The sequence below is a fragment of the Camelus bactrianus genome, chromosome 5 (assembly GCF_048773025.1).
Source record: "Camelus bactrianus isolate YW-2024 breed Bactrian camel chromosome 5, ASM4877302v1, whole genome shotgun sequence".
NCBI classification, from domain to species: Eukaryota; Metazoa; Chordata; class Mammalia; order Artiodactyla; family Camelidae; genus Camelus; species Camelus bactrianus.
Genome location: NC_133543.1, coordinates 65,033,817 through 65,138,820, shown reverse-complemented (window position 1 = coordinate 65,138,820; position 105,004 = coordinate 65,033,817). Strand labels below are relative to the sequence as shown.

The following is a 105,004-nucleotide window of genomic DNA, read 5'->3' as shown; positions in this document are numbered from 1 at the left end:
AATTCAAAATGGTAGAGCCACTTTGGAAGACAGTTGGCAATTTCTTACAAAACTAAATATACTCTTACTACACCATTCAGCAGTCATGCTTCTTGGTATTCCCAGAAGAGTTGAAAATGTAAGTCCACACAAAAACCTGAATGCACACACACACACACACACACACATATACATATATGAGATATATATATATAATATATATGATATACCAGTTTTATATATATATACACATATATATATCAGTTTTATTCTTTATTCCTAATTGCCAAAACTTGGAAAGAATCAAGATGTCCTTCAGTAGATAAATGGATAAACTGTGTTACACCCAGACAATGTGATATTAATCAGCACCAAAAAGAGATGAACTGCCAAGCCATGGAAAGACATAGAGGAACCTTAATGCATATTACCAAGTGAAATAAGCCAATCTGAAAAAACTACATATTGTATGGTTCCAAATATATGACATTTGCCTAGAAAAGGCAAAACTATGGAGACAGGATAAGGATCAGTGGTCACCAGGGGCTGGGGATAGGGGGAGGAAGGGATGACTAGACACAGCACAGAGGATTTTTGGGGCAGAAAATACTATGTATGATAATGTAATGATGGATATATGTCATTATACATTTGTCTGAACGCATAGAATATAAAACAGCAAGAGTGAACCATAATGTAAACTGTGGACTTTGGGTGATAATGATGTGTTAATACAGGTTCATCAACTGTAACAAATGTACTGCTCTGCTGAGGGATGGTAATAATGGAGGAGGCGATGCATGTGTTATGGTAGAGGAGATAGAGGAAAAATCTGTACTTTCCCTTCAATTTTGCTGTGAAACTAAAACGTCCTAACAATATCAATAGTAATAGTAAAATCTTAATTAAAAAATAATCCTGGCCTCACTTTCAAATGTCTTATGGCCAGCCTTGAGCCAAACACCGTGTTTAGAGAAATGTGGCTTCCTGATTGACCAGGTTTGATTCACTCCCAAGTCTACTCCAAAATATCTGGTTGGTATAAGCACTGTCTGAAATGCGTGATCTGACTAGCAGGGTTGGCAAATTTTGTTGCCTCAGGCACAAAATTTGAGCGGACATAAAAAAATCTCATTCTCAAGATAAGTATACAGTAATATAGTATTTTTTAAATCAAAAATAAAGCAAAAATCCATAATGAAAATATACATTTTTTTGAAACGACAGGAACAGTAGTAACTGAGCCATACTGGAATTTGAGGCAAAAGGAAAAAACAATAATACTGATGATTTATGAGAAATATAAAGATGGTTCAAATGTGATTGTTGTTTAATGTAATGAAAAATATTAACAGAAAAAGTTTAAGTCAAATTATCATTTTCAACAGATAAAATCATTTGATGAAATCCAACATTTCTTTTATGATTAAAAACTTTTAGCAAATTAAGGGGAAGAGACCTTCCTTAATCTGATAAAGGATTTACCAAAAACATATAATATGATGCTTAGTGGTAAAATTTTAGAAACATCCCCATTCAACTCAGGAACAAGGGCAAGATGCTCTCCATTACCGTTACTGTTAGTATAATCAGGCAGTCTTAATTTTATAGCCAAAGCAGAAAGACAAGAATCAGAAATTAGGTAAACATATTATAAGTATATCATAGTTATTTTCATGTAATATGCTCGTCGTTACTGAAAATCCAAGAGAACCTAAAACAACAATTAGAACACTGAAGTTCGGCAAGATTACTTTATGCAATTTCAACATATGAAATCATTTGTAGTTCTGTACGCTAAGTAGAAAAATAGAAAATATGTACTAGCGACAATAGAATAAAAACTCTCATACACTTAACATTAAATTCTACAAAAAATGTGTAAAAAACTTTGAGAGAAAAACCCCACAAAGAAAATTCAAATATGTAAATATTTTTCTATTTACTATAACTCTTACAACTAGTTGCAGAGAAAAATACAAGGACACTAGATTATGAAGGGAAAAAACACTAAAATACAATAAAGATTTTTTCAAATTAAGAAATGGAATGGAAAAAATGATGAAAATCTCTAAGCTATATAGAAAGAAAAAGTCGCTAAAAAAATAGGCTTTAAAAAAAAAAAAGAAAATTAGGAAATCAATTCAGGAGCCTGACCTTAAAGTAACAAAAGGTCTATAAAAATAAGAGAGATAAAATCTAGGGGAAGGAGATTTTATAGAACTAATGGCGTAGGTTTCTTTTATTGAAATGGGGTATTGTATCCAATAAGGGAAAACCCACCCAGCACACACACTCCCTGCACACACACACACACACACGCACACACACGCGCACACACACACGAAATTTCAAATACTAGAGATGAAGAGAAAATTCCTAAAGGACAGGGTATAATGTGGGGGAATAGGTCACATTCAGAGAAGTAGAAATAAAAAAGGGATTGTGCATCTCAATGGGAAAAACAGAAGAAAGCCAAAATAAAGTTGGAAATGGAAGTCTGAGGAAGGAGGAAGAGCTGTTTACTTTTATACGCCTTTAATGCCACTTGATCGTTCAATTATGTGCCTGGAATACTTTGCTGAAAAATAAAAGTTAATTAAAATCAGTGTAAAGTTGTTTAATGTGTTCGCTTTCCATCAGAGGCTGAGGGGAAAAGCTCTGAAATACGAACTAAGAGATACTGTTTGTTGTATGACTATTGACACGCCTGGTGGATGAATTTGTTGGTCTCACTTCTTTAGCTCTACATTTAGTCATACTTGGAATGGGTGTTTTGAACTATACTGCCTATAAGAATTCTTTCAGTTTGGCATTTTAGGATTTTATGAAAATCCTCTCTACTTATAAGCATCTAACACCAATATATGGTAAGCCAAGAAGAAAAAAAAGTAAAGATATTCTGTGATTACAATACAAAAATCAACATTGGCTAGGCTCTTCTCTTGATAATAACCACATCCCTAGTAGAGTAAGGAGGTCATTTTCAGTGGTCTGCTATATTCCTTCAAAACTAGCCTGTGTAGATACAACTTGCCTTACCCCAAAATGACAACACCTGTAACAGATTTTTCAATGCCTGACTGGTTCCCAAACAACAGATGTTTTTATGAGAAGTTTCCAACTTATTACTTTACAGGGCCCCCATTCACTTTGGAAGATTTTGAATGGCTTAACGTTTTGGGTTTTATGATTAAAGACATTTTTTTTTTCTGAACCATTAACTTTATTTTCCCCCTCTTAAGATTATATGCATTTTAAAGAAAATAATACATGTGTTTCTGATTGACAGGAAGTATTCAAGGTTTTTCAAGCTCATAAAAAGTTTTGAAACAATTTCAAAAGTGTTTAATCTCTTTTTGTAATCATCTTAAAAGAGCTAGCAACATTTAGTGAAGTAAATCATTTCTAGTACCAAAATACTTCATTTCAATCTACAGTTTATTCCAGTAAGTTTTAAGCAAATCCAATTGTAACCAAAATTAACCCATCCCTGTCAACATTACTGATGATTTGTTCTCCTTCACTTATTATGATATAACAGCAGCTAAATCAGTTATGAACCTGAATGTCTCAGGGATTTTAATTCATATTTAATCTGTATTTTCACAGTGTAATTCCAATTTACTGACCTCTCTTTCTTAAGCTGCAGGTGCTCTCAAGTTAGAAGCCAGAGGAAACTGCTACTTCCTTCTTAGTCAATTTTTGGAATCAGAAAGCAAGAATTTGGACTTTCCAAAATCATTTTTTTAACATATTCCCCACTCTCAATAGAATGTTCTACAAAATTTGAATTTACTCTAGGGAGATTTCTAGAGAGTTTCAAAATGTGAACAGCTGTGAGCTACCTAAATGATTCATCCTGCCAAGAAATTGCTACTCCAGAGATGAAGAAATAAACAATTACCATTTTTTACTCAAAATATCTGCCACTGTTCAATGGAAAAGTGTTTGGATTTGTAAAGCTAACTATATGTTAAGAAAAATTTTATTTAACCCTTCGAATATTCTCTTTATTTTTCTCCTTCACAAGTTACACACACACAGATTCATTTAACTAGGAAGAAAATCTTTATAATTCAGTAAATCCCACAGCTTTTCTTACATCTTCAGGCTGTCAAACTGCTAGATGCAAATTAAGGATATTTTAAGTATTGTGGAAGAAAAAATAAAGCACCAAGTCAAATACAATAATAAAGAGCATAGTATTTGGATTCACATGAACTTGGATTTGAGCTCAATAAGCCTTGGTACATCTCTCCCTGTGAAATGACGGTGAAGGTAAATGAAAGAACATATGTACAGTACTTAGCAGTGTTTGCTACATCAAAACTATTCAGGAAGACAGTAGCTACTGCTATTACAACTTGTTGAATATTTATTATTTCCCAAAGTTTAGAACATAGTTTGAGCTGTAACGATTATTCAAATAGGTCAGGCAATTAAAAGTTAGAGTAGGAAATTTTGGAGAAATTTTGTTTGCTAAAGTAAAAATTTTATAAGATAAGAAATTAAGGAGAATAATATAAGTGGTTTTACTGTTAACAAGATTAAATGAGGAAAATATAAAAATTGTACATTTTAATTTGTTTTTGAGATAATTGCAAATAATATTTTTAACATGGAACCTGGGTAAAAAGGGTAAAAAAATCAGTGAATGCTATTTTCATTTCTCTAATGAACCTATGTAAAACCATCTTAAAATATTTAAATATATCTTATGTTTCTAAGAAATTTGAAGTTTAAAAAATGATCATCATTATTCCTTGCGTCACCTTCCAAATATTCAGAAACTTACACCTTTATTCATGTATAAATCATATTGGAAATGTGCATGATTTGGAGTGCATGACCCACTGCAAACAGATTAAAATACAAATTCCTTATCACAGCCTGCATGGTCCTACATCCCATATCCTAATACAGTCACACAGGACTCTCTCCTTGCTCACTGGTCTCCAGACCCTAGGAATGATGGAGGTGCAGCACTTGAACAGATTTTGTTTACTTGCATTAGTATTCCTAGTAAACTCTATTTTGGTGCCCTACTCACCACCCATATTGAGCTGGTGCACTCATCTCCCTGTTGCTGGGAGACCTGGCTGCTGATAACTCCCAGCTGCATCCTTCTGCAAATTGTCCTCAGCTGATGGTAGTTACCTTCCCTGGGAGTTATGTTCCCCTCTCCCAGAGTGGCTCATACAGCGACTAGGCAGGAGCTACGAAAGACGGGCTCCCTTACGTACATTCATTGGAAGACAAAAGGTGGTGTTATTTTAATTTATAATGTTTCACTTATGTTTTAACACTTATTTAGTGATTGTTTGCCTTTGGATCTGAATATTGTATGAAGTACTTATTATTTTCACTATACATAAATTGATACTTTAATTGTATGGTCTACAGTCAGTACCCACCCTTTATAGGTCTAGTCATGTGAATCAGAATGTTTTCTTGGAGTCTTCCCTAGTTTGGGGGATTTTTATTTTTACTTAAAGAACAGAATTTCATTATTATTTCAGAGAGCAACTTTGGCAACTTGAGAATGTTTAACACTAGGTGGCAGGATGAGACTGTAGATACCCAGCTCCTCAATGCTAAGTATAAAAAAAATCTGATAACTTTCTTAAGGTATTAAGAATTCATAGGCAAATGCATTGTATTATTCTTTAATATATGTGTTTTATATATAGTTCTACATTCCTTTACATTGAAAAATTTTCACTCCATATAATAGAGTGATGTTAATAAACATGAATGAATTATTGACGAGTAAATATAAATTGCTAATAATTTTACAAGCTATGTGAGTATGAAAATAGCTGAATAAAATAGCCTGCACTGGAAAAATGTTCATACTGTTAGGCGTCTTTAGAACTTAATGATGACGTTTTTAAGCAAAATATAAGATGCAGTCTCTTAATCATATAATCAAACATACTTAGGTTGACATGCATAAACACAAAGTTAAATAAACCATTTATTTTCACGATGAAGATTGATATTCAGCAAATAAGAAGCACTTCAGAGTAAATTCACAATAAATGCATATCCAAAGATGAAAACAGCATCTTTTTCGATGATTATCCTAGAAATAAGAACTATTTTAAACTCTTTCCAAATTTGTATTTATAGTAAATATTTTAAAAACAACATTATGATTTCCCTGCAGATGGTAAATTATGTGTATAGTTGGAGTGAAATCAGCCCTTTGGTTTCAATAATGGAAAATGGCATATTCATTATCAATGGCTCCGCCATCAGATCTGGGTCCTTTCACTAAATGCAGTTCATTTAGTAACAAAGTAACTTAAAAAATGCTAAGCAATTGCTAGGTAAAATAATAAAAGTTCAGGTCGATTTATTTCCATACTAGAATTTTTGATGTAAAGATTATAAAAATCATGTTTTCCTCAAATTATTGGTGCATTTTTAGTAAAGCATGGTATGCATAATTTTGTTGACTGCATAAATTATCTCTAAGTGTAAGTAATGACTTTCAGACATTTGAGAACACAGAAGAATTATTAACTCCCAACATAATACATGAAAAACTTCACAGAAATCATTTTTAATGTTCTTTCTTGCACTCTCACCAGGGACAGTCTGTCCATAATGTTTCATGTGAAAGTGCTCTGTTTTGATTTGTCTGTATTTGAGGCAGAACTATGCTCCAAGGCAGTAGCCACAAATTCAAAATAAGTGGTCAGTTAAGCCCCAAGCCACATTTTTAGTCTAATTTGACTTAGCCAAATAATATAAATAGTAATCCAGAGATTTTAAGTTAGCCTTCTCCTGAGTGTTAGTCAAAGTGTATTTCACTTGGTAACTAGTACTCATTATTGGAGAACTAAGGCTCTCAAGAGCCTTGCATGGGGCCACAAATGTAGGCATGGTCCTGCGTGTAGGCATCTGAAATGGACAAGGATGACTAATTATTATTACATATGTCATTCTTCATTGTACATCATTCCACGGTTCTATTAAAAAAAAAAAAAAAACCTTGCTCTGCAGATTACATCTAGACTCTGTGTTGGCAGAATTAGCTGCTAATTGCAGAGAATCTGACACTTGATTCCTCATATGCTAGTCAATCTGTGCTGTAAGCAACTAGATACATCTTATTTTTTAACTCCCCAACACAACTAGTACAGTATCTAGCTCAAAACACAGGCTTCCTCACTACTTATTAAATGATTACAAGTAACTTCAATCTGTTCTGGAGAAAATATCATTTTAAAAACATAAAATACATAAGGCTAAATTAATGTGTTGATTAATGCCAAACTGGCTAGGAATCTTTGATTGCTGAAATAGTTTCATTTTGTTCCACTGCATTTTCCCAAATATTTATTGTCACATTTCAGTGTGTATTTGAAAAGTCTGCATTATCTATCTTTTCACTGGTCCTTTCATACTCAGAGTAACTCCCTAAAAAAGTCCCCATGCCATTGATTCCACCTGGAGTTTATAAAATGAGAACTTTGAAGGATCTGATTAGTGGGATGCAGTTTGCCTGGTATTGCTAAATAAGGCTTTCAGATGATGCTAATAAAAATTACCCAAGAATCTTCATGGAGTATAACCATGTGCCTGACTAATAATTTAAATATAAATACTATAACCTCTATTAGCCTTCCCATTAAGTATAGCACTTGGTGTATAGCAGAAGAGAAAAAGGTTGGTTTAGGATGTGAGTTCAAAGCAGAGATTTTTCACTCACTGGAGGCTTTACTAGTGTTGGGAAAGTGAAATCAATGAGTCTTTGGGAAAATAATGTTGTTTTTTTTTTTTGCAAACTTATGAGGAAAAGTTTTAGTTTTTCATAACTTAAATTCAAAAACTATATATTGATCTCTTTCCAGGGGTCAGATGTTCTACACCAAGCATGAGAGAAAGAGAGAAGACACGGACAGTAATCATTCAGGTACATACTAAAATCTAGTATTTGATTCTGCTCTGAATTTTAAGAAGGGAACACCAAGCCCTAAAAAGTTTTGTCAAAGTCACAGTGGAAAGTACCAGGACTGGAAAGTTTCTTGGTCTGACCCCAGCACTTTGTACTTCTTAGTGGTTCCCTAAGCAATGTATTCACTTCACAGCAGAATTCAGCAACGCTTTCACCTGGCAACATCCACGTTGTTTTTCTGATTAAAGAGCCGCTGTTTGTGGAGCCAGTTATAATCTGCAACCTTGACTTTTCTTCTCAGGGGCTGAAGGAAATAGTTCAAAATGAAGTACATCCATCTCGGCAGCCTCCCAAAGCAAAGCAAAACCAAGTTCTAACTGGACATGACAATATTCTATAACCTTGCAATTTAACTACTCTGGTTATTTTCTATCATCCCAATAACCAAATAGGTGTAAGTTTCTTACAAGCTTTATGACTATAATTGATAGAGATTAGTATGTATCCTATTTTTATATGTATTTATTTTTATTGACCTTGATCCTATTGATCTTAAAATCAACAATTGTGTAGTAAGTTTCTTCCTTGGATCCAGGTAATAAAAATTTTAGCAGGAGCATACTGCTTAAAAAACATGAATTCTCTATAATTTATGTTGCCTTGTCCTCCTTTGTTAGTCTACAAGGAGTGTGAGCATATCTTCTTGTTCTGGAATTACAGTAACTTACCAATATCTCAGTATCTCTGATCTCAAATTTACTAAGAATTGAGTAATCATCACACTGTCTTATCTATTTCTAAATGTTACCTAAGTTGTTGATTCAAAGTGTTTGAGATATATGGGATTTTAGATACTGTTTGATTCATCTTTTCTGGTTTACAGGTGAGAAAATTGCTGCCCAGATAAGTTAATTGACTTTCAGTGCTGTTGAGGTTTCAGAAATTATATTATTGTTGTACCTCACACATTTACTGTATTATAAAAAGACAAGTGCACTTCAAATTTAAAACTTTCTTCCCTGATAGTTTCCAATGATTTATTAAACACATTTAGAATAAAATTATGTTTTGAGGCAAAACTTTTTCTAAAGCATTAAAGTAAGTTACATATTTTACATTGTTTCATAACTTATGTTTATAAACTATCTGCATCTTTATTAAGGCTATCTTGAGGTATAAATGTAGTGGTATAAATTACATTGCATTTCATGGGTGATAATATGATTAAGTCAGATATTTTAAAATATGTGCAATTGTTTTTAATTTATGAATATGTTCTCAAAAGTTGTTTTCTCTGAAATATATACTATGTAATGAAAAATAATTCTCTATGTATATGTATACACAAACAACATACACACAAATGTTTTTGATTATGACACACACATACTTATGTCATGAATAAAGTAAAAAAAGTTTTAAAATCTACAGGATAAAATTTTATCATTTAATTGTAGAAAACTGACCAGAGAATAGCTCTGATTATCAGAGCTCCAAATTAATGAGTTAGATCACAGAATTAATTACGATGAGAAAATAGTTGATATTTTTCTGAGAAAATAGTTAATATTTTTCTGTGTTCGTTTATGAAGAGAGACATGTTAAATAGAAAATATCCTTGATCCTTTGTAAAATAAAATTCAACACAAACACACAGACACACACATACTCCCTAACTCCTTTAATTCTTTGAGCAGAGTACTATATTCAGATTTCCTTCAAATCACAGGCAGCTCTGTCTGGCAAGTTCTAACAGAACTCAGTCAAGGTGAAATCCAGCCAGCTTTTGCTGCTAACAGTGTATTCATACAGCATATGATCTCTGTCTGTTCAGGCTGCTTCTTGCTCTTGTCTCAAAATAAGAAAGGAGTGCTGCTTTCCTGCGGTATGCCATTTGAGAAAGAAAGTAACCTAACACTAACTGCAGGCGGGGTCAGAGTGATGTAACAGGAAGCTCTGATGTTTCCCTTCTGCTGCTGAGCACATACAATGTGACAACCCTTCCAATATACTGAGAACAACCTTCTCTCTCCAGCAGAGTGTCACCTCCTGCTTTAGGATCATCAGGCTCTGCTAACTGGATCTCACCCTGCCTGCAGGATCACACTGCAAGGCTCTCACTCTTCCCCACCTTGCCCGGGGATAAATTTCTTCTGCGGAATCTCAGAAAATCAAATTCTATTCAAAGAAAATTTCACCAAGAATTTCCTTAGGAGCTGTGCTGGGTAAGTGCATTATTCAAAATACATATATTTGTTCTGAATCGTATTCTCATGTAGTTTGACAGTGTTTCTGCTATAGAATTTAGTTAGTGATATTGAAATAGTGTTGAAACAGTTCTTGTCTATTTCACATTAGAGAAACTACAGTGTATCACCTCAAGATGTACACAAAATCTATTACTACTGGATGATATTATGGACGGTGATATTCTAGAAAATTAGCAAGTAACAAAACATCTAAATGGATTAAAAGGTTTACTTCTGAAAAGTATCTTAATTAGGGAACAATCCTTTTTAAAACTAGCTCTACTATTAGCTAAGCCTGAATTTTGACAGCTGGAAAACATTTTTCCCCTAGGAAGAGTCTTTAAACTTTCCATATAATCAGTACTCTACAAAGGGGGTGAAAGAATAACTACTTATGAGGGTCTCGGAGTCTCACTCTGTAGTTAACACAATGGAGAAAAGTAATCACTTTGGATTTATTGTATTGTCTTCTATTTGCCTTTCACTTCTATTTACACATATATCTAACTATTGAACTAATTGGAATTTTCATTGTTCGCTGTTGCCAGATGTGTTTAAATCTCTTTTACTAACCCTGCCTGAACTGTTTCCGCTGTATTGGATCATGGGGTGAGCAACAAAGGAAAAAAACAACTAGGGTTGAGAAAATGTTGAGAGTTCTGTATTAACTCTAATTTTAAAACTGTGTAGCTAATAGAATGTGACTTCCACTTGTCTGGTATCCCTCTGCAAGCTTTTTCCAGGACGGTGTGACACTGAGATAATCGTAGATAAAAGTAACAAAGGTTTCCCAAATGAGTATACCAGAATATTAAAAAGAGAAATTAAAGCATGTATTTAAAAAACGTACTGAAATGTAGAGATGAAACGTCTGTTAATGCTTCTATCAATAGACAGACTGTCCTGGACAATTTAAGGAACTAGTGTCTACTTAGTAAGTTGTTAGCAGAGATACATGACAAATTTGTTGCTTAAGAAATTAGGTGTCAGATTTAGGTTCAAATTATATTGATTGACATAATTTTAATATATTTTCTTACCTAAATTAAATTATATTGTGTAAAATGTCCTTCAACAGAGCAATCCTATACTTAAATTACCCATAATCCGACACATTAATGGTGGACTACAAACTCATTCTGAGTAATTCTTTCATACTTTTCTACTCAATTTTTCCACAAATTTCTCCAGATGGAAACTTCAATTAAGTCTTATTTTTGTGATTCTTTAAAAATAGGGTGGCTGATTTCCTATCTCCTGTCATTCATTAATTAGACTGAGTTCCCTGACACATTTGTGGAAATGGATAGTGTTTTTAGAATGTGACTTTGTAAATAGCCATTAGATAATTAAGGGAGGAAATGGAAAGAACACATTAAATGCCTAACCCAATGCTATGGGTCAGTAACAAAAGTTAAAATAGCATTATTTTAAATTTAGATTATTTTCTTGGAAAGAGGTACTATATTCAGTTAATATCGTATTTTATAGAAAGGAGTTCCCCCAAATTCTCTAATCTTTAATTGTTAACTAAAACCCTCGATTTTCTTACATAATTTAATTATTTTTTGTACAGTGCTAATTGTATGGTTTATAATCTTTATTTTCAAAAATACTGTTGAAAACCACTAGGCAATGAGTATTGAGGGTCATTAGGCAAAGACTTATTATTTGAGGACATAATTAAAAGTTTGAAATAAGAACTCATATCACTATATTCTAAAGTTTGCTTTCTTTAATGGTAAGAGAGTACCAGAGCAAAAATGCATGCTTTCAGCCATAAAGAATTAATTTATTTTGCTAGATGATATTATCCTATAGATCATAAAATCAATGCACAGGATCTAATGCTAGCTCTAAATATGTAAAATAAAATGTAGAATTGAGTAATTACCTGAGTAAAGTGAGCCTAAATATGTTTTATCTGCAATATTCAGTTATATTCAAGAATATGCTCTTGGTTATTGCTACAAGTTTTTTCCCCAGTATATCTTAGCACACGCCAAAACATTATTTTGTTAGTTAAAATATGCAAATTTTTAGAATATATGCGTGTTAATTCACTTTGAAAAAGTGGAATACCAAAATTAAAAATAAATTATATCTGGGTCTATAATTTTTTAAGTTATGTTAAATGAATGCCACAATGTATGCATTTTCCTCATCGGTGATGCCTAGGACATAATGAAGTTTAACTGGAGTCGACACCCCAGCATAATTCATACCCACCTGTATATATTTTACCAATATTTTATGCATACTAGAAACTTACTTTAGTCAAAAATTCAAAGTAATATTTAGACAGAAAGTTTACCTTATTAGCTTCATGTTAATGTGGAAACGTTCTTTGATAAACACATGAAAATGAGTAAGAATTCAGTTAATGATACTATTACATATCTCTAACTTAGATCATATTTGTAACCATTATAACAGTATTTTGCTTTCAACTTTTGCTTTCAACTTTATCTCTGTGGTTAAACTTTGATAGTTACTAAATTTTTAAGAATTGCCTAAGAGACTGTTATAGAACAATTCAGATAATTTTTTGAAGATCAAAATACACCTTCACTAAACAAAACTTATTTCACACTGTGTGTATGACTTTGAATACAGCTTGAAAAAATAATTCTGTGCTTAGAAATATCATGATTATGGTGTCAACATTTCAGAAAACAAATACATTTAAAGAAACTTGAAGTATTTTACTGGCTTTATTCCTTATCTTATCTTTGTTTAGGATTCAGAGAAACTTAACCCATAAACATAAGATATATCATTGTGGCTGTGTTAATGAAAGTCACTCAGAGTCAAGCTTGTAGTACCTCTTAGTTCTTGACTTAATCAGACTATCAGAATATACTTAAGTTGGAAAATCAGTTCACAGCTATCTAAAAGATTTGTCTGTCTGGTTTTGAAGTCCATGCATGAACTATACAAACCTTCATAATTTCTCAGGAATGCTCTTTTTTTTCTAACAAAGTACTTCTACCATGCTATACTATAAATTATTTCAAAAAAATCCTCTCACTTAATATCAGAAAATGTTCCAATGGAATTAAGTGGAAAATAAAAATTTATCAGAAACACAAGCTGTATACTAACCAGATATCTCGATCATTTTCCCATTTATTCACGTAGACAACCATTCCTGCCCAAATTCTTTCATCAATAGTTGTTATGCAACTCAAAGTAACTGGATAGTTGTCACACCTTAACTTTAGTTTACCTACCTATAAGTTGGTTTATAATTTTGAAGATATATAGTCTTAATTAGTATTAAATTGAAGAAATACTATAGAATATATTTAATTATAATATTTGGAATATAAATATTGCACTATTATGATTTAGGAAAAAAGAACACGAGTAGATATATGATAGTTAAATCAACAAAACCCATTTAAATAATAGGAAATATATTTTTTACATCCCATTGCCATTCCAATTTAAATAATTTAAACTTTTCACCCTCAATAAATCCAGATTACCATGTTTTCATGTCCTATTAGGATTATAATACTGTTCAGTCAGACTCAATCAAGTAATCTGTATTTTCCATATTCGAGTAAACTTAAAATCAAATTAATTTGTTTTTTAATTTAATAAGTTATTTTATAAAAAATGAAGAAGTGAATTTTAAAGACCCATTAAAAGCTGTCTCATTAAAAATATAAAATGGAATCACTGGTTGTGAACTGAGTTAGGGTCTATGTTTCTTGGGTTATCAGTATTATTATCAAATGGTAAATTGCAAACATTTTCCTAGAACATGTTTCTTCCTTTAAATTAGCTTGTTTACTTAAAAGAGACAGTATTATATAAAACTAACATACCAATATATTATTGTCTGCAAAAATGTTCACAAGAGGGTATTTACTCTTTAAATGTAAAACTTTTTAATCTTTTTATTCCTTCATGGTTTTAATTAAATGCATCATATTTTCTACCTTATTACCAGTTAAAAGAACAAAAAACTCAACTCAATCCAACATAAATCTAAATAAATAACCAACCTAACCCTGTGGTATTGAGGCTACTGCTCTACACTTTATTGAAGTTATTGGATGAATCCAAAATTTCAGAGAAATCTTAATCCCTGAACATGTTTTTTAATTAAAAAGTGTTCATATGGCATAAACTTTTGTATAAACCTGTCATTATTTCTCTGTTCAGTTTTAGGTTAACCTGAACTCAGTTGAGCTGCTCATCCATAGTGACTTGTGAGCATGTCACTTGGTGTATTAACAGCAGAGACAGAGTGACATCGCAGCTAGCTGGTTTAAAAGAGCGCCTGTTCTTTACAGCTTAGCTGGAGGGCCATTAGCATATTCATGAGCACTCAGGCATGGTTTTATCAATCAAAACTAAGTTAATTTGTCTTATATCCAAGCCCTGATTTCATACATTTTACAAATGAGTATTAACTTGAACCCATAACTATTAGTTAACCTGAGACCAACTATTACACAGATATTTGCATGAACCTCAATTTTGCTTCCCTTCCGAGGATAATCTGAAGGGAAAACTGGATCTTTGGTAAGTACTGGAGAAGAATAATGTTATAGCCAAAAATAAGGAGAATTAAAACTATTGGAAAGAATGTCATCAATACAAAACTTGACTTTTTTCCCTTAATTTGGTAGTTATTTTCAAATGTGATGCAAACTAGAGGCTTGTTTTTACTCAGATAACACAAACCTAGTATTAGGGTAACATGCTTAAATATTTTGTTAATCAGTTTACAAATGTCTTCTTTAAAAATTTATTTTCAATAAAATTTCTTGGTTTTAGATCTTTAAGACATGCCAATATACTTTATTAGCTAAGGCAAAAATGTAACATAGATTTTTGTTTTTGAAATTTAGATATGGTTGTTTGAATCAGTTGCCTGGAATGGAATACACTTTAGACAACTTCCACGTTGTATGTAGTAAGGACATACTACATATGCTACATTTAAAATGTGTTAAGCACAATTTCATTGAACTCCCAGCTAACTAAAATACCTTGGAATTGTCAGGTTTACTTAGTTGAATTTATGCTTATTATCAGCTTTACCTTTTGGTCCTTGACATTATTAGATGAAGGACACATTATTAGATGCATAGACCTTAATATCCCTGAGGGACAAATAACTTTTTTTTTTTTTTTTTTGCCTCAAACAGTAGAGTCTGCCTTCCCTGCTGCAGCACTCCCTCGGCAGTGGGTGAGTCTGTCCACACTGCACTCATACACGAGAACCCCCTTTTAAAGGGTGGCTTGCTGCTTCTGAGATTATTTAGCTAATTTCTTTGACGGTTTGCCATGTGCCATGTACATTATTAATATACTCGTGTATAAACTCATTTAATAATCCCCAAAGCCTTAGCAAATAGTATTAACTTTGGAGATAAGAAACTCCAAAACCAGGTACAGAGCTCTAGGTAATGTGCCCAAGGTCACATGGCTCTCAAGTGGCAAAGCCAGGACTTGAATCCTGGCCATCTGGCTCCAGAGCTCATGCTCTGAACCACTTTGCTTCCCTTTCCAACTAGTGGCCAGTATTTCGCCATCCCTAGTGCAAAGGGATGCTATTCTCAGAACGCTGGCTAAAATGTAGAAGGAATTGAAATTCTATTGAAACAGTGATAGTGTAAATAATCTTAGGTTCCCAGCTTAGTCCATGAGTTTAATATTGTTTAGTTATATTTTTGTTTCCTGCTTCTTTCTTATCAACTGCAAAAAAAGAAAAAAAGAAAAAACTAAAATATCACAGTTCAAATATGAGCTGTATTGTAGAAGTGCAGTTTAATGGACTTTGGCTTCAGGTCATTCACATGTGAATGCCAAATTCACCACTTCTCAGTTCCCCTTTCTCTTCTATACGATGGGAATAATAATCATATTGCTTTATAAGGTTTGGTGAGGAGTCCAAGAAATTGAAAATGTTTAACACAGCACTTGTTACTTAGTAGGTGTTCAGTGCATTTTAGCGTTCATCATAAATCTTTTGTGAACAAGGACATAACTCGTGCTTATGCAAAAGCTCATTCCAAGCAATCAGCATACGATTAGAATACAGTCTCTTCATAAGACAGAGTGAACAAGTAGGATTTGTAATCAGTTTTTAGACGGATCATGTTTGCCATCATATAATATATGCCAGAATCTAATAAAGCTGACATTGTTAACCACTATTTCTATTGAACTTGAGCACTTAAAAAGTGTCTTTCTACTAAGAATTTTAAAGGTATATTAAACCGAAATTATTCTTTGTTTCTTTTACACATGAAGTCCAATGTAGTACATGGTGTTCCCAAAGTCATTTGTCCCAAATGGTCATCACTGACAAAGCTCTGATTTTTACACACATCTACTGTGACTCTGAATCCTATTTTATTGTGCTATTGTGTATTAACCATTAGTAGATGTATTACTGATGTTGCACAAAGTTGAATAAGGATAATGATCCACCAATTTAAACTCAGTCTCTTCTAACATAAGATGATAAAAGTAAATTTATGTTGCTTATGTGGATTTTGTGGAATATGGTACATTAGAGATACATCAAGATATTAGCCAAGAAATTTTTAGTTTTGCTTACTTATAGCAGCTGCAGAAACTCAAAATTTAAAGAACATTTTGAATGATTAAATTAAACTCAGTTTGTAGGGCTCCAAGTTTTTGGTGGTTATTTTGCTTTTGTAAAAATGTCTCTATCACAGGGACTTCTTACTACTGCCTAATGGTAGACACATGTTTTCTTAGGTATTATATTTCAGAAATAGGATGAGAAAGTACCTGTGCAACAGGATGGTGAACACTCATTTAGGTTTATGGTTTAGGATAATTTATTCTAAAAATCTGTTTTGGAATATTTTATGAATTATGGCCCACATTAAGAATATAAAGGAACTGTAAAGTCTTTCTCCAGAACAATACAAACTAATCTACATTCGTAGGGACTCACATTTTGCCTATAGTTGCATGAGTTTCATAGGATCTCCCTTTTTGGATTTATTTACAGTTCTTGGATTCACATTTATGAAACTTGCTAATTAATTCAAATGACAGTTTTTCTTCTAGGATGAGGTAAATTTTATATATATATATATATATATTTTTTTTTTTTCAGCTACCAAAGTTCCTAAGCACTCAAAAAACAGACATGAACATTAGAAACAAATGGCTTATAAGATTATTTTCATCAACCAAAGGGCAGTGCTGCAGGGCTCTAGGGAAAAACTACACAGCAGGTAGAATCTGTAATTTTCTATCTCTTCTCTGCACCCCTTTCCTTTCACTAAGTTCCTACACTTGTACCTACACCTGCCTAACCCTCACCTTTTTACAAACCAAATGCTTAGCAGCAACTGTCTGGCCTCAGATGGTCAGGAGTAGCATGGGGAAAAAATCTTGAAGAAAAAGTCTTTTTTTTTTCTTTGAGAAACCTCAGTGTTTACTCTTAAAGCCTTCAACTTATTGGATGAGGTCCACACATAGTATCAAGGATAATCTCCTTCACTTGAAGTCCACTGATGGTAGATGTCAACCACATCTACAGACCTTCACAGCAACATCTTGACTAGTGTTTGAACAAAGACTAGTATTTGGGCACCATAGCCTAGCCAAGTTATCACAAAAAATTAACCATCTTAAGTAGTTAGAGAGATTCATCCATATCTGCTCTTTTTTTTTCCTCTAGAAATTATTTAGGTTTTTAAATGTGGGAAATTCTTCAAAAATTCCTTCTGGAATGATAACTTGAATTGTAATGAATTCACTACTTAAGTTCACAAGGATTTGACATCTTAATGTTGTCATCCAACCATGAGCTGGCAGTCTGAGGTGGCTCTAAATGTATCTTGAGGATATATTTAAAAGAAATATAAATGGGGGAGGGTAAAGAGCTATGAAAGGATGTAAAGTTTCCACATTAAAAAAAAGAGAGAGAAAGGTCGCATGTTTTCCTGTATGTGATCCACATATGACCATCCAGAATTCCTCTTCCTCTTATCAAATTAAAATATGCTCACTTTGCAGTATATTTCACTTGGGGAAATTACTGTTCACACCAGAATTTAATCTTGTCAGAGAAGAGTTATAGTTTAACTCAATGGCTATGCCATCAATGCTATTAGGTGTGCTAAGATTAAACAGTATGCTCCTCAGTTTAGCAAGCACCACGATGTGCCAGGCCCTATGTTAGATGTTAAAGGTAGCAAGACAGGACCTGGCTCTGGACAACGTCAGCTGCACCTCAGTGCAGTATAAGTTGGTGCTGATTAAAGTACCTGGGAACTCTTTATCCACACTGCCAGCTGCCACTCTATTTTTCATCTTGTCACAAGATCAGGACTGAATGCCTTAACTAGGGTTTTTCTAAAATGATAAAATCTGATAAACCAGATATTTTCTGCATATATTTATTATATTTAGGAAACAGATTATAGATAAAACATTTTTTAAACCCTGAAATAAAGAACAATCTTATGGATTCTACTTAGCTCACAACTGTATGTGCTTCAGTTAAGATATTCTGAAATATCTTCCTTTCAACTGATTTAATGTAACTTTGACCTTTCAGATTTTAACAGAAAGATTTCCTTGCACCTAAATCCACCACAAATGTCATGGTTGTGTATCAGAAATTGTTCACTTGTTTAAGGCAAAAAGAATATAGTTAAGGAAAGTGATATTCTTCAGAATAAAGCTTTGAAGAATGTTTGGTTTCATTAATTTGAACAGGAAGGTCTTCAAATGAGATATGAGCAAGTGTTAAGGTCTAGAACAAAGTGATGGGGTGAAATTCACAAAATGAGTTTCCTAAATATTGTTTAAAATTTTAATTAATTGAATTTCTCACATTAATTCACTTCTTTAATTATACACCTTCCAAAAGGATTTCCTGTTCTATGCTCCATGTTATCAGTTCAAAAATTACTAGAAGACTTACTGTCTTTTGATCATAAAATTAATATTTATCCATATTTAATGAATAAGATTCCAGCCTACTTCCTTCAAAGTACATGTACCAAAATCAACAGAGTTTGTATTTGAACTTTTGTATAACTCAAACATCCTTTAAAAACCCACTAATTGTGTTTTTCAGATTAACCATGAAAGCTGTTTGTTCCCTAAATTCTCAAGTGTCACAATTCCAATACCATAAGAGGCTGCATATATAAAGTTACAAGTTCTCAGCTTTCTCAGTTACAGTACTATACGTACCATAAAAGACTACATGTTTAAAACGTTTAATGTTAAATGTAGTTTCTGAAGCTAGAGGCCGGAGTAAGCTAAATAAATTTAGTTAATGAGATTCTAACTTAGAAATAGTAGACTCCAGCTCACTGTGTCCTCAGAGAGTTTCATTAAGTGTAACTATGATGTAGGTCTTGAAATAGCATGTGCATTAAAAAAAAAAGTTAGATTTTTACACTGAGACAACACTCTGCTCCTAATTACTTAAAATCATTTCGATTTCCAGGATTGTCCTACATCCTGGACTATGTTTTTTTTTTCTTCCACACATAATTGCATAATTTTATAATCATGGGAGGGAAATAGTCTGTAAATGCAGCATGTAAGCTACTCTATCTGGAGAGCTATCACAGTATAGCAATTCCAATTTGAATAAATCCTTGAAATTAAATTTGTAATAAACAACAAAGATCATTGTGTATCATATTGCTTTACTGACAAAATTATAATAGAAATTAATGAAGGAATGTTTATTTGAGTGAATCAACTGAGCAATTTTCTAAGTTTATTATGTTCTCTTTACTCTAACTCATTATCACATATGCATCATTATAGCATCATTTTCATAAATATGAAAAAAAATGCTAACAGTTCTTATTTGTGGGCCTGTAGTTCTTGGATTCTGGACTTTAGTATCTCTTCTTCCTTTTGTTGAGTCCTTTGCCTCCAGACAAATTTACTTCTTGCTAGTACTTTTGGTATCAGTTGGCATAAAATTTAAGGGAAGGTAAACACATTATCTGAGAGAGGATTAAAATTTACCCATGAGTTTTTTCTAATGAGCATAGAATACTGTTCTCCCAGATATCCATATACCTAAGTCCCTCTCCTCCCTAAGTTTTCACTCAGATAAAAAGTTTTCTATGGGGCCTAGTCTACTCACCGTGCAAAGTCAACCTACGCTTACACCACCACAACCCTCTTGTTCATTTTGATCTATTTTAGAATGTCCTCGCTTTTTCCTATAACACCAATCCCCTTGCCACACACCATCTACTATAATTTACATATTTTCTGTTATTTCCTATATTTTTTGCCCATGCCACCAACATGTAAGTTCTACAACTACAAGCACTTCTATTTTTTTTCACTGACATATCCTAAGACCTAGATAAGTACCTGTACTAATGAGTGCTTAAAAATTGGTTAATAAATAAATATGAGTCTTTACACCAGTCTCCACAGAAAACTAGGTAGTGACTCCGTGATTTTGTATGCAGTACACAAGAGATGCCAGAGCTGAAATTCCGAAGGTGTTAGAATCCCTACTTATTGCCAAAGGGAAAATATTCAGAAACTAATCACCATTTTATTATTCTTAGGTCAACCTAATATTTACCCCTCACTATCTTTGTAAAGGAAAATAAATTAATAAAGATGCTTTCTGTAATGTATTTAGTGTTCAGGTTTCACTGAATTCCGGGGAGTGACCTTTCAAACTGGGGTAAATGAGAAGGTTGCTCAGTATTTTAACACAGAATGTTGAAGCATTTCCCCAAATGGCCAAACAATGGCTGAAATTGGCAGAATTTCTTGTTGAAACTGGCAGACTTGCCAACTGTTGCCTCCCAACAAAAGTCTTACTCCATTACTTATTGCCTTTTTGGACAAAAGCACTAAAAAGTCTATACAAGGAGAAAAAAAATACCTTAGCAGTGAAATTGAAAGAAATCAAAACAATCTTTTAAAAAAGTATGTATGGTAGAATACAAATTCTGCTTAATTGCTAAAAAATTATACGTCTGTTTAGTAAGTGATGAGTTAACATGTTTATAAATCTATATTCCCAAGCTTTTAAGTGTTGATTTATAAATATTCAAAGATAATTCTAAAAAGAATGCCAATTGTCAATGCCCTTTCATCATTGTATAGTTTGGGAACTTATCTAAACTTAAAGCCAAAGGACTATTTTATAAATTAAAATATGTATTTGTCATTAAATAAAATCACGATTTGCTAGAAAGCCTCATGATGGATTTTCACAAAATGTATATCCTGACATTATACAACTCACAAATTACAGCAATACTTATCTAATTTAGAGTCTCTGTGTATTTGAGACTCATACAGCTTACTTTTATTTTCTTTTAAAATAGGTGCTAATTGTTCATTCACCTAGAAATATCATAACTGAGTTCTTTCTCTTTTGAGCCCAGAGTATATATCATTCAGGGAAATAACAATTTTCCTTTGAGAAAAAGACTGATTCTCAAAATCTGTCTATAGTATTCAGAGAAAATCCATATTTTCTCTGAATACTATATGTATACTATATATACATACTATATATACAATACGATATATACAAATATGACACATTTGATAATGTGTCAAGGTTGCAATTTTACTGTCCTTCTACTATCTAATAACACACTGACTGAATTTTAAACCACAAGCAACAAACTAATTTGGATTAAACAACTCTCTGTCCTAAATGAAGTATTGCTCAAAACCTAAGAGTAAGTTGTAAAATAGCTTCTTCCTTAAGTCTTCCTGAACTTTCTATCATTATCAAATGGTACACTTAAAAAGTTACTATTACACTACATAAATGATAATAATGCCGTAACAAAAACTGTATTTTGTTTTAATAATTAGTCTACATTCAGTTCATTTTTGGTATGTTTATATGTAACATGACAGTTCAACATTCTACAACACATTTTCCTTGTCCCAAGTAGCTTAAAATAGACAAAAATAATAATAGGAAAATAAAGCTGAAACCAACAATAATTTTAAGGAGACCAAAGAGTGACAATTTCTAATCTGGATGGGCTTGATAAAATGGTGGAAAGGGCACTTAAACTTTACATAATAAAATTCTCCATAGAATTTTCAATTCAAGTACTTTGCACTTAAAATTGGAGTGCAAAAATGACTAATTTCTCACAGTGAGCAGAGACACTCCACATTTTCTCAAGCTAGTATCAGCCCCTATAGTGAGAAATGGGTACTCCCAGCCTGTTTAGAAAAAGGCAATGCCAACATGTTTGTTTACCCTCATCTAGATTCAGCAGAGGCACCACACATTCTTGAGAGCCTTTTGTAATAGACTGCTACTTGTAGGATGAATAAGGCTATTTTGAACTCTGAATTATTATCTAATATTAAATTAAATCTAAAACAATTTCTGTCAACTAAAAAGAGTTTCACTAGTTATTATAACTGACTCTCCATTTCATAGTGGCTTTAAGGGTATAGAACAAAGTTTATATCTTTTTTTTTAGCAGTTCTGCAACTCTTATATATGCTGGATCACCTTGACTGTGTTAAGTACATCTTTTCCAGGAGATTGATAGTAACGTGAGAGGCGTAACTAGCTAGCCCATAGCAGAGGCTATGATCATAAGTTGATTCTGTAAGTCATAATGTTCTCCACAAACAAACGATATGAACAATTCTCTGATTAGTTTTATTTTAGCTAATCCCTCTTACTTTCTAGGTCCTCACCTCATTTGTTTGTAAAGGAGTGGATGTGCTCTCCTGGTTTACATGTATCGCATCGCATTTTTTTAAACATTTTTAATTGATTTATAATCATTTTACAATGTTGTGTCAAATTCCAGTGTATGGCACAATTTTTCAGTTATACATGAGCATATATATATTCATTGTCACATTCCTTTCTCTGTGAGCTACCATAAGGTCTTGTGTATATTTCCCTGTGCTACACAGTATAATCTTGTTTATCTATTCTACAATTTTGAAATCCCGTCTATCCCTTCCCACCCTCTGCCCCCTTGGCAACCACAAGTTTGTATTCTGTGTCTATGAGTCTGTTTCTGTTTTGTATTTATGTTTTATTTGTTTGCTTTTGCTTTTGTTTTTTTTTTAGATTCCACATATGAGCGATCTCATATGGTATTTTTCTTTCTCTTTCTGGCTTACTTCACTTAGTGTATCACATTTTTTAATTGCATATTTTTAAACATATAATTTAAAAATTGTACAAACCCTAAACTTTTCTCCCTTGGAGTAAAACCAGGTCAGGACTTGTGACAGTGTCTTAGTAAATTGCAAGGTGAGAGGTTTAGAGATTCAACCAGAAGTAGACGAAACTAGAAATGAAAGGAACAAAATTAGGGAGTGAAGGACTAATCAGAACAGAGAAAAGGTTCAGAAAAATTCTCATCTAGAGAATAAATATGTATGACTGTAACAATGTAATTAACTTTGTAATTATGGCTCATTGAGTCAAAAAACTGATAAAAAGCCAGAGTGAGGGATGGGATTTGTAAGTAAAAGAAACCACAAAAAGAAAATGAGAGTGAACAGAATCAAGAGAGGAAAATAAGGAGAAGATAAAAGGCTAGCCTATAAAAGAAGATAAATTAGGACGTATTTTATTTGCCAGAAAGGTTAGGAAATAAAAATCCAGCACTGAACTGTATCAGTTAAGATGTGGAGATACTTTGGATACATGGCCATGGACAAAAAGTTAGTATGCAAATACCTTCCAGCTGCTTGGTCTAACAGTGTGAACAGGAAAACTTTATCTGCTGTTTAGTTTGAGGAATGGGACTGAGTGTTAAGCCTAAGGGTTATTCATTCTGATAAGAAGTGAGGAGTGTTTATGAAGAAGTTGTGAGAAGCAAATACCACCTCCTGGGTGGTAATCATGTTCTAAGACTTGGACCCAGATGGTGGAGATAGGGCTCTACTTTAAATAGTGGAAGGTTCATAGTGTCTGACCTACTGGGAAATCTCTCTGTCTAGGATAGTTTCTCAAAAGGTAGCCCAGAAATTAGGCTACGTTAATCAAACCACATTTAAAACAGCAGAGCTTGTTTGGTAAATTGCAAATCTCTTGGCTAATTCCAAATCTACCAAACCAGTCTAGGGCTCAGCAGACAGAGGGAGGTGATGCTTAAGTGATCCTTGTGTGCCTTGCAAACAGCTTTCTCTTTACTGAAGTCTGGATATTGTGAGAATAAGACATGATAACATGATTAGGCTCAAATTTACAATAACAAAATAAAAGTGTGAACAAGGCACTGGTTTAAATCAAGTGATTCTCTTTCTAAATGATGAAATAATAAGAATAAATTCACAATGAACTACATATAAATAACAAGTCATCAAGAAGTGTATTGCTTTCCCTTCTAATTCTGCCTTTGAGAATTATTAGTTTTGTGATTTGAGGGGCATATTTTCCATGTCTGAATTGTAACTTAAAAGTCTTAGGAACTTGGTAACAATCCAAAATACAACTTTCCTTTTTCACTGCACTCCAGGGTAAATACGCACACACACAAACACAAATCCACACATACATACACAAATCCACACATACATACATACATTGATTCACAGGTTGTTCATCATTGATATTCCAAAATTTCCTCCATATAACTAAGAAAGTAACCTAAATTCAAGTAACATCCACACATCTAAATCATATTTGTAAAATTCAAAGTTGTGAGTATACTGTGATTTAACAGCGAAATCTTAGAAGGGGTCTAATCTTAACGGTATTCTGACCAGAAGTAAACGTTCAAATTGGATCAGGACTGTGTGAGGGAGGCATCCCCGTCTCCCTCCCAAGCCCCCTGACCTATCTGAAATACATTGCATTTTTATGTATTTTGATCCATAGATTCACAAAAAATTCATGATTCCAACGGAATCAATCTCTGTATTCGGTCCTACAAAAGCTTGTTATAATTTTTTAAAATCTCATGCATATTAAATGTTATGTATAACACAATATACTGTCTAAATAAATAAATGCCTCTGTACCTATAACCCATCTAGTCCATCCTGTTCCTCCCTGATTAAGCCACACATATGTCCCCAGGAGTAAACCATTAATCTATACATATACTAGTCCTTCATGGCATGACCACATATATATGTATTTCTAAGCAATGTATTATTTAGTTTTACTGTTTTTATTCTCATTTTGTGCAAGTGGAATCCTTCTGAATATAGTCTTTGGAGACTTGCTTCTTTCACTCCGCATTATGTTTTGGAGATGCATCAGTGTTAATGTGTGTAACGGTGGTTCTTTATTTTCACTGCTGCAGTGTTCCATGGTATGAACGCACAATGTTTTTATCCTTTTTCCTGCTGAGGGACATTTGGATTGCTTCCACCATTTTGCTATTACAAACAGTGAAGCAATGAACTTACTTTTTTTTACACATTTCTGGTACATATGTGTCTGAGTTTCTTCACGGAATATATTTACAAATGGGATTTCAGGTTCCCTGCACTTTTAAGTACTTGTACCAATTTATACTCCCACCAACAGTGTGTGAGGTCTCCATTGTACCACATCCTTTTCAACACTTTGCTTTACTGTCAAACATTTAAATTTTTGCCAGTCTGGTGGACGTAATGTGATATCTCATTGTGGTTTTAATTTGCATTGCTCTGATAATGAATCACAGCAAATTTGTATGTAAAACAAATTAAAATTTCCCTCTAAAACACTTGTTTCTAATTGGGTAGCAGTGACCTGATGTTGTTGAATTATGGTTAAACCACTTTTTGCTTATAATTATTTAAGAAAAGGACTATTTTTGGTTAGGTAGTCCAAGGAAAGGAAAGATTATGTTTTATTGCTTTTAAAACTAGGAATGTATGAACAGCATTTATTATGAAAAAGTACAGAGATTGATAATACTCAGAATCACACCCCAAACTTTCTATTTCCTTTTATTCAAAAACCCCATTAAATATACATCTTCTTTAAAAATAGAGAGGAAGAAAATGAATAATTCTATTCAGATGCATGTATGCTTTTTAAAAAAATAGACTTTATTTGTTACAGAAGTTTTAGATTCATATCAAAATTGAGTAGAAGGTAAAAGATTTTTCACATAACCTCTGTCCCTGCCCTCCCCTGTTGTTAACAAACATACCACCAAAGTGATATGTTTGTTACAACCCATGAACCTATATTGACACATCATGCTCACCCACATTAGGATTCACTGTTGGTGTTATATATTCTGAGTTAGCACAAATATATAATGATATGTAATGTGTGTTTTTTATAATCTTTTGAATATTTTAAATCGTTCATGGAGCTTACAAGTCTCCTGAAAGAGATAATATCTCTCTACTGTTGTAAAAATTATTTCATATACATAAAAATATCAGAGAAGGCATTGGAGTTTGTGTCTTTCACATAATTCCTCATTTTGGAAACCACTTGATTGCCCTTTTATCTATTAGCTAATATATTTCTTCAAGGTTCTGATTTCCTCTTAATAAAAACACAGGTTTGCATGTTTTTCTTTTAGCTTGATTGTTATGCTTCACCATGGCAACATTACATCAAGAAAGCTTATCCAATATTCTTATGTAATATATTTGTTTTCTATGTTTTTAAGGTTTAGTTGATTTTGATTTCACTGTCTAATCACTTCAACCAATGGTGCTACTTACACAAAATTAGCTTTCTTTTGAGTTTTCTCTAAGTATCTCTATCGTTTTTATTAAGGCTGTATGATATTTTCTTTGTATCCTCTCTTCTTGGGTATTAATCTATTTTTTGCTACCACAGATACTGATATTTTCAGAGGAAAATAGAAGTAAGATCAGGTATTTTATTAACATGTGCAACACATTTACTGACCGAAATTAACTCATCAATAGATTCTGTGATGGCCAAAAGTAATCATTGACATATTTGTCTTCTACTCATTCCATATCACCAAAAAGGTTCAAATATTCCTTCATAGCATTTTCAGCTGGGATGAAAAATGAAATTTCTAGAACCAGGCAGATAAACAAACCAATAACACTTGATGGTCATGCCTATTTCTAGTGGCATTTTCTAGCAAGTTGGGAAAATACTCAAAATAAACTTCAACTTTGAACCCCATGAATTCCATATGAATGCCATAAAGCCTAAAACAGACAAGAATTTTCATCTTTTCCAAAGCAGCTTCTAGAAAATCCAGACTCTAAATATATACAGAGTGTCTGTTGATGTAACAAATTCGCCTCTCTTTAATATGACCAGATCATGATCCTAACTGTGACATATATTAGGAAATTTATAATATATAATAAGTATTAAAGTATGTTAAAGTATAAAAATTTACAAAGTAATTCAAAACTTTTTTTGATTTATATTTTAAAAGATTTGATTACAGAGATTGCTTTTAACTTAAGTTTTCTTAATGCTTTCAAATTTTCATATAAGGATCCCTATTGAGTTCATGGATATCCTTGACAGTAATTCAGAGATTATTGTTATAAGTAGCAGCAAATTGATTCATAGGAGCAAGTTTAATAAAAGCCCCTTAAATCACAATATGAGCTACTGGAGATAAATAATTTGCAAGTGCCAAGTTGACATTTTTGAAGTTCTACAAGTCCAAATAGTACTGTGTAAATGCAAAGCAAAGTAAACTAGATTATAGCTATATCTTGCCTTCTACATTAGTTTGATTCTAAAAAGATGCATGTAAACCATTTATATATGTTAACTCTTGGTTTAGCAATGATGAATCTCATTTGTTAGTGATACCCTGTGCTTAAGAAGAGTTAAATCTCATTACTGACATGATCTAGCGTCTGGCTTCCTCTTTGCCAAGATGTGTGTCACTCTTCCGTTGCAATGACTCCACTTTGATCATGTTGGCCGTTTTTCTGTACTTTGAACCAAGCCACATCATTCCCTTCTCAGAACCATTGACCAAGCCATCCTTTCTTCCAGAACAACCTTTCTCCTGAACACTTCAGGACATCCACCTCTTCCTAGTGCTAAGGTCTTGAACAACAGGGACCATCCTCCATGTTTGGGCCCCGTAAAGTCCTCATCCTTAAGAAATGAAGTCCAAGAACAAAGTTCTTGATTACTTTCAGATTAGCATGGTGGCAACCTAGATATGCCTGATACATCCCCTCCTAACATCCCATTAAAATTAAACATTTAAAATACATATGTTTATGATTAAAAAAAAACACACTAGCATATACCTTTAAATTAAGTTCTATAAAATCCCACGACCCACTAATACTATTACCAAATTCACAGGAATGTTCTCTTGTCATCCAGGGTCCTGCGATGATACACCAACCACTTGTGCTGCCACCTGTCAAAACTATGGATGGCCCTACTTCCAGGTATTGAATATGAATATATTACAAAAGAACATTCATGATCTAATGAAAGCAACATGTTGGATTTCCAATTAAGTTGAGGATAATATCATTATGTTAACAATCATAAGAAAGATTTCACAGAATGATGCATAACTCCAAATAACTTCTGAATCAAGGAAAACTTTGAAAGTCAATCTAACAAAATACTGACAAAGATGACCTCTGGACATGTCAAACTTACAAAGTTGTTTCCTTGAAACCTTTGGGTATGGACTTATCTCCTATTTTTTGTTCCCTTGGCCAGAGCATTTAGTGTTAAATTAATTTGAATGGATCTTACCAGATTTAGTAATATTAGTAATTTGATAATATTAGCCACAAACATCACACACAAACACACACATAAAAAAATTATAATGTCTGTGGCTAATTTTATTATAATTGTATGTATATGTTTTTATATATGCATATGTAGAAAACAAATTATGTATAATGTATAAAATAATAGGGCTAGATTGCTCATTTGCACTCAATTCCTTTGCTCTGTAGAGTTCTTTGTTTTCTGATTCACAGTCACTATTATATTCTCATAAATGGTTGTAGAACTTTCCTGTAATTGGAACATAAGAGGCTAACATTTATAAATAAGGGAACAGGAAAATGGGGGGTGAGCTGAATTGAAGATTTAAGTTGATCTAGATACTATTTTTACAACCCCCTGGCAAAGCAGTTTCAATTTCAATCCTGGACGTTAATTTCAGGCTTCAGGGGCTTTGGTGACTCCAAAAAGATTACTGTTACAGACGGATGTGTCTTTTTATTTATATTTAACATAATAGTTTCACATCAACTAAGAAATTAATTATGCAATTATTATTACACCTCACATCTCCTTTCCTGACGAAATTAAAGTAGCTTTCCTGCCCTCATTTATTTTTAGACTGCAAAGTGTTGAACAATTCCATCATACATCATCCTAATACACTGTGATAGCATTAATGAAAAGTAAAGGCTTTGGAATTATTTTATCTTAAATTCAAAACTGAGTGATCTAATTCCTTCTTCTAACTTTTAAATTCCCAAGTCATTCTGCTGGACCCAAAAATAGACCCTCTGTAATTAAGCTTTGTCCCACAGCATGTCTTTGGGAACTCATCATTGTTGTTCCATCCTTATGTGTCAGCTTCCTTTGCTCAGATGACTCACTGTTCCTTAGAGCAAGGTTTGAATGCTCCAAGTGCCTACTTCTATCTGACAGCTGGATTTTTCTTCCTGAACTATTTTCTGTGAAGTGGCGCCAGGTCAATTTTTATAAAGTCCCATATTTTGCTTATTGAAGACGTATAGGAAAGAACATAAATGGAAGAAGATTCACTGACTAGGCAAAAACTGACTTTTGACTTCCACTATCTGTGAGTACCAGTCGTCTTCATGTGGAAATTAAGAGGATCGCACAATATTTTTTCTAAGTGTCTTTCCAACTTATAAATTCTAACATATATTGGATAGTTTGAAGGAGACAAACTGGAAGTGGCTTGAAGATGAAAGGTTCAAATTTAAACTGGTTTCTCGTCATTAGACTGATTTCTGGCTTGTAGGGTATTGGTAAAATGCTTTGTGAGATGTTAATAGGCCTAATGGTGATTTTTAAAATTTCATTTCTAACAAGGACAGTTTAAGATGGATATGTATTTAAATTCTAGCAAGAAAAGGGTGGGAAATTATCTTTGGAGAGATTTAAAAATACAACTGAGAGTCAGGATTGCAGTTGGCTATCATATTAGTTTGACTCATATGGTTTAATTTTAACCTAATAAAAGGAGCCCACACCTAAGACTTAGGAAAGGGAACTCCTTGCCTCAGCTCATCTACTGCTGCTGTGGGACAGAGGCGAATCTCCAAACTCTCCTGAACTTTCTAAATCTGTAAGATGAGCAGGTTAGACTGTGAGGCTTTCAGGTCCACACCAGCTTTGAGGTTCTAGAAATTCTGACCATAACTACTCTGAATTAAAGACAGGAGCTGGAAATAAAATATCATCTCAAGTTCTCTGTAACAATAATGTGATTTGTAATAGCTCAGTTCCTCTACCTTTGGATGTTTTTGCATTGCTTTATTTACATAATCATTCAGTAGACTCTGAAACTTGACAGATGGAGAAGAGGTGAGAAAGAAAAAAATAAGGAGAATATCTCTGGCTAGAGTGAATTTTGGCAATAGAAGGATCTGTTTCTAATTATCACTAAAGTTTTATATTCTTACTGAAAGTTCTGATTCCAAGAGAGTAAAAATATTAACTTTTAAATTTATAATAATTTAATAGGCCCATTTTCACATTTAAATCTTAATCCAACTAAAACAACCTCAGATAATAATTTTTTCCCAAATTGATAGACAGTTATAGCAATACTTTTTATTAAATAATTCATCCTTTCTATTACTGATTTGAAACATAATGAAATGGTGCTATTTACTAAATTATATTAACAAAATTATTTTGGATTCTATGGTCCATTTGTCTTGTTATTGTTTGTTATTTGTTTGGTTGAACTAAATAAGTAAAATTATTTATTACCTGATGGCATTACATTTATATATTATTTGGGGGAACAATTAAGCATCTTTATACATTTTAGTTTTGCATCTATTAATACAAATGTCTCTCTTCTTATTAAAAATCATTTTATGTCCATAAAATAATTACATATTTTCTTCAAAATGGCTCTCCACGCAGGAGTGCCTGGTTCTTGCAGATCGATTAAGACTTTCACGCAGAGCAGGATAGATGTTTTCTCTATAAACAATATGAATAGTTCAGAGAATCAGGAGTGAGTCAGTCAGAGAAGTTAGAACAGTGAGAACTAAATTAAGGTAAATTTAGGGGGAAAATGTAGGTTTTCCATTAAACTAATGAAACTTAAACTCCAGGACTTTTACTTGAATAAGACCCTTTCTTAATTTCGTGTTTCTGATTTGGTGTTTTTCGTTGTTGTTGTTGTTGTTGTTGTTTTTGTTTTTGTTTTTTTAAAGCGGACTCCTATAAGCATATAATTTTTCTCTAATCCAAGAGCATAGCATCTAAATCCCCAAGTTGCAGTGATTTGGTTGCTATATCTCATCTGTTAAGAGGTTGAGGGCAGACAAGGAACAAGGGGGGCACCGGTGTGTAGTATGAGAGACTGGCCCCCGAGGACTGGCCTAGTATGTAGCACATCTGTCCTGCTAGCTAAGCTTTTGACTTATGCATGACATGTAAATAAATTGGAGTTTGCTTGCTCCATCTGTAAAATAGGAGATTAAACTAAATCTGAAAAAAAACCCACACAAACAAAAAGTTGCTCTAAGTAAGCTCTAAGATCCTCCCTAATTCTAACTGTTCCTGATCACTTTGGCTCATGGTATTATCTCTGTCTCTGAGGTGCATTTCACATTCTCTTTTGTCCTTTAATTTGTCACATCCACGTTTCTTGTCCCCAAGCTAAATTAAAGAAGCACCTCTGAAAAGCTATTTTAAATCTCTCTGTAGTACACCTTAAAGTGCCTATAAACGCAATAAGTACATTTACAAATTGTATTAAAATGCTCCCCCCAAATTATATCCTTATTGTTTAAACTGTGTTTATAGATCAACTTCGTAATTGTCTTACCACCCCTTGAAAATTTTATACCACACTGTCTTATTACTTAGAGCTAAAAATAGGTAAACTAGGATACGTAAGTATTCTTATAGACATAATTAATGACCTGTTACAAAAAGTAGATATAAAAATATATAACATAGATTTCTTAAATGCAATTTTTAAAGAGTCAAAAGATGCAATTTCCTAATAGAATGTCCAAAAAATACCTATTCTCATCTTGCTGTGTAATAAGCCATGTTTCCAATAAAAATCAACCAGATGAAAATTATGGATTCGACAAAATGAGTTCAGTGCAACTGATGAGGAACATTTGCTATATATACTCATCATTTATGCTAACTTACGTATCTCACATGCAAAATAAATAAAGCATGAACCTAAGTATCACGCACCACCTCAATAACTCAGTACTTTTATTGATCCAGTGACCTGAGGGTCTCATCTTCAGTGCCAAAAATGTCTACTAATATTCCTTCTAATCTCAAAAACATTTCTGTATTACTGTGCATCCTATAAATAATAGTATTCTTTATAAATATACTTCTCTGAAACCTAACTTTTAATCACTCTCTTAGTGCATAAAGTTGTCCTACTTTGTATTAATTCCTGAAATAGTCCTTTCTTTGATCTTTTAAAAGTCCATACACATAAATTGCTTATAAACATAGTAGACCTAATTGGAGATTTTCATGTGAAAGATTCAGGAGGGATTCACATACTAGCAATGTACACAACTTCAAATCAAATGGTAGACATCACCATTTTTCAAATGTCACTTAGCTCTTCCAGTATCTATTTCCAGCCCCTCTCCATCTTTCTGGATCTACTCTCTTCTTCCTCTTTATCACTCATTTTCCTGCTTCCCTTCTAGGAGTGAAAACAATACATTTTCTGATCTTGATTTATGGAGAGGAGATGTTTTCTTCTTATGTGTGAGCAACTGCTAACATTTATGGCCATGTGGCTGCTCTACCCCATGGTATTTTTTATGTATTTTACCAGAAGAATCGTTTCTTCCATAATAGGAATTCTGGTGCCAATGTTAATGATAATAATCATTTAATATGTTATGATCATAATTTTTTAATAATGACAATTTTTCAATATTTAATTTAATAGGTAAAAACAAGTTGTCACTGAAGTTTAATGGGAACCATGTTGTATATAGTATAGATACTATAAACTTTCCTACATTTATTTACTTATCATTTGTTCCTTTTCACATATGCTTTACATTAAGTTACAATTTGTCTTACTCATTTTTCTGACTACAGTGCCCAGCATAATAGTTCTCAAATGCAATGCATTTTTATTTTTGGTAGAATTGAATTTCTTCATTTAATATGTGTTACACTTTAGACCAGTGATCTGCAAACTGGGGTATGTGTACCCCCTAAGGAGTAGGCAGAATCAGCTTGTTTTACAGAAATCAGTTTCCAGATTCTTAATCTTCATTTGAACTCCATCCTAAAACTGATCTGCCATAGAAAATGCCTACGGTCTAAGCTTTAGGCTAGTTCTTCTTTTTTTACCTTTTCTTTCATAGTGTTCCTTTTACTTCTTTATATGTGCGCACACACACACAAAATTTCACTATTCTGAGTCTACTACAAAGCATTCCTGCAAGGTATAACAATCTTCCAGGCCTTAAATGAGGGCACAGGGACAACGGATACATTATGTTTGCCTTGCTTCCTTCAAAAGGACATGTGAACGTCCCCTTTTCTTCATCTCATTAATAATGTATTTCTATTAAAATTTTACTTTTGAGTTTAAAATTATGTATCAAAATTTGTAAAACTTGATTATGTTTTGATCTAGAGTATAAATCTAGAGCAAAACTGTCTGGGGCTCAAATCCTGAATCAACCAATGTTTTTAATCACCTGGCAAAGTTAGTAAACCTACTTGTGCTTTAGTTTCCTCATAGGTAATCCTGGGTAAGTAGTGCCTACCTTACATGTTTTTAATAATGCGATCATAAATTCTGAAAAGGTAAATACTACTTTTTAATGTATTATAATAGAAGTTTGCAAATCAGCTATTATATATCATTGGTGTTTCCAGACTTGGTGGCCACTCTGTATATGAATTAATAGACACGAGTAGAGGGAGGAGTTTTTAGTGCTTTAATTTAGTAAGCTTTCCACATTAGCTGAATTTCAGATGTATTCTGAGAAAAAAATACATGTAATGGAAATGAAGAGAAAGAAGTGTGTTTGTTCACATAAATCTATTAGATTAAAAAGCATAAGACTGCATTTTTTGGGTCACGTTTTGTAGTGGCTGATTTGGTAAAGTCTGTATCTTTGTAGCCAGAACATCTCTTCTTACGTCTTGTTATTAATGTCTATTATTGTCTATTGCTATCTTTGAAGGCTAAATGCATCTTTAAAAATTTTTAGTAGTGAACGGAGAAGAGCAATTTTTTCTCTTACAAGCCCTATCTAAATATTATAATATAAATTGTAATTTCTGTTCTATTACAAGTCTATTGCTGGAAGTTCCTTGGTCCCATTTCTAGGCACAGAGCTTTTAAAAGTCCTATATTGAATCTTCTAATATATTATGGTAGGACTAGGAGGAGCTTTGAAGTTTTTTTATAGAACCTGCATTTTTGAAATGAAAAACTGAGAAGCAAGCAAATAAAATGACTGGTTAAAAAAAACAAAATAGTAATCTGATGTCACAACCAGAGTTAGTATCCATTTTTCTTCAATACACTTGTATTGACTACTCTATATATATGGCCACAAACTACCTAATCATGTTTCTTAGAAGTTATCTACAGGTAGCATTCTATTCTTCACATAAATTTAATTTTTCCCCATGTTCTCCTTTCTTATATGTTTAACTTGGAACCTAACAAAGCATTCTCTGATATTTACTCTAAGATCATCACTATTGTTAGACAGATTTGATAAATCTTCTCTTTCATATGCCCCAAAACAAATTGCCACATATTGTTCAATCTGAATTTCAAAAAACTACTCCATTTTGGATTCATCTCCAGTCCATTGTCCACTGAATTGTCAAATTATTTTCTAATTGGTATCACACAATATGCTGATGTTTTAAATTTCAGGATACTGGTTGCCACAAAAATCTCTCATGCAGTTTCGCTGCAAATGTGAACAAATAAGCAGTGTGATAAGTGAAAGATGTTTCTGTTTTAAACATTTTTGGTCCTATCAAATAACTTTCTGAAATTGCTTTCCATAACCTGACATGATGAGGGTACTACTCAGTTAACACAGAGCACACACATGTGCTTAAAGACTTGGTAGTCACTCTGTCTCTACTAGGTCTCTTAATTGCCATTTTATTGTATTTTTCTCTTTAGCAAGTGGGACCTGTTTAGCACCAGGGACCTAAGAAACTGACTGGGCAATAAGTTATGTTGAAAAAGGGTTGAGAAAAGATATATTCTATCACACAAGATAAAGTTGGACTTGTTAGCAGGAGCATCAAGCTACCTTCAAACAGTGGTGAAGTAGACAAAAATAAAGATAAAGCAGAGACTGTTCACTAAATCTAACTCTTTTGAGTCATTGATTTTTTAAAATTGAAGTATAGTTGATTTACAGTGTTTTGTTAGTTTCTGGTGTATAGCAGAGTGATTCATTTATACGTATATATTATTTTTCATATTCTTTTTCATCATAGTTTATTACAAACTATTGAATATAGTTCCATGTGCTATACATTAGGACTTTGTTGTTTATCTGTTTTATATATAGTAGTTAGTATCTGCTAAGCCCAAACTTCTTATTTATCTCTCTTCCCTTTGGTAACCGTAAGTTTGTTTTCTATGTCTGTGAGTCTGTTTCTGTTTTATAAAAAAAGTTCATTTGTATCATATTCCACATATAAGTGATATCATATGATAGTTGCCTTTGTCTAAAAAAAGAAAAAACACCCAATCAAAAAATGGGCAGAAGACCTAAATAGACATTTTTCCAAAGAGGACATACAGGCCAATAGGCACATAAGAAGATGTTCAATGTGCTAATTATCAGAAAAATACAAATCAAAACTACAGTGAGATATCACTTCACACCAGTCAGAATGGCCATCATTCAGAAGTCCACAAATGATAAATGCTGAAGAGAGTGTGGAGAAAAAGGAACCCTCCTCCACTGTTGGGGGGAATGTAAATTGGTGCAGCCACTTTGAGGGACAGGATGGAGGTTCCTTAAAAAACTAAAAATAAACTTACCATGTGATCCAGCAATCCCACTCCTGGGCATATAACCAGAGAAAAATATAATTTGAAAAGATACATGCACCCCAGTGTTCATAGCAGCACTATTTACAATAGTCAAGACATGGAAACAACCAAAATTGACAGAAGACTGGATAGAGTATGTGGTATATACAATGGAATACTACTCAGCCATAAAAAAGAATAAAATAATGCCATTTACAGCAACATGGATGAACCTGGAGATTGTCCTTCTAAGTGAAGTAAGCCAGAAAGAGAAAGAAAAATACCATATGATATCGTTTATATGTGCAATCGGAAAGAAAAAAAAAAAGACACAAATGAATTTATCTACAAAACAGAAACAGACTCACAAACATAGAGAACAAATTTATGATTACCAGGAAGTAAAGAGGGTGGAAAGGGATAAATCAGGAGTTCGAAATTTGCACCTCTTGGAGAGTGATGGAAATTTTAGCTACCTTGATTGTGTTGGTGGTTTCATAGGTATATATAGCTATCAAAATTCATCAAATTGTACATCTGAAATATGCGTGGTTTACTGTACAGGAATTATACCACAATAAAGGTCTTAAAAATTTTAAATACTTTTTAAAAAAGGTATATGCAAACCATTTTTTAAAACTGAACAGAGAGAAACAACAAGGTCCTACTATATAGCACAGGGAACTACATTCAATACCTTGTAATAACCTATTCTAAAAAAGAATATGAAAAAGAATACATATATATTTGTATGACTGAATCACTACACTGTACACCAAAAACTAACACAACATTGTAAATCAACTATACTTTAATAAAAAAAAAGAATGATACTAATAAAAAACAACTGAACAGAAAAAATGTGGTATGTTATATACAATGGAATACTATTCAGCCATAAAAAAGAATGAAATAATGCCATTTGCAGCAACACAGATGGACCTAGAGATTATCATACTAAGTAAAGTCAGTCAGATTGAGTCATTAATTTTTAAATCTGCCTGAATCCATATGTTAATACATTAGTTTAAAAATAATTTTCAACTGATAAAGATCACTTGATCACTTGTGGGTATAATTGGGTGTTCATACTTTATCTTGAGGATGTTTTTAGCTCATTTCACAGGAATCTGAATACTTAGGATAAGTTCCCAGAGACAGCATACAGTAACCAAAGGTATTTGAGTTAGGGGACATGTTTCTAGTCAATTCTCTGCCTGTAATCAGTTGCATGAACGCAATCAAGACATTTCACTTCTTGAGTCTGAAGTGTCCTCATCGACAAAGTAAATATTTTGTCTCACTACATAAACTTTCAAGGTAGTTTCATAGTATAAACAAGATCCATTTAGAATTTACGGATGCCTCACTACGTGAACTTCCAAAGTCATGCTGTATACTGTTACACTAATTCTGAAAAGGAGATCCTTTCTGGAGTCAGAAAGATCTCAAGCTTTATGTGATTGTTCATAAAATGAACAATTTCAAGATGGAAATTACATAGCATTATTTAACATGGTCCACTTTTTCCCTGAAGTATGCTTTAATGCTCTTAATATAAGCAAAGAAACAATTCAATGTAAGAGAATGGTGAGGATTATTTATTTTAATATCCTCTCTCCAGGATCTAGCATGATGGTGGGCACACAGTAAGGAAATGGTCCATGAACATTGGTCTTTCGGGAATGGTTTTGCTCTGGGGGGTAGTATGTGCTTCACATAAACATTAGAATACTGCTGATAAATGTCTGCATGGCCAGTGAGTATTTGAGGGGAGTGAAATACACTGGGTTCCAGAAGGAGTTTTGGTTAAGAGTGTATGTTTAGGAGTCAGAGTCTTGGGCTTGAGTTCTAGCTTCTCACTTCATTAGTGAGATGTCTTTGAATTTTTTTATCTGGAAAGTAAAAGGGAGAGTGTAATAGTCTGTTACTCTTTAAATTGAATATGACAGCATTTTACAGTTGCTGGGACAGTGCTTATCACAGAGTAAACACTGAATAGTGGTAGCTATTACTATTTAAATTATCCTGCAATTCTGATATCAATTGTTTTTATAAATAACACCAAAATAAGCCTTGGTTTATCATCGTTTATTTCCTACTATCTACTTTTGATTTTTTGCTAATAAATTTCTGAATGCCACCCCATTGAATTTCTGACAGTTTCTGCTCTCCTTTTATGAGTTAGTGGAGCCAGAATAGGATGCTTGGTCCAAACACCCCTCTTTATCCGCACATCCTACTTTCCTCTCCCAGCATCCATTTGCTTTAGTAATATGCAAAGGAACTTTCAATGTTGCTGAGGAAAGAAAGAAGAGGTTGTTTTGTTTTGTTTTATGGGAACTAATCTACAGTGATGAGACTCAGGAGGGTGACACGGCACCTATGCGTGACTGGGCATTTGGAATGGTCGGAGCTGAGAGGGAGCTCAAGATGAAGCAAGCATTTTCATGAGTATAGTAGTCAAACTCTGGACAGGAAGTGTGCTTAGAGTCTTAGAGCCCAGGTGGCAACACAGCAGAGAGTAACATTAAATACCATTTTCTACCAGTTCCGCACAGGCACAGCAGGACTCTGGGCCCAAGAGTTGAAGACTTTGAGAGCATCAGGAGACAGAGCCTTCGTGTTATCATTTTCAGGATAGTAGTAAGAAATACCAAGGGTAAGGTCACTTCCAGTGATTCTAGTAGCAGAGGGCATAGAAAAAAGAAGTCAGTGCTAGAGAAAGACGGGTGTGTGTTGGTCCTACAGAAGAGACTGGCCTGTGAAGCATTTCTTTAGAGTTTTCAAGAGTCACATGGGACTTGGCAGGATGCTGAAGGTCCCATGTTCTAAGGTGCAGACAAAAGTAGAAATTTGGGGGTTATTGATAATATGATTTGATATCTAGAGGCTTCTGGAGCCTAGAAAGATTTCAGTCACAAGAATAATTATGGAAAAGTTTATTTAGATACTATTAAGATAAATGTTTAACTAGTATGAAACCAAAAGTAAGTTTCAAAGTATTTGAATTTATGAAAATAGTAAATGAACTACGAGATTACCTAGCTGATTTGAGGTACTTGGTGCTCTTACATGAGTCACCTGGCAATGAGAAGGTATGTGCTATTTCCTAACAGATTATTTTCAGATGGGAAAAAATGAATACAGCTACTTGCACATGGGAGGTCCTGCTACTTATCTATGTAACCGTAAGGATTAATCTAGTCATGGCTTAGACAGTTCGACCTAAGAAAGGTAACATGTAAATTCTTATACGTCAGCATTCACAGGTACCTTCCCTTTCATGTGTTCAGAGGAAATTCTCAAATGGCTTTGAAACCCTGAACGTAATCCCTTCTCAAAACCCATGCAGGGCATTCAAGATTCTGATATGTTGTCTACTTAGAAATGAACTTCTAGACATGAATTGTTATTGTGTTTGTGTGTAAATAACCTAAGACTGGATACTAGAATTTATCTTTCTTTCATCTTCTTTTCTGGACACTAGCCTTCCCCACTCCATGTTCTTATATCCCTTACATGTATGTTTCAAAATTCTTCTTTCTTTTCACTCCAGATACCACTCAAACACATATACTCCTGAAATATAAATTCGTGTTATCTCCTGCCAAGTTTAGATTCCAAATTAAGTTGCATGAGGCTCTTAATGATTTGGTTTCCTCCTGCCAGTATTTGACAATAATTCATATCTGGTTTCAATGTGTCCTTTTAATAGATATAAAAAAAAAAAAATTGGGGCCTGCCCTGAGCTTTGTTTATGGCTGTAGGCAAGTAGGTGAAACTTGGCAAAGCATCATCCTCTGCACTGATCTTCACCGTAGGGACAGCTGCCTCTCCCTATCCACCCACTTCTCTTCCAGAACATCTCAAAAGAAGAAATATAATTTTGACCATTAGCCTATTTGAGCTGTACCTTCAACCAGTTTCGTTCTAATGTCATTTTTATACTTTGAAAAAACAGTGGTTCAGTAAATAAGCTATACTTTAGGAACAGCATGTCATAATCTCATGAAAGAACTCTGATCTCTTCCAGAATTAGTTCATTAAATGATTCTTTTAATGAGACTGATTCTTGATACAAAAGACAGAAACTTTTAAATTCATCTGGCAAAGATACAATCTTTTAAACACATGAACTTATCAATAGGTTTGATTAACTTCAGGCGCTACATAAAAATTATTTTTAATGTTCTTATTATGAGGGCTCATTTAGAAATGTTAGCATCTATTTCATTTTGTAGATTTTAGAGTACTTTCTATCAGGAATGTGTGTTTCAGTGTGACAGTGGCAAATGATGGTTCTGTGATTAGTAGGGCAAACAGGTTTAAGTCAGCATAGGAAATAGTCTCTGCTTCTAAAAAGATGAGCATGCGGCTCCTGAACTAATTGTTATTAATCATAGCATTTTTCAACTGCTATTTTTAATGACTTAATAGTATGCTATTCATCTTCATAATGCCTTGAGGCAGATAGCATAGATCCTTTAGAGGTAGATTTATGCCTCTAGTTAAAATAATCTATGGAAGCCCTTTTTAATGCATTTTGATTTAACCTGGCATACAGTATTTATTTTCTTTAAGTAATAGCCCTTTAGCAAATGAAAATATATTTCTTTGTTTTAATTTTGAATAAATGAAAGGGCTTATTAATAAGAAAGTGTTTAAAATGAGATAATTTTTTAAAATACCTTTAGAAAATTCTTGGAAATTTTTCTTCAGATTTTATTTAGAACCAAGCCCTCAGAACTAACTCAACCCAACTCTATTAGTCTGGTAGGGCTACCATGAAAAATAGATCACAGACTAGAAGGCTTGAAAAACAGGAATTAATTTTCTCACAGTTCTGGATGCTAGAAGTTCAAGATTAAGACGTTGGCAAGTTTAGTTTCTCTTGAGGCTCCTCCGTCCACCTTCTCACTGTGTCCTCACATGGCCTTTTCTCTGTATGTGAACATCCGTGATATCTCTTTCTTTTCTCATAAGGACATCAGTCCTATTCAATTAGAGCCACACACTTATGACCTCATTTAACCCTTAATAATCTCTGTAAAGGCCCCATCTCCAAGTCACATTGCGGGGTGATGGATTCAACATATGAATTTGGGAGTGGGGATAATTTACTCCATAATGCCAAGAATTTCTAAGAAACTATTTCAAACAAAATAGAGTTTTCCTTGAAAACCTTGAAAACTTTCTTTGAAAATTGATAAAAGTTATTGGAAAATTTTAAATTAATCTCAGGTAATCACTGAGTTGATTCCCTAAGTAAAAAAAAATAATCCTCCTGTTGACCTGAAACAAATAGACTGCCAGTTATTTCTCCAGCAAAAATGAGTTTATTCAGGATCAGAAGAGAATTGCAATTCAGGGTTGGCAAACATGGCAAGCCACGTGGAAGTCACCCTGAAAAATGGTGAGGAGACCTCTTTTATAGAGAGGAAAAGGGAATTGGGAGGGCTACAGTAAACAGACGCCATGGCTTTTGATTTGCTGAATTATCACAGTCTCTCATTCACTGAACTCTTGCCAAGAAAGAAGATGGAGTCTTTCTTCTTCCTGTTGGGCTCTGCTACCAGTGCCGGCTGTGGGAGCTCCCATTTCTGGCCTCTATTTTAATTGAAGATTCTGTTTATTAATTTTTACAATTGGTATCTTCTATATGCCAATAACTCTCTAATTTAAATTGTTATGTAAGAGCTTCTTACATATCAGCCCTTTAATAAGAACTTTTAACCAAATATTTTATAAATTATTCATAATTAAAAACTCTTTCATGGCTGAATATCAAATTGATACCAGAAACACTGCTAGTTTCCATAGACATTATTAGATGCCACAACAGCTTACAAAATGTTTCTATGTTACTTAAGTACACTTTTCAGATTTGTACTTTTCCTCAGATTCTTCAGAAGGATTTGTCTCTCTTTCTTTTGTGATTCAATATTATTCAAGCATGCCCCTTTAAAAAACTTTGTTTATTTTGTTGGCTGATAATGGCTTGAAGGTAGATCTGCTTGCTAACAGACATCTTGAGAATTGACCTTGGTTATGGTCACTGTTCTCTAGGGTTTCATCAAAACTCCTTTTGATGTCAGAAGTTTAAAGGCAAGCATATAGACGTAGCTTGTTGCCAAAGTCCCAAAATTTAGAAAGCATTTATCTAGATTTTTCTAGTGTGGAATTGTCAAATATCCTATCATCTGGAACTGTCATACTTTGACCAATAGAATGCATAAAAACCTTGTCACCAGGGCTGTAACTGCTGCTTTCTTTCCTTTTGGGCTTGACTTGTGGGATTAACTCTTAACCATAGAGATCATTGCAATCGCACAAGTGTCTACTCCTAACCAGATCAACTAATCGATCAATCACCACACAAAATGTATTTCTTGTTTTATGGAAAATTAAATTCCTGGATGAATGAGGGGGAAAAAGTACAAAAAGAATAGACACACTTCTCGGACTTTGTTTTAAAAACAAAAACACCTACACTTACTGACTTCCTGGAGAGCACATATTGCAATCCTCTAGGCTTCAGAGAAGATAATAAATTTGGGATGGTGTGTGTGTCAACTTAATGTGTGTTTAGTAGGCACCAGCTGTCTCTGAGTCCAGCTCTAAATTAACTGAAATGCCTCCATAGTCCTGGGAAAATCCGTCTTAAATGTCAGTGTTTCTATGGGTTTTTCTTCAACTTCTGTGTATTCAGTGTGTAGTTGGCATAAAGATAGTAGATGGCATACGGTGCATAGGTTGGTAGGTAGATGCCATTTTTAGCTAAGATTCACAAGTATGCTTTAATTTTAGACACTATTTATTCAATTTTGATGAAAGAAAGATTGTATTTTTCAATTTCCTACAGATCTGGCTGCTAATGACTATGACCTCTCTTAGTGCAAAGTGGATTTTAAGTGTGTTCATTATGACAGGCTGCTGCCTACATTAATATGTGAGCAGTGAGTTTAAACTGTGGTCATCTATCTATAACTTGATTATTTAAAATTATTTTAATATTTAGCAATGAAATATTGTTGACTAATATTGAGGAATTCAAACACCTCCTTGGATAAAAATATGTTAATTGACTTTCTTAGGCAACTACAATTATACAGCTTTCCCATAGTCACACCCTAATAGAACATGGTAGAAAAGAGAACCTTCTCCCCATAAATGAAATTTTTGCACAAATAAAATATTTGCTACACGGATGTCCCTATTTAGACACAGTGCTTCCCATTCCTCCTGCTGTGTGAAAATTAATGATATCCAAATTAAATTTGCAACATAATAATAACTTACATTTATCGAGTGCTTACTAATATACCAGAAAATGTTCTTAGCTCACTACATACTAGTTTTTCATTAATACATCAGTCCTATGTAGGATATATTATTATTCCCATTTTATGTAGATATTCATGTTACAGGGGTAAAATAATTTGCCTAAGTTACATAGATACATAGTATCAGCTTATAGCAGAGCTCAATGAAATACAGACACTCAATCAGTGATTAACTCTATAAAAATAATCTTTCTCACTTCTTCCAAGGTGTAAATATGGGCAAAATAACTCTAGGTTGCCCTCTCTGGTATTTTATTTCTACTGAGACATAAATCCTAGTTTTTTGTATCAGCCCTGGTGCTGTCAACACACAATTTTATCTTGAATAAAGATTATTTCAAGGTCAGGCCAATAACAATTACCTCGGGGAGTTTTTCTATCAGAATTGCTGAAGGGAAGAATAAGTTCCGTTACTTGCTGGAAACTTGGTCTGCCCCAAAGCTGCCTTTGTCCTTTTGGTCTGTGAATAACAGTGTCTTAAATAATATTGTAGTCCTATAGTATTCTCTTGCTTTGGGAGGGGGGATAGATAAATTTAATTAACCGGTAAAAAATATAATATAACAACCATGGTAGAGCAGCCATCAGATGAATAGCTTAACGGGTTTAAAATATAACAGCTGACAATAATTACATATAATAATATATGATATCAAGGAAAACAGAATGAATTTGGAATCTCTTTAAAATTCAGAGTTCTGAGAGGTAAACACTGTGCCTATTTTATAGTCATGCTTTTCTCCCTGTCTTTAAAAAAATTTTGTGCTTGTTTCTTCCTCCATCTGGTATATTCTCTCTCTTTCTCTCTCTCTGACAAATGCTTACATCACAATAATACCTCCTTTATTGGTCCAGAAGAAAATCCTGACATTCTACTAAGGTTATGTCCTAAATTAAAACAAGTAAGTTTGAAAAGCTGATCCAACGGAGGGGAAGAAAAGAGAAGACTTTAATGTTGTAAACATTTTTTTTCCCAGGGATTTCAAGTCTATTCTCCATCATTATTTAGTAAATGGAGTCAATTTAAGGCATTCACATGTAAAACATTCCTTTACAAAGAGCTCACAGTGATTACTACAGTCCTGAGGGAAAACAGGGGAGAAGCAGACAAAAAGGGAAGTAGGAAAAAGACTTGCTTTTTAACCAAGAGTGATTATAAACATTATATGTGGTCTGAATTAATTTATTTCTGCTCTCTTTAACATGTAATTGCTTTGTAATTTTTAGGAAAAAAGCAAGTTCTATAATTTCCATAAAATGTTGCTTTAATTACGAACTATGTAGAGCATGGAGAATAGAGTAAAAATGTTAAAGAAAAAAACTGCATTTGTAAATCTTATTTTTTTCCTTAGTCTAACTACTCTTTAGCTAGCACTTGAATACAATCATTTCATTCAACCATATAGTGATTACATTACTTAATTTCTATAAACTGAAATTTTGTTGGTAGCTTTTCTGAGATGGCAGAATTTATATATGAATAACAATGAAATTCAAAAGCCGTTCTGTATTATCACAAGGGCAAACATAAAGCCAGCTGCAAAGGGAGTTTTTAAATTCTCATTTGTACAAAACAGAGACTCCAGTGCAAAGTTATAGTGAATTCATTTATTTATTTCATTTAGTAGGTGTTAGAGCTTCTGTGGGCCACAGAGACGAGAAGGGCCTATGTGAGCACCAGGGTGGACGTACAGTGTCTTTTATGGGGGGAGGAGTTGGTGAACACAGCGGGTTGAGGGGCTGTGTAATTAGCTTGTGCACAAGTTTTGATTGGTTGTAGGTGAGGTAAGAAGTCTAGGGTCCAGGAAGACTGGTGGGGTTTTTGCCTCCAGTAAGGTGGGCTGAAACAAGGCACCCTGAGCTATTGTGAGATTAGGCATTACTTAGGGCTATTAGCTTGTTAGGTTAAACTCACCTAGTAAAGAACGTACTTCATCTTTTGAAGAATTGCAGACAGCTGAGGGCCCAGGAAAGGGGATGGTTGGAAGGATGACATCTGGCCCCACATCAGACATCTTTGAGTTTTATTTCTAGATTGTATATATCTTAATAATGTTTTAAATAAACTTTAAAATACACTGTCATGCTTCTTAAGAATGTTGCCTTACTCATTTATTAAGGAAGAAAAAGAATAGAAAAAGACCTCACTATAGCTAAAAAACAAAATCCAAAAATGTTTTCTAAGTATATAAATAAGTATCAAAATAGCATTATTTTGCAAACTGTAATATTTTATTGCATGTATATCTGAAATAAATTAGTGAGTAAAGTTTTCCTTCAGTTTGTCCTTCAATACTTAATATATTTGTATTAATATATACCTTAGGTACAGTAACAATGATAGTCCCCCAAGAACAACAGAATTAAAGAACAAAAAAGGACCTTACGAATCTATTCCAATGTGCTTACTTTACAAAGAAAAAAGAAAAAGCTGAGACCACCAGAGATAAATGGTTTTGTTCACATTACATAGAGCTTGTTTAGCAGACAGAAACCTAGACAACGATAGAGGTGGGAATATTAGTAACGCTAATGCACTATGCACAGGAAGGCTTAGGTTGTATCTGCTCTTGCTAGAACCAGCCTTCAGGCCTTTTCCTCTGTGATCCCCTGATCCTCTAAAATCAGAACCCTGGGTTATTCATACTCAACCAGATGTCATTTGAATTTTTTAAATGCAACATTTTATCTAAGCATTTGCTTACTGCTAAAGAAAACTTTAATATCAAACATTATATATTTCTATCTCACTTTATCTCAGCCCTCACTTTATACCCAAAGTTTTCACATTCTCTAATTTTTAAATTTGGATTTTTTTAGAATATAAAAGCACAAATTTCTAGGATTAACAGGCAAAAATATATTACTAAAGCTTTGAAAATGCACTATTTTAGGATTAAAGAAATAGTTCACTTGAAAATGTTAGCAACTTTCAAATTTTTATTGCCATAATATTTTTTTTAATTTTTAAAATTTTTCTTCCGAAGTAGGAGAGAAAAAATTTAAGTGCTTACCTTAAGTCCTTTTCTTTATTTGGCAAATGGATGAGACAAACCATACTCTTCCTAAATGTACATGAATTTTGCTGTGACTAGTCTTTGTAAATCATTAAAAAATGACAATAGTTATCACTATAGACAAACACTTCGTAATGGATATTTATTTCATTTGTTTATTCATTAAAAACTTTGGTGAAGATATATACCAGGTGATGTCCTGGGGGCCTAAGGCAGTGTCCTCAAATGCCCTCAAATAGCAGTCACACTAGGTGGGAGAGAGTTACAAAAATACAGACAACTAAGTCTAGTGTGATGATGTGCCATTACAGGGTGCAGCCCCTCTATTTGGGAAGATTAGGGAAATAAGGACTTCAGAGACAAGTTCTTGAGGATGATAGAGCTAAAGTTGTCCTGAAAAGATAGTAATAAGATCTTTCATAGAGCATCATTAGCATTATTGTGCAGAATAGTTCTATTTTTTTTTTTTGAGAAATTCTACTCTTCTTATATCCAACTAAAAGATTTTCCAGTTAAGTAATTTACATGTGTATTTAATGACGTGGATTCCATTACCCCTTCCTTGAGCAGAAAATAAAATAGGCAATCCCATCCTCTTGTCTTCTAGTTTTAGATCTGTCTGTCTGTCCTCTCTCTCATATGTATGAACACACACACACACAGAAAGAGAGAGAGAGGCAAAAAAGGACCAAACCATGTATTTTTTCAATACTTATTGGGTGCGTATTTTAAGTACCAACCATAGCATTAGAAGCAATGTAAGACCATAGATATACACAGACTGACATGTTAGTTTCTCCAATACTTCCTCTTTTCTTTCTTCCTTCTTTTTCCTATCAGTTGTACCTACTTACATACAAAGACAGAATCCTCCTAAGACTTTCTTCATGATGGAGGTATTTAGCAGAAAACTCAAGTTTGAATTGTGAATGGAATAGTCTAAACATCTTTATTAGTGAATGTACTTCTAATTTTTTAAAGCATATGTTTTCTTACAAATAATTTTCATAAAATAAAGCTAAATCAAAATTTTTATGCAGTTTTACAGAATAAGAAATTATTTTTAAGTTTAAAAACTCATTTTAGATGATAAACTATTGTTTTTGTTGTTTCTTTGCCACAAACAAACATATCAACTTTTGTCTTTTTTTCCTTTTTTTGGCTCAGGATGGTGGTGAGACGGTCTAGAATTAAGTTTTGACAATAAGACTGAAGTGATAAAGCCCAGCTGCTTATAGGCCCATAATTGTACTATTTTACATCAAAAGGCAACATTATGTTTTAAAACATTAAATAATACTTTTTAGCTTTTAATTATTTTATATTAGGTAGAGGTCTGTATTAAATTTTAATTGTTTGGGCCAACAAAATAAGCTTAACTAAAAACTGCTACAAGCTTTCCTTTCTCCTTCAACTATTTACATTTCATATCTTTGCACCATTTTGTCTCGAACTAATAACTCCTTGCTATTTCTAGATAATATGTCTGATACCTTCAGTTTACAGGTTTTCTTCATCCGGAAATAGACTAAGCAAATCAAAACCAGTAACAAACTGGTTTGATAACCCAGATGCAGCAACCTCTACAGGGTATAGAGTTTTTGAAAAAGCATGAAAGATTTCACCTCCTTAATAATATTGTCCTGAAGATCCCAAGATGAGACTTGAGTACTGGTGTTTATTACCATTCTTAGAGGAAAGGCCTGATACATACGTTGACTGAAAAAAAATGCAACCTAAAAGTTGAGAATTATGTTTTATTAAGCGGACTTCCTGAGGGCTTCAAGTCTGGGAGACAGCCTCTCATATAGGGACTTCTCTGAAGAGGTAAGGGAGGAGCCAGGTTTATAGGAGTTTTTGCAACAAAGACCAGGTAGTTGGAACAACAGGATTACTGCTAATTAAAGAAAACAGGTATCTCAAGTTAAGAAATTGAGCGCTTTTCTGTGTATGAGAAGATGCAAAAGTCTAGGCTTCGATATGCACCTTAGCTGTCCAGGGCCAGTATCCTGTTCCTTCCCATACTGAGTCCCCTCTGGGTGCACTGTTGTGGGTGACAGCCGTGGCTGAGGCCATCCAGGGCAGCTGTAGTGACTTGTTGGCTGACATATCCTTTGTTTACTGATGTGGCAGGCAACATTTTTCATTCATATACACATGTATATCACATATACATAGAGAGAGAGGAAATGGGAGGAAATGGCACCCCATAACAGAGCAAGGATCAGCAGTGTTAGGTACAGAACAAAGTAGTTTTGATAAGAAGACAAGTGACTTTAGATATAGTGCCCATTGTCATTCCCTCTTGAATATACTGAATATGTTAAATCCCATGCCTTTGATGGCTAATAATCTCCTCCTTAACAAAAAGCTGAGAAAACTGTCATTGCTAAACATTTACATATAATTTTACCCCAAATTGCAAGTCTTGTCCCTAGGGCCAATTACAGCAAACCAAGGTATTCCCTTCTGCTGCAGAGGGGAGCGAGACCACTACTTCCTGAGCACGTATCACTTCTCAGATAGCAGTAAATGCTTAGGTGGGTTATTACATGTAACCCTCACAGTATACTTAAGACAGAAGTGTTATACTCATCTGAGAACCACAGAAACCCAGATAAAGTTTGCAGGTGAGTTTTTTTGCCTCTGTTCCCAGTTAGTAAATACCACAGCTGGTACCCAAACCCAGAGCCCATTGATGCAAAGACCTGTGCTCTCTGCCCTGCATCTTGCTTTCTGCCATTTTCCTGTCATTTTTTTTTTTCCAATACAAGTTCCCTGCTGTTATTTTTAAAAAGTTGTTATCCGCTGCCAAAAGCAGCATGCTGGTCAGATGGATGTGTTGACTCCTGTCCCAGAAAGCCACCTGTGGGTTTTCCACCCATAACTTCCACCGAAGTGGCCATCAAGCTGTGTTTTCCTTTGATTTACTTTCCCCTTTGTCTTCCTCCTTCTCCTCTTCTTCTCCTTCACTTTTTTTCCCCCCTGAGATTGCTATTGTTATTACTGTTCAGAAAGACTTTTGGTGGGAAAACCCTTCTCTCTGGAGTGGTACCCAGAGTACCACAGCCTGAGGTGCAGTTTGACGGACGAGCCCAACAATGCACGGGACTCAACTTGAAGTTACCAAGACAGATTTCAGAGTGTTGTGATTCTTTTCTTTTCCTCCAAGAGGAAAAAAAAAATCAACTTGGGTACCTAGAGAACCATTTCACATGATTAATTTATTTTCTTTTAGGTTATTTTAACTTTTTCAAAACAAACATTCATTTTCTGTAGTGATTTTTTTCTCTTTACTAGGGAAAAAATCCTACCTTAGTGGACACATTTTTCACTGGATTTAAGACGGTGAGTTTTTTGGTAAATTGTCTCTTCTCTGTTGTCTCTTCAGGGTATTTTGCCTTTTCACGAAAATGCACTGTCTTTAGATTCAGTGAGAGAGGGGGGCCGTCAGGTTAGGAAAATGTTTTACTGTTGTTGTTAAGGCCTATTACACCATGTCAAGTGTGACAGGGCATTTTTTTTTTCTTTAACACATCCTGGTCCAGTGAAGGCTGAGATTCAGAAAAAGTGCTTGGCACAACAGTTTAGCAGGAAAGAAAGCTATTTTAGAAGTCTTTTGGGAACATGTTTGTGAAACAGGAAAAAACATACAATTGAGTTGATAATAGCACTCTGCAAAGGCTGGACTCACTGAGATGGACTTGCCATCGTTTTTCACAGGGAACGTGTTGTTCTTAAGCAGCAGTTCTCACTTAAGCATGGCTTAATTCAGCAAGGAACTTCTTCCTGTGCGAGTCCTTTTGCACTGGAAAATCTATTTTTAAATTACAACCCAGACTTAGTCACAGGACTAAATAATTAAAAATAAGTTGTGTTTGGTATGTGTGAAATTATAGCAGTTATAGAGTGCATCAGAGGACTTGGTGCCTAGGGAATGTCTCAAGTCACAAACCCAGGTTTCCACCCATTAATTCCACAAAGCATCTCAAGTTCCTCACCAGCCTGCACCTTTACCCTCACTTACACAAGACTTGTTCTTTCCTGTACCTATGCCTTTGTGTTTCTCCTTCCTTGTCTCTAGAAAGCTCTACCTCTATCAACACACATTCTTCCTTTGAATTCCTTAAATTCCACTCATGCTTTGAAATGTTCTCTAATTCAATCCCGTACATACCTCTTAGAGCACACTGTCTACTCCCTTCCCATTATAGACATTCCTTTGGACAAAATGGCACCTTTCACTGTTCTGTGATGTGATGATGAGTGTGAACATTTTTTTTTTCAAGGCCCTTCCTTACTGATTTCCAGAACTATCTAGACAAACACTGTCAGGCATGCTCTTCTTTAAAATATCTGACCTGTACTCAGATGTTTTCCCACCACGCCTTTTCCTCTGTTGTATCCCCTACATTACTGATTGGAACCCATATACTCAGAATTGGGGAAATTTATTTAGGTTTCTTACACTCACTGAATTCTCATATCCTCACAGACTGAACCCTTTATTAATATCTCTGACGTTAAATATTCCTTCCATCCTCATTATTATTAATCTTAATTTCCAGCCTCCATGATTATTTTCTTGCCTCACTTGCTTAGAAGTCCCTGCAGTATTCTAACTGGTCTCTTGTACTCTTGTCACTGTCTTCAAATTAGTCCTCCTACTTTATAAAATGAAAATCTTGTCATAGTGCTCTACTGCTGAATTCCCCTACACTGATTGTGGTGTTTTTGCAGCTGGGTTAGGAAGTATTTGGAGTACACACGATCCCTTCTCAGGGCGATGCTCATTGCGGACATCGCTGATGCATCAGCGATGCTCACCGAGTCTAGACTGAAGCTGGTCGCTGCCCACCCCCACCAGCAAATCAGAGTGGGCGCAGAGATGGCGACCTCTAGTCTAAAGCATGAAATCAGCACCCCTCAATACGACAGAAGACACCGTCTCTACTTTGCTTCCCTTATCTCTTATGTACCTACGTCTTTCCAGGATCTGACACTTCCAAATTACTGATTTTTTTTGTAACTCAAGCGTCATATTCTGTATGTCCCTCTCTCTCTCCACATGCACGCATGTGCGCTTGCACACACACACGCAATGTAAAATGCCTCATTCTAGCTGATCAGACACTAAAATACATTAATTGACTACCTGTAACACTCTATTATCTATATTTGTACATTCTTTCCCCTACAAGATTTTTTATTATGTCTAAGATAAAAAATGATAGCCTTTCTGGACCCTCAGTACTTAACATATCTTTTCAAATATATTGTTCTAAATGTTTGAATTCATGAATAAATGAATGAATATCCTAAAAATACTCAGATGGAATTATGTTTAATGGTCATGAGAAAAGGAAACTGAAGAAACAAATTTCAGTATTATCAACATTCTGTTTGATTCTTTATAAAAATAATGAAAAATATAGTTAATTTTAATTCGTGTGCATTTACCTGAGGTGCACACATTGATTTTTCTCTTTCCTTCCTTCCTATTTCCCCTCCCTCCCTCTTTCTTCTCTTTTTCCTTTCTTTCCTTTCTTTTTTCTATCCTTCCTTCACTTTTATTTTACCTATTAATAACTTCATACAAGGGAAATAGTTGGGATATAAGATTTTTAGCCAGGGTTTATTTCCAACTAAAAGTTCATCATTTCTTTCCTCTTTATTGCTAATATTCTTGTATACTGTTTCTTTGTTGTTATTGTTTGTAATAATATAGTATGCCACAAATGGGATAAAAATACCTGCATTTTTATATACAAATTTTCTGTTTTTCACTCCTATAAGGAAATGAAATAATATCATAGAAATGTAAAGAAAAGAAATCACTGTCAGGACAACTACAGATCCTATTTAAACCTAAAAGAAAATTTCTAAGATATTACTATACATTTTGCCTCAATTACGTATAACTGTTATTTTAAATAAAAAATTTATTTCTCAAGGGAAATATAAAATTTTTGTGTGTGAGTTGAATCAAAAGGAAAATGTACTTTTCCTTACAAGTGAAGATAGTTCTAAACGAGTAAAATAGAGTGATTTTTTTTGGTTTTTGCTGTTCATTAGTTAAAGCATCAAACTGAAGGAACAATTCAGAGTACACATCCATGGATGCTCTGAAAGCTAGGCAGGTTTTTTGGTCAGTGTGCTTTGTTTTACAATGTGAAAATTATCTGTCCCTTAACAAAGAAGAGAGAAGGGTTACCAGATGTTCTACTCAGCATCTTCCCTTAGATACATACACCTTTTTTTGCATTTACTTTTTAAAAAAATAGCTTTATTAATTTATAAAACATATACCATATGGTCCATGAATTTAAAGTATATAATTGAATGGCTTTAGTATATGCACATGGTTGTGTAACTATCACTACAATCTAATTTTAGAACATTTTTATCACCTTAAAAAGGATCCTGGTACCCATCAGCAGTTACCCCCTCACTGCCCGCCCCCAGCCCCAAGTAACCACTAACATGGTCTCTGTCTTTATAGATTTACATATCCTGGACATTTCATATTAAAGGAGTCATATAATATTTGTCTTTTGTGGCTGGGTTCTTTTACATAGCACACTGTTTATAAGGTTTATCCATGCTGTAGTACATATTAGTAATCTTTTTTTTTTATGTCAAATAATCTATTATTTGGGGGATACATCACATTTTGTTTATCCAGTCATCAGTCAATAGACATTTGAGTTGTTTATACTTTTTCGCTATTAAAAATAATGCTGCTATGAACAGTCATATACAAGTGGTTTTTCGGGTAGATGTTTTCATTTCTCTTAGGTAAATACCTAGAGTGGAATTGCTGGGTTAAATGAAAACTCTATGTTTAACATTTTGAAGAACTGTTAAACCATTTTCCAAAGCAGCTGCACCATTTTACATTCCCACCAGCAGTATATAAGGGTTACAATTTCCTCACGTCCTTTCTTATACTTGTTATTGTTTATCTTTTTTATTGTAGCTATCCTAGTGAGGATGAAGTCATAACTTACCATGGTTTTCAATTTGTATTTCCCTATGTTTAACGTTGAACATTTTTTCATATGCTTATTGGTGATTTATATATCTCTGTAGAGAAATGTCTTTTCAGATCCTTTGCCCACTTTTTAATTGGATTGTCTTTTTGTTATTTAGTAGTAAGAGTTCTTTGTATATTCTAGATGTAAGTCCTTTATCAAATATGTGATTTGCAAGTATTTTCTCCCATTCTGTGAGTTGCCTCTTCATTCTCTTGATGGTATCCTCTGTAACACAAAAGTTTCTAATTTTGATGTAGTCCAATTTATCTTTTTTTTTGGTCACTTGTGCTTTTGGTATCACAGCTAAAAAAAATTTGCCTAACCCAAGGTCACAAAAATTTACTTATTTGTTTTCATGTATGCATTGTGTTTAATGTTTGAGCTAGTTATAAATATCTTGTCACGGCACATATCAGTTGTGGATTATCCAAAGGCTTATTCTGCTAAGTCTCTTTTAGATTTAAAAAAAACTTCATAGATATGTTGGGGAGAAAAGTTAGTTTATGAACTCCTACTGGCTGAGATTGGAATATGCCCCGGAAATGAATAATGATATCCTGCTTTGATGAAAAAGAAAATAATCTGTAGATATTTATATTACAAGATGGAAAAGAGCTTGAAGTCAACTTATTTACAGGTCAGGAAGCTGACAATGTGACTAACTAAGAATCTTCAGGTTCTGTAAACTAGGCAGAATGCAAAACGGAACCTTTAGTAATCCTTCCACTAGATCAGCATTTCTCAAACTGTTAGTTAGAAATGTGTTGTTTGCAAGAGACAAAACTCCAAATCAATCCTGTTTAGACATAAAGTGTAATTTAACAATGACATTGATGAAGAAGTCTATCTTTGTAACTGATTTCAGATATGGCCAGATTTAAGGGTTCTAATAATGTCATGGGATTCTCCGTCAATCCCTAGCTCTCAGCTGATTGTCTCTGCTTGGCTCCACTTTTAAAATAGGTTTTCTGCACATAGTAGGAAGGATGCGTGAGGATAGCCCACTCACCATGCCCTACTTGCTTTGCAACCCAACAGAAAGAGAAAATCTTCCTTGATAACCCTAAGAGAAACGTCCCAGAGAGAATTCTGACAGTGTAGCTTGGAAAACATTTCCATGCCTAAGTCAACCTAAATCAGAGGCTTGTGCTAATCTGACCAGATTTCAGTCACTTCCTACCTCAGTGATTGGGAGGGCAGCCTTACCTGAACCAAAGGGAACAGATTTTCCATTGGAAAGAGAGCTTTGTTTTATCACACACACAAAAAAGGTGTGCTAGAGTGACAGTGTCAACAGAGTTCCAGTGCTTCCTAAATGCTGAGATATACTAGTAGGTGCTGTATAAAAAATTTTTGAGAAAGATTGAAAACTCCAAATAACAAAAATGTCATAACTTTGATAGTGGACTACTATGTTAATTTATATTAAAGTTCCAGCAGAATTATTTATTTTATGATTCTACTGTCTGAGGAAGAAAACATGTTTTCACGTCGAACCTGACTCCTGACTTTGTGGAAGGGAAATAGGTATAAAGCTCTTCGTCCAAAGAGCTGGAAAGATGTGTTTTGTTTCTATGCTCTTGGGCAAGCAATTCTTTCCATAGCAGATCTCCTGGAGGGAGAGTGTTCCATCAAGTACAAAGCATTTTTTTCAGGTTCCCTCCCACCTTTTATTAATTGGGCTGAAATTTGGCCACTTGCCTCTTTCAAATAAAGAGTGACCAAAATCACCGGAAATGGCTAATTATGCCCACAATGGGAAACTTATTCCCGTGAGCAGGGACTTCAGAGTGTAAAGTGAAGCCTGAAATTGAATCACAATATTATCTCTCTTTAATGGTTGCGCAGCTATTCAATCTGGAATGCTCATTAGATTAGCAAGTAAGCATTGAGTCAATATTTTTTCTTTTTGGTTCTGATACGGGGTTACTAAAGGCTAAAATTAAAGTCAAATTTGGTAAGTTTTATGTCTTGTTCTTAATTGGATTAGCACATTATATTCTTTAAGATGTGACTGATTACAATGTGTACAATTTGCTAGAGCTTTAGTTTATATCAGCTCAGTCGTAGGAAATACGCAGTTGTTTATTAACTAGATGGACATCATATTTGGCAATGTGCTTGCTATCATTCATTTTATTTGACATTTTCTTAACTGACTTAAATGACAGAATAAAAAGCAATCATATCACTTCTGCAGAAGATAAAAAAACTCAAGATGTATATGACAATGTCCTTGAAATACAGACTTAATTTCACCGATAGTGCTATTGAAATTGTGGCAAATAACTTAAAACATGTGTAAGCTTACTTATATTTCTAAAAATTAACATGTACTGAGTTCTAAAATTTTTGTGTACATTATCTCATTTTATTTTCACAATATCCTTCTGGCTTAGAAACTGTTGTGCAAATGAGCAAACTATTTTTACAGAATTTTTTTTAATTTGCAAGTGTGAGGCTGAGCTGAGTTTTAAACTCAGGAAATCTAGCTCATATTTGTAATCAGTACAACTATCACCTCTACTTATAACTGATACTACCCATTATCCCTCTAATTATGCTAATTATAAGTATCAATTCAATGTTCCTCTAGTTATTTCAATAACTCTGAAAAAAGGAAAATTGTATCATTAGTCAATGGAACACTATTTACAGTGCGTATTTTCTTAGCATGTGGAATTTAATAGCTATTATTAAACTAAAGTGTCTCTTCAAAAATAAAATACTTTCTGGAGGTTTTTATGAGAAAATTTTATTGACTTTTAAAATTGACTATTAGATATGCTTCTATATACTAAGTCACTCATAGGATTTTGATAAATTACATGTAATAATCTTACTCTTTTGTTAGTTAACTTGTTGAATTTATTGGTGAATCATTTCTTAAAATGTTCTGTAATTTTTGGTGCTCTACATGTACATAGTTTTTAAGTTTTTACCTAGGTCATTTTCCGTTAAATGCAAAAGAGATAAAAACTCAATGTAACTAAATTTCAGAAATTGTTGGTTTCCAGTCTTAGAGTATTAAGGCTATTCCAGTGATGATTGTAATAAGTTTATCTTGGCCTAGATGAACTGATCAGATTCCATTCTGAGGAGTCTGGCAAGGGAGCTTATGAAGAAGTATGCTTGCTTTTCTGATTTCAGTTTTCTGCAATGGAGAAGAAAGAACTAGACTTTTTTTTTTTTCCAAACGGCCTTTAAAAAATAAGAATGGTAGTATATGAAGAGGTGAAGTCAAGATGCGATTTTTTTGGCCTTGATACTTTTCCCTGAATCCCCATGTAAGAAAAGAAAAAGCATCTAGCCAAATGGTCCACTTTCCACTGTCTTAGATTCAAACTCAAACTCCTTTGGGCAATTGCTAGTAGGAGACCGAGGGAAAGTCTTCCCAAGCCAGAAAAAACAGAATCAGGAATGACTTAGTTTCAAGGATACTGGGATTTGGGTTACTTTGAACAACAATGTTCCTATACTAACCATTTTTTCTTTTGTATAAATTTTGAGCCCCAATCCAAGACTTGAATTTACCTTCTCCTACTCCGTTGCTTTGCAAATGAGGTGCCTGGGAAGGAATGGAACTCGCTCAGGCTCGCTGAGTGACAGTGTACTGACTGAGGCCCAGCACTAGCTCCCTGTCTTAAATGTGAAATCATCCCTCTTTAGAACCTCATGCATGACTCTTAGGGACTGTGTTTAAAAGTACTGAACTGAGCCTGTGAAACCAGCACAAGATTACTGCTCTCTAATTTGATAAACACTTTCATTGATGGGATAAATCTAAACTTATGTTCACTGGTGGCACCCTGCACAACTAGGAGAAAGCAGATGCTCAGTAAATAGGGTAAGATGGCTAATTGAATTTTTAGAAGTATTTCTTAATTTCAGCTGCATTTTAAAGTGCTTGAAAGTGAGAACAATGTATATGTTTTTGATTTTGGTACCTTAACAGAATGGCAAGTCTGAGCTGTCAGGCAATTTACTAAGTTTAAAAAAAATCAAATAAGTAAGTTTAAAAAAAAATCAAGTATCACAACATTTCTAAGGAAAGGAATGAAAAGAAGAAATTGTTTGAGAAAAAACAGAAACGTGTTTAATGAATAAAAGTGAAATGCAATGCAAAAAAGTGGTTAGGCAAAATAGCAAACTAAGCAAAATAGAAATGTAATCTGCACTTTTTAAACCTTAATTATCCAAATAAAGGAGTCAATCCTCTGAGTCAGGATGGTGTAGGGCAACAGGGCCCAAATTTAGGATCAGAGAATCTGAGTTTTTAGCTTGGTGTCAGCCCTAAGCATTTAGGTGACCTTGGTCAAGTCACTAAAATATGTACGCTGGACTTCCCTGGTTAATTCAGTTGAGATGATCATTTTCACAACTAATTGAAATCACAGAGTCATAATGATAATAGCAATAGCTAATGCTCATTGGGTATTTATTATAAGACAAATTCTTTCTGTCATGCAGTTTAACATTTAAAACAGCCCAACAAGGTGAGTTACGATAAAAAATTCTAGGCAGCAGTGATTAAGCCACTACTTGTATACCCACCTTCAGGTCAGGAAATAGACTTAGTGAGTTTAAGTGTTGCAAGAGTTGAAGTTTGAAGCCGTGGCTTTCTGATTCCAGCATATATCTTCTAACGAGTATGCAATAGAGAACAATAAGCCAAGGATCAAGTTGAATACTCATTTTCTAGTTGGGTAAACCAAACAGAAAAAGGTTTGAATGGATTTTCTCAAAATCACAGAGCAATTTAGGAGCAGCTGGAAAGAAATTCTGCTAGCTAGTGTGATTGCCTTGCACTATAATCAATGTACAGATGGTCCCCAGTGATGGTTTGACTTTACAATGATGCTAAAGCAATGTACATTCAGTAGAGTTCGTACTTTGCATTTTGGTCTTTTCTCAGGCTAGTGATGTGCAGTGTGACATTCTCCTGTGACGCTGGGCAGCAGCAGCCATAGCTCACAGGCAGCCGCAGGCTAGTGAGCATAAACAACTGATGGACCAGCAACCATTCTGTACCTACACAACCATATGTTTTTCATTTTCTCTGTCATGTTCAATAAGTTACATGAGGTGCTCAACACTTTATAATAAAATAGTCTTTGCATTAGGTGATTTTGCCTGACTATAGGCTATTGTAAGTGTTCTGAGCATATTAAAAGTAGGCTAGGCTAAGCTGTGATGTTCTACAGGTGAGGTGAATTAAATCCATTCTTGACTTAGGATATTTTCAATTTATAATTTATCAGGATGTAGCCTCATCGTAAGTTGAAAGAGATCTGTATTCCAAAGTTAGGAGGAATGACTGGCCATTTGAAAAGTAGACAATTACCACTTAGGTTTGATGGGGAAAAGTAATTTTTTATCAGGTAAGGATTTGTAGTTAGTTTTTCTGGTTTGTTTTGTTTTGTTTTGTTTTGTATTTAATCACAGCAGTAACAAATTGCCACAAATGTAGTAGCTTAAAACAACATACTGTTATCATCTCACAGTTCTATACATGAGAAGTCCTATGGGCTTGGCTACTTTCTCTGTTCTGGGTCTCATCAGGCAGAAGTCAAGGTGTTGGTAGAGCTGTGCTCTCTTCTGAAGGTTCTGGTGAGAATCAGCTTCTGGACTCATTCAAACTGTTGGCAAAATTCAATTCCTTGAGATCTCCATTTCCTTGCTACCTGTTAGCTTGAGGGCCACCTTTACCTCCTAGAGGTCTCTTTCTGGTCTTGCACATGGGCTCCCACGTGGCTCAGCCAGCAGCAGTGCAGCAACTCCTTCTGTCACTGTGTCTCTTCTGCTTCCTTCTTCTGCTGCATCTCCTTCAGCCTTCCTCTTCTACTTTGAACGGCTTAGTTTAGGCCTACCAGAAAAATTCATGATAATCTAAGATAATCTTCCTATTTTAAGGTCCATAACCTTAAAATCACAAATTCTGGGGATTGGACATGGAAATCTCTGGAGACTCATTATTCTGCCCACCACAGGATTCTTCTGTCTAGCCCACTGGTTCTCAACTCTCGCTGTATATTCCTGTATCATCTGGGAAACTTGACAAAATACTTATCCCTAGACCCCAATCAAGATGAACTGAATCTAAATTTCTTGTAGTACAATCCAGGTGGTGATTTTTTTAAGGTGTCAGAAAATTATAGTATACTTGAGAGGGTTGAGAATATCCCCAAATACCAGGTTTCTTCAACTTGATTAAATTCATTTTTGTAAATAATCCACTCAAAACATACTTTCTATATACCCTCTTTATGCTCCTGCACTGTTAGGGTTTGGAGTCACAGAGATGGGCACGATGCATGTCCTCTTCTTCCTGTGATCACAATCTAGTGGCACAAACAGTACAAAAGAATAATTACAACACTACATGAAATATTTTAAAATAGATATTTGAATAACTTACTCTGGGAGTTCTGAGACAGTTAGTGTGCCTGAGAATGTTATAGAATATTTTGCTTGATACATACTTGATAGTTTTTGTTTTTTCAAATACCCTGGCCAGTACCTAGAGACAAAAGAATATAAGTGTGTCCAGGTTGCAGCACGGCCCAATGAGGATGATGTATTTAAATAGTGCTCCCCCAGATTTAACAAGCCATGAATTTCCTTGGGTGCTTACAAAAAAATGCAGGCTCCCAAGTTCTTCTCTGGAATATTCTGATTCAGAGGGTGTGTTGTGGGGCCTAGACAGTCTAACATGCTCAAGTTCTGATACAGGCGACGCATTAATCCACACTCTGAGGAACACTGGCTTATGCTACAGCAGTGATTTGGCATCCGTTCATTCAGTAACGAAAGCCCAGGCCTTATTATGACAAAGGACTTACAGTTTGAATTTCTTACATCAGTAGCAGATCTTCAGTAAAGAGAAGTTTCTTTATATTTTAATTTAATTTATTTTAATTTTCTTACTGTTTCACATATTGAAAGTCTCAGGAACATTCCAGGTCAGGATGGGCATGGAGAATGAAAATCTTACACTGGCATTTCTTTCTCAAAGACACCAGTGGAAGTAAAGACTATCATTTGTAAAAGTCATTCCAACACTAAGACTTAGATTTTGCCAAAAAATAAGCAGTGAGGAGAGCATAAAAGGTAACCAGGATCTTATACCCTTTTCTCAGTGGCACAATCTGTTCCACATGCTGAAGAATGACAGAGAGAAGTTTTCATTTTCCATAGAGGTAGGAAATATAGGGACTGGAGAAGAAGAGTACTTTTTCCTTGTTTTGATCCAGCAGAAATGTAGCTTGATTAAAATGCCATAAAGGAAGGCATGCACTGGATAGGGAACAGCCTCACTTTCCCCACACAAAGGTTTAGGATACTTAATGGCAAATTAGATATGTGTGGGAAAAGCTTCTGCTAGCCAACTTTATAGTGACTGGATAAATAAATGGAGAAGAGGATATGGCTTAGGGCCTGTGAAAATCCAAGATATTTTGGAAATGGAGGAATGGAATATGAAAGTTGGGTTTTTTCCTCAATCTTAGAGTGAATATACACTTTTAATATTAGGGCTGGGTGATGAGATGACTCAACTAAAAATAAGAATTATTATTAAGAAAAATAAGTTAATGGAAATTGTGTATAGGTATAATAAAAATTTGAGAGATTAAGAAGCAAGTTTGAAAGGCACTGGATTAATGTTTTTGTGTTCTGGTAAATTAGTATTGATTAAGGCACACTGATTTATAATATTTATGTAGAATAAAGTATGTTTTCACACTGAAGTAAGCCAAGAAGATTGGTTAAAATTTGTGAACTTGGAAATGTAGAACCGTAAAAAATGTAGAACTGTCTTGTCCAGCAGATCTATTGTGATTTTAAGAAATGAACCCAGAGTGATTTTACATAAAACCTTGAATGACTAGGAAGCTATGTTTCAAAAGTTATTTGAGGCTTTAAGTCAAAGTTCTTTCTGTTATGAAATAAATCATTTTAATTTTATTTTGGTGATTCTTTGGGCAAGAAGCCTATTTAGAAATAAGCTATTTTTTATTCCATGTGTACAGTAAAAAAGTTATTTTGTTTGAGTAGTAGAACCAAATCTCCCATTTAATTTTGAGGAATGAAAATAAAATAATATTTATAGGATCCATGAGGCTAGCAGTTAGAAAGAGAAAATAACAGTGACTACTGCTGGCACTATTGTGATACAGATTCACTTACCAGTTTCAATTAGAGCTCTCTCAGTTTCAAAAAAGTCCTTTTCCCATTAAGCAAACCTAAGCTCACTTGGAAAAATCCACGGCCAGATTTAGTCATTTAACTTGACCTCCTTTAATTATGTACTGGATCTTTCCTCACAATTGAGCAGGAACTAATATCTTTCACCAGGCAACATGCAACTCAGTGGTCAATCAATAATTTAACCAGATCTGAGAAATTTATAGTAATTTACTTAACAGCTTTGGTCAATTAATATTAAGTATATTTTAGCAAAAATAAATTTGGAATAAGCCAAATATAGAAGAGAGAACCTCTTGCTGAATGAACATATGAGAGGTCATATGCTAAGAACCAATGAGCGAAACCAATGAGTTGAACATACTTCTGATAATAATCATGCCATCACACACACCAATATGAGACTCAACCTAAACTGACTTTCAGATATATCTGCAGTGGTGGTATCTTCATGCCCAGTCATGATACTGCTGTAATTGACCTAGGGAACTCTTGGTGAAAGGGGTGATTCTTCCATGATTACCACTCCCCACTGGTAGGGTCCTTTGTAGAGCAGATGACTCAGCTGAATTGGATTGCCACATAAAATGGACATTGCCAGATCTAATGAAGAGTACAGGTATCTACCACGTGTTTGGAAGATTGCCACTCAAACTTCTGCTGCATCCTTTATAAAACCAGAGACCAGAGACCTGCCCCCTTGGTTGGGAGTATTACAAGTTTACATAGTGCAAAATACAGTCTTGTTCCTAGTAGCACATTTTCCAGATCACTACGGAATAAGATGAAGAAGGAAAGCTATAAAAATGGAATTACTTGTGTTGATATATATTTTGTGAGTTGAATAAATCATTCAACTCAAATTATTGGTGCCAGGATGATCTACTGAACACTAAGGGATATTTCACTAAGATACTTTTTGGAACTCTGACTTTGAAACCTATTAGATAAGCAACAAAAATAACTGCTGGTTTTGGATACAATTTTTTCAAATATGCTGGATATAAGAATACTCCAAACATGTTTTTTGAGATATTTTTCCCCTTCAGTTTTTTAGCCCATATACACATTGCAGGTAATTTAATCCTGACACGTGTAAATCATCAAAGCATTGTTTTATAAAAACCTATCTGATTTCCAAAGAAAATGATATTTCTTTACATTCTTATTTGTATGTTTCAGTGTTGTATGTATTTAATACAGAAAAATGTGAACTACTGATGTTTTAAATTTGGCTTAAGCTTTATGATTTCTAAAGACAGTACAGTAAACTACTGTTTGTTTGATATCCAAACATCCACAGAACTCAAAAACTGAATAAAGAACTTTATTTTGTAAGAAAGTAAACATACTGATTAGAACTTTCCCCCCAATTTTCATTGTCAGTACAGATTCAAACTCTATCTAAAGACTTCTAATAGAAGAAATGACCCTTGACTAATAGTTATGATTAGTGTTCCTGATTATAAGCTGAAAATCCTAAAATACTTATTGTTTCATTTTTTTTCATTCATTTATACAGTAAATGTATATTAACTACCAGACACAAAGGATACAAAGATCAATCAGATATGGTTCCTTCCCAGCTAGGAAAATAGATATAAGTAACTAAGACTAATAACATTTCAATAAATGATTTGATAAAATTATTCAAAGGAAGTTTAAACTATAGTTTAATTTAAAAGACTTTTTATCAAATTCTAGTTCTTTGAAATTTATCTAAGTAAAATATTGAGCTAATCTCTCAGTGTCTTGACCATCCTGGGATAAATGAGTTGATGTAAGTTTCTCCATATAATGGAAAACAACAAATATTTGTGACAAAACTCAAATATATTGTAAGCAAAGAGATTTTTTAAAATTGGAGTAGCTTAATAAAAATATCATTTTAATAGTGGTATTTTCTTTGAAAAGTCAGTTTATCATGGAAATGATTTTGGCTCATTAAAATAATATTAAATTACTATACCAATCAATATTTCAGGTCATGACCTCTGGATTTAAAAACTCAAGATAATATTGAATATGATCCAAGAGAAAATGTGATTTGAGACTGGAGACAATTGTGCTTGTAAGTATTGGAAAATTAGATTTTTCTCATGATACAATGTAATAAAAACTAAAATATCAACTCATTAATTACTGAATTATAAAAATTTTGATCCTGTTACATGATTTTTATATCTAAAATTAATGCAATTCTTCCTGTTTTTTGGCTGTATTTTTAAGATCATAATAATAAAAACCCTGATAGAAGAGAAGACATTATTCAGAAGATTGCTACAATTAAAAAGAAAAGCTTCTTCTAGGTGAGTCATTAGCAAGGGGAAGCAATGGCATAGATTCTATGTGCTAGTTAATGGTGTGCTCTCATTGCATGGGATAATGAAAAAACAGAAAAGGTTTTTATAATTCTTATTCTAACATTTGCCCTGTAATAAAAATCATGACATATTTCTTAAAATTAAATCTCAGTTCATAGTTCACTGGCAAATATCTATTGATTAGAATGTTTTATTTTCTCAGAAAATTATTATATTTTATGACTACCCCATGGTTATTTATATTTCATAAAACTACTGCCAGAATAAGGTTGTTGGTAGACCTTAAAGGGGGTAAGCATTGTATACTTGACCCCTGCAATGTTTGTCTCTTAGAATTAAGAAGATAGCAGGGAATTGTATCTACCACTAGAAATATTTAACAGAAATACTTTTATTTGCTATTGTCCATCTCCTATAACCTTATTTTAATAATGTAGATGACTTAAGGAATCTTTTATTTCCTGATTTTAAAAAATTGAATCCTGCAGTGAAGAATAATTTCTGTTAAATTGTAAGGCAATTTTTATGGCTTATGGATGCTAATTCTTGAGAAACTGGCCCCAATACAATTTTCTCCCTGAAATTGTTGAAGGATCAGAAAATTAAAATGAAATTAATACTTATAGGAAATAAAGGCAAACTTTATAGTAAAACATGTGGTCAAAATTTGTGCTTTTGTGTTCTTGTGAAACTATTTTGATACTTTAATTATTTTACTCCAATTTTGGTAAAAGTAAAGAAAGATGTTTTCTAATTACTTTAAAAAATCTGTAAGAGGCTTTCTTGCCTGTAAGACAAATTAAATTAAAATGTGTTTAATTAAGCTCTTTAGTACTTTAAATCACTATGCTCTTCATATTTGTAATATGTAAGACAATCAAAGCCTTAAAGCAAAATTACTGTGTAGTTTTAAAATAAAATTTCCATTGAGAACCACCTTCATTTATTTCATAAATATTGATAAATTATATTTCTTTTATTTTCTATTGCAGTTTGATTTATATTATATAGCTTGTTTCATTTTGGCTTTAATGATGGAGAAAAAGTGCATCCTGTGTTTTCTGTTTCTCTTGCCTTTTTTTATGGTAAGCACAAATTCCCCTAATGTATCTCCCTATCTCTGATTCTTTCTGTTTTAACTTCCAGTATATCCATAATTGATGAAGGTAATAACACAAAATTACGTGCAGTGATTTGATGCATAGATTACATACCTTTTAATATCTAATCAACATGGCAATAGTTTATTTCCCTTCAGTACACATTTTTAGGCTTTTGTCTTACAACAAGCAGTTGGGGGGTGTAAAAGAGAGGAAGGACAATGTATACAAATATGCAGACACCAGAGGAAAGTAACAGAGGTTAAAAAAAAATGGATTGGCTCGATACTACAGTCATAAATAATAGATGAAATATTTTCAACTGTTGATTCTGAATTAGAGCTATTAAAACAGTGATTCCAACCTGTTGATTTTTCTCCCATTCTGCCAACTAATTGACTCATAGCAATTGAAAAGCAATTCAGAACCATGCACTGTTTTAAATTAATATCCTCATCCATTCATTCAGAAAAGTATTAGGTGTCCGAGAGGCACTGATGAGGCAGACGTGGAAGTGAGGTGTGCACTTCTGTGTTCCTCTGCCTGCATGTGCAGGGGATGTGGGGCTGGAGGTGGAGGCTAGACTAAGATGACTAAAAACAACCACTATACTGGAGGGGCTGTGTGCCTTATACAGTTAACTTTATTGTTATTTACAGAATTATTTTGTTCCTGTTTTTCTCTGTCTCCTTAGACATTTACTTTTATTTTTATTTACAGAAATAGTTGTGTTCCTATTTTTCTCTGTCTTACATGAAAACAGTGACTGTACTCTTATCTCATTATATGTAAGAGAAACTGAGAGACATAATCTCATTTAGTTCTGTGCCAGCAAATAGTTTTCTGTGGTGTTTCCAAGTAAACTCCACAGGTTTTCAAACAAAGAAACTCAAGGAAAATATAGAAAACCTAAACAGGGCGGGGAGCAAGACTACATTCCTGTCAGCATTTGTATTGAAAACATTCTCAAGTCTAGGAACAGTCCAAATTCTACACTTCTTAGATGTTATCTTAGGTAAACAGACTAAAATTCAAGAAATAGGACTCCTGTTCCTACAGCTCCCACCCCCCTCTGAGCATGCCAATGAGCTGCACAGGCCAAAGCTGCTTCCCTGCAGGTACTTCTGTAACAGATGACCAGTCTGATTACTGTAATTTAAGGAATTGTGACCGTTTCTCTTGAATTCATTCAGACAATGTGCAAATGTGAGTTTTTAGGTAAGAATAAAAATGATATTCAGTTTATGCAATTCTATAAACATTATGAGAACAGGAGAAAAACAACTTTTCTTAATGTTGTAAATTTCTATTTATTACTTGTGCAGCACAACTGCTGCATAAATCTTTATTAAGAACTTAAAACCAATCAAAGAATGAAAGAGTTAATGTTCATTGTTGGTGAGGTGATGGTGAGACTTGGGTGGTGCCATACACTAAGGGAATATTACCATTTAAATTTAAGTTTAAATTAAATTCAACTTCCTGCTAGAGAACAGAAAATCAAGAATAAGGGACAAATAACAGTAGAAAGATAACTGCTTACGGAAAATAGTTAATAGAAAGAACGCAAAAGCAAAGAAGAAATAAGGCTGAAGAGAAGTTTATATAGTCTTCATGTTACAAAACAGGAAAAAAGTCATGTAGAAATTAAAGCATAAGTGGAGCTTAAAATACTTCTACTAAAGTGGAAGAATATACCTATATACTTCGTCTAAAACCACCTATATACCTTTTCTAAAATCTTTATTGATGTGCATACAATAAAAATTCTATTTTCCAACATCATAAATGAACATGTCATTATTTTGATTATCAAAATGTAATGATAAAAACAGTAGTGATTTTGAGCATTTACCATGTGCCAGATACTTCCCCTCTGCTATCTTGATGTTATTTTATTCCATTTTACAATAAGAAAGCAGAGGCTTAGGGAGGATAAATATCTTGCCTACATTCCCAGAGCAGTAAAACATAGAGGTGGATTTTGAATACAGCTGTCTGCATTCCAGAATACTTGTCCTGGAGCTGGCTCCCACAGGCTTCTGAGAGGAGACTGTGGACTATGTTTCCCAGTGCTGCCACTGGCAACTCTTGTTGATGGATCGAACTTGGACATGGTGGGGATATTTACACCATGGAAATTGGCAAACCCTACGTATCAGGAATTTCCCCCCAGAGCCTGTTGACCATGCAGCACATCACTGCTTTTACTGTTTTCCACTGTGATAGACTGACTCTGACAGATAGTCTCACAATTCTGAAATTTTATTATTTTTATTCCCTTAGATTCTGGTCAAAGCAGAATCAGAAGAAGAGGAACCTGATGGCTCAATTCAGTTGCCTGTTACTAGAAATAAAATCATGACAGCTCAATTTGAATGTTACCAAAAAATTATGCAAGACCCTATTCAACAAACAGAAGGTAAACATGACTAATTTTAAATGCATTTGATATATTTTTTAAAAGAAAACTACCCTATTACATCATTATGGGTTCCTTAGGTTCATTCTTAAAAATGGGTTAGTTGCTATTTTTTCTGGTATATGTGCAGTTTTAATTATTTATTTATGAAGAACATCTTATAACATAATTAATCTTGCTCCTTTTAAAAAATTCTAATAAAAATATGTGCAACAGGGAAGGTTTTACTAACTTTTTATGGTATATTTAAAATATCAAACATGTATGTGTTTTGAATTAAATCAGTGACAATTGAGGGGGAAGGTATAGCTCAGTGGTACAGTGCGTGCTTAGCATGCATGAAGTCCTAGGTTCAATCCCCAGTACCTCCATTATAAATAAGTAAATAAAAACCTAATTACCTCCCCCCCAAAAAAATCAGTGACAGTTGATCTTCAGTTTTGTATTTCTTTCTTTTCACAAGCTGCTTGATAGGCGCTTCTCAATAAAATGACATACACACACACACACACACACAAACACACACACACACACACATATATATTTTGCATAACATATACTTTGTATAGTACGTTTGGTAGTAAAGCTAATGACGTCACATTTATTGAGCACCTACTCAGTGCCATATATTTGTCTCAGTTCTGAGGATATAAAGAAGAGTAGCACAAGTAGAGCTGCCAAATTAAGCAAAAAGAAAACCAAAAACAAGCCCTGTGTTTTATCTGCCAACTCTAAAGACAGGGTTATCTTCAAACTATAAGATGCAAAACTCATAGTGTAACAAGCAAAATGTAAAGGTTTTTTAGATATTTTAAAATATTTAAACCATCAGTGGAAACAAAATTTTTGAAATTTGATGGAAAATACTTGATAGTATAAAATACAATGTTTGTTATATACATGAAATGTTAAAAGTAGGTTATTATTAATATTTGTAACTGTCAAAATGAACTTGCTTGTGAGAAAGAGAAAGCAGCAATTTTTTCACATTGGTCAAGTCCTTAACCTTAATATAACTGAATAATATAATTTGTTCATCTTTGGAGATATAGTTAGATATCTGCCCAAATATTTTTATTACTATTATATAGTTATATATGTTATTAGTTTAAAACTATTGAATTAATGCCTTCCAAATCATCTAGATATATATTAAAATGAGCTTCAAATCTAATTGTTGAACAATAGGAATATATTTATGAGGGTTTTGTAATAAAATAATTTTGTGATTAAACTAAGTTTAAGATTAGTGCATAATCAGTCTTCTTCTTGGAGCTTCATAATGCACTTTATAATTTTAAATACTCTAGAAAATCTTGTGATAAAGAAACATTTTTGTTTTAACTTCATGTTTTTCAAGTCTATTTGACCCCAGAAATTTTTTAAGTGGAATACCTACTCATGTGCCCACTCAAATGATATACAACACAGTTAAAAAAACTTCTGGATCTTCAATCTGTCATGCTGCCAGTGCTGTCCTTAATCAGGTGGAATCTTCTGGAAAAGTCATAAGGAATTGTTTGAGATGCTTTCTAAAATGATATCAGGAAATTTTTTCTCCAATAGGCCACAAAATGCATTTCATGTAGTAATATGTGGACAAAAACTATCTAGATAAGAAAACTATTTTAATAATAAAACTATTTGAAAAATTCAGGAGAGAATACTAAGATTATCTGAGGTTTTTTTTAAAAAACTAGAATTATTTAGATTTTCAGGCCAATAGATTTTTTTTTTCTACTTCCATGAAGCCTAGATTGATTCTGAGACTGCTGTACAAATCTGTTAAAAATAATAAACATCTCATGGAACATTCAAATTTCCATGTGTGCTTACCTAACAAGGCAGAAAATTACTTTCTTTGATTACAGACTAACATTGGAATGTTGTCATTTTATTTTTCTATGACTTTAAAAAACTATTTTTTTTTTATGTAAGAGGTTCTTTCTCTTAATGTTAGTAAGAGAAAAATGTGAGCATATTAGACACTCTACTCCATTTAAAAAGAAAAGGAAGGAAGGAAGAGCTAGAATTTAGTGGAGGGACCTAAATAAGTATGTGTCAGGGTTAATGTGGTGAAGTAGGAAATACTAGAATATTAATCTGTTCACTTCAGAAAATACTGTATCTTGCCCTAAGAACAGAGTTTCTAAAATAAAACATGTTTCCAGTGTCCCATATTGTTTTAATTGCAAGCATAGGGATACTTATTAACCACTATTTTATGGTTAAGGACAACCAGGAAAGACCATTTGATTTATTGAATAAACAGCTACCTTTGAGAATTAGAACTGAAACTAAACTTCTATTTTTTTCAGATATTCCTAAACTTAACAATTAGTTATTCTAATAATTACTTGATGAAAAAAAATCCAAGTAATTGCTCTAGATTTTATATGATGTCTTCATTTTCAGTAGACATCTTCATTCCATGTCAGTGTAAGTCCACCATTGTGTCTTTATATATAACTAGAGGGAGTTAGTAAGCCCTAATTTTTACTTCCCCCTTGAGGTATTTACTGCAACAGAACCTGGGATGGCTGGCTGTGCTGGAATGATGTTGCCGCAGGAACGGAATCAATGCAGCGCTGCCCTGATTACTTTCAGGACTTTGATCCTTCAGGTAAACAGAAATTTGTTTAGAAATCTCCTCGACATCTATTTAATAAACCGTAGGTTAACTAAATTATTGTTTCCTTTTTTCCTTTTTAATGTTGAAGAAAAAGTTACAAAAATCTGTGACCAAGATGGAAACTGGTTTAGACATCCAGAAAGCAACAGAACATGGACAAATTATACCCAATGTAATGTTAATACACATGAGAAAGTAAAGGTATGTAATAATTATAAATTAAAATTTAACTTATAGTATCTATTTAAAAAGTTAATTACCAATACAGTATTGGGGAAATTTTAGCTAGTGTTCATTCCACTTTAAAGGCTTTTCATAATAAAGACAATGAAGAAAATAGCTTTGTAAAACAATTATTATTGATTTGGTCATTACACTGAGGAAGCAACCTTACTAGATAATAGTGTACTTACAAGTCAATGTCTCAGTATTGGAATTTCACATTTTCCAAAGAAAACATACTTTTAAAGTGTAAGAAAAAGGAAGATTTTCATTTGTGGTGGAATTTCTAGAATTACATTCAGGAGTTGTATTCAAGTAAACAAGATAAACCCAGTAGGGCTTAAACAGTTCTATCTGTCCCTCAGCAGAAGGCTTGTTTTCTGACTGGCTGTCAGGTCACTGGCACTGGCATTCTCACTTTTAACACCATACATTAAAGTCAAGGTTAGTCACAGTTCGTCACAACAATAAAACTGTGCTACAAAGTGTCTGCATATATTTGCATGTGAGTGTATGTGGAGGCTGTTTGTCACAGAGATTAAAATTGAGCCCTGATGTCTGAGTTCCTATTTCTGCCCCTTACCAGCTGTGACCTTGGGCAAGCCTTCACTTTTCCCTGCCTCAGTCCCCTCCTGTATAAAATGAGGATAATAAACCCACCCCTAGGGTATTCATAAGAATTGACTTCATACAAGGAAAATACTTAGAAGACTACCAAGCATATAGTAAACACATGATAACTGTCAGCTATCATTACAGTTATTAATCATGTATTCTTTACTTATTCAGAGAAGGGCTTGAAGGGAATTATAAAAATGCACAATAATACAGTAAGTTACAAGCAAACAGAATAAAGACAAAAATCAAACAGAAAAAGTCAAAACCAGGAGAAATAACTTATTTGTATAGATCAGAATTTCCCCATAAATTACTATATTGAGATTTATTTCAGAGCCTCAAATTGGTCAAAGGAAAAAAAAAGCCAGTTGGGAAAGTAAGCCTTATCTGGCATTTAAATCTAAACAAACAAAAATCATTAAATAGCATTTTATTTACGGTGTACAAAGTGATAGAGTGAAAATTGTCAATACACTTCAAAATTTAAAATGCTGGTTTTATATATTACACCAACCTAGATCAAGAAAATTAATCCTTCATTTATTTAATTAACTTCTAATTTTTAAATAAAAATAGCAGACAATTCATAAATCACTTAATAAATTTGCACAGATATTTTACATTCTAGTTGTATTTAAATATTTATTGATTTGCCAGCTAAATGGTAAGGCTACCATCACATGTTTTTAAAAATATAATTTATTTCATTGATTTTGAGCTTATACACATAGAATTATTGTACTGACATGTACCTTAATTTTTTTGTTTATGTAAATTACAGACGGCATTGAATTTGTTTTACCTGACTATAATTGGACATGGATTATCTATTGCATCACTCCTTATCTCACTTGGTATATTCTTTTATTTCAAGTAAGTACATGTAAAATATTTTTTTCAATTTAATTGTCTTTGGTGAATGCAGTGTCATATGCATGTTTATGTCATGCTGATAAAATATATGAAAAGTAGATGATTTACAATGTTTGAAATAAATTATGTTGACTTTATCTTGACTTTATAAAATATAGAGAAAGGAGACTGATGAAACATCTGAAGCCAATTTTACAAAATTAGTTCACCTATAAGAATGAAGTCATGTATTAAGAAGGGAGCCAAAACCAGTATGTAAATCTATCTGTATTTGCTCTGGAAACTGCCAAACATTATAGGCCTCCCTAATTAAATTTTTAGCTTCTTGGTCAATTTTGGTATCAGGATACAAGGTACATTATAGAAACTGGTATTTTGTGTAAATTATAGACATGGCATGTAATATATACTGTTAAAAATAATAATTTCAATATATTATGATAGATTATTTTTCCTGGTTTGGGGAGGGAGAGTCAATTTCAATGTCTTGATTCAACCAATTGACAGTGATTTTTTTTAATTGATAGGAAGGTAAATTCTAAAACATGCATACATTATTTTATGCATTAACATGATTTTCATAATTTTGATCGCCCCCAGTACCGACAATGCAGCGTAAAGAGCAAGTCGCAGTATTTTATTATGTGTTCATCACCACTGCCATTGCCGTCCTCTTCCTCTTCTGCCTCCTCTTCTTATTTCCCTCCTTTTCCTCCCCTGCTCCTTCTTGCTGCTCCTCCCCCATCCTCTTCCCCCTCCCCCCTTTCCCTCTTTCCCCTTCTTCAGCAACCATCTTGTAACACTAGCAGTTTCAGAACCAGCTAAAGTAGTAGCACATCAAAATATCCAAATCTAGAAATTATTAGACAGCTGGATGTTAGGTTGATATGTAACTGGAATACTAGCTTTTAGTCCATAGTCCATCAGGTATTCAAAGTACATCATATAATATATGAACCAACCAACATTATGTCTCATGGGTTCAAAATCATGGAAATCTACAGATTGCATTTTGTAAAAAAGTGTATCAAAATACATTGAAAATAATTTTTATACTAAAATATGGAAATCATTTCTTAAAGAATTAAATTTACTATATTATATTTTGCAACGAATTTCCAAAATGTTCTTGCTCAAATCAAGTTGTTAGTTCTCAGTCACTGCCTTTATAATTAGTTATGTAATATCAGTTGCTTATATGCAGTTTATTAAAACTTCATGTCTTTACCCTTGCACACATTCTTTCTTAGCTTTTGTAAGATTTTTGAAGTGAATACTATCTTTGGAGTAGGAAAAATTTCATTATGACTTTCTAATAGATTAAAAATATCTGTTCTAAAATATGGAAAATAAACCATTTTCCAAAGTGACAATTTTTAAATAAAGTCCACAGGGCTACAGTGATATATTATTTATGCTAATTGACAAAGTAAAATAATGTTACCAATGCTAACAAACTTACTGGTAAAATATGGCAATAAAACTTAGTTAATATTCAATTTAATGAATTTAAAAACACAAAATGAAATTAAAATTTCAAAATCTCAGTATAAGCTTAAGATAAAGTTCTTTTTTCCAAAAATATGAAAATGAATATATGTATGTGTATGTATGACAGACATTATGCTCTACACCAGAAATTGACACGACATTGTAAACAAAATCTTAACAATTTAAAAATGAAAGGTATCTAAATTTGAAAAAATTACCTCTTGCATCTTGGAACTAAATGATGCAAGTAATTTCCTTAAACCTATGCAATATTCTAGAACTCAGGTTTTCAGTTCATGAAAATTACGTATTACCACACATACAAACACAGAAAGAATCAATTTAAATGTAACTAATATTAGCTAAGATTCTTCTTTTTCACATTAAGAGTTTTACAACCACGACTAAGTATGAAGTAGATCAGCCTCTACCCTTGGGGAAAAAAGTTATGTTTTAAGTATTTCTAGCTTCAGTAAAAAGAATACAACCATTAATTTAAAACAAACCATAATCCAGAAACAAGAATTGCACTTAAATTTGCAATATTTTTTAAATATTGAAAATAATTTAAGCATATCACTATTTTTTAAGTAAAGAAATATATACATCTATAATCCTAATATCCAATTGAGTAATTTCAGGTATTTTTCCAGTTCTGTTTCATATCCATTTGTTTTTACTGAGTTTTTATTGTAATGTACAAGTTATTTTAACTATTTTTATAACAGCATTATACAGTTCTTTCCATGTCACTAAGAAGTTAAAACAACCATTTAATTGGCTGATTAATATTCCACTTAGTAACTTGACAAAAGTTTACTAAATCATTCTTCTATTTTTGAATATTAGCATTGCTTCCAATTTTTCCTATTAATAAAAAACACTGCAATGGACATTTTCAGTCCTAACTTTTCCCATATTTTGCACTATTTGTTTAGGCTACATTCCCAGAGACATGATTTCTTGGTCACAGAGTGTATATCTTTTTATGGCTCTTAAAATACATCATCTTTGGAGTATTTCAAAATCAACATGTTCGAAACAAATTCACAATATCTACCACTTCTTAACCCAAAGTAGTTTTTCTCTCAGAGTGACCCATCTTTACAAATACCACCACCAGCAATCTACTTGCCTTAGCCATAAGTTTAGGAGCAATCTGTGATACCTTCTCAGCTTTCCTCCCTATCATTCTCTCCTTATAACTCTGTGGATAGAACCTCCTAACAGCTCTCCAATCTATCCAGTTTATTTCATCTCTCTTGCCACCCCCACGAGCCGAGTCTTACTAAGCCTCAGTAAGTCCACTCTCACCACCTTCATTCAATTTTAAACACTGTAGCCAGGATATTTTCAAACATTTATGTCAAATATAGATCTGATTTTGTCATACTTTGCTTTAAAAATTTTAAGCTTCCTATTGTAATTTATATAAAATCAAAATCATTAACATATCCTATAATTGAATATCTATTCTCTTCCTGCCTTCTCTAGTCCAGTTAAATGTATTCATCTTTCAGATCTAAACTTTAGCATCATTTCCTCAGTGAAATCTTTGTGACTTTTTTTTTAATGTAGTGTTTCTGAAACTGCAATTAGTTTGTGCTGGATGTGGAATAAATTTTTAATTACCATTTAGGAGACCACCATGTCTGCAGATTTAAAGCTGATACAGCTGAGATCCTTCAGATTAAATGATCTCTTTTTATTTTGCATTGTAATAAGCCAAAATATTCAAGCACATTAAATTTCTGAAGGAACAAAGTGAAGTATAGTAATTATATTGCATGCCAAAATCAGTAGTCAAAAAGAGAAAAAAGGTGTCCTAGAATTCCAAGCCCTTTGGCCCCAATCAAGTTTGAATTTCAAGAATATAAACAAAATCCTGAACTAATTCCATGAAATCAAATGCAAAATTAGCAAAGTTTCCTCATGAAAGAGTCATGATTTAATTAAACAAATGCTTGATGTGGGACAATGAGGCAGTAGTGGGACTGCCAAGTGAAAACAGTACTGCAAGCCAGAGTATACAGTAAGTGCAAAGTACCCAGTTCCAGATCTCTAATCAGACCAGTCATTTACTCTGTCCACTGTGGACTGAAATTGTAAGAGGAAAAGAGGATGTCACAAGAATTGACTTATCAGGATAGTGATAAAATTGAAGCAGATAATGTCTGCTGATCAGGGAGTCAAGGTACCAAAAATGTTAAGCCAGAAGATTTTCGGATATTAGATGTCAACCTATGAGGAATTTTGAAATGGAAGATTTCTATACTGGGTTCATAGCTGGACCTCATGATTTTGCTAGTTCCAAGCCCAAGTCTATATTTTAGTAAAGAAGATTACAAAGAAAGAATTAATTTTTTAAATCAAAATACACAACTTCAGTATCAAGAAAGTTAACATTTGTGAAAGTATTCTGAAGGCTGAACGCAGTCTACATAGATAAACTATATTTATTATCGAATAAGAATTGAAAGAAAATCTGATTCAGTATTTTTATACCTGTATTTAATGTACATTATATTAAAAAAGCCAACACTAGTCAACCAATACTCACAAGTGATTTTAATTCTTAATCAAAGTGTTAAAATTTAAAACTGCAGAATTAATTTATTTCCTCCATAGAAAAATACTTTTTAAAAAACTGAAATTGTGTATATACATGCTGAGTACTTTTTTAAAGATACAATAACAAGACTCATTTCTCTTTTTAAAAGCGAGACTAGAAATTTCATGTTGCCCCAAACATTGTCCTCATGCTTCACATATAAATGGGTCTCTTTGCTTCAGAAAAAGAGCAAGTTTTCTTTTTTAAATTTGAGTACTATATGAAATAAATATATATGTTAATTGCTAAAATTTCTGTGCTTTTTAAAAAATTTGTGGCATGTTACACAGGCAAATTATTTTGCCTATACATGGAATTTGGTTCTTGGCCTCTGTGTAGAAGCGGGTATTCCCTAAACAGGCAAGTCTGGTCTCAGATTCCACCTTTGTCACATACTTGCTGCATAACATGGAGCGACTTCTTTTATTTCTCTAATCATCATTTTCACATCTTTAAAATCCAGATTCTATTAGTATCTATATGATAGATTTAGTCTTAGGGCTGAGATAATCTGTAATGCATTATTAAGTGGAAAGTCTTCTTTAGGAAAACATGTCTTTTATTGTCTATTATATTGTCTATTATTATTCTATGGTCTATTATTGTCATAGTTATTGCTCTTGATCTTTCTTATTAATCCATTAAAATATTTGTATATAAATATTTAGCCATAATAGGTATATTGTACCAGGGGGCTCTTTAAAAACAAAATTAAAGAATACAATTTCTAGTTTTACATGTACCATATTTATAAAAAAAATTGTTACAATGTTCATGCAGAAAAATAAGTACACAATGAATGAAAAATTTTATAAACCAAATTAGTAGTATAATTATATTAGAAAAAACTTGTGGTTAAGTGAATTAGTCAAAAATAATAAAACCTTTTTTATGCTCATAAGGTACCATATAGCTTACTCAGAACTTGAATCCATATTAAAGAATTTGTAGTCTTTGATTTTAAGACATTTTTAATATATACTCCACAGAACTATGTACTAAAACAGGAAAAGCCACTATCTACCAAAAACAACTACCCACTCAAACAGGAAGGGAAATAATATCACAGAGTTAGCTCCATGAGAGCAGGAAACATCTCTGCTTTGTTTCTGTACACATTCCAGGGTTTAGCACGTAACTTTGCACACAGTAGGCACTTAATATATTTTTAAGGAATGAAGACATAAACTGAGTTGGAAACATTTCTGGGACTGACTTTCCCATGACTTATCTGTGAACTTGGACCAGTCCCTTGAGTTTGCCTGGCATTTGCTGTCTCCAACAACAAAGAGAGGCTTTAGACCAGGACTCAACAACTCCAAGCAGGAGAAGCATCTGTGTAAAACAATATAGAATACCCTGCAGCTGGATCAGAAGAAGACCAGGGCCGTCTCAGAAAACCCTTAACTGAATGATTGTGAAGCATGCTCATATAATCAGGAGCAGCAGAAATTTTAGCTTTCTTCCAGCTAACCTGGAAACAATTCCTAGGGGGACTGATGTTTCACATAAAATCATTGTGTATAAAAAAAAACAAAAACAAAAAAACTATCAATATCCCCTTTCTGCTTCTGAACCCAGTTCCTCATACTATAGTCATTCTTGCTTAGTCTTTGGTAGAGGTAACTTTTCCTTCAATTGTTAATTGAAGGTCACTGATAAATACCAAGAACCGCACAAGAAGTTGATTTAGGATACTGTGTTATTTTTTTATTTACAGAGAGAAAAGAAAACTCTACTACTCACCCATGCTTTAAATTAGAACCAGAGAACATGAAACACTATTTACCAGATATACTTCAGTTTTATATTAGAGCCAATTAAAGGAAAGAGTCAGAGTAGGAGATAAAAAGAAAGGGAACAGAAAGGGAGGGGAAGAGAGAGAGAGACAGAACTTTGGGATTTGCCAAGCCCTGAGAGGCAATGACTCGTACTCATAATGATCCTTGGAAAAACAAAGCAGAACCCTTTAGATAAAAAAATAAATAAGCTTTACTGGAATTAGTTATAAATTATATTTTAATTACTGTTTAAAATCTGAGAGCATAGCAAATCTTGCTCTTACTTTCAACCCAGACAACGGGTTCCATCTTCTTGCACATGTAGAAATCTAACTCGCATGGGGAAAAAGTGGTTCTTTTTTTTTTTAAACCATCTTAATTTTGTTGACATTTAAAACAGAGTCCAAGTAATTTTAAAGCCAGGTTGTATATTTGCAACTATGTAGACAATGATATCAATTCTAGGTAATTCAGATAAAGTTCTAAATAAAATTCAGTAAAAAAAATCTATCCAGTTAGTAGGCCAGAGATTTCTCAAGTTTGTAAAATAATCCTTTAATGCTTATATTTCTGCTTTTCAGTAGAAGTGACCCAAATTCTCACCTTTTTTTTAGATCATATATGAAAATATTCAATCAACATTGTGAAGTTTTCTCTCACTTCCAGTTTCTTCATAAATCTCTTGAATTATAGCATGTCTGGTTTTCTTCTTTAAGCTATAATTTTTCTCCTGAAAACTATTCATGATTCAATCTTTAAATTGGTTTTAAGCAAAGCTACCTATTTGAAGAAGTCCTACATTGAAACTAAGAATAGAGAGTCTTCCTCTATAAATCATACTCTGATGTACCTGTTTTTGCAAATCAGAACTATCACTTAAATCAGTTGTTTAAAACCTAGCAAATCTGCACTGTCAGAAGTTTGAGAATGGCTTAGTTCAGAAAGTCACCTAGCAGTCCTTGAATCACATACCTCTCAGTGCCCAGCCACTATCGTCCTTGCTTTCTCCACTCTTGTGGTACATTTTATTTACTGTAAGATTGTTACGCACTACAGTTCTGAGAAATACTCTGTTCTGTTTGTTGTATGCATCCCTGGTTTCCTTCAACTTAACACTGGATATTGTTAAATTTACTATAGCTTTTCATATAATGTTTTATTAGATCATACTACTTAAGTCTCTTTCCAAATTAGTGAATTTAATCAACGTGTTGAAAAATCCTTCCCTCTCACACTGAACATGATGAGAGCTGAAAACATTCCTATCCAGTCATGTTAGTCTTGGCTGGAAAGCTTTTAAAATATGTCCACTGTAATTACATAGTAAAAGCATTGCATTTCCACATTAGAGTATCAGATTTAAATAAGGACAAACTGGTGCAAGAAGTAATGGATTTACTCTAACAAAAACCAGTTCCTCTATAATGTAATTGTACTGGTTTATGGAGAGGAGCCCCAAGTATGGAAATATAAAGTAAATTACTGAATTAAAGAATTTGGGCTTACTTATTTTAAAGAGTATATCTATTACTTAAACTATAACCAAATGCTAAGGATCACATACTTCTGTTGTTATTTTTGATAAATATGCAACTTATTTATAAGTGTATTTCGTCTATTTTGCTTGAGCAAGCTGAAACATAAGTACTGTTTAAGCACAACTGAATTTTCATGGGACTAAAATGATTAATCATTTTAAGAATGCTAATGATCAGTTGCTTGGTGTAAAAACTATATAGTCATTTGAATGGATTAAAATTTTGTAATTTGAAATAAGGAACATATATAAAATAACATTTTTTTTCCCAAAGTCATAATATGTTTTGCAGTCTGGTTTTCCACTGTTGCAGACATAGTTTATTTCCCTAGACCATACCCACTAATATGACTATATATGAGAAGAAAGTCAAAGTAAACCCTCCAAACTGTAGCACCTTTTTAGTAGTCAGGAAAAACAAAAACCACGGATGACTGGATATCACACTGCTAACATTCGCTGTTGGAACATTAAGATGTAACACAAGAATATGAGCTGCAGAGTCAAGAAGTCAGTTAATAAGTTATGCTCTTTGAATTTAATTTTCTTCATTTTAGAATGGAAGAAAAACAATGTGTAGTTTTGGCTTTTTATTCACATTGTCTGTCCTTCTTGCTCCTCAAAAACTGTAAGCTTTAACTTAAAAAAAAACCCCAAAAAACTGACACAGGGTGCTTCTCTGCTTGGAATGCTTTTTTCCCCAATCTTCTGTTTCATTCAGTTCTATCTTGAGTATTCCTCTCACTCTGGCCACAGTCTTTATCTATCTCCAAATCCTGTTTTAATTTCTAAAAAGCACGAAACACTATCTGGAATTACATCATGCAACTTATGTGTCTATTTACCCTCCACTGTCCCATGGGTAACCTGAGATCAGGGTCTGCTCTGCATTATTCACAACTGTTTCCCCAGGATCGAGAGTGCACAATATATTATTTATACATCAACAAATGGTTATAAGTGACTAAATGAGTATGAAAAGAGACAAAAGCCATAGTACTTTCTTAAAAACTTAAACATCCAAATTCAACAGATCACTTAATAAGAGTGTGACCTGAAGCAGCTTACCTTAATTTTATTAAAGGCTGATGATACCTCAAGGGGCTGTTAAATGAGATAATGAATGTAAAGTATTTATCTCTGTGCCTGGGATATTATAAAGGCTTGTTATTATGGTGCCTGCTATTTTTATGAATTTTATCTCTGAAAGGGTTATTTTTTGGTCTTTGTTTTGTTTTTGTTTGTTTGTTTGGGTGGGTGGGTGGGAGACTGTAAGAATCGTAGGCATTCAGAAAGCCAGACTATTTCTTCTCTTAGTTTTCTGCCCTTTAGGAGGCCAGGAAGAGCCCTTGCTCACACATGAGGAAAACCAGTTGGCCACATAAAATGAGCATGTCTGTTCCTTGTGCAGCTTGTACTGACACATGATGTTAAACGAGCAGTCCTGAAAGGCAGGGTCAGGGGAGGAGGGAGCAGGATGGAGGAAGAGCCACCATTTCCCCTCTAGCAGGACTTCACTGAGCACCTTGGTTGAAACACTCTTGTACTGTTTCTGATCTGTCCAGATGGATCACCAGCAGCCTCCAAAGGAGAGCTGTTGATAGAGGTGATGTCACTTTGTCATCCACAACCAAGTGATTCCATCAACTCAAGGTTCTGTACTCAGTAGACAAAAGATAACCAGTCTGCTTATTCTTTTGATACATTTATTGCTTTCTGCCTGTTGTTTTTGGCAATATTCCCATTGGAATGGGCTTTCCTGTCAGATACATGGTTAGTGTTGTTAGTGTTTTCTTGGGAAAAGAGCTGAGCATTTGGAAATTAAATTAGATAAACTAGCATAAGGAAACAGAGCTTCATAGAGTGGGCTATTCTTCCTTGTACTCCTTGTATTTCCTCCTTGCATGACTAGTTTTGCTCTGGAGTAGTACTGGGAAAGTAGTTTGGAAATTTCTACCTCATGTCAAAACCAAATAGGAAACAAAGGCAAGTTCTTTTGTTCAAGTCTTTTTGTTCTGTAGCAGAACTTTAAATATGGAGTAGCATGGGGTCAAGCATGATAATGAAAGTGGTGATTGGGAGACAACTCTGGGAAGGATGAAATTCCTTGGGAAGATAATTTAGATTTCTTGACCTACTGCCTTTCATCACATGGAAATTATCTTTCTAATGCTAAATTCTTGTGTTTTGTAACAAAAAAATGACAATGCAATGTAATTTGTCATTGCATTACTTAAAACATGGGTAGTTTTATATTACTCACATGAATCTTAATGCTATTTTGTTATTTGTGAGAGAAAACCTTCCGAGAACTTGATTAAAAATAGCCATATGATCACTATGTTAAAAATAATAGTTAACATTGAGTGTTTAGCTTAGGTTAGATATTATGCTAAGCACTAGACATGATTTATCTCATTTAATCTTCACCAATCCTACGAAGTACTGTTGTTATCCCTATATTACAGGTAAAGAAACTAAACTGAGGACTAGAATTTTTAAATAACTTGTCGAAAGTCACACTGTCAGTAGGTGACACAGTCCAGATTCACTCTCAGGTCAGGTTTCAAAACCCATCTGAACAACATGTGCTGACTTGATGCTACCTGCTTCGAACTGTTCCTAAAGAGAATTGAAGGGCATACTTGCAATACACATGGAGTGTAATGGTTTTGTTGACACTCTTATGTCAACTGCCTCTGTAACTCTGCTTGTCAAAATTGCATGTTGAAGTAGTGTTCTAAAATAATTGTATGTAGAAAATATGAAATGGAAACAATCCAGACCCCCAAACTACATTTTCTATTCTGTGGTTATGCTAGGATAGAAAGAGAGATTGTAACACTTAAAGAAACAGAGAGAGATTTTTGTAAAACATTCTCCAAGCCTATAAAACAATTATTTTAATATTTTGAGTAATATAAGCACATTAAAAACTTTTAGAATAGGTGAAATTGGTTGCAGGTCAACATTTGAAAAAAATACCCAAATATTTTTAGTATTTCACTTTAGCAAACCAGTGTGTTTCCCAAGTACATATTTTGGTTTTCGTTTTCAAGTTGATTTTATTTGTACTATTGTACTTATATGTATTAATGAATATGCTTAGAAGAATACAGCAGATACCACTAGAAAAATCTGAGCCATTGTTACAACTAGACATTGATAGAAAACATGTCTCATATAGCATTTGTCTGCATTTAAGTTGCACAGAACCCAGAGGATGAAATAGAAGAAACCAAAGCAAAAGGCTAATACTGTAGATAGTAGGGCACATTTACATAACACAGACTGAAATGATTTTGCAGTGGTCCAGTATGTTACACCAACATGTACAGCTAGACTGGATATCAGGGTTTGCAAAGCAGTATTTGGTTTGAGTTATATAGGGTGGATTATCTACACTGGCCATATTATTTGGGTAATTTTTTAGAACACTCAAAATAAGCTTCATGTGTCTCTTGAAATGATTTCACGTGTCCTCTTAAGTATTTGGTTTTGACATTCAATATTTCGTTTACAAAAGAATTTCATTCTATCATTTCAAAATTTTGTCATAATATGGCATTGCATGGATCTAAAAGAGGGAAATGTGGTATATTCTTTCATCACATAGTAAGAGAATAAGAAACCATTTGTGTGTGTGTGTGTGTGTGTGTGTGTGTGTGTGTGTGACTGTACACACAATAACCACATCTTTAGAAGAGAACAGATACCTGCAGCTCATTTATAAGTCTTTAACTTTCAAGCCAGATTAAGGTGGGAGCAGAGCCCTCAGGAAAAAAAAAAAAAGAATTCTGAGAGGAACAGAAACAGACCATCATAGAGAAGAGAAGGAAGTTTAAATGAACACAAGGAAAATTAAAATTGTTTTCAACTGACTACAGTTAGAATTTTATTTTACTTATTTTCAATCTTTTCACATGTGAATATTATAAATGTCCACATTTATATAAGCGCTGTTTGTTTCACGTTCCTCAGTGCTTATCTTTCAACTCTTCCAAGATGGATTGCTATTTTTTGAAGGCCTTCTTTAATGTTTGTTTTCCTTCATTCCAATTTACTTTTTATAAATATTTCTGATTTGCTGTTTAAGCAAACTCTTCCAGTCTTTTGGTCATAATATGAAAACTATGAAATTTTGTTGTTTATATGTGTGACCTGGATAAAAGTGTGCTCAGCAGAAAAGGGCAAAAAGCCTAGTTAAAGAAAACATTTTCTTTTTTTCCCATGATGGTAGCTGAGTTATTTAAATCTGTTACTAAAAAAAGTGCATGAGTATTTTATATTTTCATGGGTAAGCAGTTTTTCCCTAAATAATAGTTGGCACTCCAAAGACACAGGGTAAGCTGAATACAGGCATATTAAAAATAATACCATGTGGACAAATTTTACATGTTCATAATTTTCAACACAGAAGAGTGATGAATTACAAGAAATAAACAACACATTATATGTAATCATAATAGATTTGAAAAGAATTATTTTTTACTAGACTTCTCATATTCGTTAGTTCTCTTAATGCAAAGCACTCATGTTACTACTGTGGTATTTTATTAAAAATAGACCCATCTTTACCTCAGTGTTGACTTCACTTAAATAGTAACAGGACTCATGCCTCTCCTTTGTTCAGAAAACATCAAAATTCTTCATCTGTATAGAATATTATCTGTACTCTGTAGCTTGATCCCTGCCTCCTGCTCACTACTCTCATGCACTGCAAAGCCAAGTCAAATTAAAGACTCCAATATAAAAATACCAGCAGCTCTCAGCTGTTTCTACTTTGATGGACTCCAGCTGGACCTCACATACTGTTGCTGTATGACTGACTCACACACAGTGATTGATCCAAGGGCCATCTTGTTCATGAAGCCTTTCAAAGACATTTCCCTGACAGCACTCACTTTTGTGAAAGGCATGTATTGAAACTCCATAAATACTGATTGAATTAGATTTACTTCCAGATACTTTAAAATACTAGAGCTACACATAGGCTCACAGACCTGTAGCTGCAAGTAATTACAGAGACAATGTAGCCTAAACTTTGCATTTTTAGATACAGAATACCTTGGCATCCCAGCCTAACTATAATATCCTGGGTACATAGTCTGTTTAGAATAAGGTGATGTAGTGATAAAACTCAGTTAAAAATCTCCTTAAAGTTTCCAAAGTAGAAATTATTGGTTTGAGTTATATAGGGTGGATTATCTAGGTTGACCAGATTAATTGCATAATCTTATAAAACCCTAAATGAACTTTTAAGTCTTTATAATGAAATGATTTCTTATGTTTTCCTACATATGTGTTTTGTTTTGATATTACGTATTCAGTTTCAAATGGATTCCTTTCTATTATTTTAAAAATTTACCCACAATAAGTCTTCGAATAATGCTTCATGAGGGAGGTATACTGGAGATGGTCTTTGATCATGGGTGAGGCAGTCACATACAGTCTTGTAGAGCAGATGTGGATTCAGTCTGCAGGGCGGCATTACTTGTCCTTAGTGACGCCTGCTCCTGAAATCTGTTTCTATATGAACTCCATTCAGCCAGGTTTTTAATTTTGTTTTATACATGAGGACCTTCAGTAAAAGATAAGAATTTCTTGTATTTTGTGTATGGCTGGGCCAAGTAAAGCAAATTCAGTAAAGCTGAACAAACCTCATGGGTGGCTAAATCTATATTTTTATCAACTCATTTCTTCTAAATACAGTATTATCTTTCTCATGATTTGTCTACATAATCACCACTACCACACAGAGATTGTATAAACAGAACACCACAAAAGACCATAAGCAGGCTATATAAACAGAACAGCCTGTGTGGTGTAGTGAAAAGAGCATTATCTGTGTGAGAATCTGCCAGACAAATCCAAAGTTTTCAAGTCAATTAGCTGCATGATTTTTGATCAGTTATCTATCTTCACTGAATCTACAGTACCTACATTTTCAGAATGAATTAGAATATTAATCATGTTGAGAGATTAACAGAAGAAATTTATGTAGAGGCCCTGTATAGATAAATTTCCTATCCCTACATATGTCTACCTGTACTGAAGCAACTCATGTGTCTCTGTGTTTTAAAGAATTAAAAATTTTCCCTAATTAAGAATATATCATGAATGAATCCTGAGAAAAAAGAATTCTTTCAAAACTAGAGCAGTTGTTATGAATTCTGAATGTATCTTATTTGAATGACTATTAATCAAAATGTGGAAACATTTTATGATGACAACACACTTTGGTTTCTCTTGCCTTTTAGGAGCTTAAGTTGCCAAAGGATTACCTTGCACAAAAATCTGTTCTTCTCTTTCGTTTGTAACTCTATTGTAACAATCATTCATTTCACTGCAGTGGCCAACAACCAGGCCTTAGTGGCTACAAATCCTGTAAGTAAAACGAGATTGTGCCCTTAGGTTCAAGGGGTTAGTGGGGAAGAAACAGGAGAAGTACCGAGGGTGGGGGGGGGGTCTTGATATATGTATGTATATTATTTAGTAATATATGTATATTTTAAGGTATGACATAGAGTATGTATATATAGCTATATTCCAATCTAGAAGGGTAAATCTCAGTATTCTCCATTTATAAAGATTGAATAGAAAAAAGAAGAATACTTTCTTTGTTTCAATTATCTGCATGTTACATATATCTTCACCTCATTTTATGGTTAGAATCTTGCTGCTGATGGGACATAACATTTACTCAATAGAATGAAAAAATCAAAGCTAGAAAAAGACAGCACATGAAAATGGAAATTTTAAATTAAATTATATATTTGCTATTAGGCTGACTTTAAAGAGACTTTAATAAAAACCAGGGGGAAAATGAATTATACCTATATAATGTTTAAACTTTATCAACATAAAATTTTTAAAAGGCTCTACCACATTCTCATTATCTCAGCAAACATTTATAAATTGTTCCCATACAATCCCTTTGGAAGCCTAGTTTTTAGAATAAATGTCAAAGAGATACACAAAAGTAAGGACAGAGACTATCATAACATAAAAGCTATATTTTAATAACATAACCTGAAATTTACTTATACATATGTATATATTTTATGCACATTATATGCATATATAGCTATATTTAAATTAAAATATCTGCATAAATAGCAAATATTCAAGTTCTTAAAATCATATGCTTTCATAATGTTTGTAGTATTTATACTACAGTTTTGGGTATGGATTTGTGGAGGGGTGTGTATATGTGTATATATAAAGTGGTTTTTTAAAGATTTCAGGAATCAGGGAAAGGAAGGAATTCTCACTCAATGGGTCAATAAACAATACTCTCATATGTGTTTTATGTGTGTTTTTAGGGTAATTTCCAAAATCCTAAAATTCCCTGCATTGTTTGCACATATGTATCCGGACTGCTTTATCTTGTATATGTTCCACTCTAAAGTCACCGGGTGAGGAAACACTGGGGTATAATTAGTAATATAAAAAACTGGTGAATATCCGGCCATTTTAGTGTGCATTTTTCTAGAGCAAGGAGATTTGGAGTTTTGTCATGAGGCTGCAGAGAAAGAGATTCTAAATCTTACATTTATATGCAAGGATATTCTGTTTAACACACATGTTACAAAATGTATTATAGTTATTTTTAATACATTCTTAGAAAATTTATTGTCTGTTTACATCACCATGCCCTTCATAAAAATATTTCTCTAAAGCATGTTTTAAGTTCTTTTTTACCATAATAGTTTATAGGTTAATTTTTAAATGAAGTCAAGAGTGAGAAGTCTAATTAGATATGCATGTCTAAAAAGTATACAGATAAAATCTTGAAGCTGAAGCTTATCATTTCTATATAACATAATTAGATAACTCATTTTTATTTTTGAGAGGATTTTTTAATATAATGTGTTTGACCTCAAGGTACAATATTTAAAATTTAACATCATGCATTTGGCAGACGTATTTAATGAAAGAATAGGTTTTATAAATATTCTCAGTCAAAAGGCATTATGTATAGTCGTGAACACAAAATTGGAATTACAGGACTTGTGTTCAGGGTGTAACTGTGATTGATATTGTATGAATGTTAGCAAATGATCTAACTTCTCCAGTACACAGATTTTAACTATAAAATATGCAACTAGTGATAAATCATGCCTTACAGAATTATTTTAAGAATTAAATAAAACAATACGTGGTAAAATATTTTAGGCTAACGTATATGCAAATGCTATTACTACTTTTCTATGATAATCCAATATTCATTTGCTAGTGCATTCAATTTTAGTTTTCTTTTTAGTGAAAAAAAAGTTTCTTTTAAAAACAGTAATAATTTCCACTAAATATTTGAGTTGTAGACTGGAAATTGGAGCTGATGGGAGTAATTGGCCATGTATTTCTGGGAGAGCTTTAAATTTATTCCCCTTGTTAAGGGAGTAAACTATATCTCTTACTCCTTTGTTTTGTTTACCTTGTACTTAAACCTCCCTCTTCCTATCCCTTTAAGAGTAGAAAACAGAATGTGGAGACCTCAAGGAATGAGGAAGGAAAACCATAACTTTTCTTCCTTTTAGCTACATGAAACCCTCAAACCTCATATTTGAATAAGATAAAGTATGGACTCATTAGATTATTGTTTAGTAAGTATCTGCACTAGTAGCACACGATATTCAGATTTCCCAAGTATTGGCACTTTTCACGAATTGCTTTTAAAATTGTCAGGATGATTATTAAGATTTTTTCCAACAGAATGTAACAATCATGGAGTTAATGATGACATAATTAAAACAGATACAGTCATTCATGTGTGAAACTTTTATACTTGTAAATTACATAATACCTAAAACATATATTAGGAAATATTAGAAATATTAGGAGAATACACATGAACTAAATGTAGTAAATTTAGAATTTGCACATTTCATGGAAGGTGTATCATTATAAATCTCTGGAGTCAGTGGCTACACACTTTAGAGACACTGTTAGATGAGGATGAAGACTGCTTTTTACAAATCTGAATCATTCGTGTGTGAGATTTTGTGTGGAAGAGAGAAAATCCTGTATTTCTGTATAACCAAGCTGAACTAGACTGCTGTTTCACCTGGGTACTCATGAACAACTAAATATTGATTGCTTCCCTTTTTCCTCACAGGTTAGTTGTAAAGTGTTCCAGTTCATTCATCTCTACCTGATTGGCTGTAACTACTTTTGGATGCTCTGCGAAGGCATTTACCTGCACACGCTTATCGTGGTGGCTGTGTTTGCAGAGAAGCAGCACTTGAACTGGTATTATTTTCTTGGCTGGGGTAAGTGCCATTACACATACCTACGGACTCGCCTTTTAAGGAAGACTTGAAGGATGCAGAGTTCCTTTGTAATAAAATATACTTGTTATTGGTCATTTTTAATCAATATCAGGTAATTTGACTTTGCTCACTGCTGTAAGTTGAAATATTTAAACAAAGTCCCACTGACTCATTGTTTTCAGTAGTCACAGGTCAATTAACAATAGTTTTTTTCTATTTAATATTCCAGTGTGTATCTTGGCCAAAGACACAGTGACTAAAACAACAGAATTAGAATCATAAATCAGGGGTCTAGTCTTGCACTATTCTGAAACTTCTTTTTCCTAATCTGCAAACTGAGGGCATTGAGATTCACCAGCTTTGAAGTTCCATTCTAAAAATGCTTGTTTTAAAAATATACTGTTTTTATTTTAAGAGTAGAGGGCTCAGTAATTGGATAAAGGCAGCCAAAAAAAAAATCTACTTTTTTCACACAATCTCCTAGCATATTATTCACAAAGCAAACAATGATACACTTCTAGTATATTTTTAAAAATAACCAGAAAATGCAAAACATACAATGCTGAAAATGAATTCATTAGGACTAGTTTCCAGAAACATAACTGAAATTATATATCTGTAGCTATCTATCCATCCATCTACCTATCTATCCAGTCAGATAATAGATGTAGATATATAGAAATGTGTACACACACATACCATCTTTATTTTTCTTTATTTTTTATTGAAATATTTTTCCGGTTATTTGATATTATTGATAATAATGTCAGATACGTATTTGGCAAGTGAGTACAATTTTTGCTCGATTAAATTTATGTATATATTGAGGCTACTAGTATATTCAGGTTATCTCTGTAAGACATAACTTAATTTTATGTTTCAAAAGTCTGATTTAGAATGCTAAAAACATGCAAAATTTCTGACATATTAACTGTCTCCCTCTTCCTTCTCTTCTTCTTCACATAATCAGTCTCAACTTCTTTTCACATCTGATAATCTACCAAATAGTGGCCCAGTTCTATCTTATAGAAAATATGTGGATGCTGAATTTCTCCTAAGCCTTTGAGTATAGGCAGCACATTTACAAATGCAGGCTCTGGAGTCCACTGATTCAGAATAACTCATATTAGAATATGTCCACACACATATACACACAACCCTGAAAATATAAATACCTAATAGTTTACCACATTTACTGTTTGACTGAACAGATAATATTTACTCAAAAGGCATATGGTGACAGTTATTTTTGTTCTGAGAGTGTCTCTGAGTTTCATATTTCATGATACATTAGGAATTCCATCTGTGGAGACAGTTGTCTGTTTATTTTCTTTGTTTGCTACCTACAGGATTCCCACTGATTCCTGCTTGTATACATGCTGTTGCCAGAAGCTTATATTACAATGACAAGTAAGATAAACTCTCTTTTTGATTTCTATTGGAGCCAAGTACAATGAAAATCTTCAGCGTAATTTCTCTGCTTTTCTCCCCCCAGCTGCTGGATCAGTTCTGACACCCAACTACTCTACATTATCCATGGCCCAATCTGTGCTGCTTTACTGGTAATTAAAATGCTCCTTTTTTCCTTATTGTTCATATTTCAACTTTATTTCCTGAAACATCTGACCTATGGTATCCTTTAGGATCTCAGTGGACATAGATTATGTGCCTACAGTGTTTGACTGAAGAGGGTTTAATGAAGGTGTTATATTTAGGTGTTGGCAGGAAGAGTAAAGGAACTAATTCATAAGGAATGGTGAGGCACCAGGGACTAACAGCAGGAAGCTGTTATCAAGGCTGGACCTGAAGATGGGCCAGAATAGTGTTCCTGGAGTTGGGTGAGTGCTAGGACAGGTGGCCCAACAGGGGTCTGGCCTTGGGTAGAAGAACACACTATTGCCAAAACCACAACCAGACAGGGAAAAAGGAGAAATTTGTAAACTTCTCTTTCTCCCAATGCCCTGATCTCTTGGTTCCTCCTGTTGGCCAAATGTAGCAAATGTGCAAGGGTGGGAGAGCCTGGCTGATGATGCAGTCCTCGGAGCTGCCTCAGAGACTCTCAGGGCACAGAGCAGAGCAGAGAAGGGCAGAGGATGGATTTAGTGAGTGGGGATGGCAAACAGGAAAACCTATGTACCTGTGATGGTAATAAGAGTAATATTCCAATAAAGAAACAACTTTAATTTGGAAAAAGAGAGTATTGCTTAAACAGTTATTTTATTATTATAATCATCAGTGTTTAATACAAGTGCACCAACTGGACATTTTTAAGTGTGGTTGCAGGGAAACAGAAGTCACATTCAGTGCTTTTATTACATTGTTTCAATGGGGAAATAAATTAATCTCAATTAACATGTTTTCTCTCATAGAGCATTAGAGACCAGAATGCAATTAGTCTCTAAGGCTGTAATGTACAGCTGGTATTTAATTATATATAAAAGGATGAAGGTGGTATGATTCTCAGCCAAGATTTAAAGCTTCCTAACTCTTGTCTTCAGATATTTTTAGAGAAATATTCTATTATTTTACTATATTTAGTAAATATTATATATAGTAATGCATTTTAGTATATGGTTATGTTAGAACACTGTTCAAGCCATTCTCAAGTGTATCATTGTTACGGTATTCTCAAAGTGTGTCATAATTAAGAGAGTAAATTCTGGAAGCTGACCGCCTGGGTTTGAAATCTTCTACCTATTGTGTTGTGCGTTGTGTGTTGTGTGACCTTATGCAATTAAACTAATCGCTTTGTGCCTCAGGTCCCTTGTTTGCAAAATAGAGAATGCAGTAGCAGAGATTTTAATTTTTAATGATAAATTAAATGAGTCAATACATTAAAAGTAGTTAGCTGGCATGTGTAAAGCCTGTAGCAAATGTCAAGTTTCTGATTTGTGCCTGGCCACACAAGACAGCCAGTTCAAAAATCAATACATGGAATTTATTATATCTCTTATGAAAATATTATTATACCTTAACATAGACTGTAGTGAAAATTTTGGAAGCAGAAGCATTCCTTTCCCTTGCACCCTGCACATACTGGGTACACATGTACTGCACTATTTAAGCTGTATCCTGAGACATCCTAGCTTTGTATTCTTGGAAAGAGCCAGCATTAAAGCCTAGCTCTACCACTGCTGGTTGTGTATCTCAGGGCAAGTTCTGCTTTGTTTTGTTTTCAACCTCTCTGTGCCTTTGTTTTCTCATCTATGATATGGAATAATAAGAATAAATACCTCACAGGGTGTTGTAAAGTTTAAATGAGATGTCCTGTTAAGCAATTAACACAGTGCCTAGAATATAATCAATTCTCAAAAAAATGCTTTTTAAAAGTATCTTCACTTGTATTGTCCACATGATACCATGATTCTGTTTTGAGGAAAGTGCAAAGAACTTGAGATTCTTTTGGGGGCCACCCAGGAACTTACAGAACAAATATAAGGCAAAGTTTTCTTATAAGAGATCTGACTCTAGAGAGGAATATGTGATCCAAACTCCTTAATCAGAGAGGTTCAGGAAATAAGTAGAAGTACCTACTAAATGAAAAATGTAACAGCAATTAACTAAATCCTTAGAAAAGCCTGTCCACACCAGCTCTGGGAGGGAAGTGGAGATAATGCAGCTAGGATAAAACGTCACATAGGAATATCGCCCATCAAGCTGCTCAGTAAAAAAGGAAGTGAAAATCCACATTCTTTACATAAAGATTTTTCCACTTTTCTTATCCTGAAAAAAAAAAGATTAGGAGCCTAATTTTCTGCCAGGATAAAATGTTCTGGCCTTGTTTAAGTTAGGGCTTTTCACTGGTCCTTACCAATTTCAAGGTCTTGGAAGAGGCTCTAGCAAGTGTTTATATGGTCAATGTTTTTGTGCAATTTTTATAAATAAAATATTTCAACCGCAATCAGTTTCTTTCCACCCAGACTTCCTCTGTCACATTTCCCCTTGAGCAGGGTGGCACTGGTGTGGCTACAGTATTTTTGAGATCCTGCTAAGAGGAAGTCGAGAGGGGATGCATTTAACTTGTGCTTAGTGAGAGATGTTTAGGTCATTTCATGGTTAAGTGATTGCTGGCTGATCTAGCATGAGAGTGGCTTCCAGGAATCCTACCGCCACTGTGCTGATTCACACAGCTTCCTGTCTTGACCCCAGGATGGTATCACGATGTGAAAATGTCCCGTTGTACAGCTGTGTGAGCTTTATGGGTGTTGGAGTAAAAACAAACTTCCTCTCTTCTCCTTACCTAGCTTTAAGATAGATGAAATTCAGATGTAGTTCATCTGAAATTCACAGTTCTTGTTCTATTTATGCTTAAAACAAATGGAAGTAAAATAAATGGAAGAAAATAAAGTAGGATGATTTTATAGTTTCTGGTTTCACAGTATAAATCAGACTTGCCATCTTGGAGAAACACTTTGCATTTAGAAAGTTTCATATAATGGGCATCTAAACGGTAACATCTATACTGATTTTTATAATTTATCATTTTTACATATTAGGATTATAAAATATTCTGTATTCTAAATTTATAAGCAGATAAAAGGGCATTGTTATATTTTCTTCTATGGGCTGTAGTAATTTCCATTTAGTAAAAACTATTAAAACAGCAATGAACATTTAGGAAGGGGATAGAGCAGGGTGGGTGGAGTAACAGCTGATGTGTTGATTCATCGTATTTCAATTCTACACCTGTTGAAATGGCTTATTCTGCTTTTGTCTTTAGCAGAGACATTCCTGTGTCTGTAACCATGTTACTTTTCATAGATGTGTTTCCATCAGGATTAGAGTTAGCTGTGTATTTTTGAAGCATATGTTCCACTGAATTCTCTAAAAGAATAGTAGTGGAGTATTTTTAGGCCCAGTTATTTTTATAACACCTGCCTTAAATCCACAAATGTAGATTATTTGTTCATTGCTTTCTATATTAAATGAGATGCTACCATTATTTTTCCAATTAAGTAAAGTATGTGGATATAAATTTGCAGTTTGAAAATTTTAAATCATTAAACAAAGCACAGAGGCTAGATGTCATGGCGAGAAGAAAGGAAAGAGAATAGCATAGTAGCATAAGAGCCCTAAAGGGCCTTTCTGGAGTTAATGTTCATAATTCTATGAAAAGCATAAGGAAGGAGCCTAGAGAAACAGACAAAAGTAAAAGATATTGACTTGGAGGAAGATAAGAAAGAGAAAGTAATATTCAGGGAGAGAGAGGGAAAAAAATGATTTGAGCAGAACTCTGTTCATTTCCTGAGTAACTTAGTTATCTCCGCTGTATTTTTGAAGTTTTATGTCTCCCTTTCAAAGACAATGCTTTCTCTTCGGAAGTGTTGTTAACAAATGGTAAATTTATAATTACAGAAAGTAATTAACCAAAGGCTCTGTTAGGTGCCCATATTTTTTTTTTTTTAATCTCTGGGATGATCTAGGTTAAATATCAAATGGTTCAAGTGTGTGATTCAACCTCGTCATAAGGATAGAGGATTATAGTATTACCATGAGGAGTTGTGAGGATTATTGCTACCAAGAAAAAAAAAACAGGAAGAATAAACCAAGAAGAGGAAAATGGTTATTATGGTATACTACATATTTGAAAAGTATCTAGTATGGACACTAATACAGAGGAGACACTTTAAAAATTAGCATTTTTATAAACAATTATTTCCTTTGAGCTGAAAATATTCAAACACTTTAGTTTAATCATAGCAAAATTTTTAAAAATTGCACAAGAAAATGAGCTAAGCAAAACAATCATATATTCCTCAAATGAATGTGTTCCACAACAGTTCCATCATAATTTTATTTTTCTAAAACCTAAGTCCATTAAAATTGATGTATTTTTAAAATTAATAAATCCCAATTCCAATATCTGGAGAAAAAAAAACACTGTATCAAAGAGATATCTGCACCCCATGTTCATAGCATAATTATTCATAATAGCTAAGACATGGTACCAACCTGAGAAGTTGTGATACACAAACACACACAAACACACACACACACACACACACACACAGGAATAGTATTTAGCCATAAAAAATAAGGAAATCCTGCCTGTTGAGACAACATGGATGGACCTTGAGGGTATTATGCTAATGTACCTACTTATGAAGTAAGTTAGATAGAGAAAGACAAATACTGTATTGATCTCACTTATTTGTGGAATTTAAACAGATAAACAAACAAATGCTTAGAAAAAGAGATCAGATTTGTGGTTACCAGAGGCAGGGGTTGGGGGAGAAGGGATTGGATGAAGGCGGTCAAAAGGCACAAACTTCCATGTTTAATAAGTAGGCACAAACTTCCATGTTTAATAAGTACCAGGGATGTAATGTACAACTTGATGGTTATAGTTAACACTTTTGTATAATATATATGAGAGTTGCTGAGAGTAAATGCTAAGAGTTCTCATCATAAGAAAAAATATATATATACTTTTTTTGGTATCTATATGAGATGAATTGATGTTAGCTAAATTTATTGTGGTAATCATTTTATAATATATGTAAGATAAATCATTATGCTGTACAACCTAAACTTATATAGTGTTGATTATATTTCAGTAAAACTAGAAAAAAAAAGAAAAAATTCAATAGCAAAAATACAAATTAATATTTAGACAAATATTCTCTTCACTAGAAAATAGTCTTATACGCTGAAAATATTATTAGGTTTATAAAAATAAAGATCCTTCAATAATGATTTTTAATATGAAATATGAAATAATTTCCATGTCATTTTCTTTTCTTTTAGGTGAATCTTTTTTTCCTATTAAATATTGTACGTGTTCTTATCACTAAGTTAAAAGTTACTCACCAAGCAGAATCCAATCTCTACATGAAAGCTGTGAGAGCTACGCTTATCCTGGTGCCATTACTCGGCATTGAATTTGTGCTGCTTCCATGGAGACCTGAAGGAAGGATTGCAGAGGAGGTATACGATTACATCATGAGCATCCTTATGCACTATCAGGTATGGTATTCTTGCATCAGGAAGGCACCCTGTGAAATTTGGTTTAAATTTACATACAGCTTTGGTTTTAGTTTTTACTAATATGCAGTAAGTTGGTTACAAATAATGTATCTTTTCCATTTGGAATCACATAATTCTGTTTTTCTTTTACAGGGTCTTTTGGTATCTACAATTTTCTGCTTCTTTAATGGAGAGGTATGGTGATTGGTTTTATTCCTTTTATCATTTTATATTTGCAATACATTTTTTCTTTTAAAAAAAGGAGACAGAATTATATGTGCCCTAGGAACAACTATTTCAAATTCCATTTGTATCAAGGAAAAGAACCATAGAATTTCTTTTTCTAGATGCAACTCTCCTTCCCAAAATCTCAGGTCATAATGGAGCTCAAGGCTAGGGCAAATTCAGACTCACTTTAAAATATTCCATCAATAGCTTTTATTCATATAGTCTTTCAACCTACCTTTTGAACTACTCCTCCCAAGTTTGGACTTTGTCCTAGGTTCAATGTTAGGCATTCCTTATCCTCCTAGAACTTACACTCTAATAAGAAATAGAATTGTTTTGTTTCATTTTCCCCATTCTCTCTTTTTGCCTATCTTCCAACGTGGTCTTTGGAAACAGTTTTACAGTGAATAAAAGAGGGTTTTAAAAAATTTAAACTCTCAGTTATGAAGGAAGGAGCTGCGATGGGTTAGGAAACAATAGATTGCTCTAATTCATAATATAGAAACATTTTCTTGGATATTTGAAGATTTTTATCCAAGGCTTTCCTAACTGGAAAGTCTATGGCATTTTAGAAATTTGTACCCTATTTCTTATGCATGTGAATAGTGCTATAGCTCAGAGGTTTTAGTTCTTTGTATGTTTTTAATCCACTTGATAAATTTTTAATCTGTTGGAGGATTTTGGCAAAATTCAACAAAATTTAGAAATTCAGACAGCAACTGAGTGAGACTTAAACACTTGGTATCTGTGAAGCTTATCACAAAGCTTCAGATGGTCCATACATGAAACCAGTGGGTGTAACTTTATTATAAGAACTATTCCTATAAAACTAATCAATGTTAGAAATCATGTACATGCCATGAAAAACTATAAAATATTGCTTTCCCTTGTTTATGTAATATTTTACTTCTTTCTCTTGGCATAGAATAAAATTTCGTATTTGATTTTTAATCAACTTTAAAATATAGGTATTTACTTTATATACTTATTTTTACGAGATGTAGAACTACCAAGCATAGTAGACTATATTCTCTATCTTTAGGTGTTGTTTCCATGATTCTTCTGCTGAGTAGAGGACAAGGGTGACTTTTTCTGAACTCAGTGAGAAGTACAGACAGAGAATGCAATTAGGAAGAATACATATATCATTTGTTTTAATAATAAAATTCAAATTGTATTTATTGTGTACCTCTATAAATTTATTGTCATATAAACTGAATTAGACAATCCTAGTTACTGCCTGTATAGGATTTTACAATTAAATATAGATGAGAGAGATAAGGACAATGTGTCAGAAAGCATGTATGAAATTACAGAAGATACACCTTTGGTCTGCAGTAGAGATTTGATTTTTCTAAAGGGTATTTTTAAAATGTACAAAACATAATCACTAGTAAAATATTTTGTGATGGAAGGCAGTGCAGAATAAAGGCACCGACACAGGAATACATTTAAACCTCAAAGATGCCACTTTGTTCCTGGCTGTGACATCTTAGGCAGTGCTCTGAACCTCCAGGAGTCTCAGTGTGTACTTTATTTTTAAAGGGGAATAAATGCAAGTTCCTTACACAAATCTTCCTGGGAATAATGTAAACTAGGAATGTAAAGTTCTTAGCCCCATGGTCCACCCTCAGTAAGATACTCATTACATTATAGATTCCTTATTAGATTTGTCAAATCACTCATTTTCATAAATATATGTACAGATGGGAACATTAATCTTATTGGAATCAAATCTTGAATTGGTTTTTGTATTTAGAAAAAGTGCTCAGAGAATATCTAAATGAATGTCTAACACTCTAGCTGCATTCTATCTGTGTAAGCATAAGATATACTGGACTTGATCTTTTGCCATGTCCTAAGATTGAGAAAATTTTGGCACTGGAAAATTACAATAATATAAAACCTTTGAGCCAAGTTGTTACCAAATCCTTCAGCTCCTCACAACATCTCCAGTATCTGTCCCCTTTTCTTCATCTCTCGAGACTCAGTCCGTTTATGTATGACTCATTTCTCATCTTAAGAAATACTATAATCCTTCCTTTTTTTGTCTCTTTGCCTCTAGTTTTTCCCACTCTCATGACATGAAGACATAGCTGCCAAATTCATTTTGTGTGGTTCCAACTATGTCATGTACTTCTTAAAATCATTTGCTCAGGCTCAGTTTCCTTCTGGTTTTCCACGTCAAGTCAAATGGCTTGCCTTTATCTTAATATGTATATTTGTTTTTTTATTGTCACATTTTATTTTTATTTTTTAGCCAAAATATTCCTATTTGCATTTCCCACTTGTTAAATAACTGTGGCCTGACAAGTACTCAGACCACTTTCATCTCATCTCTAGGCCACTCAGCCAAAAAATGTGCACTATTAGCTAACTAGTGACTCTAGTCTAACCAGAAGGGCCCTCCCTCATCTCATGGTTATATTTAACATCTGAGAGTAGATGTTTTTAAAGAGTGAACAAAAAGATTTGTTCAGAATAACCACTCTCACATTCTGTATTGAGAACGAGGTAGAATTTTTTTTATATAAAGCCCTATTAAACATCTTTTAATTGATCTAGGTTAAGGAGTGTAGAGTTGGTTTCTTATCAGGTACTAATGGGCATGTAAAGCTATATTCTTTATATTGCATAAAGTTATATATTACTGTGTTATCATCTAAAAAGTTGACCTTACTATTTATATAACACTTATGTGTAAAACAATGGAAAACATTTCCGTATCTTTAATAACACCAGGTAGGCTCTCTTCCAGAATGCCAATGGCAAAATTTTCCTTGCTATCATTCCCGATTAAATTTTTCATATTGTAAGTTTGCTAAGAGTGGCCACTTTGATACAGCTGTGATATTGTATAGAGAAAGCAGATGAAAAAATAACATTCTTATAGAGAATAATATAGATAAACAGACATCTACAAGGACTAGAGGTCTTTAATTAGCTTTATCTTTAATTCAGTAGATAAGTCAGGAAATTGTCTTTCTGTGGTTTTTCTGATGATTTAATTGCAAGGAAGAAATAAGGTGATGATCTTAAAGTATATACTTCAAGAGCAAATAGATATTTCAAAAGCCATTTTGGCTTTTAGAATTGAATTTAAGCTTTCTTTTTTAAGATTATAAGTACTACTTTCACAGCTAAAATATTTCTTCATGTCAACTGCTTCCCAACATTTACGTAGAGTCATTTGTACAAAGCTCCATTCCACTTCAAGTGGAAACTATATAGCACTTGTATTCAACCAGTCCAGCGTTTAGTAACAAAGTGAGAAGTTGATTAGTGTAAAACTCAGGATCCAAATCAATTCCCATTAGAAATATCTAGATAATTGGCCAAATATAATTTTTGTTTTAAATCTCTGAATATTTAAAAGTCACACTCTAAAGCCATTCCATTTACCATTTGCTTATATTCTTGAAGATACTATGTATGCAGATGTTATTTTTAAATTTCTTTAATTTAAATGTTATTTGGAGAATTTAGAAATACATTACAAACCATGAGAAAAACAAAGTGTAATTTTTGTAAGATAAGTGTATTTATTGTCCTATAAATACTTTTATTTCAAAGAAAATTTATGTGAATATAAATTATTTCCTTCAGATATATTACCATATGAAAAGAAGTAAGCTTGAAATCCCTGAGGTCCTGAATTTCATAGTAATGTAACTTTTAAAACCAATATATTACATTTCTAGTTACATAATTTTTGAATTATAGCGTAGATAAAAGCCTCCTGGAAATTCTAATAACTCATTCTGAATTTTTGCTAAAGAATCTCACTAACCTTCCATTTGTTTCTTTTGTTTTTCTACATGCTAAAACATGAAATGAAACAGTACAACTTTGTGTTCATTTCAAGTGACAAAATAGAGGAGACTCTAATAAGACTTTAAAGTATCCCTCAGAGCTGTAGACATCCTGAGAATACCTATTTACCATAGAGTGTTTGTAATTTGGAGAAGTAAGTTTTCTTGATATATTAGACAAGAAAATGAAAAGACTTAAACAAGCCAGCCCTATTTTAAAGTTTAATATTGATTTGTACACTTGAATATAGTGAATAAAAAGTTCAGGAATTCTATATAATTAGTAGAAAGCTGGACAGTATTCATAAGTATGTTTGTAGTACATGAATTACTGGAAAATTGCTTTTGGATGCTCAGGTTTCTTTTAGGGGTCAAAGAGCTGTAGAGATTTGGGGTAGACAATTCAAAGCTATACATGCTTTGGAAAGACATAGATCAGGTCACAGGATGTAGCTAATACATTTTTCGCCTAGAAGCTGACTGCTCCAAACGGGTCTGCTCCCTCATCAGACATGGAAATGTGGAGGTGATCCAGTTGGAGATGTATTTGAATCTTCTCATTACATGCTCACCAACTCAATACGAATACAACCACCTGAGTGTCTTACGTTCAGTTAAAACCAAAGTCATTACAGAGGGCCTACCCAGCTCTGATCTCTAACCCCAAGCAGAGAAGAAGAGTCATTAAACTTCAAATTTATCCAGGCAGAGGTGAATCTAAATACAAAAAAGTGGAGTGGTGACATTCCTAAACTTTTTTTTCATAATACTCATCCCATTTGTAATTACCTGTTCAACACATCTTCCCTCTGGATCATAAGCTCCATTAAGACAAAAATCCTGCTCTCCCCTACCCCCCCAATGTAGCTCAAGACCTGACATATGGTAATCACTCAATAAAAGGTTGTTGCTGCTGCTGTTGATGGTGATGATGATAATGATATATATTCCCTGTATCCCTAACTTCTTTTTCTTTTATCTCTTTTCCCTCCTCTTTCATATTCTCACTAATTATCTTCTCGTTCTTTTAATAGAAATATTGATATAAAATTAAAAGCTGCATGTGCCAGCTTTTGAGGGTGTGGATTAACTGACAACGAGGCATTCATATGCATTATAGACCTTCAAAGATAAGGCACAAACAAAATGAGTTTGTTTTTTTTTTCTGTACTCTGTACTAAAGTACAAAGTAATTGCAATGAATTTCCTAATATAAAGACGGTTTACTCAATTTCATTTTTAATTAAGAAGATAGGTAATATTATTCACTAACATCAATGCTTTTTTAAAAAAACAGCTTTTGTACATAACTTACTGTACCATTAAACACATTATCTTTGCTTCATTTAATGAATTGCTCTTGCCTTTTCTGTTTTACAGGTTCAAGCAATTCTGAAAAGAAACTGGAATCAATATAAAATCCAATTTGGAAACAGCTTTTCCCACTCAGATGCTCTCCGTAGTGCATCTTACACAGTGTCAACCATCAGTGATGGTGCAGGTTACAGTCATGATTGTTCAAGTGAACACTTAAATGGAAAAAGCATCCACGATATTGAAAATGTTGTCATAAAACCGGAAAAGTTATATGATTGATAGTAGAGGGAGTATTGCTGAACTATTTTGTGCCACTTCTAACTCAAGGACTTGGATCCAAGACTTTGCAACCAGAAGACTTCAATATTATATGAATTTCTTGAAGGTGACAAAGAAAACCCTCCCATGAATTCAGTAGTGTATTGATAAATGTTTCACAATAGCTCTGTGGGGGTGGGGGAGAAGCCCTGATTTGTAATGTTTGCCAGTTTTTATGGTGTAAATACTCCCACCATGACTGATTTCAAGCTGTCAACTTGACATCACTGAATGTGGAGTTGGGTACAGATGGGCACAGTCAGTTATTGTAGGCTGGTGTAAGCCAGCTCCAGCACAGCATTGTGTGAATCCACAAGTAAATAGGCTGTAAACATTCACATTGGGTATGAGTTCACTTCTGTTTCCTAAAGAAACCTAGCTAACACCTATAGACTTGGAGAGAAAATGAGCTTTTCATGTGTTTATTTTTAAATCTTTATCCCATATTCATTGGTGCAGTTGATTTTTTGCCCCAAAAGTATTCTGACCCTACTTGATTTATCCTTTCAAATGGACCAGGTAAAGAATTATTCCTGTTGGCTTACACTCTTCTCCTCAAGAAAATAACTGAGCAGAATTATTATCAGCTACTATTTCCTGATACATCACAGTCATATCCTTTGTCATATACATTTTTGTGACTTGATGAATAGTATGTATTATATGCAGTCCTACTTTGGTATCATTAGGGAGACATCTTGGTTGATACTACAAAACATGTCAATTTCTTTCCTATCTTACTACACAAGTGGAATGGAATCCATTTCCATGTACCTGTAAATAGAAATTTTGCCCCTTCCATTTTCACTGTGTGGACAAATTAACAATTATTTTACATGAAGGAAATCAATGAAGGATTTCTTATTTTCTTAAAAGTTTTTAAGTTTCTTAAAAGTTTTTCTTATTTTCTTAAAAAAAATTGTGAAAAATGAACTTATAAATATTCTGTTATTCTATTTTATAGTCTCAAACCAAACATATTCGATCTAGGTAAGTTTTTTAAAAAACAAATACTTAATGTAACAATATATGCATGTTAATATCTGATACTGTGTCTGGGCTGATTTTATAATAAAATAGAATCTGGAATTCTATATTTGGTAAATATTTTAAAGACAACCAGATGCCAGCATCAGAAGTTTATCTGAGAACCAAGAGAACAGAAATATCTATGATAAGATATAAAGTATTTATTTTAAAAAACCCTCAAGGCCATTGTTTTATTAAATATATTAGCTTTGGTAATTCATACCTTAATAACAGGTATGTTTTACATGTTTTCCTTTTATTTTGACGATGAACTTTCATTCTAATCCAGAAAGTTTAAACAAGTCCTATAGTAAATGCCAATCTGCTACTTTAATGGTTTTTACCTCATTAAAAATAATACTTTTCTGACTTTTACTATATGAAGATGTATGGCTTTGGGAATGTTCCAGGCTATTTTGCAAAAGGAATACTATATATCATATTACAATGTTTTAATATTTTAATAGAGCTACTCTATATGATAATACAATTCAGTGAAAGACCTTAATCTATCAGTGAGGAAGAACTGTTGTCAGAATATTTATCGAATAATTTAGATGGAAGAAATCCATGTTAATGAATTAAAGTAACATTTAAATGGGAATTAGTATCCCTAATGTTATTTTCCATTGAAATTTCTGGAAAACAAAAGTGACTTCAATTAGAAAAAGTTAATTTTGGCAGGAGAATTCATTGTCTATGTGTTTTTTGTGTGGTGTGTCAGTCTGCTTAAAATGGATTAAACCAATGACTTAGTCATCATAGGTTGGTTTTTAAGCTGTCAAAAGATGGTAAGTTCAAAGGTCATTTGAAATTGTCCAGGTAGATTATCTAAATTAGTAAGAATTAATTTATTAAATGACCTGATCAATAGATTTATAATTTATGATTTATCTATATGCATGTAAAAAACAGTGTTAGTTTCAGATTTATTAATTTCATAATAAGCTGTCATACAAAAAGAACACAGGCTAATCTGGACTTCTTAGTGCCTAAATTATACAAAAATTCCTTTAAATAAACTCACTTTTTAGCTAAAGACATAGATTCATATTCTTAGCTAAAGACACAGATTCATATTCTTTGCTGGTGTTATTCATGTATTTCAGCATTCTTCCAGACGAACTACTGAGTCTCAACCGTAAATAACAGTAGAAAATGTCAAATTATCAGTGAGCATTATATTAAAATTACATTGTAATTTTCAAGTTTTTTTTTTTTTATCATATTAAGCTTAGATCAGATTTCCTTTACGGTCAGGATTTATCTATTGTACTGTCTTCAGGTATAGGCATTTCATGATTAATCAGTGTTAGTTTTTGTACCCGTTTTTTTTAGGAGTAATATTTTTAAGTATTAGATTTCTCAAAAGCTGAAGTGCTAATAATTAAGCTCTTCTTTGTATCTTACTCATGAAGAATAAATAAAATCTATACTTTTAAAAAGCCAACATCTTTGGCATCTAAAAACTTATTTGGGGAATTTCTAACTTTTAAAATGCAAATCTGCTACTTTTCTGCAAATAATTGTGAGAGTCATTTTAATTAAAAAAATTCTGTCATTTTTTAATTTCTAAAGTTATTTAGTGCATTTTTTCATAAAATATTTATTCTGGAATTTATTGTTTGTTCAAATGCAATCCAGTGTACATAGAAGTAGTGGTAGCTGTAGTGCTGTATTTATTGCTTGATTTTTTTTTTATGTGAACTTATTTTAATTTTCTCTTGGTTTTAATATGCTAATTGAAATCACCATTTCTTTTACATCTAAAATATACCCGAGTTATTCTGAACAATTAAAACAACTCATATTATGCCTACTTAATGTATATCTCTGTCATTTGATTGTATGAAAATATTAAAGTTATGAGCTAAAGTTGATCTTCACTCATGTTTACTGGAGTGCTGAATACTCTAAATTATAAACATAATTCTTTACAGCAATCAGTGGAATACCTCTTAAAATCAATGACTGTATCACTATTACTCTCTTTGAAGTCTTCAATAAACCTATAAATCATTTCATACCAATTTATTTAAGTTATGAATTTGTTTTATAAGCTAGAAAATTCCAAATAAACTGCAGTATATGAAGATTCCTTCCTAGGCTGAAAGAAAGGAAAAGATGACCAGAAATAGGAAAATGTAAAGATTTGTCTCTTCTCATCATTATATTCCATTGTATAGTTTTGTGCTGAATAGCAGAAAGAAAAAGAAGGAAAAGAACTTTAAATATATATAATTTAAATATATATAACTCACTCTCTTCGTTTTTACTGTATTATACTGGTATAGTAGATTTACACATATGCAAAGATGTGTAACCATCACTACAGTCCATTTTATTGCATTTTCATGACTTCAGAAGGAAACCATGGATCCTTAGCTATTATTCCTCTATCCGCTCATCCCTGCTCCCACCCAAGCTCTAACCACCACTAACCTTCTTTCTGTCTCAATAGACTTCCCTGTGCTGGACTTTCATTTGAATGGAATCATATAGAATGTGCTCTTTTATGACTGACTTCTTTCACCTATAATGTTTTCAAGG

At 33.4% G+C, this 105,004-nt stretch overlaps 1 protein-coding gene across 2 annotated transcripts; it reads left to right on the top strand.

Annotated features, from left to right (window-relative positions):
- Positions 1–9,843: 9,843 nt before the first annotated feature.
- CALCRL (calcitonin receptor like receptor) lies at positions 9,844–104,484 on the top strand. Of its 2 annotated transcripts, XM_010960016.3 has the most exons (16): positions 9,844–10,113; positions 28,400–28,467; positions 63,886–63,972; positions 64,131–64,210; positions 65,218–65,310; positions 67,612–67,747; positions 70,260–70,370; positions 70,468–70,580; positions 72,001–72,092; positions 85,773–85,899; positions 88,631–88,784; positions 90,134–90,194; positions 90,280–90,346; positions 95,532–95,750; positions 95,904–95,945; positions 101,171–104,484. In XM_010960016.3, exons 5-16 carry the CDS (start codon positions 65,257–65,259, stop codon positions 101,384–101,386), a joined length of 1,392 nt encoding a protein of 463 aa, XP_010958318.1. In that variant the 5' UTR covers positions 9,844–10,113; positions 28,400–28,467; positions 63,886–63,972; positions 64,131–64,210; positions 65,218–65,256; the 3' UTR covers positions 101,387–104,484. The 2 variants fall into 2 exon arrangements, with proteins under 2 accessions (XP_010958318.1, XP_010958319.1); XM_010960017.3 differs by lacking the exon at positions 28,400–28,467.
- The last annotated feature ends 520 nt before the right edge of the window (positions 104,485–105,004 follow it).

Bases quoted from the DNA above. Each gene is read 5' to 3' on its own strand.
- CALCRL (XM_010960017.3), top strand. From the start codon at position 65,257: ATGATGGAGAAAAAGTGCATCCTGTGTTTTCTGTTTCTCTTGCCTTTT. The intron at 65,311-67,611 runs GTAAGCACAAAT...TTATTCCCTTAG, and splicing joins TTCTCTTGCCTTTTTTTATG to ATTCTGGTCAAAGCAGAATC. The intron at 70,371-70,467 runs GTAAACAGAAAT...TTAATGTTGAAG, and splicing joins TCAGGACTTTGATCCTTCAG to AAAAAGTTACAAAAATCTGT.